Source organism: Cryptomeria japonica, chromosome 6 (assembly GCF_030272615.1).
Source record: "Cryptomeria japonica chromosome 6, Sugi_1.0, whole genome shotgun sequence".
Taxonomy (NCBI): Eukaryota; Viridiplantae; Streptophyta; class Pinopsida; order Cupressales; family Cupressaceae; genus Cryptomeria; species Cryptomeria japonica.
Window position 1 is genome coordinate 233,555,939 of NC_081410.1, and position 144,179 is coordinate 233,700,117.

General features: G+C 37.0%; 2 protein-coding genes across 4 annotated transcripts; one reads left to right on the forward strand and one right to left on the reverse strand.

Annotated features, from left to right (window-relative positions):
• Positions 1-17,057: 17,057 nt before the first annotated feature.
• LOC131071472 (uncharacterized) lies at positions 17,058-59,444 on the forward strand. Of its 3 annotated transcripts, none has more exons than XM_059207334.1 (7): positions 17,058-17,693; positions 17,793-17,878; positions 57,824-58,092; positions 58,413-58,488; positions 58,759-58,819; positions 58,903-58,952; positions 59,141-59,444. In XM_059207334.1, the coding sequence occupies exons 3-7, from the start codon at positions 57,922-57,924 to the stop codon at positions 59,155-59,157; spliced, it is 375 nt and encodes a 124-aa protein (XP_059063317.1). In that variant the 5' UTR covers positions 17,058-17,693; positions 17,793-17,878; positions 57,824-57,921; the 3' UTR covers positions 59,158-59,444. The 3 variants fall into 3 exon arrangements, with proteins under 3 accessions (XP_059063317.1, XP_059063316.1, XP_059063318.1); XM_059207333.1 differs by having other exon boundaries at positions 57,836-58,092; XM_059207335.1 differs by having other exon boundaries at positions 17,058-17,643.
• Positions 59,445-64,654: 5,210 nt separating this feature from the next.
• Positions 64,655-66,239, reverse strand: LOC131071416 (uncharacterized). Its single transcript, XM_059222021.1, has 3 exons — positions 65,796-66,239; positions 64,849-65,097; positions 64,655-64,693 (listed from the first exon to the last, which is right to left on the reverse strand). The coding sequence occupies exons 1-3, from the start codon at positions 66,237-66,239 to the stop codon at positions 64,655-64,657; spliced, it is 732 nt and encodes a 243-aa protein (XP_059078004.1).
• Between the last annotated feature and the right edge of the window lie 77,940 nt (positions 66,240-144,179).

The window sequence follows — 144,179 nt, forward strand, 5'->3', positions numbered from 1 at the left end:
TACTCTTAAATATTTCAGAATATTTGGAAGCAAATGTTATATTAGGAGAGATGATTATATTGGCAAATTTGATCCTAGAAGTGATGAAGGAATATTTCTTGGTTATTCATCTAAGAGCAAGGCATATAGATGTTTTAATAAGAGATTGCAGAAAATCATTGAAAGTGCAAATGTGAAGATTGATGAATAGTTTAGAAGGTCTATAGACTTTGAACCAACAGTTGAGATTATCACAAATGAACCTACTATGAGTACACCGGTACAGAATGTTGATCCAGTCACATCGGCATCATCTGAGAATTCCACAGTGACTGAAGAACAACAACAAGTGAACACACCCAGGTATGTAAGATTGAATCACTCTGAAAGTCAGATAATTGGGAATAAGTTTCAAGATTTCAGAGTAATCCTAAGGAAAATCATGAATCAGCAGTGAAAGGATTTTCTGGTATCTACAAGGCACTACAAATATTGGTTTATGGTATCCTAAAGATGAAAATTTTGATTTATGTGCATACACAAATGCAAATTGGGCAGGAGATGTAGATGACAAAAAAAGCACCACTAGCGGAGCATTTTTTCTTGGCAACAGACTAATTTCATGGTTGAGGAAGAAACAGAGTTGTACATCCCTATCAACAATAGAATCAGAATATGTTGCAGCAGCAACTAATTGCACATAGGTATTATGGATTAAGCAAATGTTGAAGGACATAAAGGTAAAATGCAAAGAACCTATAATCATTTACTGTCATAAAATGGCAGCAATTGATATATCAAAGAATCCGGTATTTCACTCTAAAACTAAACATGTTTCTATCAAATTCAATTTTCTGAAAGAGAATGTTGAAGCAAAAGAAGTGAAATTGGTTTATGTGAATACTAAAGAGCAGATTGCAGATATCTTCACTAAGCCTTTGCCTAAGGAAACTTTTGAATATCTAAGAGAGCAGCTTGGAGTTATACCCTCACCGATAGAAACTTAGACAGTTGGAGCATGGCATCAAACCGACGAAATTAGCAGAGAAATCTTTTTCCGGCTTTGATGAAGGAGAGCTACTTTTCAGGGGGAGTATATTTAATAAATGTGGTTATAACAATTTGTAACAAGTTCTATGAACTGATTGTATTTAGTTTTGTATTGCTTTGGCATTTGATGTCAAAGAGGGAGAGATATCTATGGAAAAACACTTTATCTTTTTTGGAGAGATTATTCATTTGGGGAGAGATTGTTACTCCCTGTATCTGTATTTTAATGATCTCTTTGGGAGATTGTTGGTTTTTGGTTTTTGGCATTTCTACTTTGGCACTTAGATGGTTTTTCCATCTTGTGTTGCCATCAATGCCAAAGGGGACGATTGTTGGTATTATGGATGTGTTGCATTGGTTTTGTCATTGATGTCAACACTTGTCAACACTTGAGAACACTTGGAGATCTTTGGTTATGTTCACCGACATGTTCAGTGACTTATGCACAATCACTAGTATCTGGTTCACCGACAGGTTATATTGTTCACCGACACTAAGGATGATTTGTTATCATCTGGAGATTACTTGGTTATGTCAAAGACATTGTTTTTACACTTGGTTTTGGTGATTTGTTTATTGGTACAATCAAGTTTGCATATTTGTTGTTACCGACAAATAGGTCTAGGTTATGGGCCGACAAGCATTATCTATTCTAGATCAGTACGACACGTTATGGAGATGATTTGTTATTGTTGTAAATGCATTGAGGTGACATCATGCATTGCATATTGATTCATTTGTAATTTATTTAATTGTAATATCTTAGTGAGCCAACCTACACAATTGGTCTTAGGTCTTGGTATATATGTAAGATCTCATTTATGAGATTATGTAGGAGTGGTAAGTGGAAAAGGATTATAATAAGGTATATGTGAATATAAGCAGAGCTATACACGCAGACATCATTCAAGATTCAAGGAGGCTTTTGGAGAAGGCAAATCAGATCTTAACCGGTACTGAATCCAGCATATGAAGATGTTATTTTGAGCAGTACATTATCATTGGATTTAACCATCCAATTGTGGTCAGTGTGACTCCCATTTTGTGATTGAGCAGTGAGCTCTAGGCAAGTGGCCTTTCTGCATGTGCAGACCCCATTTGTACACACATACTATCTGTAGTAGTATCATCTGATTGTGGGTAAGGTTTCCCACTGTAGTTTTTCCCCTTATAGGGTTTCCACGTACAAATAATGGTGTTATGTTTTGTGTATGTTATTTGTCTTTTTGTTTCATGCATTAAACTTTATCGATATTGTAATTAACTGTTAAACTATCTACCGACATTAAAATTTGGTTTACCAGTATTATGCACTATGTTTGGCTAAGTTATATTTGGTTGAAATTAATAGACAATTAATTCACCCCACCCCCTCTTAGTTGTCTCCGGGACCTAACATAAACACCTTAGAACTTTCTTTTGGCAAGGTGCCAATGATGATAATAAAATATCACTCCTATCTTGGGATAAGATTTGTAGACCAAAAGAAGAAGGAGGAGAAGGCATTAAAAATATCAGTGACCAAAGCAGGGCCCTAGGGGAAAAATTAGTATGGAGAATGTTCAGACATCCCCATTTAAAATGGGTGAGAATCTTGTACCATAAATACCTTAAAGAAGACAACCCTATCCAAATATTTAGAGAAAAGTATCCGCCCAAAGGCTCTCGCATATGGAACTTTACGCTGGAATGCAGAAATATTATCATAGATAAACTCACATGGAACCTAGGGTCAGGGGAAGATGCCTTGTTTTGGTCAGACTCTTGGGGAAGGTATAAGGTGACTGAGAAAATCCATGATTTTGGGCCTACAAGAACACTCCTAGAATCAAACAGAGGGAAATTGATTGGGAACTACATTTCTCCCTCAGAGGATGGAGCAGGGTGGAAATGGATAGTCAGAGAAAATGAGGATATCCCTGTAAGGGATAAAGATAAACTCATGGCAATCCTAAAAGATAGAAACATTTCCTTTAGTCTAGGCAAGGATAGGCTTGTGTGGGATGGCTCCAAGAATGGAGAATACAACTCCAAGGATGGGTATAATCACATCACTAAAGCTCAACTTAGACCCAAGACGAAGCTGCCTCTGAAACTCTGCTGGGACAGATACTGCCTACCCAAGGCTGGAGTCTTCACATGGCTTGATCTCCAGAATAAGCTCTTGACTGCTGAAAATTTTAGAAGGATGGGGTATGAGGGCCCCAGTAGATGCCCTCTATGTGAAAAGGATGAAGAGGACACAAATCACCTCCTCCTTAATTGCAACTATGCAAACAAATGTTGGGTGTAATTTACCCAGAAACTAGGTTGGTCCTATGCCTTTCCTCAAACTATTTTAGGAATTCTCAAAGCCTAGCCCATCCTAAGAAGAGGTTGTCTATTTGAAGGCTTATGGATATCTCTTCCATCTATCATAATTTGGGATTTGTGGAAGGAAAGGAATAGATGTTTTTTCAAAGATGAAAAATTAGAAGTGAAACGGGTAATCAATAAAATTGAGGCTGCTGTGATCGATAAAATCAATAGTATGATCAATATCGGTCTGAAGAAGAATGCCACAGTAACTTATCAGGGTGAGAAGATGAAGGGGAAATGGAAAGGACTATCTATCCCACCCTATATTGGGGATGGTCCTGAAGTAAATCTAAGGAAAAGAGCTAAATGTAAGTGGCAACCTTCAGGTGAGGGATGGCTCAAGCTAAACTTTGATGGGGCCTCCAGAGGCAACCTAGGGGTGGAAGGGATAGGATGCTCTATCCATAACTGGGAAGGGAAGGAAATTGCCCTCAGAGCTTACCCAATAGGTAATAAGACTAATAATTGGGCTGAATTGGTTGCCCTGCTGGAAGGCCTTAATATTTGCAAAAAGATGGGAGTGAAGAAATTGGAAATTGAAGGGGACTCAACAATTATTACCAATGCTCTAAGAAAAGGTAGTATGCCCAATTGGAGACTCAACTCACTATTGACATGGGCCATTGATTTATGCAAAGGTTTCGAGAGATTTATGATCAACCACGTCTATAGGGAAGGAAACATCTATAGGGAAGGAAACAAAAGGGCTGATGAGTTGGCTAACTTGGGAGCTGATGGCATTCATCTTCCTTGAAGCTCTATCTTAGGCCCTCATCCAATGTTTTATATAAAATGTCATGTTATGGTTTTATAACTTCTTCTCATTAAAAGTTAGATATCATAACATCGACATCAGAATCCTAAAAATTATCACTCAAACCAAGGCCATCAGATATACATACTAATCCATCACCGAAACGCCCAGTCTAACCGAAATGACTCTATCAAAGAATCTTACCATTATCCTATCAATAAAGTGATGTATCAAACAAATCTTGGCCGTGATGAACTTCCAAAAGGATTCAACGAAAACATTAGTTCCATCGACATAAAATACATCAAGGAAATTAGGAGTGGTCCCATTGATGAAATAAAGAGTTTCGATGAAACCACAGTATCGATCAGACATGTGAGCAACTCACCGAGGGAAGGAGTCTGGCCGAAAGAGTGATATCGAAGGAACCAATGGATATTTTATTGACGAAGCTATTTTGAGGAAGAGAGTGTATCGAAGAGGCACAAAAGATGCTGACCAAAGATAGCTTTCTCATCGATAAGACTTTTCAAAAAAAGGAAGGTGTCGTAGAGGTGCAAAAGTTATTGGCCAACGAGCACAGTTCCATCAAAAATCGAAAAGTCGAAGGAGGTTATTTTTCTTTCGTCGACATAAAAAATTTCATCAATGACCTGACTGATAAAACAATTGCAAAACACGGCGATGAAACGATTCCCGCCGAAAATGGGGTTTTGATGAGCCGATGGAGGATTACATCAACATAAACACATGAGGTAGAGCCTTTTAATGAAAGTGTAGAGATCGATGAAGCCTCAAAGCTCCTTAACGATGATGATAGTCTCATCAAAACTAAGGAGACATCGATGAAACATGACATTTTGAGGGAAGCTAAAGTTAAGCCACCGAAGTTCATGATTCCATCGAAAAAGGGTGCGGCCATAAAATTCATGAGCATCAATGGACGATATGTAGTGCTGCTAGACGAATGATTACTTTCTACCACGAGGATCAATACAAATCTTTTGTGACCGAATGAAACTTGGATCAATAGCCTATGTTTTTGTTTATAATGCCAAAATAATTACAGAGTGATCCCACTGATGAAATAAAGAGTTTCGATGAAACCACAGTATCAATGAGACATGTGTACAACTCACCGAGGGAAGGAGTCTGGTCGAAAGAGTGATATCGTAGGAACCAATGGATATTTTATCGACGAAGCTATTTCGAGGAAGAGAGCGTATCGAAGAGGCACAAAAGATGTTGACCAAAGATAGCTTTCTCATCGATAAGACTTTTTGAGAAAATGAAGGTGTTGTAGATGTGCAAACATTATTGGCCGTCGAGTACAGTTCCATCGAAAATCAAAAAGTCGAAGGAGGATATTTTTCTTTCGTCGACATAAAAAATTTCATCAATGACTTGACCGCTAAAACGGTTGCAAAACACGGCGATGAAAGGATTCCCGCCGAAAATGAGGTTTCGATGAGCCGATAGAGGATTACATCGACATAAAAATGTGAGGTAGAGCCTTTCGATGAAAGTTTAGAGATCGATGAAGTCTCAAAGCTCCTTAACGATGATGGTAGTTTCATCAAAAATAAGGAGACATCGATGAAACATGACATTTCGAGGGAAGATAAAGTTAAGCCACCAAAACTCATGATTCCATTGAAAAAGGGTGCGGCCATAAAATTGATGAACATCGATGGATGATATGTAGTTTTGCTACATGAATGATTACTTTCTACCACGAGGATCAATACAAATATTTATGTGACCAAATGAAACTTGGTCTATGAATCATAGCTAAAATTATATAATTCTCCTAGTCCTGGGATAAATCTTTGGAATTATGTGACCTGACTGGAGCATTTTCTGATTATCATCATGACATCCGCTATAATATGGTGGTCCATTTCAATGTGTTGCTTGATTTCGGACTAACATATGCTGACATGGTAATTCAAGATGTTTGCAGACTTTGGTTTGGCTGGTTTGTTTTGCAAGGCAAGGATAACAGGAGGGAATGATAGTATCTTTCAAGCCTCATCCTAGGATCTATATCCGAGAGAAAATATAAAGCTTCCAGAACTTTCATAATATCCACAACATTTGTATAATTTCCATGTTTATATTTTAATGGCAATATGGCCAAGCAATGTAAGGTAGAAATACCATCATAAGATTCTGTACTTTTTCTAGGAAGTTAATCTTCCTTGGGCTAGATGGGAGGTTTTCTTGCCTCGGTTCTTTCCTACCAGTGCCCACACTGAACCAAGATGTAAAATACTTTAAATCAATAAAAATTCCCGGCCCTTGGCCTATTACCTATCAGATATATATATATATATATATATATATATATATATATATATATACACCCAATATCAATATGGTGTATTAATAATAAAGTTTATGATTCAATTAGAGTTAGGATTAGTGTTAAGTTATGATTATTTTTAAAATTATCATTAGGTTAGGTTTTGTTAAAATCTTCAATTTAACCTTGTGTTAAGGTTGAATTAAAGATATGGTTAGATTTAAAGTTAGGTTAGGGTTAATGTCAATGTTCTTGATAAACATTAAGACTATCATGACATTTACAATTGAAAACAAAGATAAGAAATTAAAACTCAATTAAAATTACACTTAAATATTCTATTCTTATATTATATATTTTAATTATTATATTTTTTTCTTCTAATATTATATTATTATTATATAATGTTTAACTAAATTATTTTCATTATATTTAAGAAAATTATATTACTAAATTACATAAAGATTACCCCAATCTAAATAAATAAATTTGATAAGAAAATTTAAACATGTTAAATATTATTTTTAAAAATCTAAACATGCTAAATATTATTTTAAAGTATCTAAAAAATTCATTTGAATTCAAAAAATTTCCAAGCCAATTAGATTGGAGAAAAATAATTTTTATAATTTAAAAATTAAAAAATCATGTACCTTAACTTTATAAATTTTTTAAAAAACATAGATCAAAACAAAAAATACATAGTTCTAATTGATGAAGAAACAATTGAATTGAATAATGATTAGCTAAAAAAAACAATGCAATCGATTGCAATAGTGTCATTTTGGATGTGTAATGCACGAGTGAATGAATGACTTTATTGACGTCCATGAGACTGAACAACCTATGGGACCAAGAAAAACACTCACTTAACCTCCTGAATATATTTTTCCATGTTTGATCTCCTCCTATGAATCTTGACTAGAAAGTTAGCTGTTTGGTTGATCTTGTCCTCATCAAATAACTGAAGCATGTTGTCGGCCTTCAGAATGATCTCATACATAGCCTGAATATCATCATACATTGTGCATTGAGTAAGAAAGTGTCATCCAGTCTCCACCGCTCCCATCCCGCAAAACAAACAAGTTCTCTCTTCCCATAACTCCTTGGGCCTTTGCCACCTACCCGTTTCACACCTGAGATGATGCGAACCAGTCCTCAATTGTGCCACTAACAACCTAGCTTTCCCTTTAATAACTACCCCTAAATATGCATTCTCACCATGTTCCCCAATTTGGTTAAACTCTTTAGTGTGATACACCTTTTTGCATCTAATATAGTTATTCCACATGCCAGTTTGAAACTTTTCAATGACACACTTCTTTATTTCCTTGTTGGTATTAGGACAATCGTGCAGTTTGATGTTCCATTTTTTCAACCACTTTATGTTTTGTTTCATCTAAGTTTTCTTCCTATGGTTAAGACCTTCTTCCATTGCAATCTTGGGCCACCGGTGGTTATCCATGTTTTCAACCTTCTTTAGATAACTTATTAACTGAGTTAATGCTGATGCCTCCAATGGAAAAATACTTGCTTCCACCAAAAGGATTCCATATGACACTGATGTTTTAACATTGAGATTTCTTGTGATTAGGTGTTTTTGAATTCTTTCTAATTGTCTCCATCCACATTTTGACATGCTGCCTCCCCAAACTTTGCAACCATAGAGAACAACTAGTGTGACCAGCAAACCAAAAAGAGTTTTTGGTTTTCCAGTCCCATAATTCAACATTTTTGCACCTTATTTGAAGTAGATATGACGCTTTCCATCCTCCCTGACTAAGCTTATAGTGGAAGCCAATCCCTAGATACTTATATTCTTTTATAATTTCCAACGGATTGCCTTCGAAAAGAAAGGTAATTTGTTTTTCTTTCCTCTTTAAAGAGAAAATCATGATCTTGGTTTTGAAAATGTTCACTTGCATCCCAACTTCTATACAAAAATGCTCTAGAGCCCTTAAGTGATCCATCAAACTATGAGATATCTTAGACATTAGGATAAGATCATCAACATATAAAAGTAATTTCATCACATATCCTGCAAGATGAACCCCATCACCATCCGAATTGTTTAACCATGTTTCAAGTTTACCAATGTATAAACCAAATAAAGTGGGGGATGGAGGGCACCCTTGCCTGACACCAATGTCACTACCAAAGCACTTGAACATTCCCTCCTTAGTTTCCATTTTCACTCTAACTTTCTCATATAGCCTATGGACAACCGCTTATATATGTCAGGTACACTCAAGTCTTCCATTCTATTCCATAACTTATCTCTAGGCATCGTGTCAAAGGGTTTTTTAAGGTCTACAAAACAACAATACGCCTCTTGCCCTTGATTGTCCCATATTTTCTCTATCAAATATCGGAGAGTGATGTAATGATTGATAGTGGAGTGTCTAGGACTGAAACCAGTCTAACCCTTAGCCCTTATACCTTCACCTTCTGCCCAAATGTTTATTCTACGCTCTACCATGCTCCCAAAAAGTTTTTCAAGAAGAGGATTGACCATAATAGTGCGGTCATTAGATGGATTGTTGGAATCCCCACTTTTAAAGAGAGGGATAACCACACTAGTTGTCCAATCTGATGGGAAACCATCTATAATGTCACTGTTGAATATATCCTTTATGTGAGGAGCGAGAAGCTCAACTCCCCACTTTAGAAATTCAGCCTAAAGCCCGTCAATATCACTTGCCTTACCATTTGCTAAACTCTTTATTCCCTTTTTTATATCCTCGACCGTGAATAGTGTTGGTATTATGGATGTGTTGCATTAGTTTTGTCGTTGATGTCAACACTTATCCTTCTGGAGATCTATGGTTATGTTAAACCGACACATTTTTGTTCACTAGCATGTTCAGTGACTTATGCACAGTCACCGATATATTGTTCACCGACACTAAGGATGACTTGTTATCATCTGGAGATCACTTGGTTATGTCGAAGACATGGTTTGGATACTTGGTTTTGGTATTTTGGTTATTGGTCTAATCAAGTTGACATATTTGATGTTACCGATAAATTGGTCTAGGTTATGGATCGGTATGCATTATCTATTTCAGATCAGCACGACACGTTATGAAGATGATTTATTGATTGGACATTGTTGTAAATGTATTGAGCCGACATGATACATCACATCTTGACTTATTTGTAATTGATTTTATTGTAATATTCTTAGTGAGCCGACCTACACACTTGGTCTTAGGTTTTGGTATATATGTAAGATCTCTTTTGTGAGATAACATAAGAGAATGTAACGGTACATGGTATTGTAACATGTTATGTATGAATATTGAAGATCATATGAGCAAACCATAGAGAAGGTTCAAGGAAGGTTTGAAGATGATTATTAGAGCTTAACCGATACTAATTCCAACATTGGAGATGCTACTTTGAGCAATACATTATCATTGGATCTAACCATCCAATTGTAGTCAATGTGACTCCTATTTTGTGATTGAGCAGTGAGCTCTAGGCGGTTGGCCTTTCTGCATGTGCAGACCCCATTTGTATACACATACTATCTGTAGTAGTATTATCTGATTGTGGGTAAGGTTTCCCACCGTGGTTTTTCCCCTTACAGTGTTTCCACGTACAAATCTCTGTGTTATGAGTTGTGGATGTTGTTTCTCTTTCTGTTTCAAGCATTAAGTTTTACCGGTATTGATATTAATTGTTAATCTGTTAACTGACATTAAGTTTGGTTTACTAGTATTAAGTATCAAGTTTGATTAAGTTATATTTGGGTTGAAATTCATAATCAACTGATTAAGTTTTATGGAAAGGGTTAATGAAATTGTTTTGGGAATACAATATTGTGGAGGATCCTTAAGTGAAGATGAAATTATTTCTAAAGTTTTAAGAGCTTTGCCACCAGAATATAAAATGAAAGTGACTGCTATTAATGAGTTGAGAACAATGCCTAATACATCAGTATCTAAAGACACCTTGGTTGGAAAACTTTCAGCATTTGAGCTTGAGGAATTTGGTCCTGCTGCTACAATTAAGACAAATTTGGCCTTCAAAGCATCATCATCATCATCTGACAAATCTGATTGGAAAGCACTTTATGCAAGAGAACTTGAAGATACCAGGAGGGAAAATGAAGATCTGGAAGAGCTTGAAGTACTATTTGCAAGGAAAATGCCTAAAGGTCCTATTAGAAGTAAGTATGAAGGTAAAGCACCATTTAAATGTTTTAATTGTAATCAAGTTGGTCATATGGCATCTAGATGTCCTGATAGACATGCAAGATTGAGAGAAGAAGCTAAAAGGAAATATAAGCCTAACCCTGAATATCCGAGATACAGATTTAAGAAGAACAAAGATAAATCATGTTACTATGTTGATGAAGGAGTTACTGATGATTCTGATGAAGAACTGACAGACAATGGATGGACTTTTGTTGCAATAAAGGAAGATCAACCAACACCTACTGTTCCACCAGTAGAGCAGGCCCTGGCAGCTAAAATTAAAGAAAAAGATGAATGGATTATAGATTCCGGATGTTCACATCATATGACTGGTGATAAAAGTAAATTCTCATCTTTTTAGGAATATAGTGGAGGTCTAGTAAGATTTGGGGATGATAAAGCTTGTTTGATCAAAGGAAAAGGCACTATATCTTTTGCTGGTAAGCACAATACTGACAATGTTTATTATGTTGAAGGTTTGAAGCATAATATTTTGAGTGTTGGTCAATTAGTTGAAAAGGGATTTCAGTTACAATTCAAGAATGGTAAATGCAAAATCATGAATAGAACTGGTTTGGAGATTGCAACCGAATATCAGAATAGAGGTAATATCTTTCATTTGAATAACACTGAAAAGACATGCTTGATTGCACATATTGATGACAATTGGTTATGGCATAAGAGACTTTGTCATGTAAATTTTGATTGCATTGTAAATATCAGTTCAACTAAGGCAGTAAGGGATTTACCGAAGATTGTAAAACCTCATAATCTAGTATGTAAGGAATGTCTAATGGAAAAGCAAGTGAGAACAACTTTTAAGAGTATTTATGAGAAATCTAATAATGTTCTTGATTTAATCCATACTGACTTGTGTGGTTCGGTAAGAACAAGAAGTCTACAGGGAGATAGATACTTTATGCTAATTATTGATGATTATTCTAGAATGTGTTGGGTTACTTTTCTCAAGGAGAAATCAAAAGCTTTTAGAAAATTCAAACTGTTCAAGGCAATGGTAGAGAATGAAACCGGTAAGAAAATCAAGTGTTTAATATCAGATCAAGGAGGAGAATTTACATCTAAAGAGTTCAATACATTTTGTGAAGTGAATGGAATCAAAAGACAACTATCAACACCTCAAACAGCTCAGCAAAATGGAATTGTGGAAATGAAGAACAAAACTATTCTGGATGCAGCTAGAAGCATGATATTGGAAGCAAATCTACCTCATGTGCAATGGAGAGAAGTAGTGAAAACAACGGTTTACACTTTCAACAGAGTTCACATCAAAGGTGAAATCGGTAAGACCCCTTATGAACTATGGTTTGGTAATACTCCTACTCTTAAATACTTCGGAATATTTGGAAGCAAATATTATATTAGGAGAGATGAGTATATTGGTAAATTTGATCCTATAAGTGATGAAAGAATATTTCTTGGTTATTCATCTAAGTGCAAGGCATATAGATGTTTCAATAAAAGATTGTAGAAGATCATTGAGAGTGCTAATGTGAAGATAGATGAACAATTTAGAGGAAATTCAAGGTTTGTAGATTCTGAACCAGCAGTTGAGATGATCATAAATGAACCAATACAGAGTGCACCGGTACAGAGTGTGGATCTAGTCACACTGGCATCATCAGAGAATTCCACAGTGACTGAAGAACAACAAGTGAACAAACCCAGGTATGTAAGATTGAATCACTCAGAAAGTCAGATAATTGGGAATAAGTATCAAGGAGTTATGACAAGAGGAAGACTAAAAAATGAAGAGGTATGCTTAATTTCTTAAATTGAACCAGCATTTGAAGATAAATTTTGGATAAAAGCTATGGAAGATGAATTAGAACAAATTGAAAAGAATAATACATGTACATTGGTTCCCCGACCTAAAGACAAAAATGTAATTGGAACTAAATGGGTATTTAGAAACAAACTTAATGAAGATGGTAAGGTAATTAGAAACAAAGCAAGATTAGTATGTAAAGGATATGCACAGAAAGAGGGAATTGATTACAATGAAACCTTTGCACCGGTAGCTAGAATTGAGGCAGTCAAATTATTTCTTGCATTTGCAGCACGTAAGAACTATAAAGTATATCAGATGGATGTAAAATGTGCATTTCTGAATGGTGATCTTGAAGAGGAAGTTTACATTGAACAACTTGATGGATTTTCATTGACAAATAATAAAGATATGGTTTGCAGATTAAGGAAAGCTTTGTATGGATTAAAGCAAGCTCTTAGAGCTTGGTATGCTAGATTGGACAAATATCTTTTGAAGCCTGGTTACACTAAAGGTAATGCTGACAACAACTTATATTTCAAAGTGACTAATGATGACATCTTGGTTATTGAAGTTTTTGTTGATGATATCATTTTTTGAGGAGAAGATGGATTGTGTAAAGGCTTTGCTAATAAGATGCAGGAAGAATTTGAAATGTCTATGATTGGGGAGATAAAATTCTTTTCAGGATTGCAGATCTCATAGACTGATAACGGTATATTCATATGTCAAACAAAATACTTGAAAGAACTACTGAAGAAATTTGGTATGGAAAACTCTAAACCGGTAAGTACTCCTATGACTACAACTGATAAATTGACATTGAAGGATGATTCAACTCCTGTTAATCCGACAAGATACAAATCTATAATTGGAGGTATACTGTATTTGACACAAACAAGACCTGATATAATGAATGCAGTATGTATTGTTTCAAGATTTCAGAGTAATCCTAAAGAAAATCATGAATCAGCAGTGAAAAGGATTTTCCGGTATCTACAAGGCACAACAAATCTTGGTTTATGGTATCCTAAAGATGAAAATTTTGATTTATGTGCATACATTGATGCAAATTGGGCAAGAGATGTAGATGACAGAAAGAGAACCACTGGCGGAGCATTCTATCTTGGTAGCAGATTGATTTCATGGTTGAGGAAGAAACAGAGTTGCACATCATTATCAACAGTAGAATCAAAATATGTTGCAACAACAACTAATTGTACTTAGGTATTATGGATTAAGAAAATGTTGAAGGACATCAAGGTAAAATGAAAAGAACCTATAATCATTTATTGTAATAATTCAACATCAATTGATATATCAAAGAATCCAGTATTTCACTCTAAGACTAAACATGTTTCTATCAAATATAATTTTTTGAAAGAGAATGTTGAAGCAAAAGAAGTGAGATTGGTTTATGTGAATACTAAAGAGCACATTGCAGATATCTTTACTAAACCTTTGCCTAAGGAAACCTTTGAATATCTCAGAGAGCAGCTTGGGGTAATACCCTCACCGGTAGAGACTTAGATAGTTGAAGATTGACATCAAACTGATAGAAATAACAGAGAAACCTTTTTCCGACTTTGATGGAGGAGAGCTACTTCTCAAGGGGAGTAGTTGGTTATAACAATTGGTTATTGTAATTGGTTATTTGATTTGGTTGTATGTTCTGGTATTTGTATTGCTTTGGCATTTGATGTCAAAGGGGGAGAGATATCTATGGAAAAACTTTGTATTTAGGAAAAATTATCCTAGGGGAAGAGATTATTCATTAGGGGGAGAGATTATTCATTAGGGAAGAGATATATACTCTTTGCATTTTTGGTTTTTGATTTTTGGTATTGATCTATTCAGGAGATTGTTGGTTTTTGGTTTTTGACATTCTGTTTGTGGCACTAAGATGTTTTTCCATCTAGTGTTGCCATCAATGCCAAAGGGGGAGATTGTTGGTATTATGGATGTGTTGCATTAGTTTTGTCATTGATGTCAACACTTATCCTTCTGGAGATCTATGGTTATGTTAAACCGACACATTGTTGTTCACCGACATGTTGAGTGACTTATGCACAGTCATCGGTATATTGTTCACCGATAGGTTATATGACTTGTTATCATTTGGAGATCACTTGGTTATGTTGAAGACATGGTTTGGATACTTGGTTTTGGCATTTTGGTTATTGGTCTAATTGGGTTGACATATTTGTTGTTACCGACAAATTGGTCTAAGTTATGGACCGATATGTATTATCTATTCCAGATCAACACAACACGTTATGGAGATGATTTATTGATTGGACATTGTTGTAAATGTATTGAGTCGACATGATACATCGCATCTTGACTTATTTGTAATTGATTTTATTGTAATATTCTTAGTGAGCCGACCTACACATTTGGTCTTAGGTTTTGGTATATATGTAAGATCTCATTTGTGAGATAACATAAGAGAATGTAACGGTACATGGTATTGTAACATGGTATGTGCAAATATTGAAGATCATACGAGCAGACCATAAAGAAGGTTCAAGGAAGGTTTGAAGGTGATTATTAGAGCTTAACCGGTACTGAATCCAGTATTTGAGATGCTACTTTGAGCAGTACATTATCATTGGATCTAACCATCCAATTGTAGTCAGTGTGACTCCTATTTTGTGATTGAGAAGTGAGCTCTAGGCGGTTGGCCTTTCTACATGTGCAAACCCCATTTGTATACACATACTATCTGCAGTAGTATCATCTGATTGCGGGTAAGGTTTCCCACCGTGGTTTTTTTCCTTACAGGGTTTCCACGTACAAATCTCTGTGTAATGAGTTGTGGATGTTGTTTCTCTTTCTGTTTCATGCATTAAGTTTTATCGGTATCGATATTAACTATTAATCTGTTAACCAACATTAAGTTTGGTTTCCCGGTATTAAGTATCAAGTTTGATTAAGTTATATTTGAGTTGAAATTCATAGTCAACTGATTTACCCCCCCCTCTCAGTTGCCTCCCGAGTCCTAACAAATAGCTCCACCAAAGTGTTCACTATGGGAGGAGAGTGTTTCTTGAGAATCCGCTCATAAAGAAGCTTTGTGTAATCAAGCCATTCGACATCAGTGATACTGTTTTCGGTTTGTTTTCTCAGTTGTTGTAATTCCTTCCAAAAATCTTGGGGGTTGCTTCTACCAAGAGAGATTAACTCCTTCCCTCTCACATTTACACATTCTTCCTTTTTTGCTTGAATCAACTTTGCATATTTCTCCTTGTTTTCTTTGCTCGGATCTTTCCCCTTCAAAAATCTCTTGGCTACCTTGCACTCTTCGTCATACCACGGGTTTGCCAAGAAAGTATTTATGACCCTCTTTCTGCTGCAAGTCCTTTTGCAAGCACTCAAAGCTTTGTGTATAATAGGTATCAACATGTTGCTATGTACATGATCATCCTCTTTATTGACTCTTCCCCCCTTCATCATATTATCTAGTTCATAAAATTGTTACTTAAGGACAACCTTGAAGATGCCATGTTTTCTTGATTTATGAGGATTTTGCCTTTAGCAACAATTTTCTTTTGCATGTTAAGATCTTGATTAGATTCCGGGTTGCATGTAGCACAATCCATTTTGACAAAAATAGGCATATGGTCATATTTGAATTCCATAGGGCAGTCACCAATGTCAAATTCCAGCACTCTAGACATAAGATTTTGAGAGCAAATCAAGTAATCAACCACACTTTGACCATTGTATGTTTTGCAAGTGATATTCCCTGATGTTGGCCTGCCCCTCATTCCATTGCAAATAACCATTCCAAACAAACTACACATCCCCAATAATTTTGCCCCAAAGTGTGATATATCCCCATTGTAATATTGTGAAGTTCTTTTCCAAGATTGACCCTCACCTTCTTCTAGCCATAGAGGATTGTTTTCTCCCTTTTCACCACTGCTCAGTTGAAGAGATTGGTTATTGGTTGTCCTTGCATTAAAGTCACCTATTAACATTATTTCTCCTAAGGTGCTGAATACAGAGATATTTTTTTAATGAAGCGTAAGGATCTTCATTGTCTAAATTCCCTCTCTTGTAGAACTTAGAGTTTTTAGGAGCGAAATAACAAGCAGCCAACCTGAAAATTGTCTCACTTACCTGTTATTTGTAGCCAAATGTATTGTTTCTTTGGGTCCTCTTTCTCAACTTTAATAGTTCCATACCATTTCTCATTAATAAGTAATGTGAATCCCCCATGTCCTTTACCTGTCTTGCTAACAAACTATTGTTAGATCTCCCTCTCGTTCACCACTGAGCCTGTAATGAACTTATTCACAAATGCTCGTCTTTACAAAAATAGCAAAAAAAAAAATAAAATAAAATAGGGAAAAGGAGAAATGGTGGAATAGACAATCCATTTCAAACAGGCGTAAAAAGCAAGTATGTAAGCAATTCATCCATCTCCCACACTTTGCACGTAGAGAGACCAGGAAATGGAAAAACCAATGAATGAAACAGTTCGAATCATTTTGTATTCGTTTCAGAAAATGTGAACCATTGATTTTAAAAATCAGGTTGTCCATTTTAAATATGCATGTATGTAACAAATTTCAGATTGCTTGTTTCTATTATAAAAACACAAAACTTGCCATAAAACAAACAACTTGCACAAAATACCGAAGCTTGAACACAAAAATCAGATTGTACATTTCAAATAAGCCTAAAAAGCATAAATATTACAAATTGCAGAATGCCTATCTCTACTATAACAACACAAAAACTTGCAAAACAAAGAACTTGCCCAAAATACCAAAAACTTGAGCAGAAAACGACTGTCTAATAACTTATTTCCTCGTTTTTCACAATTCTGGAACCTACATGTTCATTCATAGGTTTATAAAATGAAATAACCGGTGATTCTTTATTTCAGTTTGGTCTTAGGGTTTCAGATGATTTAGGGTATTCTGAAATTCTCCACTATAACAGCACAAAAATTGCAAAACAAAGAACTTGCCCAAAATACCAAAAACTTGAGCAGAAAACGACTGTCTGATAACTTATTTCCTCGATTTTCACAATTCTGGAACCTACATGTTCATTCATAGGTTTCTAAAATGAAGTAACCGGTGATTCTTTATTTCAGTTTGGTCTTAGGGTTTCAGATGATTTAGGGTTTATACGAAGTTATATCGACAGCTTTTATGTCTGTCTAGGGTTAAAGTTTCAGTATACTCCATATAAGGTATTTTGGTCGTAGCTTCATGCAGCTTCATTTAATGCTGAAATTATCTGGTAAGCAATTTAATTCTTTATTCAAATGAATATAATTGTTTTTGTTGTTATAGTTGTGATATTTATACACAGCATTGTATTGTGTGGTTGATTTTGCAGGGACTGATAATGTATATCACAAAGTTCGATGGAAATTTGGCCTTTGAATTTTTCAGAATGGACGGGATTGGAAAGATGAAAGAAAGGTAATATATTAGTTTCCGAAATAATTCTTAAAATCAGAAAGAAATTGTGAGATGTTTGGTAAGTTCAATAATGCTTAATTTCTGTTTTGTGCTAGGGTTAGTCGTCATATTTTTATTCTTAATTTACTACTAAGAATTGAGGCGTTTTATGTATTTAAGGTCTTCAACCCGTCTGCCTAAAAGAAGAAGGGTTTTTAATAGATAATCCGTTTCTTTTCGGTTTAAATGGTTTAGATGAAAACCTTTATGTCAGTGATAAAAGCTAATTGCCATAGACACTCATTAATGATGAAACTTTTATGGAATGAAAAACGTTTTAAGGATGGAGAAATATCATTCCTTATGGATTGACATCAATGATGAAATTTGAAAATTGGTTGATGAAGAGACATCACGATGAACATTAGCTATAAAATTAGTATGGAGGAGAGGCATCGATGATGGAAATTGGGAGGGGCGTCAATGATTATAATTTTTTAATGGATGTAGAGGCATCAATAATGAAAATTGGGAGAGGCATTGATTGTGAAAATCGGCTGATGAAAATTTGTTTAAAATTTTAATGAATGAAGGGCATCAAATTCTTATGGATAGAGATGGAGAGACGTGAATGATAAAACCTGGTTACTGGTTAATGGAAACTTGATAATAAAATTACAAATCTATGAATAAATTATAAAATAGAAATAATATGATGAAAACTGGTTGATTGAATGAAAATCTGATGGATTTCTTTAAAAAATTATGGTAGTTTGAAAATCTAATGGATTTCTTTAAAATGAATCTGGAATTCTGAAAACCCAATGGATTTCTTTGAAAAGAATTTTAAATGATAAAGAGGCTTTTATACAGTTAATATGTTTGTGTTATAAATGGAAATGTGGTCATCAGCGTATGGTAAAAATCTTTTATACAGAAACTGTGGTTGTGGAGCTCTGTTGTTGATTTTGAAATCTGGAATGATGGAATATGGCTGGATATTTTTTTTGGAAAAAATGGTGGTTGTGTGGTCCTGTTGTTGATTTTGAAAGATGAATTGTTAGAAGCTTTTCTACAGAAATAATGAAATATTGTTGGATTTATTTGAAAAATTTGTTATCCTGAAAATCAGATGGATTTAAAAAAAATAAAAATGGAAATCATAAGATTCTATCATACAAACACTGCGGTTGTGGTAAAATGGGGGTTTTACTGCAGAAACTGTGGTCATGGTAAAATGGGGGCTTTACTGCAGAAACTGTGGTTGTGGTTGTGTGGCCCTGTTGTTGAAAGCTGGAATGATGGAGTGAGTGTTGTTGGATCCATTTGAAGAAAATGGAAATGATAAGAGATTTTTATCTAAAATTACGGTTGTGGTAAAAATGAAAATGAAGAGGCTTTTCCATAGAAACTGTGGTTGTGGTTGTGTACCCTACTGTTGATTTACAAGTTGGAATGATGGAATATTGTTGGATTTCTTTGAAAAGAATGGAAACAATACAGGTTTTCTAACAGAAACTGTGTTCATGGTTTTGTGGTCCTGTTGTTGATTTTGAAAGCTTAAATGTTGTTAGATTTAAAAAAAAAGATGGAAATGATAGAAGCTTTCTAAGAGAAGTGATGGAATGTTGTTGGATCTTTTTGAAAAAAATGGAAATAATAGAGGTTGTCTGACACAAACTATGGTTGCGATTGTGCAACCCCATTGCTGATTTTGAAAGCTAGAATTATGAGTTTTGTGTGGCCTTGTTGCTGAGTTTGAAATCTGGAATGATTTAATGTCTCCTTCCTTATTTTCCCTAGAATCACAATTGCAACAAATTAGGGTTAGGGTTACATCGTACCAAGTAAAATATCTCTTTAAATAATGCGATTCTGAATTTGAATCTTGCAATCATAACAAAAGAAACATATACAAAATATGTCTATTTAATTACTAGGGTTAGACAAGATCACATTGCATTTAATTACTATCTATAATAATATTATACATGCATATTAGGTTTTGGAGGAAGGGACAGGATAGGTCTGCCCGAAGCCGTTTCTATACCAAGCCTAAGAGCTGAGTGAATGTGAAAGCCCTCTTGGCCTCAGTGGGCAGTCAATATGGACATCCACCGAAGTGGCCTACTTAGTTGGTTGCTTGTACTTGCTTCTCCTAGCAATGTCCCATCCTCCTAACAACTGCCATCTTGTGGAGTTGGATGGAGGTTGTAAGTGTGTTCCTGAGCTCTTCTACGTAAGTGCCTTCTGGGCCTAGGAGCCATTCTGGTCAACTCTAGGACAGCCTACTTACTTAGCTCTCTTCAACCCTTTTTGCTTGCACCCTAGGCCCTTCCTACAAGGCGGGTTTCAGACAATCAAGCACACCTTATATTCAATCATATGAACATATATTTAAGCATTCTCTATTATGTATAAGCAACATGTTTATATATAAGACAATGTTTGGCAGAATTATCATGTATACTACTGAATATAGGCTTTGGTAATAATAGTCTGTGATAACTAGAAATCTGCTTTGATGAACTAGAATTGTCTCCTTCATGATTGCTGCTTTCTATCTTATGGGAAGTGATTCATTTTGCTGATCTTCTGCCATTAATTGCTTACTATTTTTATACCTTCATATCTCATTGAGGAGGCACATCTCTTTGTGAAGAGATATCCATTCAAATGGGTCATGTCTCCTCATTGATGTCTTATTATTGAAATCAGATTTGCACTTCCAATTATTCATTACAATGCTTATTTTCCATTTCCCAAGTTGATCTCCCTTGGATGTATTCCTCAAATGAAATCTTCTCCCCTTTATATCTTCCCATGTGAGGGAGAGTCACACTTCTTCATCATATCTGCCTTTTGAAAGGGTCACAACCTTTAATAGTTATCACCCTTTGAAAGAGTTAACACCCCTCATCATTTCTGCCCATTCCTTTCTACTTCCATTAATCCCTCCTTGTTTCACATGCCCCCTTATTTCTTCTTCTTCTCCCATCCTCCTTTCAAATGAGGTTCTCTTCTCCCTTTTATATCTCAGGCTTGAGGGAGACAAATTTTCATTTAATGCCTTTTGATTGTTCATTAAACTTAATTATATTTTAATTTTAATCTTTTCATTTAATGCCTTTTGATTGTTCATTAAACTTAATTATATTTTAATTTTAATCTTATTTTTATTCTTTTGCATTTTAATTTTATTATTATTATTTGTAATTTAATCCTATTCAAAGAGGGGACATTATAGTCCTCCCTGCCCAAGATTGCTTGTCCTCAAGCAAATAAATTAGGGTTAGGGTTACATCTTACCAAGTAAAATATCTCTTTAAATAATGTGATTTTGAATTTGAATCCTGCAATTATAATAAAAGAGACATACAATATATGTATATTTAATTACTAGGGTTAGACAAGATCACATTCCATTCAACTTCTATCCATAATATTATTATACATGCATATTAGTTTTTGAAGGAAGAGACATGATAGGTCTGCCCGAAGCCATTTGTACACTAATCCTATGTCCCCATGCGGCTGCTCAAGTCTATTTTCTGCTTATTTTTAAGCAGTGAAAGTGTTCCCATGCAATTTTTTAATTACATGGAAAGGAAAATTTGGAAACTTTTCCTATTTTTATGGAGCAGCAGCTGCTTAATATTTAAAAATGTGCTGGGAAAAAAAGGAGGGGCTAGAAATAAGCAGCAACCGCTTATTAAGAAAAATGACACATGGCTTCACCAAATTTTTTCTCCCTCCTTTTTATTTACCTTAAATTTTGCTTGTAAATTTTATTTGTAAAAAATATTATTAAAAATTTCATTTAAAAGTATCATTTAAGAGGGCTGCTTAAAAACAAGCAGCAATTTTTTTATCCATGGGGCTCACCAGCTCCACAAATTGTTGCACAAAAAGTGGAGCAGCTGCTGCTAGCGAAAATAAGCTAAGCAACCGCATGGGGACCTGACCTAAGCCCAAGAGCGGAGTGAATGTCAGAGCCCTCTTGGCCTTGGTGGGCAGTTAATGTGGACATCCACTGAGGTGGCCTACTTAGTGGATTGCTTGTACTTGCTTTCCCTATCAATGTCTCATCCTTCTAACAAGTGCCATCTTGTGGAGTTAGGTAGAGGTTGTAAGTGGGTTCCTCTGCTCTTCTACGTAAGTGCCCTCTTGTCATAGGAGCCATTATTGTCAACTTTGTTAGAAGTACGGTTGTCGTTGCACCAAAAGATCGACCTATTAATGCACGATACAACCACTAGACTTATAGAATCCATAAGAGGCGGTTAAGCCATATCACAAACCCGAGCGCTGCACTACACATCACAAGGAGACCAAGAGCGCACACCTTGTAACAATACCCCCCCCTAAGCGCAAGCGAGGGGGTTTGAACATGTGACCTAGGCTTAGATACCACTTGTTAAAAGTACGGTTGCCGTTGCACCAAAAGATTGACCTATTAATGCGTGATACAACCACTAGACTTATAAAAAACATAGGAGATGGTTAAGCTATGTCACAAGCCCAAACACAGGAGATGGTTAAGCTATCTCACAAACCCAAACACAGGAGATGGTTAAGCTATGTCACAAACCCAAGCGTTGCGCTTCACAACACAAGGAGACCAAGGGTGCACACCTTGCAACAAACTCTAGGACAACCTACTTACTTAGCCCTCTTCAACCCCTTTTGTTTACACCCCAAGCCCTTCCTACAAGGTGGGTTCTAGACAATCAAGCACACCCTATATTCGATCATATGAAAATATACGTAAACATTCTCTATTATGCATAAGCAACATGTATATATATATATATATATATATATATATATATATATAAGACAATTTTTGGCAGAAATATCATGTATACTACTGAATATAGGCTTTGGTAATAATAATTCGTGATAACTAGAAATTTGTTGTGATGAACTGATATTGTCTCCTTCGTGATTGCTGCTCTCCATCTCATGGAAAATGATTTTTTTTTTTTTTTGAATAAATGGGTAAAAACTTTATTGCAATAAAACCAGAAGAATTACAAAGAGAGTCAGAGCCCAGAGGCCCCAGCCAGAGGCCACAAGACCAGCCCCATCTTAACCAACTTCAAAACCATCCCTGTCCTCCGTAAGAATCTTCTGCAAGTCCTGACTGTAATCCCCGGAGAGAAGCTCCCAACCATCAACTTTCCAGTCACTATCATGATCCGAAGCCCCATTTGGCCAAGAAATCTGCAGCTCTGTTCCACTCCTGAGGGATGTGGATGAAAGACACCTGATCCATTAAAGTACTGAATTGGAGAATCTGCTGGACAATCCCAGCCAACTGCCACTGAATCCCACTAAGCTTCTGATCATTCAGCAAGTTAACAACCATTTGTGAGTCTGATTCACAAATCACTTTCCTTTGACCCCTCTCCCAAGCCCTCTCTAGTGCATAGAGAATCGCCAATCCCTCCATAATGTTATTGGATTGCCACCCTCTGTGCACCGAAAAGAGGAACACAACCTCCCCCTTTCTGTTCCTGCTAACACCACCAACTCTAGTCGGGCTTGGGTTCCCCCTTGAAGAACCATCGGTATTAATCTTGAGAATCCCCTCCGGGGGTGGAATCCACCTTCCCACCCTTTGCACCTTCTTCATAGCCCCTCTACCTCTCCTGACAAAAGCTGAACCAGAAGACATCTCCTGCGGACCAAGCCTACTCACCAAATCAGTCTCCTCTCTACTCAGTGGAAAATTCACCTCACATTTAGCTTCCACTGTCTCCTGGACCATAGTAATGATCCTATTCCAAACTTGTTGAACAAACAATCTGTCCTCTCGAAAGATCCTCCTGTTCCTCTCAAGCCATATCTGCCACAGAATGAAGATGGGCGCAATATACCAGACAGTCTGGAGGAAGGGGGACAGGATAGGAGGTCTTCCCAACCTGTTCCAGAACTCTACCAGAGAATTTGCGTGGACACAAGGATGCTTCCATGCCCCCCACCAGTAATGCCAAATAAGCTGGGAGAAAGGGCATCTAAAGAACAGATGTGAGGAATCTTCTTCCCCATAATCACACAAAGCACAGATAGAGGGTCCCGAAAATCCCCGCTTGCGGATATTGTCCCAAGTTAGACATCTGTTCCAAGCCAAAGTCCAAGCGAAACAATTACACTTCGGCCAAGAAACCTTATTCCACACCTGTTTCCACCAGACCACCTCTCTTCCCTCCAGTCTTCGTTTCACCAATTTCCGGTAGCCACTAGCCACAGTAAAAATGCCCTTAGGATTCGGTAGCCAAGCCAGCCCATCCCTACTCTTAAGGGAGCTACAATGACACTCACCAAAATGCCCTGCAGCTCAGCGCACTCTTCCTCCATCTCAACAACCGGCCACTCAGTAGGAACCTTCCACCGCTCCAACTCCAGCCGACCACACCTATAAGTAACCTTAAAGTCACTCACCCTTGACCAACCTGCCTCCAAAAACCTCAGGCAAAGATTCCCAAGGTTAGGAAACTGGTCCAGAATGGGAGGATAACCATCCCAAGAGTCGTACCAGAAAAGGGCCTCTTCCCCCCTTCTGCATATCCAAAAGAGTCCATCCTTAATGAGAGAGGCCCCCCTTTTGAGAGTATTCTAGATCGAAGAGCCCTTTCCCTCTAGCGGATATCTAGGGATTTCCCCCCTCGGGATCCTCTGCATATACTTGTTAGCCAGAATCCTGGCCCAACCTCGATTCTGCTCCACACACCACCTCCAGTAAAGTTTAGCCGCCAGCGCTTCCCCAAAAAGAATTGACTGCCTTAAACCAAGCCCCCTTGCCTGCTTCGGGCTACACACCAAGTCCCAATTGACCAGACTCCATTTGGAAGAGGAGAGATTGCCTGCCCATAAAAATTGCCTAGCTAGAGAATCCAGTCCCTTTAGGAACCACTTAGGAGCCACATGAAGCATACAGCGGTAAATCGGAAGAGCCTGAACCACCGACTGAATCAATTGAACCCTTCCAGCAAAGGATAGCCATCTATGAGTCCAATGTTCAACCTTCGTGCGAAATTTATCCAAGAAACCTTGCCAGGTCTCCCTAGGAGGGTTGCCAGGAGAAATAGGAATACCCAAATAAATCAGGGGAGCAGCACCAACTTGGAATCTCAAGATAAAGGCAATCCTTCTTTGAATAGCATCAGGAGTGTTGAAAAATAGGATTGACGATTTATCCTCATTGATCAACTGGCCCGAGGCCGCAAGATAAACATCCAGGACCTTACGTAGATTAGTAGCTTCCCTGATCTGAGCAAGCCCCATCAGGGCCGTATCATCCACAAACTGCAAATGAGATTGCGGTTGCAAGTCATTACCCCAATTCCATCCTTGAATAACACCTAGCCCCACATTATGCTTGATCAGCCTTCCCAAACCCTCAGCCATAAGAATGAATAAATAGGGGGATAGGGGGTTCCCTTGGCGAAGACCCCTAGAAGCCCCAAATAACTCCGTATGGTCACCATTGATAAGCACAGAGAATGAGGTCGACGTAACACAACTCATAACCCACTGGACCCACTCATCAGCAAAACTAAAAGCCCTGAGGATCTTCTGAAGAAAGGACCACCGAACTCTATCATATGCTTTAGCCATATCCAGCTTGATGAACATAGTTTTTTCCTTGGATGACGCCATAGAGTGAATGGTCTCCGTAGCAATAACCACACCATCCAAAATTTGTCGCCCTTCCACAAAACCACTCTGCTCCTCAGAGATAACAATCCCCAGACACTGCTTCAATCTGTCCGCAATCACTTTAGATATGATCTTATACGTCACATTGCAGAGAGAGATAGGTCGGAATTGGCCTAACCTGTCAGCCCCCTCACATTTGGGGATAAGAGCAATGAAAGTTGCATTCAATGCCCTAAGCATCTGCTTATTCCTTTGAGACTCCTGGACAACCTCCAACAGATCTAATTTGATAATATCCCAGAATTCTTGGAAGAATTCAACTGGGAACCCATCCGGTCCAGGAGCTTTTCCTTTCCTCATGTGAAAGACAACCCTTTCCAGCTCTTCCATCAAAATAGGACACAAAAGCTTCTCATTCATCTCCCCTGTGACCAGAGAGGGAATGCAAGCAAGAACCTGATTCTCCGCCACCACTTCCCTCTGTGAGTCCTCCCTGAAGAGGGTCTAGAAAAAATGAAGCGACTCCCTCGAAATCTCCTGCAGGGTTAGGCATTGCTCGCCTCTATCGTTAACCAGAACAGGGATGGAGTTTCCATGTCTTCTTGCTTTCACTGAGTTGAAGAAGAAAGCAGTGTTCTTGTCCCCCTCCTTCAGCCAATCAATAGGAGCTCTTTGCTTCCAATAAATTTCTTCCCTAAGCTCCCATTCCTCAACCACCTTGAGAGCCTTGTCCTCCTCCCTAAGCAAGTCCTGGGACAACCCATGCTCTTTGATTTCACTGGTGATCCCATTCAGCATGCTCTGAGCAGCTTCCTTAGCATGAAAGATGTTCCCGAAGCCCTGACGGTTCCACCGCTTAAGCTGAAGCTTAACAAATTGTAGCTGCTTGGCAAAAGAGTACATAGCTGTGCCAAAGGCCGACCTCCCTTTCCTCCACCACCCCGCTACCAGATCCTGCAAGGTAGGATCCCGAAGCCACATAAGTTGGAATTTGAAAGAAGGTGAGTGAGCAACCTGAGCTGAAGAAGACACCAACTTGATGGGCCAATGATCTGACCCTCTCTAGTCCAGAATCTCAGAACTAGTGGACCAACCCCCCCCAAACCAAAAATTAGAGACCAAAAAGCGATCCAACCTCTCTGCTATCCAAAAATCTCCCACCCTCCTATTGTTCCAAGTGAACAACCCATTGCCAGGCTTAATGTCAACAAGGTGCAACAAAGATATATTATCCTGAAATAGGTAGGAAGAGGGTTCCAACCTCATAACCCCCCCTTCTTTTCACTCAACTCGAGGATTGCATTAAAATCTCCTACCATAATCCAAGGGTGAAAGGGGGCCAATCTTCGCACACCTGAAATATGGGCCCATAAGTTTTTCTTACCCTGATAGTCTGTAGGGGCATAGATGTTAGAAAACAAGATAAGTTCCCTAGTCTCCAGACTAGACATAACTCCAGATACCGAGGATCTGGATGCGACCCACCAGACCGGGCGAACTCTTAATGGGTTCCAAAGGCAGGCCACTCCTCTAGGAGCACCATCTGCCCCAACACATTGACACTCGCCTCGCCCCCATAGCTTTGGCACTTGACCCATTATACTTTCCACTGAAAGTTTAGTTTCTTGCAAAAATAGGACACCAGGAGAATGATTCCTAATCAAATCCCGAACAACTTTTTGTCTAGGGCCACTGTTCAAGCCCCTCACATTCCATGAAAGCACAATCATTTAGGAGGGTTGGAAAAGTGAGTATCCAAAGTCTTCATTGACCCTGATTCAACCAGGTTCTCCCCCATCAATTTGATCTTCTCCAGATCTTTCTTTCTGCCCACCTTTGAACTCTTCTCTGAAGCACTTTTCTTAATATCCTTCTGATGCAGCCCCAGGTGAACAGAGGGCTTATTACTTCTAGCTCCAGCCGGTTCCATGTTCAGAGCTAGCGGAGACCCCTCCCCCACGACCGAGTTCATCTCAAGGCCTGGAGAGATTTCCAACTGGGCCTCTACAGGCTGATCCATCTCCATCTGTTGACTTCCAGCCACAAGCAAGGCCTGGGTAGGATTCTCAATTACTCTTTCCGGAGCCCCCCCTGAAGCACCTTGATCCAAAGGGGTAAACCCCGGATTTACTTCCTGATGGCTAAGGTCATCCAGGACTTCAAATCTGTTGAATGAGTCCCCCTCTTGACGCTCCTGTAATGGCCTCTTTTGTCGTCGATTCTTGTTCTTTGTCTTAACTGGGACAAACCCATCAGCACCCTCGCCCTCGACCATCATGGGAGCTTTCCCCTTCTCAGCCCTATCTAGGCTCGGGTCAGACTGCTGAGGTTGGTGCGCAACTGGCTTATATCTAGTACATTTACGCTGTAGATGACCATACTCGTGACATAGCCGACATCGGAACGATAGAGTCTCATAATCTAACTGCTGAACCCAAGAATAAGAGCCTGCGCACATATCTATAGCATCTGGCAAAGGCTTACTAAGATCGATTTCAACACAGATGCGAGCATAGGTCATTACCTTTCTCCTGAGGGTTTGTGTTGATGAGCCCACAGGCCTCCTGAGTAGAGCGGCAAGCATCCGTAGCACATCCTCCCGGCAGCATTCCACCGGAAAACGTGGTAGCCGAACCCACATTGGAACCCGATTTGGTAGCTCCTTAGAGGGATTAAACCCCGCATGCCAAGGCTTGATGAATAATCCCACCTGGTTGTAAAAATACGGGCCCCCTTCAAAGACCCTGTTGCGATCCTCCATGCAATTGAAAGTAACCATGAAGTAGTTATTGGCTAACAACATGATTTCCATTTCCCCTTCCAGTGCCCAAGTCCTCCGCGCCCAATTTTCCAAAACCTGCAAGGAAACCCTCATTCCCAAAAACTTGCAGTACGGCGAGTGTTTTGAAAAATACTCAATGTCTTCCGCTATCAACTCTGGAGGGATAACTAACTTTGGCCGCTCGCTACATCTCTCCAGACAACCATTAATCTTCGTCATGCGAGAGTTTGCACCACTCCCCAGCCCAGAATCTGATGCATACATATTATTGTTAAAGGTCTTCATACCCTGAGGTGGGGGTTTTGATCCCACCGCTGCACGGAAATCCAAAGTAGGCGCAACTTGTGAGGCCTGACCCCCAAAACTCGACATCACAGCGACAAATAGGATAAGGATGTCTAAAAAACCACTCCCCAACCAGCTGTTCAAAGCGGCTTGGATCCCGAGACCCCACCTTGCCCGAGCACCACTAAAGGTCAAAGCCAGCCGGCCCCCCAAGCACACGGGAGACCCACGAGCCACCCCTAGCCGGAGCCCCACCCACAGGCCACGTAAACCCCACCCCCGCACCGCTTCAACACCACCCCCATGCAGCCAAGGCTCCACCCCCACGCAGCCTTCGCCTCACCCCGCAGCCCCGAAACCCTCCCCATCGCTTCTGCTCCCCGCCTGGCACTTCCAACCCTGACAGACCCCCGACACCTGCAACGCCCTCCCCTGCCGCACCAGACCCGATCACCACGCGCGAGCTATGGCCGTGAAGCCCTAGCTCGGCCGCACGCAGTCGCCCAGACAGCCATCATCCCTCATATTTTTTTCTTTCTCATGGAAAATGATTCATCTTGCTGATCTTCTTCTATTATTTGCTTACTCTATTTATACCTTCATATCTCATTGAGGACAGACATCTCTTTGGAAAGAGATATCCATTCAAACTGGTCATGTCTCCTCATTGTTGTCTTATTATTCAAATCAGATCTGCACTTCTGATTATTCATTACAATGCTTATTTTCTATTCCCCAAGTTGATTTCCCTTGGATGTATTCCTGAAATGAAATCTTCTCCCCTTTATATCTTCCCATGTGATAGAGTCACACTTCTTCATCATATCTGCCCTTTGCACAAAAACACAAAGGAAATATGTACAAGATAAGGACGACAAATTACAACCAGTAGGCATGAAGCCACAAAAGGGATTGTGATTGTCAGGGTGCAAGCAAATTTTGAAAAGTTTTGTAGGCTAGACCTTGCAAAGAAGATGCATGGTGTCGTGCAGCTCTAGTTGGGGATGTGTGCCTTTAGCAGGCATGATGTTTTTAGACACTCTGGGCACAGAGCAAAATACAAATGGGAATGAGGAGGATGGGAAACCCCCAAAAAAAACAGAAAATAGATGTACAAGATAAGGATGACAACTTACAACTAGTAGACATGAACGTTCGAAAGGGATTGCGATTGAAAGGCTGTAAATTGTAAGGAAAGTTTTGGAAACATTTGTAGATTAAACCCTGTCAAGAAGATTAATGGCAGAAGGCCATGAATAAACTGCCACAAGTCCCTTGCTTCTGTCAAAGATTATTTTGTTGGAGGAGTTCAGCAGCCTCAAATTGATGATGTACTTCCCATTGAGCTGCAAAGCCATCTTTCATGTGCACGTGAGATCATGCTACCAACAGTGTTTGAGGACTTGAGATTAGAACTGTCATTAGAATTATCAGCACAATCCAACCATATGTATCATGAGCCAGACTGATGCCAACTCATGTCCTCAAGCACACTTCCAAACTAAACTGCACAATGTTAGTCTTCAAATTGATTCGGGCCTTGTAGGTTATCAATGCCATTGCAATCATAATCTAATACGCTGATGTACTCTTCTATGTTTGAGTCACAGATTTGACCCAAACCATCATTCATAGAATCAACATGTAGATCAACTTGAGACACTTCATAGGAAAGGAGTTGTCTCCCTGTTTCAGGCTCTTCATTGCAACCTACTATATAAAATTTACTGCTAAGAAACTGCTCTATGATTTGATATTCGTCTTTTCCCTACAGAAAGCATTTAGATCCTCTTGAGAACACACTATTAGATCATTGCCATACTTATCCAATGTGTTTAGAAATGTTTTTTCTAATTTAGTCCTTATCAGCAAAAGACAAGTCCAATCAAGTTGCAAAAAATTGTGTAGGCATAAATTCTCATGACCAGGAACACTTAAAAATCAAACATTTCTTCAGCAAGGAGGGTGCTAGTATCATTATCCTCAATATCAACAAAGCAGAGAAGCACATCTAATGAAATGAAAAGCTTTTGTGCTTCAACTCTCACATTTGTACTTACAACATCAGTGCCATAATGTTTAAGAATTGACCCATTGATCTAACCATCAAAGCTGTAAGGCCATCCCCATCAGCGATTTGAGATGGGATGCTTATGGCACATGATGACTGAACAATGTTTGCCCAACCAAAAGCCATGTCTAAACTGGTTCACATTATGGGGGAAGCAAACTTGCAGCTAGATGGAAAGCTTCGCAATACATTTTAATGCATACACTTTCATTAGGCCTATATTAATTTTGGGAGGTTATTAATAGCAGTAGAAAACCTAATATAAAAGTTTAAACTGGTTTACCATCCTGCCTTCTGAGGTTTTCTAAATCATGGGCAAAAGAGATAGTATCAATAGCATGTATAATTGTGTAACTGGCTCATCAAGTTGAACGATAAAATCAACATGGTCATCAATAAACATAGCTGACCCAACATGTTGGGAATTTGATGCATGCTGAGATTGAGATTGCTCAATATCTATGTCAAGTATATTCATGTGGATTAGTATATCTGCAGGCTCTTGCCCAGACAACTCTTGAGTTATGACGTCGTTTTACAACAGTCTCGACCTTTACAAATTTAGGTGCATACCAACTTGAGCATTCAGATGAGGAATCACTATAATAATTTGGAAGAACATACTTTTATGTACCTTAACCTGCTGCTGCACCGACTTGTAGCACCACCAGCAAGCTTGTATTAGTAGCAAAAACTTTGATATTGTACAACAGAGACACCAACTCGTGGAAAGAGATATCCATTCAAACAGATCATGTCTCCTCATTGCTGTCTTATAAATCAGATCTGCACTTCTGATTATTCATTTCACTTGACCTTTACAAATTTAGCTGCATTGACCTTTACAAATTTAGGTGCATAACAACTTGAGTATTCAGATGAGGAATCACTATAATAATCTGGAAGAACATACTTGTATGTACGTTAACCTGCTGCTACACTGACTTGTAGCACCACCAGCAGGCTTCTCTTAGTAGCAAAAACTTTGATATTGTACAACAGAGACACCAACTCTTGGAAGGAGATATCCATTCAAACGGGTAATATCTCCTCATTGCTGTCTTATTATTCAAATCAGATCGGCACTTCTGATTATACACTACAATGCTTATTTTCTAATCCCCAAGTTGATCTCTGTTCGTTGTATTCCTCAAATGAAATCTTCTCCCCTTTATATCTACCTATGTGAGGGAGAGTCACACTTCATCATATCTGCCCTTTGCAAGGGTTGCAATCTTTGATAATTATCACCCTTTGAAAGAGTTACAACCCTTCATCATTTCTGCCCATTCCTTTCTACTTCAATTAATCCCTCCTTGTTTCACATGCCCCTTCTTTCTTCAACATTTGCCAGCCTCCTTTCAAATTAGGTTCTCTTCTCCCTTTTATATTTCATGTTTGAGGGAGACAACTTTTCATTTCATGTCTTTTGACCATTCATTAAACTTAATTATATTTTAATTTTAATCTTATTTTTATTCTTTTGTATTTTAATTTAATTTAATTTATTTATAATTAAATCCTATTCAAAGAGGGGACATTGCAAATGATGTTCCAAGGAATTGTGGTTGTGCAGCAGTCTGGTTGATTTTGAAAGTTGAAATGATAGAATGTTTTGCGGCCCTTTTGCTGATTTTGAAAGCTGGAATGACAGAATGTTGTTTGCTGTTTTGCTGATTTTGAAAGCTGGAATGATAGAATGTTGTGTGCTGTTTTGCTGATTTTGAATGCTGGAATGACATTGCAAATGCCACAGTGACTGAAATTTAGTAGTTTCTTTTACCTTGTTGAGGCTCTGCAAATTACTTTTAACAAAAAACCCTAATTAAAAGTCTAGTCCCGTCTAGTTGGCACAGAGCATTAGCACTAGATTAAGTAGTATCTGGCTTATTTTGTATTCACTTTCAGTTAGAAACATGATATTTCCGCAGATCATTAAAGAGAATTACAGACTTTCTGCTCTACAATGAGTAGTGTCTGGTAGATGTTTCTATTTGCATCTTCTAAGAGCACAATTATTTTATAATCAGTTTTTCAATTAAAAAAGTGATATAGTGATAGTCCATTACAATGAATCGGAGAGCTTCTAGTAGGTAGACAACTGAGTAAAATTTATTCTCATCATCTTTTCAAATTACATTCACTTCTTCATGCAAATAGTAATGTTTCATTTGGTGAAAGCAAAACAGAATAACTATCCCATCAAACCAGTATTTTGTCCTAGTAATGAGATTTCACATCTTCGAATGCCTTCAAATGACTTTGACATTTGCATTTGTTGAAGCAGAATAAATTCATATTATAGTAAAATGTTAATATTTTGTATATCACATGAAGAAACATAAATCTGAGGTATGAAGAAGCATACCAAAGATTCATGACATTCAAAATGCCGTGGGCAACAAGGGTAAGTCAAAGCATCTGCCATTTCTTTACAATATTGAGAATGACACAATCGAGAAGGATGAAGTTAGTTCTTTTGCCTTTTCTCATCCCAAGACTCGCGAGTGGTCTTGCAATGGCAAGGCACCAAGGTTGAACAAAAATTGCATAGGTAATTGTTTACCTGGATAAGAATATGCTTTTGGCGCCGAACATGGACTTCTTCTAGCATAATAGGTGACCTTCAATGTCATGTCCCCTCCTTGATCATTATATATAGCATAATGAAACACTTATTATTATTAATTAATATGGTAATTATTAACGGATGATTATTTGAAATTATTAAATATTTATTTAATAATATTTTTTTATCATATAAATGAAATCGGAAAATTGATTTGGCATAATGAAACACTTATTATTATTAATTAATATGATAATTATTAACAAATGCTTATTTGAAATTATTAAATATTTATTTAATGTTATTATTTAATAATATTTTTTAATCATATAAATGAAATCGGAAAATTGTCACATTTATGAGACTTCACGATTTTCCTCTAAGGTTGAAGGACAACAAGTAAGGACTTACACATTTATAAATTAGTCTTTTGACCATCTTTAGGGAACAAAGTGATCTCCATGGATTGCTCAATGATCATTGACCAAGAACGTGGTTAGACATAAGAACATTGAAATCAACCAAACCTTCATCTACACTAGGAGTGACTACAACAACATGAACATATGATTATTGCACCAGACGTACCACATGATGATTATTCGAGGGATTCCATGTTTCCATCAGGGGATATAGTCAATGGCCATTACCACGAAGCATCCAACCAGCAATAAGCTTTTAGAGATTCAAGACAATCGTTTAAGATTACATAGTGATCAACATGATGTCCTTAATAAGATTGCCTCCATGGAAGAATGATCATGTATAACTAATCATAAATTAATTAATAACTGGGGTGCGATTACCTTAGACGAACTCCACACTATAAGGTGCGATCTCTATTATGAAAAAAATGATTATTAAAGGAAGCAACTCCTTGAATAGGCGCCTCCCTCCATATAGTCGTCACTCTCCAAGTATATGAGAGGATATAAAAGGAAGCATTGAAGGTGAATGAAGGAGGAGATTACCTCGTCAAATCAATCATTATATTTATATACATATTTATGCTCAACAAGATTTGATAAACATATACACAAATCGAACATGGAGTTAATGTGACAGTAACACTTCACAAGGAATCAATCAAGGGCATAATCTGATATTAAGGGATCAAGGGGAGAACCATACAGTTCAGGTCGGTAACATCCTTGTTCTTGATGGTATGCATGAGGATGTGTTTGTGCTTCTAAAAATGTGATCAATTATGTATTCAACATGCGCACAAATGAGACAATATAAATTGAAATTATGAAGCAAATTGAAAGCTAAATAAAAGCAAACCAAAAGCTCCTTTGAGATGTCCCATCTTCCTTTATTTTTAAGGACCTTGAAGGTGTTGGATTTGTTGGCTCTCAGCGGAGCAATGACCTCCAAAGTGGCAACTCAAAAGTTGAGTAGCTACTTCATGATTATGCAAATACATGAGGCTAAGATGATTGTACGCATGATTAGCTAAAATGATGATTTAAGCTACATGATTGCTAAATGGAAACTAAACTAACATGCTAAAAGCTATTCTAAACATGCTAATATTAATCTAAAATGCTAATTATGCTAGATGATTGAGATATAAAATGCTTGTAGTAATGATGCTAAAATCTAGGATGCAAGAGATCTTTATTGCTCCAAAATGAGGGGTATTTATAGGAATTCCAAGGCCAAAGCTGAGGTGGTAGGAATCGACTGTTAGGATTTGATCTGAAGATATCAAGGGCTAAGATTGAGGAAGTTGGAGAAGAGGTTGGAGGAAGGGACACTTGTCATCTCTGTGGTGACAAGTGTCAAGGAACCTTGCTCATGAGAGGGCAAGTGTCCAAGGGAGACATGTGGCAAAAGTGCCATGTGTATCAAGGGGAGAATATCCAACCCACAAGAGGTTAGGATGTGCAAGATAGGATAGGGTTAGTTAAACCTAGGATTAGATAGGGGGTGGTTAGGTTAGGTGGTCAGAAGTTAGGAGCCATGTGCTCATATTTGAATTTAGAAATTCAAATACTAGAAAAATGGTAATTAATCTCAACAAACTTTAGTTTGTTAATTTTAATTAGGGGTTATCCCACAATAATGGTTCCCACTTTTGCCAACGAAGGAAATTGGTGGAGGTGGGGAATTTTTTTTTGGGGGTTTCGAACAAATTGGGGGTGTCCGAGTGAATACCCCCCGTAGGGTTTGATCAAACCCGCCATTGGACACGGGTTCGATCGAACCCGTTTAAAAATTATTTAAAAAAAAAAAGCTATAAAAACCGAAAATGATAGTTTAACTGTCATTTTCAAGTTTGGAGTTTTCTGTGTCCAGAGGTGGTTAGAGCAAACCCTACGTCAGCGTGCCCTGTCAGTAGCAGCCAACGCTTCTCACCTTTCATCTTTCGACCTACATTATTTCAGGTGCACAAAATAACCTTTTTTTTTGTTTAATAATGTTTTTATTTATTTATTTATTAAAATCTATATAAAAATTAATAAATAATTTGTTTGTTAATTTATTTTTTTAATTAAATAATTATATATTTATTGCTATTCAGCATTTTAGAAAAATGTTATCAAAAACTTAGAAAACATATCTATACTAAAATTTTTAAACTTAGAAAAACGTTTGAATTTTTTTAGAAAAACGTTTGAAATTTTTTAGAAAAACTTTAGTAAAATTAAAACTTAAAAAAATGTTAAAAAAATTAATTTAATGCTTTGATTTAATGTCAATTTGTTTTTTAAATTAAATAATTGTATATGTATTTTTTTTTTCAACTTTTTAAAAAAATGTTATGAAAAACTTAGAAAACCAAGGTAGTAAATTAAAACTTAGAAAAACGTTAAGAAAAACATTAGCAAAATTAAAAATTAGAAAAATGTTACAAAACTATATATAATAAATTAAAACGTTAGAAAAATTAAATAATAAATTTAAATTTAAAAAAACATTATAAAACTTAGATAACAAATTTAAACAAATTAGACAAAATAAAACCTCTATGACCCCTTTTCACATTCTATTACACACACAACATGACCCCTTAGGACCCCTTAAGACCACATATGCCCCTGATGACACTATGTGTCCCCTTAGGACCATAGAGGATCACATAGTGGACCTTGAGGGGTCATATGTGGTCCTAAGGGGTCACACGTGTTAACAAATGCGTGACCCCTTAGGACCACATATGACCCTTTATAACATCCTAGTGTGTATGACATACCCCTTAGGATCACATAGTGTCCTAAGGGGTCATATGTGGTCCTAAGGGGTCATGCATGTGTACTAACACATGCGTGACCCCTTAGAACCACATATGACCCCTTATAAAATCCTAGTGTGAACGACATACCCCTCAGTCCATCACATAGTGTCCTAAGGGGTCATATGTGGTCCTAAGAGGTCACACGTGTTAGCGTGACCCCTTAGGACCACATATGACCCCCTATAACATCCTATTGTAGAACACACGCGTGACCCCTTAGAACCGCATATTAAAATCCTAGTGTGAACGACATACACCTTAGTCCATCACATAGTGTCCTAAGGGGTCACACATGTGTTAACACGTGTGACCCGTTAGGACCACATATGACCCCTTATAACATCCTATTGTATACAACATGTACCCCTTAGGATCACAGTGTCCTAGAAGGCGTCATATGTGGTCATAAGGGATCACACATGTGTGTTCTAACACTGTACATGCGTGACCCCTTAGGACCACATATGACCCCTTATAACATCCTAGTGTGTACGACATACGGTCCCTTAAGATCACATGTACAGTGTCCTAAGGGGTCACACATGTGTGTTCTAACACGTGTGACCCTTTAGGACCACATATGACCCCTTATAACATCCTTGTGTGTACGACATGTACCCCTTAGGATCGGGTCACACATGACCCCTTAGGACCGCATATGACCCCTTATAAAATCCTAGTTTGTACGACATGCGGTCCCTTAATATCACATACATATTGTCCTAAGGGGTTGAATATGTGGTCCTAAGGGGACACATGCGTGACCCTAGAGGACCACATATGACCCCTTATAACATCAATGTATACAATTCATGTACCCCTTAGGATCACATAATGTCCTAAGGGGTCATATGTGGTCCTAAGGGGTCACGTATGTGTGTTCTAACACATGTGTGACCCCTTAGGACCACGTATGACCCCTTATAACATCCTAGTGTCTACGACATACGGTCCCTTAAGATCACATCTACCGTGTCCTAAGGGGTTGAATATGTGGTCCTAACCCCTTAGGACCACATATGACCCCTTATAACATCCTAGTGTACATGCGTGACCCCTTAGGACCACATATGTAAACTAGGATGTTATAAGCGGTCATATGTGGTCCAAAGGGGTCATGCATGTGTTCTAACACGTGTGACCCCTTAGAACCGCATATGACCCCTTATAAAATCCTACTGTGTACGACATACGGTCCCTTAAGATCACATACATTAGTGTCCTAAGGGGTTGAATATGTGGTCCTAAGGGGTCACGCCTGTGATACAACATATGACCCCTTATAACTTCCTAGTGTACATACGACATACCCCTTAGGATCACAAAGTGTCCTAAGGGGACCTCATATGTGGTCCTAAGGGGTCACACATGTGTTCTAACGCACGCGTGACCCCTTAGAACCGCATATGACCCCTTGTAAAATCCTAGTGTGTACGACATACGGTCCCTTAAGATCACATACATTAGTGTCCTAAGGGGTCAAGAATATGTGGTCCTAGGGGGTCATGCGTGACCCCTTAGGACCACATATGACCCCTTATAACATCCTAGTGTACATACAACATTCCCCTTAGGATCACATAGTGTCCTAAGGGGTCATATGTGGTACTAAGAGGTCACGCGTGTGTTCTAACACATGTGTGACCCCTTAAACCGCATATGACCCCTTATAAAATCCTAGTGTACGACATATCAGTCCCTTAAGATCACATACATTAGTGTCCTAAGGGGTCAAGAATATGTGGTCCTAAGGGGTCTAACACATGTGTGACCCCTTAAGACCACTTATGACCCCTTATAACATCCTAGTGTACATACGACATTTCCCTTAGGATCACATAGTGTCCTAAGGGGTCATATGTGGTCCTAAGAGGTCACACGTGTGTTCTAACACATGCGTGACCCCTTAGAACCGCATATGACCCCTTATAAACTCCTAGTGTGTACGACATATCGGTCCCTAAAGATCACATGTACAGTGTCCTAAAGGGTTGAATATGTGGTCTTAAGGGGCCACGTATGTGTGTTAGATAACACATGCATGACCCCTTAGGACACTATGTTCCTAAGGGGTATGTCGTATGTTTGTGCTAGGATGTTAACACATGCATGACCCCTTTAGGACCACATATAACCCCTTATATAACATCCTAGCATGTACATACGACATACCCCTTAGGAACACATCTAGTGTCTTAAGGGGAACACATGCGTGAACCCTTAGAACCGCATATGACCCCTTATAAAATCTCTCTTCCCTTAATTTGCTGAGTTGGCATGTGTTTTAATTTTTAAAAATTATGTTTTAATTTAGTACATGATGTATATATCTTTAATGATCTCTCTCTCTCTCTCTCTCTCTCTCTCTGTCATGAAAATGATCTCCCACTCTCATTAATGTTTTAATAATTTAAAATGTATGTATGCGATCTATATAGATAAATTTATATATGTTTTAATTTAGCATCTCTCTCTCTCTCTCTCTCTCTCTCTCTCTCTCTCTCTCTCTCTCTTTGAAATTAATGTTATCTCTCTCTAGATGTCACAATTTAAATGATCTCCCTCTCTTTCTCATTAATGTTTTAATAATTTAAAATGTATGTATGCGATCTATATAGATAAATTTTTATATCTTTTAATTTAGTACATGATGTATATGTATATGGTGAAAATGGATAACAATACTAACAATATTGAAAGACTAAAATGGATTCAACCACCAAACCCTAGCCTAACAATAACAAAGATCCACCATAACATATGAAGATTACCTAAGACAATGCAAATAACTCAAAATCACAAAGATTATACCATCACATGTCCAATAGGGTTTTGATCTTCATTCTTCCTATCTCCATTGATCTTGCTTGATATACTTGCTCTCAGATTTTTGTATGCACAAGAGCTCAACAAAGAACGGAATGTGGTTGCAAGTGGAATTGTAGTGTAGTCAATTGATCAAGTAGTTAAGGTTTGACAATGAAGAAGACATCTCTTTAAATAGAAGACACAATAAGAAATGGAGGGTTGAGATTGAGAGGTGTAAAAAGAGAGGTCGGCTAGGATTAGAGGGTAGGTAAAGGAAATACCAAAATAATGAAAGAGGTAGGTAGTGTAGGAAATAAGAGATGAATGACATGTGTCATGTGTAGAAAAAGCTAATGAATTAATTAAATAAATAAAGATTTATTTAATTAATAGAAGAAATAGGACAATTAAATAAATAAAATATTTATTTAATTTAGGAAAGAGATAATTTAAATAAATAAATGTATTTATTTAAATGAGAAATAAGGCTAGAAGAGGATAAATGAGTTAATTAAATAAATAAAAATTTATTTAATTAATAGAAGAATTAGGCTTAGATAATTAAATAAATAAAATATTTATTTAATTAGACATGACAATTTTGGGTGTCTACATTTTGCCCCTCTTTGAGACAATGCGGCTTGTCGCGTTGTTTCAAAGAAGATAAGATGAACTGATACAGAGTTGCCCCAGGATGGGAATGATATGCCCCCTCGAGAGATTGGATGAAAATGTCTAAAAAGACTGCAGACAATCTCTTGATAAGAAAGATGGGATAGAATGGACTGATTGGATAAAGTGACAAAGTCACGGGATAAGGAAGACTGACTCGGGAAATGAGTGCGAGGGCTAGGGTAGGCTATAAGATAGGCCACGGGCAAAAGACATCCTCATTGTCATCCACACCCTTAGAAGATCACAGTGCAGAGCGAGAAAAGAGCAGCAGCAGTCAGCAGCGATGGCATTCATTCATAGATTCGACCGTGTTCGCCGATTCCAGCGACCAGCCGATGCAGGAGAGCCGGTAAGTACCCGAAAACCTCCTCGTACTTTCACGCATTTCAAGTTTTGTCATAAATGCATGTTTAGGAGCAATAAATGCGCTAGGAATAGGATAGTTGAAAAGTGCAAAAACGCGCAATCGCGTCTGTGTCAGTTCCAGGCGCGTCTGTGTCCAACAGGCGTGTCTGTGTCAGGTCCAGGCGCGTCTGTGCCTGGAACCGCGTTTGAGTTGAATGCGGACGCGTTTGTGAAATGTAGCAGCGTCTGTGCTTTTTAGGAGCGTTGATGTCATGTAGGGATGTCTGTGTTCCCTGGTCGCGTTTGTGTCTGGCATAGGCACGTTTGTGTTCAGAAAACGCGTCTGTGTAGCAGAAGTGCGTTTGTGTAGTCTATAAGCGCGTTTATGAGTTAAAAGCGCGTGTGTGTGTTAAAAGTGCGCTTGTGTGTTTAAATGCATGGTTTTAGTCTTTTAGGTCAAATCGGCAGTTCTGTGATGAACATACGCTGTCGATTGGATAAGCTGCTGAGAGGATACACTCAAGCAGGTCCTCTAGGAAGATTAGGATAGATCAAGGCACTTTGTGATGAACAAGGAGCACCAAGATAGGCAGCACTTTGTGATGAACAGGGAGTGCGAATGTGAGTGACACTTTGTGATGAACAGGGAATGTCACACACGTAGTACTTTGTGATGAACAGGGAATGTCACACACGTAGTACTTTGTGATGAACAGGGAGCACTACTTAGGGTAGATAGCAACACTTTGTGATGAACAGTGAGTGTCACTAGGATAGATAGCCAGATGCATTTAGGTAACAAGTAGCATTTTGTGATAAACAATGAATGCCACGATAACTGACAAGATTGATTGTGTGACTGCAAGAGTATTTGCCGATGTTAGAGTCACGGGAGAGATTCCCGTCGATTCAGAGACTGCGACCAGAGTTGTCGATCCAGGACATGATATCCATTGAGGAGATGGGTCTCACACATGTGCTCTATGTGCTTGAGTTTCGGGCAAACATGGGGTTGCTGACTGCGTTGGCCGAGAGATGGCACTCGGAGACGTGCACGTTTCACCTGCCGATGGGTGAGATGACAGTGACATTAGAGGATGTCTACAGGATACTGCATATCCCCATTGATGGAGAGCTGATTCCCTATGACCGTGACGGTGACAGGGAGGCATTGAGACGGGTGTTTCAGGATCCCGGTTTGGAGATGCGAGCAGGTCATGTAGCCTGGGATACCATGACTGCCACCGGTTTAGCATTGCCGGCAGTTATTGAAGGAGTCATCAGTGGGTACTTGTGTCCAGACAGGGCCACACGAGGATTGGCAGTGGGCTGGGGAGGGGCATTGGAGACGCTGATGGCAGAGCACACTAGGTATGCATGGGGGCCATGTGTCCTGGCACATTTATATTATGAGCTGCATCAATTTGTGTACCACGGATCAGTGGGTTTGGGTTGCGGCGTGACTCTCTTGCAGGTGTGGGCTTATGAGCACCTTCCCATCACACGGCCCATTCATTTAAGAGGCAGAGGACAGGGGCGGAGCTTCGTGCACTTGTACGACATGATTACATCCCAGCCTCGGATTGGTAGATTGGAGCATTGGAGGCGCGTCATAGATGACATAGACATGGTCATCTGGAGGCCGTACCTGGGGTGCGAGGAGTGGGATGACGACGCATTGGAGCTACCCTATGTTTTCATGAGCAGGTATCTGATTGGGCGGACGCCTTATATTCTGGAGAGGCAGCTCGTAGACAGGGTATGCAGGCAGTTTGGGCGGATCCAGCGGATGCCACGGGGCTCGGGCATGTATGCCCGTACGGTCAGAGATCAGGTGCAGTTTGGGCCGCTATTATCATATGATCAGGCGGTGACACAGCTAGCAGAGATGATGCCGATGCCCTGGGACATGTGGCCAGAGGCAGATGATGCAGGGATGGACGCAGAGTACTCTGCGTATTGGGCAGAGCATCCGTTTCCCAGGTTGACAGATCCGACAGAGCCACTGGAGGGAGAGGGTGGAGGAGATGATGATGATGGTGGAGGGGATGGAGGTAAGGGCCGGCGGAGGCGGAGGGGAGTGGTGGGAGAGAGGCGGGTGGCACCTCGGAGGGAGGGAGGACAGGAGAGAGCAGCTCCGGTGGTGAGGGGTCGGGGTGGACTGCCCCTACAGGTGCCAGCAGCACATGGTCCTAGACAAGGACCGAGACAGGTGCAAGCAGAGGGACAGAGACAGGTACAGCCACAGGTACCTAGACAGGCACAGGGACAGGTGCAGGCAGAGGCACAGGGACAGGCACCTGCAGGGGATGAGCCACAGGCAGAAGCTGAGAGCGGAGATTCTGAGGAGGATGAGGTGTTGAGGCTGCGAGAGATCTGCCAGGGCCAGGCAGATGAGATTGAGGATTTGGTGCGGGAGAGAGACCACCTCAGGATCAGGGTCAGAGACACAGAGCGAGAGAGGGATCAGGCCATCCAGAGATACATAGAGGCCGATACAGCTCTGAGGGCAGGGAGGCGGGCAGCAGAGGATGCAGGGGCAGGCTACGCATATGTTTTGCGAGCCGAAGAGGAGATCGCCTACTGGAGGGATCTATACTATGCAGCCATGCCAGCAGATCAGCGGGCTAGGAGCTTCCATAGATCGTCGCGCACAGCGACGACTACGGGAGGGAGTCGCAGGAGAGCGGCATCCGGCGGTGGGGTCATGGGGCCTCCACCACCACCAGAGAGACAGGGGGATCCTGGAGCGGGTCCATCTATAGCTCAGACTCCGTCGAGGCCAGGCGGCTCCGAGGGAGGGAGTTCCTCATAGCTATAGTGGGCTCCCATTGTATCAGTATATGTACCATTGTTGTATTGTAGACACCTGCGGGTGATTTTGTAGCCATATGATTCTTTTGACATCATTGTATCATGACACTTTTGATTATATATGAGAGATGATCCATTTTTGTGGCAGCTATATGCATGTGTACCTTATGTGATGAGATGTTCTTATGTGATACATGTTTTATGATATGGATGCTTATATGATGCAATGCAATATATTTTTGTTCTTTTATGTTGTATATGTGATGCATGATGCAGATGTGAATGTATGTAATGCAGATGAATATGATAATGCAAATGATTATTTACATAATGAAAATGTGAGATGTGCTAACATGTGTTGTATGCAGGATGTGATGCAATTGTGATATCTATATGTATGTATGAAATGCTTATATGTGGTGATGTAGGTGTAACTATATGAAATGCAAATGTTTTTGGTGTGTCATTATACTCAGTCATGTGATAGCGGGCTACGTGGACTTGAGAAGGACAATGGAAGTCAATCAAGAAAGGGGGATGGAAGACAGAAGATATGAAAGTGAAAGAGCTTCTTGTGCGTTATCATCATTGAGCTTTATTATGGCAGAATAGGTTATGACAATCGAGGCATTTGTTTGACCCAGAAAGTCATTGTACCTGTTTGCATGGAGATAAGACAGTCACAAACAAGGAATGCCCCAGTTCATACTAGACTTACAGTGTCCTCATATCCTTGGACAAGTCATAGCATTACTAAGAGACAATCCACAGACAGCAAATGCAAATAGGTGACGATACCCCATCCTCGCCTTTCTAGTCAAAGACATCCTGGAGATAGAATCTCTAGTCAGAGACATCCTGGAAAAGCTAAAAGACATGTCACCAAAAAGATAAAATCAAAAGAAAACCAAGACTCGACACCAACATCCACTGTAGTCTTCAAGTTTAGTGTCTCTTGTCACTTGTATAAGTCGAATTTTGATTGTGGTCACAATGTTCACTTTCACAAAAAGGATAGATAGCACTGAACTATATGTTGTCCGAGTCTGTTGAAAGATTTGATTTTGTTGAAGCTCATTGTTGCTGCTGTGTCTTATCTGAAACTGACTGAATCCATGAAACTGATACTTTATTGCGGAGAAAATGAAGCTTTATTGCGGATCTGTGATGCAGATGTTGCTTTATTGCGGATTGTGCACGGATAGACTGAAGAAAGTTGGAAGAAACTATACTCCTTGAAACATGTGATGTTCTTAGTTCCACACCCATCACTAGACGTAGGAATTGGCCGTAGTCACAGATAGGATCCGATTTATTATGGATGGAAAGGGAGTGAAAAGGGAGGGTTATTATGAATGGCTAACCAATCTTAGGTAGATCAATAACAAGCCATGATGGGAATGGGTAAGTTTATTGTGAACAAATGGGTTGTGAGTGTGCGAAGTGAAAGGATGGAAGAGAATCCTGAAGGAGAGAGGAGCAAAGTCTCTACGCATGGCGCTGGTGACCCAGTTTTCACCATGGTACTTGCCCAGGGCGCCACCGAAGTGGTTTTCACCGTTGGACGAAATTATTTCTCTTTACTTTTTTTGATTTTTCAATTTTTTTTTTGTTGTCACAAGGCGCCTGTTTGCCAGGTTTTCACCAAGTAACGATTTTTTTGTTTTATAATTTTTTTTTGTATTTTTGAAATTTTTTTGATTTTTTTGTATTTTTTGAATTAGGATATTCCGAAGAGCTTATGTGTAGAACCTGCGAAGGTGCATGCTGTTGATAGGATCCTCCAAGGGTTCACCTTCTGTAGTTGAGAGCTGATATGCCCCAGATCCATATACTGCTGTGATGATGTAAGGACCAAGCCAGTTTGGTTCGAACTTGCCCTTCTTATCTCTGTCTTGCTGATTCTTGGGGTTCTCTCTGAGTACTAAGTCACCTACCTCAAATGCACGAGGCTTGACCTTGTGATTGTAACTGCGACTCATTCGTTGTTGGTAAGCCTTGAGATGATTAAAAGCAGTGTGTCGTCGTTCCTCCAGCAATTCTAGTTCTTGTAAACGAGAAACCCTGTAGTCTTCATCGTTGATTATGTTTCTCAAGGAGACCCGTAGAGAAGGTAACTCGACCTCAATAGGCAAGATGGCTTCAGAGCCGTAGACAAGTGAGTAGGGTGTAGCTCCTGTAGGTGTGCAGACACTTGTGCGGTAGGCCCAAAGTGCAGGATTGAGTTGGACATGCCAGTTACGGCCAGCGTCGTCGACTGTCTTTTTAAGGATTTTAAGAATTGTTTTGTTAGACGCCTCAGCTTGGCCATTACCTTGAGGGTAATATGGTGTGGAGAAACGATGAGAGATATGGAAGCGCTCACAGAGTTCACGAACATCCTGGTTCTTGAAAGGACGCCCGTTATCGGTAATAATGGAAGTGGGAATCCCGTATCGGCAAATGATGTAGTTCAAGATGAAGGTAGCAATTTGTTTCCCAGTAACTTGTGTGAGAGGCACGGCTTCAATCCACTTTGTGAAATATTCTGTGGCTATGATAATGAATTTATGTCCATTGGAAGAAGGAGGGTGAATCTTGCCTATGAGATCGAGTCCCCACTGACAAAAGGGCTAAGGAGATGCAAGTGGTTGTAGTTCCTGTGCTGGTGCATGTATGAGGTCTCCATGAATTTGACACTGCTTACACTTCTTGACAAACTGATATGCATCTTTTTCCATAGTAGGCCAGTAGTATCCAGTCCTGATGAGTTTCTTGGCCAAGGTAGGACCACTAGTATGCGGACCACATATCCCTTCGTGCACTTCTCGTAATGCAATCTGAGCTTTGTCACTCTCTAAACATCTAAGGAGGGTGCCATCTAGACCTCGTCGGTATAGGATATCAGCTAGGATAACGTATCGGGAGGATTGGCGAATGAAAGTGCGGCGTTGGTTGTTCGATAGATCGGGAGGTAAGATATTGTCGCGAAGGTATGTGAATATGGAACCATATAACTGGGATTCAGGACCAACAACACATATTATTTCCGTAGGAGTGATCTCATATGACGGAATCAACAGGTTGTCTATCAGGAATTCATAGCAGGTCTCATTTTGAGGTAGATCAGTGAGCGAAGCAATCGTAGCCATGGCATCAGCAGCACGATTTTGTTCTCTTGGTATCTGCTCAAACTCTATCTTTGCAAAGTGCTGTTTCAGATCATCTACCAGCTGTTTGTAAGGCATTAGCTTTTCATCCTTTGTTTGATAATCATCAGTTGCTTGACGGATGACCAGTTAAGAATCCCCAAAAACACGAAGTTCTTGGATCTTCCACTGAACTGCAATTCTTAGCCCAGTTGTTAATGCCTCGTATTCCGCTATATTGTTGGTGCAAGGAAATGATAAGCGGTATGACTTTGGTATAGAATCGCCTTGAGGAGTTATAAAGAGTATACCCGCTCCTGCCCCATGCTGTGTGTATGAGCCATCAAAGTATAGTTGCCATGGCTTTGCAAGTGATATTGTTAGAATGGACTCATCTGGAAATTCTGACTGTAGAGGAACATCATCTATCATGGGAGCATCTGCCAGTTGATCTGCGATGGCTTGTCCTTTTATGGCTTTTCTGTCCACATATTCAATGTCGAATTCATTCAAGATCATTACCCACTTGGCCAGCTGCCCAGTAAGTGTAGCTTTGTTGAGAAGATATTTTAGTGGATCAATTCTGGCAATCAACTTAGTCTTGTGAGTAAGCATATAATGTCGTAATTTCTGTGAAGCAAAGACCACAGCGAGACATGCACGCTCAATTGGTGTGTAGTTCAGCTCATATCCCACCAATGTGCGACTGATATAGTAGACCGCTTTTTCCTTGCCGTCAGGTATTTGCTGTGCTAAAAGTGCCCCCAGTGCTGTTGGAGTAGCTGATATGTAAAGTAGCAATGGTTGATCTGGAATTGGTGGCATCAAAACTGGCGGGTTCAAAAGATAGTCTTTAAGTGCCTGAAAAGCCTGTTGACAGTTCTCATCCCATTTGAACTTGATGTTTTTGTGTAGCAGGTGCTGGAAAGGATTGCACTTATCTGCAAGTTGTGCTATGAATCTTCGTATGGACTGGAGTCTCCCTTGTAAAGACCGAAGTTGACTGATATTCTTGGGTGGCGGCATGTCTAAGATAGCCTTGACTTTTGCTGGATCAGCTTCTATTCCTCTTTTAGACACAATGAATCCTAGGAGCTTCCCGGAGGTTACTCCAAAGACACATTTTTTAGGATTTAGTCTTACCTTGTACTTTTCCAACCGATCAAAAGCGACTGAAAGAATGTCCAAGTGTGTATTTCTGTCTATTGATTTAACCAAAAGATCGTCAACATAATCTTCCACGGTTATGTGCATGAGATCATGGAAGATAGTAGTCATAGCTCGTTGATACGTGGCACCTGCATTTTTCAGCCCAAAGGGCATGACATTCCAGCAGAAGGTTCCCCATGGACAAGTAAATGATGTTTTATGTTGATCTTCAGGTGCAATCCTGATCCGATTATATCCAGAGAATCCGTCCATTAAAGATAACATCTCATGGCCTGCTGTGAGATCAACAATTAAATCAATGTTTGGTAATGGGAAATCGTCCTTCGGACAAGCCTTGTTGATATCCCTGAAGTCTGTACATATTCGGATGCTGCGATCTGGTTTGCTAACAGGTACTAAGTTGGAAATCCATTCGGGATAATCAATTGGGCGTATGAATCCGACATCCAGTAATTTTTCCAGCTCTGCCTTGACTAATAATGCCACTTGTGGATGCATTTTCCTCAATTTCTGCTTTACTGGTTTTGCCCCCAGTTTGACTGTTAAATGATGCATTACTAAATCGGGGTCTAGTCCAGGCATATCAGCATAAGACCATGCAAAGTGAACTTGTCGTTCCTTAAAGAAGCTTATGAATCTTGTTTTCTCGGCCTCTGTCAATGATTGAGCCAAAAATATGTTGTGTGGAACCTCTGCTGTACCAATGTTTGTCTTTATAGTCTCCTCTACCAACATGGATGATTTTTCCTCGTATGATGCTGGGAGAATGTCAAGCCTTTCATCTTCGGGCGCCTCAGAAAGGTTTTCACCCTCAGATACATCCTTTCTTTTTACTTTTTTAAAGTCAGATAGCGCCACAGTGTGGTTTTCGCCATAAGACCCTTGTTTTGTTTTTATTTTCACATTTTTGCGACTAGAAGGCCCGACACCCTCACCAAAGTATGCCATGTTATTAAGCTCTATGGCGTATCCTGCTTTATGGTCTCCAAGAGGAAGATCGTCGCGAATGCCAAGATAATCGACAATAGCTTCGTCATTTTGAAAGGTATCAAGCTGTGCTGGTCCATCCTGATCCCAGTCAATGAGTTGGGGGTGTACGAGGGGAAGGTCTTTAGTGTTTTCAGAGTTCGCAAGGCTAATAGTGAAGATGTGGTTATATTCAGGTATGTCAAGATAGTCATCGAGGTCGTCAATGGCACTCTCCTCATCAGTTTCAATCGTGAGTGAGTCCAAATTATCATCACTAGTAGCACCCTCAGGGACAGGTGTCCTCATCCTATGTGATCTTGACCTCGGGCCTTGAAACGAATCTTGTGCGGGATCCTCATGGGTCGGTTCTTGACCAACTCTGAATTTCTTGTAAAACTCCTCCTCCTTTGTAGGTTCTTCTGGCTCTCTAAATGTCTCGTTGAGCTCATAGTCGCTGGAGGATTTGTCTGAACCCCATTCCCATTCGTTGGAATCTGTAGAATAGTCATCTTCTTGTTGAACTTCAACCACTTTGACTCGCCATATCTGTTTTGTTCTTTTATTGTGAATCTTGGGATTTAGAAAACCAAGCCCCTTGGAGCGTTCCCTTCTTGTAGTTAGCTCAGGTTGTAAAGGCTCCATGACACCTTTGCGTAGTCCAAGAGGACTTTTTCCATCACACCCGAATCTTTGCAGAATTTTGAAACCTTTGCCATAGTTCTCACAGGGTATTATAATTTGATCATGTGTATCCTCTTCAGCGTCCTTATATAGCATTTTATATAAATTTTCTTCCTCTAGTTCGCCCCATTTTTGAAAGACGGTAGGATCCCATTTGAGTAGTATGATGGAGATTTGCTTATTAGGATTTGGCCTCCCATATTCCTTGGGGGAGTTCATGACTTGTCGTAAGAACATTGTTTGATTCAGAGTGTATTCTCCCATGCCTTTGTCTTGAAACTTGGCTCTAAGTTCACCTTGTTTGGATGTCGAGGGCTTTAATGACTCAAGATCAATATATGCTGAAGAAGGAATAGCCTCACGATTGCTGGGAATGATAGTCTCAGTATGTGATCTCAAGTTATTGCAATATATGAATGGATTTGGATCACCATTGACCGTTACCTCGACTCCATTATGAGGAAACTTAATGCATTGGTGGTATGTTGATGGGACTGCCCTCATTTCATGAATCCACGGACGTCCTAGCAATATGTTATACGTGAGGTCTAGATCCAGGACTTGACAAACCACGCCCTTTGTGACTGGCCCTATTCTTAGTGGTAAGATGACCGTGCCCTTGGACGAACGCTCTTCATCATCATAAGCCTTAATAGTGATTTGGTTTGTAGAATTTACAGCTTTGTCAGAATATCCCAATTGTCTGATGGTGCTCAATGTACAAATATTAAGACCTGCTCCTCCGTCTATCAGGACTCGTTTTATTCGGTGTTTATGTATGAAGGCTTCAATGTGTAGAGGTGCATTATGAGGCTGACTTATGGAGGCGTCATCGGCTTCTGTGAATGTGAGGGAGTGTGGAATGGATAGGTATCCCACCATGGCTTGAAACTGGTCCACGTTCAGATCAGTAGGGACAGCAGTGTCTCTCAAGATTTTGTCAAGGATAGCTTTATGTGCAGGAGATATACGTAAGAGCTCAAGAATAGAGATGAGTGCAGGTGTCTTCCCTAGTTGTTCTACAAGATCGTACTCAGGCTTGGTAGATAAAGGATTGGTATTCTTAGTAGAGGTACCTGGCAATGTAATCTTACCTCGACGGGTTGTAACATGACATTCAGAGGTAGATGCGGACGAAGATCCCACACCTTTTAGGACAATTTTGGGTCTTTGAGAAGAATTCTCAGGATTTTTATTTTTGATAGTAATGGTAGAAATATGATTGTCCATTGAGATGTGATTAATAGTGGAATCATAATTGTAAGATGCTCTAGTGTAATTGGCTTGATCATCTGTGACTTTGCCTTTTCCCTTGTCATGTTTTGGGAATGGTTCCTTAAACACCTCATGCTCTTGGTTAGATGAATGTCCCTCAATCTCTATATCTCCTCTATCAATGAGATCTTGTACAATGTTTTTCAATCGATGGCAATTACTTGTCTTATGACCCTTGCTCTTATGAAATTCGCAAAATTCATCATCATTCCACCAATTCGGTTTTACCTTTGGTTCATATGGAGGAAAATCTGGGACCGTGATCACTTTGTTTGCTACAAGCTTTTTGAATACTGATTCCAGTGGTTCTCCCAATGGAGTATACTTCCTTCGTGGTTTAGCAGCCGTTTGATTGTTCACTTGATTGTTGGTAGAATTTGATCCAGAAAAGACGAACTTTGGTCTCACTGTGTTGGCATCAACAACACCATCATTAACTGTATTCTTGTTCTTGTTCCAAAATTTTGGTTTGTCCTTTCCTTTGAAGTCCTCTTTGTTTTCTTTGAATAGTTTGATAACTCCTTGTTCAATTAAGACTTTTTCTGTTGCTAGGCCCTTTTCAATGACATCCTTGAATGTAGACAAACAAGCTTTTCTGAGATCATAGCCAATAGCCTTGTTAACATTTTGTGTGAACATTTCCACCATTTGTTTTTGCGGGATTTCACAAGAGCATCTGCTAGCTAAGTTTCTCCATCTCTGTAAAAATGTTGCGAAAGATTCTCCTTCCTTTTGTTTAGTATTGCACAAGGTAGTAACTGAGACATCTGTTTCAATGTTGTAAGAGAAATGCTGAATGAATGCCTCTGCTAAGTCGCCCCATGACTTAATACCGGGAGGTAATTGAGAAAACCATTCCATAGCTTGATCTCCTAAGCTCTGTGGGAACAACCTCATCAAGTATGTTTCTTCTGCTGCTACCTCAATGCAAGCTGTGAAGAATTGTCTTATATGTGCCTTGGGGTCTCCTCTCCCTCTATATTTGTCAAATTTTGGTGTTACAAAGTGCGGAGGAAATGGAGGCATTGGAATGCTCTTATCGAAGGGATAAGGGCATATATCTCTCATAGTATATGTGGGTTTTGATGTGCCCATGTCTTCCACTTTCTTTTGTAGATCTCTAATTTGTTGCTCCAAATTATTTTTGGGAGGAGATGGATTTCTTGTAGCATATCCCATGTTTGAAACACCCATTTGAGGAGGAGCTTGTTGCATGTATGGATGATACTGATCGTAGACATGTCCATATGGAGGTCTATATTGTTGCGACACATGTGGAGCACTTGGCATAACTTCTTGTTGAGGGACCCCATATCTGTTTTGTGTATATAAACCATATTCAATAGGCTTTTCATTTTCCATTGTGTTGCCCCCAATTTTGACATGAGGTCTCCTTGTGTCAAAATTTTGAGGATGTCCTTGAGTATCCACTTGTCTTAATTGACCCATATCTTGAGCATGTGTTTGAGCATAAGGCCTCCATGATGGTCTTTGAGTGTAAGTATCATATATTTGAGCTTGTGTATGTGGGATTGCTGGTTTTTGAAGCAAAACTGATGGTGACTCAGGCATCATATTCGGTCCTCTATTTCCTCCACTATTTGGTCTCCTTTGATCCATGTTGGATTGAGTTTGTTGTGAAGGTCGACTTTCCATAAGTTGAGATAAGTCAAAATCATGTGGTATTTTAGCTCCACTTTGTGCCATCATGTTTAAAAAGTATTGACGATCTCTCTTCATTATCTCTTCAACCAATCTATTGAATTGAGGATCCATTATGGATTCTTGTATGTCTGCTGATAGTATTGAAGAATTGTCAACATTGTCATTGTGTGTAGTATTGTTGTTTATAGCGTTTGCGCTTTCCACATTTGGATTGTTTCTATAAACATTCATGTCTGGTAATGTAGTGTGCTCAGGATTGTAGAATAGATCATTGTCATACTCATAAGAACTCATGTTTACGGATTCTTGAGCTTCTTTAGCTATTCTCCTAGATTTTTGAAGGCGGGTTTCAACCATGAACTAGGTGTTTGACCAATATGTGAGAGACTAGATGAAAAATATGAAAAGAGTATGGAAGACCAAGAGTTGTATGGAGTGTAAATGACTCTTGAGGTGTACTTGCAATGTCCAAAGTGTAAGACCAAGTATGTAAGTAGAGTAGGTGTGACTTCCAAAGAGAGGATAGTTTCTCTTGATGAGGTAAGCTGACCTTGACTCTAAGTAAGACCAAATGAGACCCAAAGGTAAGAAACCTTGATGAGGGACCACTTAGCAAAGTGTAGTTGTATGTAGTGTGTTGACAAAGTATGATGAGGACAAGCAAGTGACCTTTTGACTCAAGTTTAGACAAGTATGAATGTAAAATGAGATGTGAAGCAATGATGGACTATGTGAGACCTTAGAACAGGCTGAATGCTAGATGAAATCTGAAGAGACAACCTAGGAAGCTCAAGTATGCCGAAACTGATTTTCTTTGTTTGATGGACTCTGAAATTTTCTTGCAATTTTAAACACAGACGCGACTGTATCCTTCACAGACGCGGTTTCCTGACACAGACGCTACTCTGTTAAACACAGACGTGATTCTGAGATTTTCCTGTTGATGTTTGCCGGGACTGTAACAGTTTTTTTTTTTTTTGCAATTGTGGACACAGACGCGCCTGTATACTTCACAGACGCGATTCCCAGACACAGACGTGTCTCTGTTCGACACAGACGCTAATAAAAACACAGACGCTATTCTGTACTTCACAGACGCGTTTATCCGACACAGACGCGGTTTGAACAGACACAGACGCGTTTCTGTAACCTTAGTGCAATCTTTCCTATCTGTGAATTTGTTTTGTTGTGACCAAATCTGATTTTTCGACTGTTTTTCGTGACAAGAGGACACAGTGTTGATGACTCAATGTTTGCAGACTGTTTAGACTCCAAAAAGTGTGTTGTTTGATGTAAAAAATTTTTGCATACACTTGAAGACACAAAAGACACAATGTTTTGCTGTTTTGTCTTGAATGTTTGAGTGTTTAGCATAAGACAAGCACAAATCTTAGGGCTGGCCAAGACAATAGTTGTTGATCCCACATAGGGTTTTACCCCCGAGGCTACGCTATTCAGAGCGGATACTTAGATGCTTGACCTCACTGGCTCCACCCTCGGCACTCACTTCTCGGGTCAGCCAAGCATCAGTCCCCATGAAAACTCCCCATGGCGAACTTTGTATCTCTACTAAGAACCGTATGTGTGTGGGCCGCTACCAGAGGTCCGACCTCCTGCCTCAACAACTAGAAGGATTTGGGCATCTAAAACAAAGAGGTGCTAGTAAGGGCATCCGCTCGTGTGGCCATACATGCGGCACTTTTAGCTCTGTAAATACAGAAGGCTCCCAGCTGGTAGGGGTTACGCCCTACAAATGATCAAATAAATTTGATCAAACGGGTTTATGGGGAGACATAGTGTCGGTATGAACTAATCAGCACACGTTATTCATAGTTTTCACCATGAATACATTTGATTATAGTGGTTTGGATGAGGTGGGTTTTCCTCGCTACCACTTGGGTCGTTCTCTTCTCACTAGTAGTCCTAATGACCACACGGGAAGACAGACCCTCTAAAGATTAAACAAAAAGAGCCTATTGCTCAAGACACAAAAGACAATGATTCAATTTTAGTGCACCAATTGAAGTGTTTGCTAAGCTATGAAAACAAGGCACACAATAAAAATTACAAAACCCTAGCAAAGGCCCTGCAACAAACTTGTTAGTAGTTTGGGTTGTTTCAAATGATAACCCCTTCCTGCAAGCACACAAGTTAGGTAAATTTTTAGAAAACCCAAAAAGACTTTGTGAAAAGGGGCCTTCAACAAAAACGTATTTAGCCTCCAAAGCAAGCTGCACAAAACCAGGTTAGCTAGATCTGCAAGGGTTAGCCGAAAATAAACCAGATTTGAAACCCTAAGTACAAAATCCGAAAACCCGAATCAAAAAACTTGAAAAATTTGCAAAACAGAATGCACAGACGCTGTTATACCAGACACAGACGCGTCTGTCCGACACAGACGCGGTTCTGTGATGCACAGACGCGGTCAAAGAACACAGACGCTTCTTTCGTCTACAGACGCGATAAGATGATGCACAGACGCGATTCGGAATCACAGACGCGACTTTCGGAAACCTGCAAAAATAGAAAATGACAGAAACACAGACGCGATCCAAGATATCGCAGACGCCTCTGAAATACAAAAACGCGATCCGAACACTCGCAGACGCGGAAAAAAACCTAAAATATTGCCGAAAACTGTCCGATCTGCAACTTCAAAATGCAAAATCTGCAACAAAAATGTTAAATGCAAAGGGACAAGAGTCCCACCGGGCGTGCCAAAATGTATATGGTGAAAATGGATAACAATAATAACAATATTGAAAGACTAAAATGGATTCAACCACCAAACCCTAGCCTAACAATAACAAAGATCCACCATAACATATGAAGATTACCTAAGACAATGCAAATAACTCAAAATCACAAAGATTATACCATCACATGTCCAATAGGGTTTTGATCTTCATTCTTCCTATCTCCATTGATCTTGCTTGATATATTTGCTCTCAGATTTTTGTATGCACAAGAGCTCAACAAAGAACGGAATGTGGTTGCAAGTGGAATTGTAGTGTAGTCAATTGATCAAGTAGTTAAGGTTTGACAATGAAGAAGGCATCTCTTTAAATAGAAGACACAATAAAAAATGGAGGGTTAAGATTGAGAGGTGTAAAAAGAGAGGTCGGCTAGGATTAGAGGGTAGGTAAAGGAAATACCAAAATAATGAAAGAGGTAGGTAGTGTAGGAAATAAGAGATGAATGACATGTGTCATGTGTAGAAAAAGCTAATGAATTAATTAAATAAATAAAGATTTATTTAATTAATAGAAGAAATAGGACAATTAAATAAATAAAATATTTATTTAATTTAGGAAAGGGATAATTTAAATAAATAAATGTATTTATTTAAATGAGAAATAAGGCTAGAAGAGGATAAATGAGTTAATTAAATAAATAAAAATTTATTTAATTAATAGAAGAATTAGGCTTAGATAATTAAATAAATAAAATATTTATTTAATTAGACATGACAATTTTGGGTGTCTACAGTATATATATATATATATATATATATATATATATATATATATATATATATATATATATATATATATATATATATATATATATATATCTCTGAAATTAATGTTATCCCTCTGTCATGAAAATGATCTCCCTCTCTTTCTCTCTCTTTAATGTTTTAATAATTTAAAATGTGTATGCGATCTCTATATAGATAAATTTATATATTTCTAATGATCTCCCTCTTGCTCGAGCTTTAAAGTTATTTATTTAAAATTTTGAATTTTGCGAGAACTTCATGTATATATATATATCTATGAATTATGCGAGAACTTCACGTGTCCTACGTAGATAGATGGCGTCCCAAGATCTGGGCCATGATCATGCACTTGATCAAGATCCACTTGCACATGCTCCTGATTAGGAGCCACATGATCATATAGATCCTCCACACCAATATCCACCGTTGCCTGATATTTTGCTACCATCTTTCACTATAGTGATCGTGAGTTACAGAGGTTGAGGGTCATATTAGATGACCCACAAACTAATGGCGTGTACAAGAGTACATGCGAATCCATTTTTGATAGTTTGCGGACATTAAGGGAGAGTTAGTCACACCTCATTTTCACCAGAGGTTATAGCTGATATTTATAGACAGTTGAGGAGTAAGGTCAGGGGTCGTGATTCTTTTGCTAATGGGGTGAGGGTGGTCTCAAAGGAGACCATCAAGGATAGATGTTTTCCACAGTATTAGGAGAAGAGTAAGGTGAGAGGATATCAGGTTACGAGATGTATTGATCCACAGGTTGCATCGATGATTTACCCATGCTTCTTAGTTGCCCATAGTCGTTATCCTAATAACGACTAGATATCGTTATACTTTGCACAACATGTATTTGTTGAGGTTCATTGGGAGATGAAACCCAACTACCTTGATATTCCAACATATTATGGATAGGGGAGGGGCAGGATTGTTGACAAAGATGCATATCGTAGGCGTGATAGAGCTTCGCCTAGACACAGGGACCTTGTTGGCGAGAGATTTTTGGCAGTAGTCCCATCCCTCGCCCCCATAGCGGATCATGTTGTGATTGCATCTCAGAGAAACAATTGATAGGATTGGAGAGATTGCATCAGCAACAACCACCATTATCTGACAGGTTGAGCAGGTATATGATGAGTCGACCACGTTCGAGCTTATCCACATATCATGCATCTTCTAGTCACGGGGTGGCTTTAGATTCAGATGATCAGTATATTACTGCTAGCATCCCCTCGCCAGATGAGGTAGCGGCTATAGTAGGAGGTGGTAGACATGTATAGATGTTGCAATATTTAGTCGAGGACCTGCTACATTCTTACCGTTTTATTTCATCTCGACTTGGGATACCATTGGTTGCTGTTAGAGAGGAGATTCTCAGAGACAGGCAGGCTACCCCTGCATCGACGCATACCCCGAGGCAGTCAACATTCTCATCACTACGCATGCTTCGAGCACCGACCCACCTACAGATCACTCTGTTGCTGCAGAGAAGGAGATACGAGCTGATCAGGTCCATATCACAGATGAGGACTTGGATTCATTTGAGGAGCAGCTGCAAGGTTTGAGCCATACTGGGTTTATGGATATGCTACTAGAGTCAGATTTTTCATCCACGATGCCTAGTCATCTAGTTAGCCCCTTACACTCCTCAGTCATACGTACAACCAAAGAGAGATATGCAGGCACAAGTGATGTGGTTGATATGATCATAGGACATGATCAGACTATACAACCTACTCCTGATACACATGTATGTGCATGTGCGCTTAAATTTTTAAAAGATGTATATGTTGTAATGTACGATAAATCTAATATCATTTAATAAATATAGAAGTTAACTTGTATCTTTTAAATTGAGCATGTGTGGGAGAGATTCTTTTGATGCTACACAGGTTGTTAGTGGACAAGTTAGTTATGGTTTTTTGTATATGTACATGTATGTACATGTACATGTACATGCATGTTACAATTTATATTTTAATTTAAATTTAACTAGTCTGATTTGATTATATTTAAAAATATGCACATATGTATAATATGCGTAGAGATCTATATTTAATATTTAAATAAATTCTATTTTTGCAAGGGTCTATTGGACATACAAACTCTCACTAGGACTCTCCCTCAGAGGGTCGCTCTGTTCGTGGCTGACATGATGCATGTTGATTTGTTGGACTTTATAGCTCATATGTTTATCTTTTTATATATGTACATTTTAGACTTTCATATTGTATATTTATGCATGTATGAAGTTTAGATTATACTTTATGCAATTTGTGTTTGATCAGATTATATATTTCATGCATTTATGTTAGATTATATTTCAGGTCCATATCACAAATGAGGGCTTGGATTCATTTGAGGAGTGGATTCATTTGAGGAGCAGCTGCGAGGTTTGAGCCATATTGGGTTTATGGATATGCTACTAGAGTCAGATTCTTCATCCACGATGCCTAGTCATCTAGTTAGCCCCTTACACTCCTCAGTCATACGTACAACCAGAGAGAGATATGCAGGCACGAGTGATGTGGTTGATATGATTACAGGACATGATCAGGCTATACAACCTACTCCTGATACACATGTATGTACATGTGCGTTAAAATTTTTAAAAGATGTATATGTTGAAATGTACGATAAATCTATAATCATTTAATAAATATAGAAGTTAACTTGTATCATTTAAATTGAGTGTGTGCGGATATTCTTTCGATGCTTTTGATGCTACACAGGTTGCTAGTGGACATGTTAGTTATGGTTTTTTGTATATGTACATGTACATGTGCTTTACAATTTATATTTTAATTTAAATTTAACTAGTCAGATTTGATTATATTAAAAAATATGCACATATGTATGTGTATAGATCTATATTTAATATTTAAATAAATTCTACTTTTGCAGGGGTCTATTGGACATTTAGAGTCTCACGAGGATTCTCCCTCAGAGGGTCGCTCTGTTCGTGGCCGACATGATGCATGTTGGTTTGCTAGACTTTATAGCTCATTTGTTTATCTTTTTATATATGTACATTTCAGACTTTCATATTGTATATTCATGCATGTATGAAGTTTAGATTATACTTTAGGTCCATATCATAGATGAGGACTTGGATTCATTTGAGCAGCTGCTGTCCATACTGGGTTTATGGATATGCTACTAGAGTAAGATTCTTCATCCACCATGCCTTGTCATCTAGTTAGCCCCTTACACTCCTCAGTCATACGTATAACTAGAGAGAGATATGCAGGCACGAGTGATGTGGTTGATATGATCACAGGACATGATGAGGCTATACAACCTGTACACATGTATGTACACGTGCTTTTAAATTTTTAAAAGATGTATATGTTGTAATGTACGATAAATCTATATATCATTTATACTTTTGCAGGGGTTTATTGGACATCCAGACTCTCAAGGACTGGACTCTCCCTCAAAGGGGTTCGTGGCGGACATGATGCATGTTGATTTGTTGGATTTAATAGCTCATTTGTTTGTCTTTTTATATATGTGCATTTTAGACTTTCATATTGTATATTCATGCATGTATGAAGTTTAGATTATACTTTATACAATTTGTGTTTGATCAGATTATATATTTTATGCATTTATGTTAGATTATATTTTAGGGCCATATCACAGATGAGGGCTTGGATTCATTTGAGGAGCAACTGCGAGGTTTGAGCCATACTGGGTTTATGGATATGCTACTAGAGTCAGATTCTTCATCCACGATGCCTAGTCATCTAGTTAGCCCCTTACACTCCTCAGTCATTGATGTGGTTGATATGATCATAGGACATGATCAAACTATACAACCTACTCCTGATACACATGTATGTACATGTGCGTTTAAATTTTTAAAAGATGTATATGTTGAAATGTACGATAAATCTATAATCATTTAATAAATATAGAAGCTAACTTGTATCATTTAAATTGAATGTGTGCGTGGGAGAGATTCTTTCGATGCTACACAGGCAGACAAGTTATGGTTTTTTGTATATGTACATGTACATGTGCATTACAATTTATATTTTAATTTAAATTTAACTAGTCAGATTTGATTATATTTAAAAATATGCACATATTTATGTATAGAGATCTATGTATGGACATTCAGACTCTCACGAGGACTCTCCCTCAGAGGGTTGCTCTGTTTGGGGTTAACATGATGCATGTTGATTTGCTAGACTTTATAGCTTATTTGGTTATCTTTTTTATATTTGTACATTTTAGACTTTCATATTGTATATTCATGCATGTATGAAGTTTAGATTATACTTTATACAGTTTGTATTTGATCAGATTATATATATCATGCATGTATGGTTAGATTATATTTTTTATGTACAATTTGTACCTTTGATTCTGGATTACATATCACATCATTTGTATTTAGATTATATATGATCATGCACATGTTATATTACTTACACACACAGACACACAGAGTTTGTGTTTGATCATATTTGCACGTTTGATATATATACTTTAAATATTTATTTAAGTTTGATGTGTTTGATTATATGTAACTTATTAGATCACATGTGTATGTATGTGCATGTTTGATTATTTTTTAAATTATATTATATAAGATCATCTAGATTGAATTGGTGTAAATGCTCAATTTAAAAAATGTTTGTAAGAATTGTAAAACATTCAAATTTATATATCTTGATTGAATTTGTGTACATATAGATAGATTAAAAAAAGATTGATATGTATATTTAAATGTTAATTTTTACCACATGTAACATGTATATGTAGATATGCATTGAATTTAAATGAATTTGTGAACAAACTCAAGTTAATGAACATATTCAATAATTTAAATTCTAGAAGTTTCATCTCAAACAAGTTTAGTAGAAGTGAACATTCTAAAGTATTAAAAATTAAAAAAATCATACATGTAGGTTCAAACACATGTACTTCTAGGTGTACTAAATAGTGCACACCACATCAAGTGGTTACACATGTCCTAATTTAATATCAAATTTACACGTCCTAATTTACACATGCATTTTTAATTAAATAAATACACGCATTTTTAATTAAATAAATACATGTCTTAATTTATTTTACATACATGCTAAATTATTTTAACAACTTACAAATTATACATACATCCTAATTTACTTAAAACATACATTTTAAAATATTTTAACAACTTACAAATTATGCATGTGCATTTAGAATTAGATATATACATCCTAATTAAGTGCATACATCCCCTTAACACATTTTCAACTCATCCACGTCCCAATTTACTTTACATACGTGCACGTAAGTATTATTTAACATGTACATTATTCATACATCCTAATTTAATATAATTGAAAATTTCATAATTAACTAAACAATATGGTCCACACAAGCCATATATATATATATCAAATATTAAATTCAAACACTTTAATGTATTTAATAATTTATCCAAGTTTGAAAACAAGTTCAGTTCTAATTTATCAAGTATTAATTCAATTCATGGGTTTTACTTTGGTTTACTAAATAGTTCAAATCGCTTTTCAATAACACTTAATATTTTCTCATGATCTTCACTATCTAGTCTCCACTTTTGAGATCAAACTGTATGAAGAATTAGGCCAACAATAATGACCAAGTGGTTATACTAATATACTTTGTTGTCAATTTGGTATTCAGTGAAATGAATCCCATGTTAAACAATTTTAACTTGTTTGAAATATGTCCCTTGCATTACTCGTTCAAATCAAATCAAACCTGTGAGAAAAGACATTCCATCACTCATTTCAGATTTTGTTAACTTCTTTATCTCTTCTAACTAACACCACCTATATTACCATTTTCTGCTATGATTGCAAAAATATCTTTTGCAATTTGAAACAAGTTAAATAAATTTAAAATGTATGTACTCGATTAAAAAATTGATATAATTTATTTACATATGCAACAATTTTTAAAGGAAATAAATATATATATAATTTAAATATATGCATACACATACCTTTTTTAATCAATGTTGAAATATGGTCATAATCAATAGAAACATCTAGTGGCACCAATTTCCATTCACTAACATAGCCAAGCTCTTGGTTCTTGCAATCAACATAGTTTTCCAAAATGCAATCAGAACAAAAATATGAATAATCCCTAGTGTACAATGTCCATGGGCGATTATCTGTACTTATGACACAATGCAAATATCTTGTCCTCTCCACGTTCTTGCATCCATGCATTGATCTTCTATTCACATCTACAAAATGTACATGTGTACACGATCATACATAGATCAAGTTGTTTTAAAACATTTGAATTAGGATAATTTTAAAATTTTTAAAAAACATTTAAATAAAACACTAAAAAAGAACATGTACCGGTTATCTCTCAAAACACTCTATATGGAATGGGCCTATATGTTCTCAATGATGATTCACCAGGATAATTAGGTTGCACAAAGTGTTTTTTACACCATTCAACAACATCATGTGCATTGTCTATATGATCTCCTTTATAATTTATTTTATGCTTTCTTAGAGCATGCTTGATACAAGCTCCTGCACCATCATGTTCACCCTTTCCATGACCACTCTAAAAAAAATCTAAACATGTGGTATTTTGTCATTTCGATGATATCTACATAGTGCATAAAATGGCCTCGAAGAGTTGAATTGTGCTGCACATCTATCAGACCAAACAAAATGTTTAATTATTGTTATGCCTCTCTTTTTCAAATATTCAAAAAACTTCTTAAAACAATGTTGTACAAAAAGTGTGTTATGCTCCTTATCATCACTGATATAGAAGTGGTGCTCTTTCTTAATGACACAATTTTCAAATGTACTATCAACACCATCCAAATCCATTTGTGCATGTCGATAATACACATGCACCATAATAGTGATTTGCTTTGAAAAGTAATACTATGATTCAATCTCTTTTTGATGTGCAAAAGAGTAATTTTCTACGAAGTCCACTACGGATAGAATAGTTCCAAGGGGGAAAGTGTCTCTTAATGTTTTAAATTATTTAAAACCATGGCATATGTATGGTTTTGTCAATTTACGAAAATTTTCCATAAATGTTCCAATAGGTATCTCCTCTTCTACATAATCTAACCTTGTAGATTCATTTCGAAATTTTGTTTCAATTTTTTTGTACTTGTAACTCTTGCAATTTACCATTTTCCTCATGTCAGTATCTTCATCTCTCAAAGGCAATTTAGCCAACTCCCTACATGTTCCACTAATTCCTTTTATGCAATTTATTTGACTGGTTGCATTATCATTTGATTTATCATATAAGATGGATGCTATGAATTGACTTGTTCGTTTAGGAGGAGCTTTTTCATAACCATCACTATCTTCTCTAATATTTCGAAACACCTGATAGCACAGATCAAATTCAATGTGATAACGACAACAACAAGTTTCAAAGACATTGTTTACCTTCACATAATATGGCCTTAACCGTTCAAACATAGTTTGTCCAATCTTTATATGAGGGCTTGTTTTAGTAAACAACACATACAATTCATGTTTTGTTGTGTCTAACCAATGTTTTACATGACGATCATAACAATCAGGGCCAATCCTTTGCTTGATAACATCTCTATTGTTTGATGAAGGATGATTATTATCATTCCAAAAACTTGTCACCAAGTTCCTAACAACATCTTCAATTCTATCAGAACAAGGAGCTCTATACATAATTGCCCAATTCCCTTCTAAGGTAGTATCATCCAAACTCTTTCTCCTTTTCACATATTTTGATATTGTTCTTCTACTAAAACCAAACTCAAATGACAGTGAAGAGATTTGTCTTTTTTGAGGCAATCTTTCATTTACTAAAGATTTCAACATCACTCTTCTTGAAATGGTCTTATCTATTGTTCGAGATTTTTTACCAATGTTCACCAAACCTTTTTTAACATTATGAACAATAGATTTTTGTAGCTGAGAAATTTTTCTCTTTTGACTTGTTGTATCTATATCCATCAATTTCACTGGATCTATTAAGTCTTTACGAGTAAGTACAATTGATAACAATTGAGCTTTCTCTAGTGTAGTATCAAGATTGTTGAATTGAGACATTATTTCTTTTGCACTTTTATCCATTGACCTCCTTTTAGTATGTCTAGGTTCTTCACTGAGATGTTTCAGCTCATCCACATTCATTTCAAGTAAATGATCTAAATTTTTATAAGAAATATTTCTCTTCACCTGTTTACCTAGATCCACAATATGCTCATCCATACTGGTGGTAGGAGGTAAGGAGCCTGACCCCTCTCCTTCAACCTCCATTGGTTCAACTTGGGCAAACTCCTCCCTATATTCATCAACTATATTGTGTTCTTCAATAGGTTCGTTTGTCTCAACTCCCGCTTGAGAACTCCCTTCTTCTCGAGCCCATTCTGCACATTTTTTAAGATGACAGAGAATATTTTTAATGCAATGAAATTCCAAGTTTAATTTGAAACCAAATTTTCAAGTCATTTAATAAGACCTAAATATTATGTCATAATAGGTGGACTATTATGTCATATTTAAGTCCTATTATTGCATAACAAGTCCTAATATCACATGTAATAGGTCCTAATATCTGCATAATATAGCTCTTAAGGGGACTCTTGAGTATAATAATAGACCTCATTATTACTTAATATGACCATGTATGCAAAAACATTTCACATTAATATACTTGACTCCCCTTAAGACATATATTATGTGATATTAAAGGATCTATCACATGCAATTAAGTAGGTCTTAAATATGATATAAGTTAGAACCTATTATGACATAATAGGTCTTATTAATTATGACTTAAAACATGACCATGTATGCAAAAACGTTTCACATTATACTTGACCCCCCTTAAGACCTATTATGTATGTTTAGGACCTAAATTATGTGATAATAGGTCATTAATTTATCACATGTACATAATAGGCCCTAATATCTTATAAATATAGGTCTTAAGGCCTAGACTCAAGTATATAATGTGGAATGTTTTTGCATACATGGTCATGTTTCTGATTAAGTAAAAGCAAGTTTTAAAGGGACCAGAAACCCTATACAAGATAGGTTTTAGAAGGACCTGCAACCCGAACCGAAAGATAAACTTGAAAGGCCACTCAAAGAAACAGAACACAAGAGAGAATTGGCTCAGCCAATCAAAAGAAGGGCAGCAACATTAACTCCCACCTAAAAACCAACAAGTTGCCAAAAACTAGCAGCCCTACCCCAACCAGGAAAGATCAAGAATTTGACCTACCCTTATGGGATTGAAGGGTCATATCAAAAGAGGACTGAGACAATTTAGATTTTTTACTTTTAACAGTAATCCATCCCTCCTCAACCCTAGTAGCAGCTTTTTGCCAAGAGGAAGGATCCAAAATAGAGGACCTCCCATCATCAGGAGGACCAGAGCCAACATCCACAGAGGCAGAGACAACAAAAGATCCAACAACAATCTGAGATGCGAGAGGGTCATCCATCGAATCATTTTTCTCACTCGGGGTGCCACCGCATGCATTCACACATTCCTGAGGCACAACAACACCAGAAACAGGAGGCATAGCCTCAGTCTGAAGAACCTGTGCCACCACCTAGGAGAAACTTTTCTTTTTAACAAAATAATGTTCAGAGGATGCACCTTTCCACCAAGAAGCAGATCTTTTTTCTTTTTATTTGTTTCACACCCTACAACAACATGTCCAGTCTGGAAGCACTTTTGACATCTAAAGGGGATACCTTCAAAGTCGAGTGGTTGGACCCAAGATCCCAATGAAGATTCAATCTCTAACTCAGCTGGAAGCCCTTTAGAGACATCAATGTTAACCAAAATACGAGCATAAGTAGGATGATAAATTTGGTAGGATTCCTTATCAATCATTAGGAATTCACCTAAAGCCTCCCCCACTTCCTCTAGCAGAGAATCCATCCAAAGATGAAGGGGAAGGTTGGGGAACCTAACCCAAATAGGAATCTCATTAAATGAATCAGTAGATGGATTAAAGCTTGAAAACTAGGGTTTAACCATCAAAACATATTTGTCCTCCCAACTGAAAGGATTAATCCCTAAGATTTTCGATCTATCCTCTGCAAATTCAAATTTAGCAATGAAAAAACCCTTGGCTGAGGGAAAAATGTTAACTAAACCTTTTATGATCGGTTCCCAGCTTTGGGAGATCCAAGTATGCAGCTGAGGAAAGCTTGGCCAAAAACCTCGGAACCTGCAAATCAGACCATGAGCTTCAAACACTGAGGAAGTATGGACGATCTCCATGTCCGTATTTGCAGACACCTTGAAAACGAGAGGTTTGCAAACATAAACCGCCACAGGCCCTAAGCCACGGGTACCCCGATCGGCTACAGAGGGCGCAGGAAGCACCGTACCACCATCCGAAACCCCCGCAGAGCTCCCAAGAACAACACCAGGACTAGCCGCACCAGGGGTTAGGGTGGAATGCAAAGAGTCGGCATCGCGAACAACAGCGGTAGCCTTAGCAGCAGTTGTAGATGGCAACGCGGCGGCCTTAGTAGCAGTCATAGCCGCACTAGGGGTTAGGGCGGATTGCAGAGGGTCGGCCTCACGAACAGCAACGACGGCCATAGCCGCAGTCGCAGATGGCAACGCGGCGAAAGCCCTCACAGTCGCAGCGGCGGAAGCCCTTGCAGCGACGACCTTAGTCGCAGCCACAAATGGCATCGCGGCGGAAGCCCTCGCAGTTGCAGCCGCAGATGGCATCGTGGCGGAAGTTTCTTGTGTTGTGCATACATGATCATGTTATTAAGTCATAATAAGACCTATTATGTCATAATAGGTTCTATTATGTCATATTTAAGATAGGTATTATGGCATATGATAGGTCTTAATATCACATAATAGGTCCTAGTATCACATAATATAGGTTTTAAGGGGACTCAAGTATAATGTGAAATATTTTTGTATACACTTGAAAACAAAGAAGACACAATGTTTGTTTGTTTGAAAGTGTTTGATTGTTTTGATCATGCAAGCACAAATCCTAGGGCTGGACGGGACAATAGTTGTTGAATCTCACTTGGGGGGTTACCCCGCGTTACGCAATTCAGAGCAGATACTTAGGTGCTCGACCCCACTGGCTCCCCTCCACGACACTCAATTCTTCGAGGCAACCAAGCAATAGTCCCCACGAAAACTCCTCGTGGAGAACTTTGTATCTCTACTAAGAACTGTAAGAATGTGAGCCGCTTCAGAGGTCCAATCTCCTCCGCCAACAACTAGAAGGTTTTTGGCTTCTAACACAAAAGGTGTCTAGTAAAGGCATCTGTTCGGGTGGCTATAATCAACAACGTGTTACTCTCTATTAAATGGAAGGCCTCCCAGCCTATAGAGGTTGTGCTCTATAAGATTTATGGGGGGTCATAATGCCGTTATAACAGCATGTAACACCCGTTGCTTGCAACTTTCGTCACAAATATATTTATTTATAGTGGCTTGGAAGAGCTTTGCATCACTTTGGGTCGTTCCCTCTCACCGAGCCTTAAGGGCTACTCGAGAGGCAGACCCCTTTCTAAGGATAAAAGAAAAAGAGCCTATTGCTCAAGACACAAAAGACAAGTTTGTTAATTTTAGAGCACCAATTGAAGTGTTTGCTAAACTATAAAGACACATGGTTTCAAAATCTAAATTAAATTATATATTTATGGACTATCTAAATTAAATTATAAATTATTTAAATTATAAATGGGAAAGAGAGGGGTCCTAAAGTTCAAAATTTTAAATTAAAACCATGATCTATTATAAATGGACTTAAAGAGGGAGAGAAAATGTCAATTACACAACAAGCAAGTTAATAGAATTTGAAATGCAAATACACATATTATTTCAAATTAAAACATAATTATTTTTAATTAAAACAAGATCATTTTTAATCCCACTATTTCCAATTGATTTAATAAAAATAACATCATTTATAATTAATTAAGATAGAATTATTATATAAATTAAATTAATTTAATTTAATTAATATGATTTAAAATAATTTTCATAAAAATATTAGATAAAAAATATTTAACTAATACTAACAAATAAACACAATTTTCGGTACGCAATACATAAAAACTTAAATAGAAATAAAAATAAAAATACATACTTGCATCATGATATCTTTGTTCCGTTTCGGGTGAATAATTCCTTGAAGCTTATTTTGCCTTCTCTTCTTGTTCCCCATGTTTTTGAAATAACCTTTAAATATCTTCAAATTATTGCCCTCAAAATAACTTTCAAATGTCTTCTTTCATCCAAAAATGCGAATTGTGTTTTGATCATTTGTGTGTAAAAAAATGAAAAAAATATGTATGTTTATGACTGTACTAAAATGTTAATTTTTTTTTTTGGGTCGGCCATGGTTCGAATGAACGCTAATAGTTGCAAAAGGTCAGGTTCGTTTGAACCCGACTGTTACATGAAAGTACGTGTCATTATTTTGCCCAGGGGGTTCGAGCGAAGGGGGGTTCAAATTCTTCAGAGTTTTGAGAAAATTTTTCCTTCAAACCTCTGGTTCAAGGCACAAATGAAAGAATCTTGATAACCCAAAAATATAAGATGGTAGTGCTCGAAGCAAACTTTCCAATGAGTATAATTTCTTGTTTTTTTAATTTTATGGAATATTGGTTTTTCACCGAACATGAACTTCTCTGTTCAACACATTGGGAAAAATAGGAAACTAATTCAAAAAAATTCTAAAAAATATCTATGCCCCAATTATTGGTTTTCTTTCTAACAAAAAAAAATTTTGAATTTCGATATATATAGAACAAGCTATGTGTTCAAACCTAAACCTATGTCAGAATTATAACTAGTCGGACTTCAAAACTTAATAAAATGAAAAATATTCAACATATCACTATCAAACCAACGACAAGCCCTGGATATTGATGTTACAAACCAAAATTTGAAATAATTAAGTTTTTATCATTTAAAGAAAAAAAGTTATGCATTTCGGGAGGCACATCACTCATAAAAAATGTAGTTTGCTGTAAAAAACTACTTTTCGAGGGAGATGGAAAATTAAAAGAAAAACTTCAAAATTTTTTGAAAAAAATATATTTAGAATCTACAGACAAAATGCTACAAATCACTGATTTACATCATCTTGAAATTCTTAATAGTTTAAAAGTTATAGTTGTCAGAAGTTGAAAATTATTTAAAAAATGTTCATCTTAGTGTCAAAAGTGGCAAAAAAGTGGGAACCATTATTGTGAGTTCACCCTTAGGAATTAGAAGAATTGATTAAAATGAGGGGAATTAATTAATCAAAAAGAGATTATTGAAAGAACTATATAAATAAATCAATTAGACTTATTTCCTAGTAGATGAATAGGGAAATTAATCAAAATGCTTGTGAATTCAATTAATTGAGAAGGGGGATTAATTAAATAACTACGTATTTAATTAATTATCTTTAGACCATTTTTAGGTGTATATATTTTGCCCTTCTTTGAAGCAATGTGTGATGACGCATTGATTCAAAAAAAATTCAATTTGATGATGTTGCTGATACGATATGATAGGATGCAGATTTGATTTCGATATGATACTGATTCGATTCAAGATGATAAATCTCGATATGATGCAAATTCGATTTGATATGATGCGGTTTCAATTTTGAGATGATAAATATCGATATGATGCCCCAGACACTGACTGATAGATTACAATGCGAGGATACCCCCTCGAGAGATGAATCAGATAGTTTTTCGATTTTTTGAATTTTGCATGATTTTTTAATTTTTTTAAAATTTTCACGATCTTTAGATGTTTAATGATTTTATGATTTTTAGATATTTTTAGAGTTGATCGGATTCATTTCCCGATAAGAAATTCGAAAACGCTGCCCTGCCAAGTTTTTTTATTTTTTATTTTAATTTTCGATTTTTGACGACTAGATTGTTTGATTTTGGATTATTTGATTGAATTTTTCAATGATTGAATTCATGATTTTTGATTATTTGATTGAATTCCTGATTTTGGATTTGTGATTTTTCGATGATTGAATTCTTGATTTTGAATTTGTGATTTTTCGATGATTGAATACATGATTTTGGATTTGTGATTTTTCAATGATTGATTACGTGATTCTTAATGACTTCAATTTTCGACTTTGGATTTGTCGATGATTGATTATTTGATTGCGATTGGAGTTGTGATGATGAGATAATTATTTTATTGCACCTCCGTCCCCCAAATGTCATGATTTTCGACAGAGGCGATGAAATGTTGCCAATCAGATTTGATTTTTTATTTCGATTGATTTAGATAGGGTAGATAGATTCAATTAGGTATCAAATTGATAAAATTAGATACTCTTGATTGATAAAATTTGATGACTAGTTTCAATTATTTCGATTTGCATGCCAGATGAGATAGGATTGATAACGACCTCGTGATAGATGAGTGTCATTGATAGGGGCTCAACGAGATTTGATAGAAATCTCAAGTCAGGAAAATGTATTGATAGATAGATTGATTTGATTGATAGATAAATCGAGATACTGATATGATGATATGATTTGATTGCAGGAGCCCTTTACTGTTCTTTAGTCTCGGGAGTGCTTCCTGAAGACATGGATGTTGATACCTTGCCTTAGCTAGGTGGAGTGAAACCACATCGATAGGTGTGGTTTATCTTCCCTTCTTGATATGCCATGGCCTTTGATTAACCAAGGATTATTGACACCATTGGCGTAGCGTTGGCACAATGAGCACAATACCTTCCACCTATCGACAAATGAGATGACTATCACACCTGAGGACGTATATCAGATACTACGCATCCCAGTGATGGGCGAGTTGGTGTATTATGATCTCAGTGAGCAAGGTGGGACATATGCACTTCACAGAGTTTTTGATGATGATGATATTTGCGGATACGACATTGCATGACAAGAGATGCTAGATATAGGTTACGCCACACTACCTACCGTGCTTGCCGGATTCGTCGGGGATTTCCTTTGTCTTGATCACAGGTCAAAGGGATTATCCATTGGATGGGTTCGTCTCCTTGAGCATTTGGTGACACAGGGGATTTGATTTGCATGGGGATCATGCATGCTGGCCCACCTATATTATGATTTTGCACCGAGTAGTATATTAGAGATCAACCAAATTATCAGCAAGGGTTACAGTTCTCTAGATATGGGCCTGGGAGCATCTGCCCATCACACGACCATTGGCGGACAGAGAGACCTATAGGTAGACCTTACGCTTACGAATATTGAGGTGTCATTGTTCAGAGAAAGTTGAGCAAATTGGAGTATTGGCGACAAGTACTAGATGATCTGGATACAGTGATATGGAGACCCTATAGAAATCATGAGATCTGGCCAGAGGATTCAGTGGAGATACCTGATGTATTTTTGACTCGGTACCTGATTGGATCTACACCCTATGTTATCGAGCGATTCCTTTGCATGAGGGTGTTGAGACAATATGGTAGGATACAGGGGATTCCACAAGGTACAACCCATTATGCTCGCAGGGGACTTGGTGTGGCTACTTGGGGGCCCACTATTTCGTATGAGCAGGCGTGTGAAGAGTACCTATCATTGGGGCCACTGAATTGAGACTATCTAGTTGCCAAGAAATACAACTAGATCTATTGTAAGACAAATTCGTGCAAGAAAATATTGCTTTCGAACAAATTTCTTAAATGCATGACATTTTCCAAGAGAATGTGAATATGAATCATGAAAAATGCAATATTCGTCACCTTTCACTTGCTCAACATTGTTGTTCTTCTTTTTAGGAGGAAAGGAAATGTTCTTATCATATTTCAATCTCCAATAGATTCTTGTAGCTAGTTTTTTGAGATGATAAATATGTTTTAATTCATCTTCTTGACATGAAGAAGAAAAATTGTTAGAAGAAGGATCATTATCCACGATTCTAATTGTTCCATTGTCTATGCCTTCTTGAATAGATTTCTAGAAATCAGGGCAATCATCGCCATTGTGATCGTGGGTTTGATGAAATGAGAAAAAAGGACGTTTTGAAAAAGAAGCATTCTTGAGGGCTCTTATGATTTGTTGTCTTTGGAGATGATTTTGAAAGTTTTGGAGTCTAAGGAGTTTTTCTATAGGGAGAGAAGTCTCCTTTCCTAGGCCTTCTGTAGTAGCTTGCGTGGGAGGGTTTATAGGGACACAAATTCCTTGTTAAAACTTCCCAAGTCCTTGTCCTCTAAAGCCTTTTTTTGTTATTATATGAAAGCCACGACTATAAGAATGTTGCAAATGACTATGTGGGGGAATAAGATCATAAATTTCTTTGAAATCAGATGTGTAAGGGGGAATAAAAGGATTTGTAGATGAAGAAGGAATATCCCTTGAAGGGACATTCTCCTTTATTTCATCATGCTTTTCCTTTTTGGGAGATTGGGAATGAACATCTTCATCATCTAAAGGCTCATTTTTACTTATTTCTATGTGAGGAGAAATATCATTAATAAAATGCATAACATCATCCTCTCTACATATATTTTGATGTTGAAGATAGGTCCTAAGAGAATAAGGAGGGTCTAAAGATGCAAGAATGTTAATATTTTGATTTTGTCCCCCTTGCTCAAGGGTATGTGTATGAGAAGCAGATGGGCCCATATTGCTTTCCAATGCTTGTTCTCTTTTAAAAAGATCATTGGTGGAAGCATTAGCTCTCATCTCATTCACATAAGATACCGTAGGAGAGGTACAAGGATTAGGATCTCTAAGATTGGGATCTACAAAAGCCTTAAGGTGATTAACATATGATATGCATTTTTTTAATAACATCACCATAATACAAAATAAATGATACATGAAAGCTTTGAGATCAAATTGAAAAGGAAATGACTTTGAAATCCTAACAACACAATATGACCAAGTGCTATGAATGAAAAGAAGCAAGATGTATCCAACACATGATTTTAATAAATATATGTTAAAAATAATGTACTTATATGTGTAATAGAAAATAAATCTAGTCCATTGATTGCCATTGAAGGTCTCTTAATTTATAATCTTAATTTGCTGAAATAGAAGAGCTAAAATTAGGACCCTTTTATGAAAATTAATTTAAAAGTTGAGAGTGTTGAAATTTAAATTTGTTGTCGACCTTAAGAGGCGTTAAAATTGATAAAGTATGTCAATTTCCTGAATTTAAGCAAAAAAATATAGTCAATTCTGACTCCCAAAATTTCGGGGAAAAAGCTAGGGACCGTGCGTAAGTTATGCACGGTCCGACCAACTTATTTCGAAATTTTCAGGGATGATAGAAATTATGATTTTCTTGTAGAATCCAAAAAAACAACTGATTTGGAGATGTCTAGATAGGTTAAATTAGCAGTCAAAGGTCAAAATAGGAGATTCTTAAAAATTAGGGTTGTTATGTTTAACCACTTAATTTTCCGAATGAAAAGACAGATTTGAATTGCAATTTTGAAATAGAAATCAGATCTGAAGAAAGCAACTAAAATGCTATACTTCACAAGCTTAATTTCCTCAAAATGAAAAATTAGTGTTTTTATACAATTAACCTCTAAAATTTGCAAAAAGATCAAACTTGGAAATGAAAATTTGAAATTCAAATTTCAATTATTCAAATCTAACAATAAGAAATAAGAATTAAGATGTAAGACGTCGGGTTCACCAAAATGTAAAGTGGAAAATTGGACCCTAGTGGTTCCCCACCTAGGGGAGAGAAAGGAAACCACTAGGATGATTTTCACTTGATGCAAAAATGCACTTTACATTCAAAAGAGGGGTTGAATCCAGTAGATCCAAATCCAATGGATAAAAGGATGTGAATGCTAAGTGGATTGCAAATGCTGGAATGTAATTTGCCCTCTTTTGTAGATAGATATGTTGACTTGTTGACTATGAAGAAAAGGAAGACAAAATGGATGAAATAAGGAGCTACCAATTTGGGATTGCATTGTAACTTTGGATCTGAGATATTTAGACTGATACACATCTGCCTTGCAAATTTAGAGAAAATTCATCGGAACGGTGCGTAAGTTATGCATGGTCCTCCGAAAAATCTGCGAGTCAAAAAGGGTTTTTACGTCTCTGCAAATGAAGCCTAAATCTACAATTACAGTCGCACACCTGCAACCTTCTAGATCTACAATTTGTTGACGATGATTACTTTGCTTCTTAAATCTTATCACAAGTGTTGCATGGAATGGTATGTGACATGACAAAAACCTAACACACACACATGCTTGCAAATGAATGTTGTAATGTTGCTCCAATGGATGAGTGAAGAAGACACATGAATGAGAAGAAGACTTGATAAATGCTTGGAGGCTTGAACGCTTGAACACGATGATGATAATGAAGGCCTCCTCATGAATTTCTCTTATTCTTGCTGCCTTTCTCTCTTTTTTCACCAAATGAGGGAATTAAGTCTCCTTTTATATTTGCCTAGGAGGGTTAATTTTCATCTCACCAAAGGCCGACATAGGAGAAATTAAATCCCGAAAATAAAATTAGGTCAAAGGGTCGGATGGACCCATTTTGGGGCCGAGAAAAGAGGGAGGACAAGGGTGCCACACCCCTATCCAAGGGGGATAGGGGCACCATGCCTCTATCCTGCCTTATTTTGGGGCTTGGACAGGGTCATGAGGTGACACAAGGGCTGAAACAGGAGGAGATTTGAAAGAATAATGCAGAAAGGGGTCCCAATTGAGTAGGGAGATGCAGTCGCTAGGGTGAGGACCTAAAACATGGTCAAAATTGCAAGGATTGCAATTTTACGATGCTACAAAGTGTAATATTTATTAAAGTAATATGTAATTTCATAACAGTGGCAAACCATATCTGACATGCATTAGAGTTGTCTGCCTTTACCAGCCAGAATATATATTAATAACTAATATGTTTAAGCAGTGGTAGTATTAATAATTTATAAAATAGGTAATTAGCAAATATATAAATTATTGGTAATTTTATTTAATTTATATATATACACTCAAATTAAAATAAGGAATAATATAAGGGTTATAGATATAGATATTGATATAATAATAGATATTAATATAATAATTATAATTAATATAATATCTTTTAGAAACTGCTCTACAGTAATACATAATAATTTATATAACATAATTAATAAATATGTAAATGATTTATAAATGAATCAGAACAAGATTAATCATCTATACTTACGGTAAATTAGCAAGTACTTGACAGACTAAAGAAAGAATATCACAAACTTGTTTCATGTTAAGATAGACTTGACTCTTAATCAAGTTAGTTTAAGTCATAAGTACTTTGAAATAGATTGATTATGGCTAAAATATGCCAAATCCTAGTAGGGGACATTACATTAAAACCCATTTAGCAAATTCTATTTTGTCTATTAGACGTTGGGCTTATTTTGCATGTGACATTTGGCAGTTCCCGTGTTTTGGTGATTTGGTGATAAGTTCTTCATATTTTGCTGAAGGGCCATCCCACAATAATGGGTTACAAACATAAAAACAACCACAAAATCTTAGCAGTCCCAAAAAGAATTTTACAACCATGACACTTTTGAGTCTATCGTTTGAACGTAATATACACGTAGCCTTTGAGTGAAGGTCAAAATCATAATATTTTAATGAATAAAATAATACCTTTGCTCGAAGTTTACTCCAAAGGCTATTAAATTCACATATGGATGCAAAAACGTCTGTCAATAAAAATTAGAAGCATTTAATTTGATATGTTTGTGACACTAAAATGCATAAAAAGCAAAAAAAAACATTTCATTATTATTTTTTAATTTAATTTAATTTGTTTTCTTCTCCCATGCACTTATTAATTAAATTTTTAATTATTTAATGCTAATTATAATGCTAACTATTGCTCAATTGCCATTGGTGAATCAGTTTGTCTATCACCATCATGCAATCAGTTAACTTCTAATTATCAGAATATAATATTATCAATTATGGGGCACTGAAAATGCCCGTACAAAAAGTCCATCTTTTTCTCAAGGATAAAGATAAGAAGGAATGTAAAATAAAAATATAATAATAATTTGATAATATAAAACATAGAAGACTCGTGGACTCGCCACGGACTCGCGAGTCCATTGGCAGGCTGAGTTGACCCGCCAAGGACTCGCGAGCCGAGTCCTAACAAAAGACTCGCGATTTTTTTACATGGACTCGCACAAGTTTTTTTACATGGACTCGCGCGAGTTTTTAACACGGACTCATGTCGCCCAACCATGTTTTAATGTAGTTTTTTTCTTTTCTTTTTTCACTCATTTGGCATTGTTATTTGTTGAAAACAAGTTGGTAGGGTTTGAAGAAGGAGAGGAAACAAGATTAAAACAATAAAAGAGATCCAGGTAAAGATTTTTCTTCTATTTTTTTTCATTTCTATGTTTTGAAAATCAAAAAATCCTTGAAAAAAATGGGATATGATGCCAAATTGTTTTCTATTTCCCTTCCTAACTTATTTCCTTATATTTTTTTTCTTGTTTTCGAATGCTATTTTTTTGAAATGATTCATTATTATTTTTTTGTTGATTTTCCACAAAACCATGTTGATTTTTTTTATTTTTTCATGTTAAAACAACAACGATAAGTTCAACTCCAAGGGCAACTCCAAGGCCAAGAAGATAAAAAGACAAAGCATGGAAGTATGGGATGCTAGGAAACAAAAAGGGGAGGTCACTTGCATCAAATGTACAAAATGGATGACTGGTGGAATCAATAGATTAAAATACCACCTTACACATATACCTCGATATGGTGTGGAGATATGCTCCAAATTAACTCTGGAGATTATTAGAGAGATGAAGGCCCTTCTTGCTAAGCATAATATGCAAAAGGAAGAAAGGCAAAAAATAAAAGAAGCCATAGAAGTTGCAATTAATCCCACATTGTCCTCTTTGGGTCCCCTTGGTCACACTCGTGGTCGTGGAAGCCCAAATTTACATCAATCACTTTCATCTTTTGGTGACAATGAGGGTGAGGCCAGTGGCACTTCTGTTAGATCAGACCTTAATTTTTTTGTTCCACACAATGTTCCAGAAGCGCAACCTTCACTTGAAGATACATGATGGAATAGAGAGAAGTAGAACAAGCAAGGATAGCAGCAACAAACTTTTGGTTTTACAATAATATACCTTTCAATGCGGTGAACAATGCATATTGAGAAGGTTTGGTTAATGCATTTATAGTTGCAGGTAAGGGGTTTAAGGCCCCAACAAGTAAAGACTTCAGTGGGCCATTGCTAGAGCAAGCCGTAAGAAATACACAAGTTGTGTTTGACGATCAAAAAATATATTGGAGGAGAAAATGATGCAACATTTTATTGGAGGGATGGATGTAGATGGAAGGAATAGGACTTTTCTCAAATTCTTGGTGGCTTCAAATGGTGCAATGGTATTCCTAAAGTCTACTGATGCCTCAAATGAAATAAAAAATGCAAAGACTTTGTGTAATCTATTGGATGAGGCGATTCAAGAAATTGGAGTTGAGAATGTTGTCCAAATTATCACAGAGAATGCAACTTCATATGTATCTGCAGGTAGAATGCTTATGGAGAGGCATCCTATGATTACCTGGAGCCCTTGTGCTACACATTGCTTGGACTTGTTGTTAGAGGATATTGGGAAGATTGAATGGGTGAAAAAGGTGGTTAAAGATGCAAAAAGTGTCACCAAATTCATCTACAACCATACTTGGGTCCTTTCTTTGATGATAAAACACACAAATGGAAAGGACCTTGTGCGACCTGGAGTGACATGATTTGTTAGCCACTTTATCACTTTGCAGAGCATTCTTGGTGCCATTCCTCATTTTAAGTAGATGTTCGTGTTTGATGCTTGGTTGGTGTCTACATAAGTTCCAAAAAATCTGAAGCGAAGATGATTGTAAGCATTTTTTTTGATGAAGGGTTCACCAAAAGTGGAAAGGAGTTGATTGGGGTAAGTAATAAACACAAGAATAAACTTTATACAAGATAATCTATTTGTTGGTTTTTTTAGGGGTTAATTTTGTACTAATTTAAAATTTGTTTTCATTTTTTTAGGTGACAAAACCTTTGGTAAGGGTTCTTCGTATGGTAGATGGAGAGGGAATGCCAATGGGTTACATTTATGAGGCCATGGATAGGACCAATGAGGCCATTTTACATTACTATGGCGGAAATACAAGAAAATGTGAAATCCTTTGGCGCATCATTGATCGTAGGTGGACAAACCAACTCCACCAATCGATACATGCCTTAGCCTACTTCTTGAACCTAAAATTCTACTTCTCTGATTAATTTAGGGCTGATGAGGAGGTCATGGCAGGTGTTGTTGCATGTATTAATAAGATGGCACTTGATCCTAAGTTGAGAGACAAGGTTCTTGATGAGTTGGAGGTGAGATTTGACATTTGCTATATGATATATCTTTATTTATGAATTTGGAAATATTCATTGTTGAGTTTGACTATCTATTTATGAATTTAGAAATGTTCATTGTTCAAGATGTACATGGGTGTAGAGGGGAGACTCTTCTCTTCACAACAAGTAATTGATAGGAGAGGAAAACAACAACCAAGTAAAAAATTTAGTTCAATACTACAAGAAAAAAACTACAAAGTTGATTGTTACATTTTTTTCTCAATTCTAATAGTTTTAAATGTTTTTTTTGTAGATTTATGATGGGAGAATTATGGTGTTGGCATGCCTAATCTTCAAAAGATAGCAATCTGTGTTTTATCCCAGCCATGTATTGCTTTTGGGTGTGAACGGAATTGGAGTTTATTTGAGAGCATTCACACAAAGAAAAGAAATAGGTTGACACAAAAGCACCTCAATGATCTTGTCTTCATTCACTACAACTTTCACCTTCGTGCTAGAAAGGTGGAGGGTGTTTCACATGAGGCCATTGACTTAGATGAAATTGATCCATATGGTTATTGGACGGTCAATAAAGAAAATGATGGTGATGATGTCCTCCTTACCGAAGAAGAACTTGTAGAAATAGAGAGTGAAGCAACAAAAGAAGTAGAAGCAGTAGGATTGGATGAAATGGAAGAGGATGAAGATGCGGACGAAGATGAGGACTTTAATTTTGAAGAAGAATCATCTCACCATTTAGATACCCCAACACCTACTCTACTACTACTAGCTCAAGGCCTAAAAAAATGAGCTATCTTAGGAGAGCAAAGAGGAAGATGTAGTCTTCTCTTTAACTTTTTGTTTATGTTATAACATTTGGAAATGTCATTATATGTAATTTTGTAAACATTTATAAATTTATGCCACTGTTATACATTTTTAAGTTTGAAACTATGAGTATGAATGATGAAACTTTAAATATTAAGTGTTTTGGAGATCATATGACACATGTAATGTTTCAATCATGGCTGTTATGTTCTCTAAATGTATTAATTTCTTTTTTTTTTTTTTTTTTTTTGGTAAAACTATGGTTTTTTTTTTGCCAAGTCCTTTTGTTAGTGGCGAGTCTGAGTCCGAGTCCAATTTTTGGGTGGCGAGTCCTAGTTTTCCAACTTTGATATAAAATAATAATTTAATCATATCTTAATAATAATTTAATATAACTTCGTATTTATCTCAATCTTATATTATTAATTATGGGGCATTGAAAGTAAAAGTCCACTTTTTTTTCAAGGATAAGGAGGAATATAAAATAAAAATATAATAATAATAATTTGATAATATAAAATAATAATACATTAAAATATAATAATATAATCACATCTTAATAACAATTTAATATTAATTAGAATATCATAATATAATAATAATTTAATATAAATTACAATATAATAATATAATAATTTTTTAAGAGGAATAATGAGCATACATGATATTCTTCGACGTACTTTACCTATATTCCTCTAAAGATAGGTATGCTAGTATTTACTTGAGCAAGAACTACTGTTCATGTTCAAGAGCCAAGGAGATTGTGTTGCCTTGACAACTAAAAATAAATGGGTTGATTTGGAATTGTAACTGAATGAGTCTTTGAGTTCACATAGTTGTGATTTTAAGATTCCACTGGAATTATTGTTAGAATTCTGCAATTTTCCATTTATTATTTTGTAGTTGGGTTGATTTGGAATTGTAATCGAATGAGTCTTTGAATTCACATAGTTGTGATTTTAAGATTGCATTGAAATTATTGTTAGAAGTTGCAGTTTTCCATTTATTTGTTTGTTGTCCATGTCCATGCTTGAAATTGAAGTTTAAGTGTGATAATTGTTTTTATCTTTGATTCTATAAATTTTAAAAAATTGTTGTTTTACCCTATGTAAACCATGATATCAGGCAGAATACATTTTTTCCTCATCTCTTTCAAATTTCTATAGAAATTTGAGATTTGGATGACTCTTTTGTCAAATTTTTTTGTGCTTGAACTTTAGAAGGGTTGGTGATTATCTTTTTCCTTTCTCCAACCAAAAAAGAACATTGATGTGGATTTTCTTTGAAGGATTCAACATGTTATCTTTCTATAGTTAATTCTTTTGAATTGTCCTCTCATTTTGACTTCCCAGAAATTTAAAACAATTTGTCTCTAAGCCTGTTTTAATAGCTAAGTCTTTTAATTAATTATATAAATATATAAATTATTTTAATATTAATATTATGTTTTAGGTAACTTTGATCTATACATACTACTTTTTCCTTTTTGCAACATTTTGATTTTTTAAAATCAAGTGCACATCACACATTTTTCAATTCTCTACGTTGATGAGGAGGGGGGTGGTGAGTGGGTATGACCCTTGTTGATGACTGTGCCCAAGCTTACTACAACAGACATGATCTTCTCTTCATATCATCAATGCCTCACCTTTTGAAAAAGGATAATGGGTTTATAGGTATCTCTATCCATATAAGTTGTGCATGTATTCATGCCAAGTGATGTAATGATGTACTCATTGTATTTTGGCAATCTTAATAATTTCTAATTGAAGATATGCAATGCATCATCAAAGGCTTCACAGGGCGGCTCAGTCTCATGCAATGTAGATCAATTTTCTTTTTTTTGTTTAATGCATAATAAACTGCAATTATGTGCAGAATTTGTGGTTGATAGTGAAGGGAGATAATGAAGGAACGTTAAAATGGCAACTGATTCTATCTTTGATCTTTAAGTCATTTATTTTGTTTCTGTGGCTGGATTTGTTTGATATGTACATGAGCAAGAGCTATAGGACTTCTTGTGTTCAAGAGCCAAAGAGCTTGCATTGCCTTGACAACCGAAAATAAATGGATTGATCTGAAATTGAAATTGAATGAGTCTTTGAGTTCACATAGTTGTGATTTTAATATTGCACTGAAATTATTGTTATAAGTCTGCAATTTTTCATTTATTATTTTGTTGTCTATGCTTGCAATTGAAGTTTAAGTGTGATAATTATTTTGTTTCCGTTCACATAGTTGTGATATTTACATGAGCAAGAGCTGGAGGGATTCTTGTGTTCAAGAGCCAAGGAGCTTATGTTGCCTTGACAACTGAAAAGAAATGGATTGATTTGAAATTGTAATTGAATGAGTCTTTGAGTACAAATAATTGTGATTTTAATATTGCACTGAAATTATTGTTAGAAGTATGCAAATTTTCATTTACTATTTGTTTTTGATTACAGGAAAATTAGATTTTTGAAGGGACCCTGAAACCTTTTACAAAGGAACCATAAAAGATAAAAGCATTAAGAAACTAAACGAGACAAACAACGAAAAAACCAGCAAAGTAATAGACAAAAGCCAACACAAAAGTCCGACACTACCAGCAACAACCAGCAAAAACAGAAAAAAGATGAATTACATTATGTTTTTAAGGGCATTAGCCAATTTCTCGCTAATCCCTTGCATTTCTTTGATATTCTTCTTGAGAATTGGGATTTCCTTTGAAGAAGCCAAGGTAGCCTTTTTCAAGCTCACCCTGGTCCTTTTAGCCGCACCTCCAGGAGCACTATCCACATTCCCAGCCTCAGTAGCAACCTCTTCAGCATCAAGGTCCACAATAGACTTTGTAGGGCTGGGACCATCAAGGTATTTGGCTATTTCCTCCATGTTCCTAGTCACAGAGTTGAGGATCTTCGGAATCAAAATCAGGAATTTCTTCATGACAGCCTTCCCTTCCTCCAGCTTGCTGATCTGAACTTCCAGTTTCTCCACCTTTTCGTCCATTTCCTTTTTCCATTGCTCCAAGTTGCTTTCACCTTTCTGTCCCTGCTCTTCTTGATGTTTAGCCTTTTTTCCATTTTATTAATTCTTTCATAAACCCATCTATCGAAACCTAGACGAGCATCAAACTGGTTATTAAGCTTATCCAGGATAAGCATACTAGTATTCATCTCATCACCAGCTCTATCCTTTTCCATGCTCGTATCCTCCTTATCCTTGTTCAGCTCTGTTTCCATTTCCTTGTCCTCCTATTTTTTCTGGTTATCTGGCTCCTCCATGGGCTGGTTGTTGAGATCACTAGGGCTAGCACTGTGTGTAGGTTCCTCCTTATTACCCTCATCCTCTTCCTGATTTTCCTTCTCATTACCACTATCCATTCTGGATGTTTCCTTGACCGAGCTTTTCTGATCGAAATCTTCCTCTTCTCCTCCTTCCTCTTCCCCCACTTCCTCATCTTTCCAGCTCTCCACCCTGTCAGTATCATCAGTCTCCATATCACTACCTTCTTTTCCCGTATACTCAGGATCAACCTCCACATCCTTATGTTTATGGCTCAAATCCGTGTCCTCCACATTTTTCTCCGCAGAGCCTTTTTTAACCTTTTTACTCTATTTCTGCTTATCCTTGATGGGCCCAGAATCCTCACTTTTTCTCTTGCCTTTGCTCGGGGACACCGACAACCTTTTGTTTTCCTGAATCACCAAAATCTTACAATGCTCATAAATGAGCAAAATAAGACCATAATGTAGCATAGGAGAAGAGGGATTCTTACTGTGCTTGTTCAACGAGCGCGATAGGGACTTGAAAAGGTAATAAGGAAGAGACACCCTTTTCTCATGCCTAAAGTGGTTCAGAAGCACAAAGTGATAGGTATGGACCCTAGTGAAGCGGCCCTCCACAGTGATATAATGGCATTAAGCACAAAAACCCAAATTTTTTTAATGTTAGCGGCCCTCATCATAATTTATTATTTGTTGCCCATGCTTGGAATTGAAGTATAAGTGTGATAAAATGTTTTTTTAGCTTTGATTATATGAAGTTTGAAAAATTATTGTTTTATTGGATGTAAACCATGAGATCCATTAGAATACACTTTTCCTCCTCGTTTGTTTCAAATTTCAAAAGAAATTTGAGATTTGGATGGCTCGTTGTTGATTTTTTTGTGCTATAACTTTGAAAGGGTTAATGATTATCTTTTCAAAGTGTTAATGATTATCTTTTTACTTGCTCCAAGCGAAAAATGAGATTGACATGGATTTTTTTGTTGAAGGATAAGAGTTATTCTTTTGAATTGTCCTCGCATTGTGACTTCCCAGAAATCTAGAACATATTACCTCTAAGCCTGTTTTCATAGCTTGGTCTTTTAATTAATTATATAAATATATAAATTACTAATATTATGTTTTAGGTAACTTTGATCTATACAGACTGCTTTGTCCTTTTTGAAACATTTTCAAAAACGTACTGCTTTGTCCTTTTCGCAACATTTTCATTTTTCTAAATCAACCGCACATTGCACAGTTTTTAGTTCTCTACACTGATGAGGAGGGGGTGGTTGGTGGGTATGACTCTTGTCTTGATTAAAATGCCCAAGCTTACTACAACATACATACATGATATTTAGAAATCTCTTCATGTTATCAAGGCTCACATCATAGAAATTGGCGCATATGCAAATAAGATTTTCTTTCAACAGTGGCAACCACATATCTTAAAATGTTATAAATGTCTATCATTTAACACAAATGTCTTTATTTAAAACATGACGACAACGTAATTCCTTAGGATTCATTGCTAGACTTTCCAATGTGTAAGGGAATCACACTTATTTGTGATTTGCACATTTTTTTGAATAACAGAGCTAACAATAGGATACAATCATTAAAGGTTTGACATTGACATTCAAATATTTGAATTTGGAGCCAAATTAGAAGGAGCCAGTGTCTAGTCATTTTTGGGTTGCACAAAGACCTAAGCACTAGGGTTGAGACCTGTATTGCATTTTGTCATGGGAGTAAACTCAAATAATTTTAGCATAACCACCAAGATAGGTGCAAAACCTAGCCTAAAATTGTCAAGGGTATATAATTTACAATGCTACAAATAACTTTTTGTTCTTAAAGTTCTTAAAAGATTGTCTTGATGCAATGCAGTCTAAAAGGATCAAGAGACCTAGGAAATGAAATGAAGCTTTTAATAGCATTCACCAACCTACCTTGATGTGCTAACATTATTAGGTATGTTACACAATCTGTATTTTTTTCCTATTGGTAGCTTTATATTTTTCTTAAATGAAGCATTTTATAAAAATGCATTAAATGTTAACATTGCCAAAGAGTTTAGAGTTGAAAAAAATTGAGATTGGCTATTATAGAGTAGCCCAAAATTCACTCTTAAGTGCAAACAAGACATTTCTAGGTGTCATGGTTTGACAGAATATCCAGTGAAAATTTTACTTTTTTTTTCTATTAAGGCTTTGAAGATACTATCTTGAAGAAATGTAGCTTGCAAGAATTGGGAGACATGGGGAATGAAATAAGTCCTCTATTAATATTCACCTTTTTACCTTGATGTTTTTGTATTATCAATCTAGTTTTGTGAGATGTAGAAGAAAAAAATGGTTATTGACACCTTGCTCTTGAATGATCTTTCTTACAAGAATGCATTCATTATTGACACAAAAAAAATTGAGATAGGCTATTTTAAAGGGACTTGAGATTCGCTGATAGGTGCAAATTGAGCCATTCCTATGTGCCACATTTTGAGAGAAAAATCAAGTGGATTTTTTATAACTTTTTGCTCTTAGGGCTATCAAAAGGTTGTCTCAAACCAATGTAGCTTGAAACAATTTAGATACCCAGGGAATGGAATGAGGCTTCTACTAGAATTCACTTATTTTGTGTAATCTTGTTGGTGATGAGTATAAAATTCCCAAATGGTAGTAATTGATGTGTTTTGGAAATCTTATATGATCCCAAATGTTCTTTTCTTTTATGACCATGAGAATGAGAAATGATGAATGCTAGTGTGGTGATATATTATTTTTTTAGTAGCTTGTATGAGATTGCATGTTGACTTAGTCCACAAACTATGCTTCACTTAGCCAAGTTATTGGATAACATGAAGGCACAAATCACAAAATTTAGATGTGAATTCTATAGCTACATTGATGTCATGGCATAATGTAAGGGTTATGATGGTACAATATTTAGTGCTTAGGAATGTATATTATATATATTTATTTAATTCAAGTTTTTTGGTCATTATTTGTTGTGCTACTAGTGTCATCAACTTGGTAGTTGTAGAAGTTTCTCAATGGTACTTTGGTGATTTCATAATGTAGTGATAGAAGGGGGTGAAATTATTGCATGAATAATTGCTATCCTACATATCTCATGATATGAATACTTAATGTTTCATTCATGAGAAAGTCTCAAATTTTTCTATAGACAATGAATTATTGATCTTGTTGTGTCGTGCAACCTTGCTGGTTTAGAATAGTGAGCATCAAAGAGGTTTCAAGAGCAGTCTTACTCATTTGTTATGTGCTTAGTTGTCTCCTTATATGTTTTCCTTTTGAGAAATAGGTTGCCAAGACTTTCTTGTTGGAAATACTTGTGATTTTTGGAGGATGTTGCCTATATCTTTTCCCTCTAAGAACCCGTAAGTTATTTCTAGTTTTGTGTTGAGAAGCTATAATGTTAGTGAAGTCCTTGTTTTTATGAGTGAATCATGTGGGAAGACCACATGGAGTGCATCTATGTGTGGAAGTAACACATTCTATTTGTGAGCATGAAGGTGAGGTGATTATTCATTTAGCCTTTGAGTGTTGGTTTGCCTTGACCTCTAGGTATTAATTGATAGTTCTGATACTTAATATAAGTACAGATCCAATAGCTAACAAGATGAGGGGGGGGGGGGGGGGGGGTGGGGGGGGTGAATCATACAAACTTAATCATCCATAAAAACATCAAATTCAACTTCGGTAACATATATTTCAGTAATATAACTAAAACTGTTAAACATGCAAACTCAAAAGCATATGAACAATATAAACCTCATAACACCAGATTTAACGTGGAAACCCAAATAGGGAAAAACCACTGTGGGATTTCAGACCCACTAAGAAATATACTCTTCTAGAGTATGCTCGGTTAAAAGAAAATCCTGTTAAAGATTACAAACACATTGCTAGATGTGACCCGGTTAAGGGATTTCCCTCAGATCTATTACGATCTTCACTTTGTTAGAAGTGACCTTGTTAAAGGATTTCAAACACTCAATCAGAATGTCACCTTGCTAGAGGGTTTACATATAAGACTGTTAAGTCCACTCGGTTAAGAGATTTTCTATCACTTTCACAAAATAACAGTAATAAAATCTATCTGCAACTTCACATCTAAAATGCTAAAGCAGATTCCTATTTGTTCAATACAATCTAGACATAGAACTAATCTTGTCTATCTGCTGGGCTTCTATACTCTGTTATTCTAACAGGTCTTCAAGCTTCTGTGCTTGGTAATCACTATGTAGCATCCCTGTGCATACACTTGCCCGCATACATTGTTTTATCAACAATTTCCTATTTATAAACAATTAGATAACCACTTAATCTCCTTGATCACATTTCCCATGATCAATCATAGCCATCAGATCTTCAATCTTGTTCAATGCATCTTTCGATATGAAAATGTTTTACCCCGCCTTGGAACTTGCATACTAGTCTTGGAACTTGTGCCAAGGTATTGCGGTTCAATCTGAGCTGTAGATATTCATGCCGACTTTCCATTGCCTTAGATTTATTAACAAACTTCATTCACGGCTCACCAAACATTTAATCCGCTCCAGCTCATCAGCTTCCTTCATTAAATACCGCATGTAAACATTTAATGCATTATGTTATAGCTCGGTTACAACTCGGTAACAACTCGGTGAATACTAAACTTCACTTGGTAGACATTCTGCCTTCATTAACCGATAGCAATAACCTTAGGGTTTATCGACTAGGTTCTTTGCTTGATAACATAGTATAGTATTAACCTTTACAATTTACAACATATGTATGATGTTAAAACAATCTAAAACATCATGATCTCATCATTGTCTGACTCGGTAGTAGTTGCCCATTGAATACCTTATTCATCCCCTTATTCATCAAATTCTTTCCTGTGTCTTTTATCGACATCTTTATAATCTTCATATCATACTTCTCAAGATATGACAACATCATACTGAATTAGAAAATCAATTTCTTGACATCAATGACAAAATAATAATATCAAGACAGTAAAACATCTTTAATCAGTTATATCCATAATCATCAACAACCTTCTCAATATCCTTATGAAAAGCCAACAATCTTTGTTATAATGCAATATTGCCAACAATCTCCCCCTTTGGCATTGATGGCAAAAACAATTGATTTGACCTTAATAGATTCAGATTGCTGTGATTCTGAAATGCTGAAATGCTCTCCCCCATACATTAGACTTCTCTTGTTTTCAGTCTTCTTTCCAATCTGTAGTCTGCTCAGTTTGCTCTTAGTCTTCTCCCCTGATAGGTCTTCTCTCAGTCGTCTCTCCTTTCCTTTATAGTAGTCTTCTCCCCCTTTGTAGGTCTTCTCCCCCTTTGACAACAATGCCAAAAAGTAATGAACTAAAACATAATTTCTTTCTGTAAGAAGTGATTTCCTGCAGTTGTGTATCAACTGAGTCTCGGTCAGAGCATTTGTCTTCAATTCCTATTTCCTATATTAATTCTAGTACACTTTTAGAAAACATCCTAAAGTGTATAAATCAACATCAATTCTCAAAAGATATTCATTAGTCATCGGATTGATGCTTTCACCAAACTCGGTCAATGAGTAGAAGATAGGGGTAGGACCCCTAACTTACTTCTAAGATATTCAAAAGTGTCCTTTGGTAGTGGCTTGGTGAAGATATCTGCTATTTGTTCCTTTGTACTAACATATTCCAACACCACTTTCTTCTCTTGAGCTTCTTCTCTAAGATAATGATATTTGATAGATATGTGCCTTGTCTTAGAGTGCATAACAAGATTCTTTGAAATATTAATGGCACTAGTATTGTCACAAAATATAGTTACTGGCTCGGTAACTTTCTCATTTATACCTTCCAATAGTTGTTTGATCCATGCAATGTTTCTACAATTCAATGCTGCAGCAACATATTCAGCTTCTGCTGTTGACTGTGAAACACATCCTTGTTTCTTGCTAAGCCAACTCACTAGTCTTTCTCCTAAAAAGAAAGCTCCCCCACTTGTGCTTTTCTTGTCATCAATGTTGCCTGCCCAATCAGCATCAGTATAAACTTTTAAATCAAAATCATTTCCTTTCTGATATACTAAGGCATAATCCTCTGTGCCTTTCAAGTATCTAAAAATTCTTTTGATTACTGTCATGTGTGTTTCCTTAGGATCTGCAGAGAATCTTGCAACTATACCTATTGCATGTGCCATGTCTGGTCTGCTGTGAACAACATATTGTAGTTTTCCAATCATGGATCGGTACAGTGTCTCATCAACAAATGCAGATTCATCATTCTTTGATAATTTGCAGTTGGTAGTCATAGGAGTACTTACTGGTTTTGAATCATCCATTCCAAATTTCTTCAAGATTTCCTTTATGTACTTGGATTGAGTAATAAAAATCTCATTTTTCATTTGCAGTATCTGTAAACCTATAAAATACTTTATCTCACCGATTTATGACATCTCAAATTCTTTGCTCATTTCATTTCCAAAGTTCTTGCATAAAGAGTCATTTCCACAAAATATAATATCATCAACAAATATGATTGAGATCAGTATTCCATTTTCATCATTCTTCATGTACATGTTGTTGTTCTCACTTGTCCTTATAAAACCAATCTTAATCAAATAAGAGTGCAATCTTTCATACCATGCTCTTGGTGCTTGTTTCAAACCATATAAAGCTTTGTTCAACTTACATACCTAATCTTTATTATTGTCTTCAACAAATCTTTCGGGTTGTTCAATGAAAACTTCTTCTTCTAATATTCCATTCAGAAATGCAGATTTGATATCCATTTGATATATCTTGAAATTTTTGAAAGCAACATAGGCCAACAATGTTCTTACTCCTTCAAGTCTAGCAACAGGTGCAAAAGGTTCACCATAATCAATTCCCTCTTCTTGAGCATAACCTTTGCAAACTAGTCTTGCTTTGTTTCTGATGACTTCACCTTTTTCATTTAGCTTGTTTATGAAAATCCACTTTGTACCAATTACATTTTTGTCCTTCGGTCTTGGGATTAGTGTCCATGTGTCATTCTTCTTGATTTGATCAATCTCTTTTGTCATAGCATTTACCCAATCTTCACTGTTAAATGCCTCTTTTACTATTCTCGGTTCAAATTCAGATATCAAACATGTGTTCTGTCTCAGTTTGTTCCTTGTCATCACTGAATCATCCTTATCTCCTATAATCTGACTTGGTGCATGATGTCTTCTGACATACTTGGCTAATACAGGCTCGGTAGGCTTTGTATGATCTTCTTCATCACTCGGTAACTGGATATTCTCTTCATTTTCTTCAAAAGTCTTCTTGGTAGGACTTCTCGGTTGAACATAGACAAATTCATCATAGTCTTTTGGTTCCTTGGAATTTCCTTCATCATTTCTTTCTTTCTTCAATTGAACTCGGTTCAAGGTGTAAACTATTGTGCTTATTGCTTCTCTCCAAAATGTTTGTGGCACCTTCTTTTCAATCATCAGTGTTCTAGCACAATCCATAATAGATCTGTTTTTTCTTTCAGCTATTCCATTCTGCTGTGGAGTTCTCGGTGCAAAGACTTGTCTTTTAATACCATGATCATTGCAAAATAAGTTGAACTCATCAGATGTGAACTCTCCTCCTCTATCTGATCTAAGACATTTCAGTTGTCTTCCTATTTCATTTTCAACTCTTGCCTTGTACCATTTAAACATTTGAAAAGCTTTTGATTTTTCTTTTAAAAACATTACTGACATCATCCTTGAATAGTCATCCACAAATAATATGAAATATTTATCACCATAATAACTTTGAACTTTCATAGGACCACAAAGATCAGTGTGCACTAGATCTAAAATTCCCTTAGAAGTGTAAGACTTACTTGTAAAGCTTGATCTTTTCATCTTACCCATCTGGCATCCTCGACACATAGCATTCTCAGGTTTTTCAAGACTTGGTAGACCTCTTACTCTGCGCTTCTTACTTATTTTGATCAGATTATCAAAATTGACATGAGAAAACCTTTTATGCCATAACCAGGTATCATCAATCTTTGCATGCAAACACTTATTCTGAGTTGAGTCAAGGTGAAATGTATTACCTTTTGTTTGTGTCCCGGTAGTAGCTAACTTTCCATTTTTGTCATGAACTTTGACAATTCCCTTCTGAAATTCTATTCGGTAACCTGTGTTGTTTAGCTGTGTTACACTCAACAAATTGTATTTCAAACCTTCAACCCAATAAACACCATTGCATCTTGCATTATCAAGAAGTGTTATAAATCCTTTACCTCTTACCGGACATGGTGAATCATTACCAAATCTAACATAGCCTCCATTACAATCTTCTAATATAACGAACTTGTGTTTATCTCCTGTGATATGATGTGAGCATCCACTATCTATAATCCAAGAATCATTAGTGTTTATGTGAGATATTAGGGCTTTTTCTTCATACCTTTCTTCATCTGAGACATCCTTGATAGCCACATAAACTACTTCCTCTATATCAGTCTCATCTGATTTAACATCGTTGGATTCCTCACCAACTATTAGGCATGTCTTTCTATCTCTTCTTCTGAAGTCTCGGTGTCCTTTGTAATGATTATCTTTCTGTCTATCATCTCGGTAATCTCTTCTTTCAGTAAAATCTTTGTCAAGACAGTTAGAAGCCATATGTCCTATCTTATCACAATTGAAACATTTCAAAGATAGTTTTCCTTTATACTTACCTTTGCCTCTCGGTAACCTTTTGGCTAATAGTGCTTCAAACTCTTCTTGCTTTCTGATTTCTTCATACAGTTTGTGTACTTCTTCCATGTTCTTCCAAAATCTTTCACTTGCTCCACTGTGATCTCCTTTAGAGTACTTATACTTTCTTTCATTGTAATCATTAGATTCATCAAGATGAAAAGAACTAAATGCAGATTCAACTTTATTTACCGAAGATCCACTGTTATCAAAATTACTTAACTCAAATGCATGTAGCTTACCAATAGTAGCATCTAAAGAGACTGGCATATTAGGTACATACCTTAATTCATTGATTGCAGAGACTCGGATTGCATAAGCTGGTAGAAGGGTTCTCAACAACTTACTTGTTATATCCTTTTCTTCAATAGTTACACCTACTCCTTTGATTTGATTGACAATCTCCTTTAGTCTTGTACTGTATCGAGTTATGTTCTCAGCTTCATTCATCCTCATAGATTCAAGTTGTCCTCTTAGACTGTCTACTTTTGCTCTTTGAACATGTTCATGTCCTCCATATACTGATATGAGCTTATCCCATATTGCCTTTGCATCATTGCAACCTTCTAGATCATTAAACTCTGAATCGGTCAATGCAGATGTTATTTCAATCATTGCTTGAATATGTTCTTGTTTTGCCTTTATCTCTTCCATAGTCAATGGATAGGTGCTCGATGCAACAAAATCATTCTCCAGATAGTATACAACATATTCTCCAACTCCTGATAGATGTAGCTTCATCCTTTTCTGCCATGTAGAAAAACTTGACTTGTTCAACTTCGGTGCATCTTTCTTATACATCTTTGGATCTTTAACTCAAGTGCCTTTAAACTTTCCTTCCGGAGTCCAAAGCTCTGATACCAATTGATAGTTCTGATACTTAATATAAGTACAGATCCAATAGCCAACAATATGAGAGGGGGGGGGTGAATCATACAAACTTAATCATCCATAAAAACATCAGATTCAACCTCGGTAACATATATTTCAGTAATATAACCAAAACTATTAAACATGCAAACTCAAAAGCATATGAACAATATAAACCTCATAACACCAGATTTAACGTGGAAACCCAAATAGGGAAAAACCACTGTGGGATTTCAAACCCACTAAGAAATATACTCTTCTAGAGTATGCTCGGTTAAAAGCAAATCCTGTTAAAGATTACAAACACATTGCTAGATGTGACCAGGTTAAGGGATTTCCCTCAGATCTATTAGGATCTTCACTTTGTTAGAAGTGACCTTGTTAAAGGATTTCAAACACTCAATCATAATGTCACCTTGCTAGAGGGTTTACATATAAGACTGTTAAGTCCACTCGGTTAAGAGATTTTTTGTCACTTTCACAAAATAACAGTAATAAAATCTATCTGCAACTTCACATCTAAAATGCTAAAGCAAATTCCTATTTGTTCAATACAATCTAGACATAAAACTAATCTTGTCTATCTGCTGGGCTTCTATACTCTATTATTCTAATAGGTCTTCAAGCTTCTGTGCTCGGTAATCACTATGTAGCATCCATGTACATACACTTGCCCGCATACATTGTTTTATCAACAGTTTCCTATTTATAAACAATTAGATAACTGCTTAATCTCCTTGATCACATTTCCCATGATCAATCATAGCCATCAGATCTTCAATCTTGTCCAGGTTCAATGCATCTTTCAATTTGAAAATATTTTACCCCGCCTTGGAACTTGCATACTAGTCTTGGAACTTGTGCTAGGGTATTGCGGTTCAATCTGAGCTGTAGATCTTCATGCCGACTTTCCATTGCCTTAGATTTATTAACAAACTTCATTCACGGCTCACCAATTATTTAATCCACTCTAGCTCATCAGCTTCCTTCATTAAATACCACATGTAAACATTTAATGCATTCTATTATAGCTCGGTTACAACTCAGTAACAACTCGGTGAATACTAAACTTCACTCGGTAGACATTCTGCCTTCATTAACTGATAGCGATAACCTTAGGGTTTACCAACCAGGTTCTTTGCTTGATAACATAGTATAGTATTAACCTTTACAATTTACAACATAAGTATGATGTTAAAACAATCTAAAACATCATGATCTCATCATTGTCTGACTCGGTAGTAGCTGCCCATTGAATACCTTATTCATCCCCTTATTCATCATATTCTTTCCTGTGTCTTTTACCGACATCTTTATAATCTTCATATCATACTTCTCAAGATATGACAACATCATACTGAATTAGAAAATCAATTTCTTGACATCAATGACAAAATAATAATATCAAGACAGTAAAACATCTTTAATCATTTATATCCATAATCATCAACAACCTTCTCAATATCCTTATGAAATGCCAACAATCTTTGTTATAATGCAATATTGCCAACATTAATGCTATAGGTAGGACCCTTAGTATTAGGAAGGACTATAGAGAGTATAAACATGTGTGAGTAAATCCTATTTAGAATGGATTTTTTTAGTGTTGTGAGTTTTACTTGGCTTAGTAGAGAGCTTGAGGTGTTTTCCTTTAGGTAGTTATAATCATGAATCATTTTGTGTTTTTTTGTGGTTGATTGAACCTTTTTGGTTGGTCCTATTCTTGATTGCATTGACAATTGGAGGATAGAGGTACTACAATTTCTGAAGGCTAGTCTATACAATGATTTATTTCACCTAGAGTGTGCACCCTTGAGAGCTTTTTTATTTGTTTGTTACCTAGACTTGATGGCACTCTACAAGATTGATCTTTGGAGATCTCACATGTTTGTGAAGGATTGTGTCCCATGGGCACCTTATCCTCACACTTTTGCATTTTTCTAGGAGCAAGTCTAATCAAAGTGTGGGTGTTAAGTGTACAAATTTTTTATAGGTGTGAGATCAATGATTGTAATGTGGAGAAGCTGACATAATTTCCAATTAACCACCTCACCCTTATTAGCCTTAGCAACTCCCTATGTTATCTTGAATATGAATTAGTAGCAATTTTGAGATTTGTATGTTGGGAAAACCCATAAAGTATAGTTAAGTCTTTGTGTGTGTTTAATTTATCTCTATCTTATTTGTATTTCAATTTATTTTGAAATGTGTGTTTACTATGTTTATGAATATTTAATGCTTGCACATAAAAGATAATATTTTTTCCTACTAGAAATGATTTATTACATTATTATATTCTTAATAGTAAACAATTTATATGAATTCAATTATTCCTTTGAAATAAAGTTGATTCCCTTTGAAATGGAAATGGATAGTGATAGAGATCAATAATTGTCGTTGCTTGATTTTATTAAACCGATTTATCCATAGGAAATACAAATTAAATTTAGTTAGATTTTATTTATTAGTAAGTAAAATTTATTAATAGCTACCATAATGTTACTTATTTGGCGTAAGTGAAATGATTTCTAGGTAAGATGTAATTTAATTTAACTGAATTATTTTCTACGAATGAAAAAGTATCAATTAGAAACAGATTAGTTTGCAATTGCAACAAATCAAACTATTGATTTATTTATGTTGAAAATATTATTTTTAAAAAATGAAAAAATAAAATTCAATATAAAAGAAATAAAAGAAAAGAAAAAAGACAAAGTGGATAGAATGGTGGATTCTCACTCTTGTATTTTCTCACATCTAAATCCTCATCCTTGCTGTCACATCTAAATCCTCACCCCTGCTGTCATTTTAAAAAATATGAAAAAAGTAAAATGGAAATTCATGGAAAGAAAGTAGAGTGGTGTGAGATTGGGGAATACAAATGATAGGAGAAGGTAGTTGGCTGATGCGTATGAAAAGAGATTGTATCCTACACTTGTGAAGAAAGGCATTTTTCTTTATGTAAATATAAATTTATGTTTCTTGAACCATGTCTATATTAGGTGGATTCATATGACATTATTTTTTAGTTTAAATGGTTATTAAATAAAAATGAAAATAGGTACTTAGAGGTCAAGTGATGGAAACCTTTCTAAAATCTAAAATTCTTAGAAATAAGAGAAAATTAAATTTAGAAGTTTTATTGTACATTTTAGAACTAAAGGGTATTCTTGAAATTTAAAAATTATTTTATTTTGAAAGATGTAAAAATTTGGGGTTTTTAAAGGTTTCATCTGACTTTATCAATGTAGGCCCAAGAAATTTGTTGGTTTTGTCTTGTTTGAAGAAGAATAGAAAAAATATATTTTAGACATCACATGAATGAATTATTTTGTGGGACGAGACATTTTTTTGATATTTTGGAATTTACATCTTTTAGCGAAGTGTCATGAAATTTTATGTATTATTATTATTATTATTTTTTTGATAAAAGTGGATGAGACCACTAAAATTATATTGATTATATATATTTTTACACGTGTCTGGTTCAAAGAGCACTAAAGGGAAAGAACCAGTGAGAAAACCCTTCAGTATTGCTCAAGAAAACATAAGCCTATCTACCCATTACAAAAAGCCCATAGGCATACCAAAACCCCCCAGATACATTGCCATCCGCATTAGATATAAAGGAAGTTGTAAGAATCAGTCTAACAGGGAGCATCAGAAGATAGAGTCAAGAATGTCCACCAATAAATCAGAGCCATCACCCCACAATCCAGCCTGTCTAAACACCACAAGAATCCAAAGCTCTAAAGAAAACAAAACTCAGAGCCATGAGAGAACCAAGAATAAGAGATCCTGCCATCACAAATATGGTGAGCAAACATAGACAGATCCAAATAAGAAGCAGGAGAGGATATTGAAGACCCTCAGGGAGGAGGATGAGATCGAACCAAAGAATAATCCAAAGTAGTAACCAAAGGAATAATATCAAAATAAGAAAATCTCTGCAATACCACATTAACTGCTCTTTCCAATCCCTCAGAAAAAGCCACCATCTACTGAATTTGGCAAGAATTCTCCATAGAAAACAGAACATGATGTTAGAGTGAAAAGCAAGACAAAGATCGAATGATAGCCATAAGTGCCCACCAACAATCGATATAACTGAGAACGGGATCACCATGTCATAATTATCACATCATGAAAGAAACCTGCTAATATGAGGATGATCACACAATGATAAAGTCAACGAATAGCATAATATCCCCAATCATTAGAACAACTACCTGAATCACTGATAGACCAAGATACCAAATGAAGAGAAGAGGAAAAAACAAGTGCTTAATCAAACCAGTAGAAGAAACCCACCCAATTTCCTACCCCATGAATGAAATCTAACATAAGAAATGAATAGCACAAAATTGTCATAAAGCCAACATCTTTACTACATATACTAACGAAGCATAGATAGTGAAGTAGGATTTCAAGAAGCAGGACCACCTATAAAGAAAGCATCTTCATGCAAGATGCAGGAATGTCCGAGGGAGAGATCTCCAGGAAATCGACACCCTCCACAACAACCTTATTTGCTAAAAAATCCACAATGACGTTGATCTCCCTAAAACAATGCGAAATAGAAAAAGTGGAAAAGCATTTTAACTGCTGAAGAATGTGATCTAAGAAATATTGAAGATGCCAAGATAGACATTTCTTGGCTACAACTGCTTGAAACACGACCATGGAATCACCTTCAATAACAATGTCTTTAATGTTTAATGAAAGAGTGATATCAAGCCCAAAGGATAAAGCCTGAAACTCAGCCGTGTTGTTGGAACCATGTCCAATTTGTTTAGCCACAACTTTGATGACTTTTGAAGAATGATAAAAAATAACTACTCCAATACCAGACTTTCCCGGATTCCCCTTTGAGGCTCCATCAAACTGAAGTTTGAATGAAGGGAATGGAGGGGGAGTCCATCTGACCAATTTTCGTTTAACCAAAGAAGATAGACCTCCTGATACAGCCCCATGGGAAGGCAACAGACGAAGTGCGGACCATTTCCAAGTAACCTGATTATCCCAACGAGAGAAAGAACTGTGATGATCTAAGTTTTTATGAATGAATGAAAGAACCACCTCACTGATGGAGGTTTGAATTTTACCAATTATTTCAGAGAAAGTGGCATTTTTATGATTAAAAATTCTAGAATTTCTTTCAAGCCAAATATTCCAAATTACCAATGATGGGGCCACAACCCAAAGGGATGAATAAAACGATGAGGAAAACAACAAGGGCCAGGCCATGAAATGCGAAAGAAGATTGGGACCTATCGCAGAAGACCAACCAAGCATGCCAAATAACCAATACCGACACTCAGAAGCAAATGGACAAAACAAGAAAAGACGATCCATGGATTCCATACAATGACCACAAAAAACACAAGGAAATACAGCCGTAATCCCAAGTCTATCCAAGTGCATTCCGGTGAGAACCTTATCTTGGACTGCCAGCCAGGCAAACGACCCTGCTTTAGGAAGACAAGTCGGGTGCCAAAAAAGCTTAGTAGGCCAGCAAGGGGATGGAGAAGTCTGAACTAAAGAATTATAACCTTCTTTAACTGAATAAGAACTAGCAACACTCTTAATCCAAACCAAGGAGTCCTCTTTATTTTGGAAAACAAGGGGTCTTTTGTGAAGTTCTTCCACAAAAGCCAGAATAAGATTAATATCAACCGACAAGGGAGGGATAATCTTCCATTTCGCAATCACACAAGGACCAGAGGAGACAATGTCAAAATAATTGGTAACAAAAGGCCCCCAAAATTCTAATAGAATACCAGACAAAGGGGACCAGTCTCGGATAGCTGAAAGGGAAGAGTGCCCATTCCAGACTTCATCCCAAAACCGAACTTTCTTCCCATTATTGACAACCCAAGATAGATGTGGTAAAATAACCATCCTACATGAAACCAAAAAATTCCAAAAAGCCGAACCTTTTGGAAGAGATGAAGTAGTAAAGATCCTTTCTCTGGAAGCACCCCTTAAATACTTAGCAAACATGACCCAAATGGTTATTTTGAGCATGAAAAACCTAGGATTAGAATGGGCGGCTTTAAACATTGTTTTAGGTGTAGAAGTGACTTCAAGATTGCAATGGGTGAGATTTATGATTTCTTAATCAAGTAATAACTAAAGAAACACATATAGGTAACTGAAATGAACCAAGATCAAAAAATAGTGGCATGGCTGGATGGCTTGTAAGGAACCACATGTGGGCCAAATAGTGATATGCTATAGCATTATATAGACTCAACATAAATGCCATGTAATTGCATAGCTAGAGAACTCGCACAAACTTGATATGTGTGCCAGCAACATGCCACTACTTTCAAGAACTGTTGGGTGTTGAGAGTGATTTCACCTAAGGAAGGGATCATGTACTATATAATGTAAAGTTAAGAGGCCTATTGTGATGATACTTCTTATATTTCTTTAGGATTATATTCCTTGATGTTGCTAGATTTTGCATTTGACATGATACCCATCTCTAGCCATGCATGTGATTGAATGAGACCTTGATTATTTCATGCTCATATCAATGTTGTTTTCTTATTGTAGGCATGCATATATTATATGTTATGGACTATCTATTATGCCTATTTATTAGTGATATTTTACTGTAGGAATATTGTGTGTTATGATTGTTTATCCTACTTGTTGCTATGTGTATAATATGATGTTTATTCACTTTGATTAGTGTGTGTGTCATGTCCTACCTTATCATTGATTTGGAGTGAGTGTTGTCATGTATATTATTTATCTAAATGAGCCTTGGCTTCGATAGTGGTGTATCTATGATCTTATTCTTTATATCTTGGGGGTTACCTAGCTAGACATCTATTGCACTCAACAATGGTAATATAGTAGTATGGTGACTAGCATTCCATTATTGGTCTATTTTGAAGATCTCTTGGGAGCTCGAAGAGTTCTAGATTTAACATTTCATATTATATTTTATTACTTTGTACAATTAAAGTTATTGGAGTGTGATCCTTCCATGGTTGGAAAGTAGTCTCTACCTTATATTTGTGTTATGATCTTATTTAATTCTTGATTGCAATCTTTGTAAGTGGGGTTCATGTGACCTTTGTAATAATTATATAGTTGTAATTAAACAAAAATTATGATGGGTTTATGGTTCATCTATGCATAGGATGACACCCTTTAAAGAAATTAAATTATTCATATCGTTTGGTATTTGTCGGGTTATAATGATAATTGTGTATGTTTGGGCATCTTTTATATGGTATAATCACAGTTATGAATGCATATGAAAAAATCTACATCGTGTTCTCATAATAGTAGAATTTTTTATGGTTTCTTTTTTCCCATCTCGATTTTGGTATCAAATAAACATGGCTCTCCATATTAATTTTCTAATTTTTTGTATAGTTTCTTTCCCTTGTTTTAAGGAGTTGGTCTTGCCTTTTTTATCATTCGTTGGGAATCGTCTTCTATGGGAGCCCTTCACATGGAAAAGTTTTTAACCACAAGCCCTTGAAAATTTATCTTGAATTATTTCAAAAAATCTTGTAAATCAAGGAAGGTATTCCTCATTGAATGTGAGAGTTGAAAACGTTTTTTTGTGTCATGATGCATTTTTGGATTTTTCTGTGTTAGGGTATCAAACTAAAATAAAGTATTATATTAGTGTATATTTTCCTTATCACATTTTTGGGTTTTTACCTTTATGTTAGGGTATTGGACTTGTGAGGATTATGGTATCTATATGTTGCATATCCCATCTCCTTGGATTTTGACATTAGTCTATTGGAGTACTAAGATTTCAAGGATCCTTATATCAAGATATTAGGGTTTTGAGGAGCTTAATACCTATCTATCTAATGTTGATATTCTAAAGACACTGATAATGGTTATCAAGTTTTGAGGACCCCAATACCCATTTGTTGACGTATTTGGGTTTTGAGTATTAACAATATTGGGGTATTGGGGTCTCAAGGAAGTTGATACCCATTTATTAATGTACTGGGATTTTAAGGATCTTGATATCATGTATTGAAGTTGTACATGTTTTTTGGGGTATCAAGGTTTTGAGAAAATTGATACTTGTCTATCAAGTATTACACTACCCTAGAGTTTGATAATAATTTTTAGTTACTAGACTTGGTCAAATGTGTTGTCAAGATTCAAAGAATAGTAGCGACCTTAATAAGATGATGAGGTTTTTTTATAGCTAGTGTTTTTGGTTGTCATGTCCTAGTGGGAGTTCAAGGGTGGTTCTATAGAGGTAATTGGAGGGTATTCCAATAGTTTTAGGGATCTTATCTCTTCTTTGTGTGTTAGTTTTTATGTTGATTATGGTGTTTTTTCTCATGGTGTTATGAAGTCTTCCACTTGTGTCGCCATTTTTTTGTACTAGTGTATGTGTTAAGTGTGTCAACATATGTTGTTATGACACATTGAGCATGAATTTATGTTTTTGATTAAGAATCCAACAAAAAAAGGGGTACTAACCCTTAGTACAACAACCCTTCGTCCAGTAAGAGAGACAACAAAAAAGGAGGGAAATCCCTGAAAAAAACAAGGTTGGACAGGTAAAAAGGAAACCTGCCACAAACCAACAACAACCCAAACCCAACTCAAGGAAGGGGTGAGACACCCAATCCTTGACAAGGAGTCATTTGGAGGGGAGGAGGACTTCCCCTTTCGTCTGTGACAAACCATAGTCCAGATGATACTTTCATTAGGACCATCAAGAGAGAGGTCAAGGAGGGAGGACCCCATAGGGTTACAATCAATAGTGCCAATGGAGTGTTGCTACAAAATAACAACAGGTTGTTGCAGAACAACAACAAGTTGTTGCAGAGGAACAACATCAAGAGCATAATCAAGAAGAATTGAAGGGAGCTACAAAACAAGAGCAATAGGAGTTTAATCCATAGGGACAGATGAGGCCACAATAGTGACATCAACAACAACATCAACAGTAGTAAGAGGCACATCATCCTGGGAGGATATCTCGTCCTCTTGGGGGGAGCCAATCGAATAAGAATTAGAAGCATAGATAGTCAAATGATCAGTTGTAGAATCCTTCCACCAAGAAGCAACAACTTTTTGATGTGGAATAGAGCAATCCGAAGGTAAGTGACCCATAGAGAAGCATTTTCGATAGTGAAAGGGGAGGCCCTCAAAATCAACCAGTTGAGTCCAAGGCCTATCCCCAACCATAAGAACCACATCCCCCAGGAGAGGCGAAGAGATGTCAATATCAAGTAAGATGCGGACAAAGGTGGCATGGCCCATAGAAGACGTGACATCATCAAACTTAAAAAAATATACCAATAGAGTTACTGACAACCTCGTAGCAAGAATTATCCCATAAATGTAGGGGAAGATTTAGGAGAAAAACCCAAATCGGATGCACATTAAGTGGTTTAGTAAGAGGGTTAAATGAAGTTGTCCAGGGCTTAAGAAAGAGAGATTGAAATTCAAGCCCACAAATTTCCCAAAATCAATTCATGATCAAATGAAGAAGTAAAGGAAGCAATGAAAAAGCCTTTCGCACAAGGGAAAAGCTCAATAATATGAGCAACCACAGGCTTCTAGGAATCACTCACCCAGTGATGAAGGTCTGGCAATGAAGGCCAAAGCCTAGAAAATCAACACACCAGTGCACAATGTTGATAGAACCCAATGTTATCCACAACATCCTATCCATAAATCACCATAGGGGAGGACTTGGCACAAGGAAGAGGACGAACTCCCTTGGGAGTGTAAGCAACAAATCTGGCCACACGAGCAAAGTTGTGCTTACTTGCGAAAGAAGAAAGTCTAGGCAAAACCTTGCACCCATAGTAGGGTCGCCATCAGTAGTAGGATCACCAGACAGAGGAGCATAACCATTAGATGGATTATTCATAGTAGCAACATCTCCAGGATGGGCATCCACTGGGGGGGAGGGCACGATCCACCCACAACCAAAGAAACAATGACCACCATAACACCCACGCGAGGGGGAGGGGGACCTAAAACAACCCAATGTAGAGGGCGAGACCACTAAAGGAGCAACATATGGGGCTTCCAAAGCTAGAGAAACGTCCAAACTAGAGCAGGCAAGAGTTTAGGCATTCAAACGAGGGTAGGCAAGAACATTCAAGTTATCATGGGCAAGAGCCATTTCAACCAGAGTAGGTGGGCGTGGCTTGATTAATGCCACTTTTTTATCATAAAAAAATGTTGGTTTCTTTTTTATTTTAATGTCTCGTTGTGAAAGCTAGGGAGCAATAATACAATAAATTAAACCATTACATTGATCTCAAGTGAGGCACTCTGCAAGAATGAATTCATTTTTGACATGCTCAAACATTTTGGAGTTGATAAAAATTGAGGTATCATATCATAGAGGGACCTAACATCCACTTCCAAACTAGATGTTCCTAGGTGCCATGGTTTGAGAGAATAGTCAAAGAAAATTTTTACAAACTTTTCCTCTCAAAACTCTCAAGATATTATACTAAAATAATGTAGCCCACAAGGATTGAGAGACCTATAGAAATTTAAGGACCCCACTACCATTCATTTCCCACCTTGACATGTTGGAGTTGGGGATTCAATCCCATAATTGTAAAAGCAAAAATATGGCTATTCACACCTTTACATTGCTCCTAAACAATTTTTTAGTAAGAATATATTCATTATTAGCATAGTAAAATATTCTAGATTTGAAAAAAAACTAGTATATGTGATTTTAGAGGGATCTAAAAACAACTTGTTGGTGCAAATGAGAATTTCCTAGGTGCCATAGTTTGTGAGAATAGTTAGGCAAAAATTTGGTAATTTTTTCTCTTAAGGCTTTTAAGAGACTATCAGAAACTAATGTATTATGGAAGCATCATGAATATTGACCATTAACTTGATAAGTTGATGTTGTTGGTTTAGTCCGATGAGGTACATAATACAAAATTTCATTCCTACCACCTTTTCAATAGATGAAAATGAACCATTTTGCAACATTTCATTCATCTCCACTATAAGAAAACCAATTCAATTAGAAAAAAATGAGATAGGATATTATATAGGAAAATAAAATCCACTTGGAGGTGCAAACAAGACAATTAGGGTGCCATTATTTTAGAAAATATCCAAGAGAAAATTTGACAACTTTTTAGTCTTAGGGATCTCAAGAGACAGTCTCAAACCAATAGAGCCTAGATGCATCATTAAAATTGGGCACAAAAATAACACCTCCTGTAGTACTCACCTAGCCACCTTGATGTTTTTTCATTATCATTTTTTCTCATGTGTTGCAAAATGTAACCTTTCACTCATAGCAACTTTTGACCAAATAAAATTAAAGCATTTTACAACATTGAATTCCTCCTCACTACTAGAAAATAAGTTTGATTTTGAAAAATATATATAGGATATTGTAAAGATACCTACCATCCACTTGTATATGCAAAAAAAGGAATTTTGAGATACCACAATTTGAAAGAACAACTAGAAAAAGTTTAACATTTTTTTTTCGTATAAGGCTCTTAAGAGATTGTTTCAAACCAATGTAGTTTGGAGATATCGTGATGCTTAGCCACTAAAAGTGCATCTCCACTACCATTAAATCACTCACCTTGATATGTTGATACCATTAGTTCAAACCCATAAGATGTCAAATATAAAATTTCATCTCATAGCACCATTTAACTACATGACACTTAAGCATTTTGTAACATTGTATTCCTCCACACCATAGGTAAACAAGTTTAGGTTAGAAACAAATTAAATATTTACAAGTGGACATTAGATCCACTTATATGTATGCATGTGACATCCATAGGTACCATGAATTGATATAATAGCTAAGGAAAAGTATTAGTTGTTTAGTAGGGGTCATAAGGACTAATGAATTATATTCGCTAGATTGATTCTATGTTATCATAGGAATTGTAATTTATTTTTATGAATCTAGAATTATGAGTTCATAATCTATTCATGTTTTGAATTAAATGTGTGTTGGTGTGTACTAATTCCAAATGAAACTATCCATATTAGTGGAAAATAGATATTTTGATACTTATAATACAAGACATATAAACCTTCACGACTCAACAATACTAGGCTAACGTGACAAACTAGAATTAAACCATATTCATTAGATCGCCTAGAAGAAAATAAAGGGCTAGTGATCCACTCAATCACTAAAATTAAAATCTTCTTTTCACTATAAGAATGTAAAATTCTCTACTAACAACACCAACCATAAGAAAGTGGAAACATTTTTAGCACTACTAATTTATACTTTAATCAGTATATAATGAGCTCAAATCAAAGCCTTAAATGAATATGTACATAACATACTTAAATAAAGATAAGAGACACATAACATAATAAAATAAAATTTCTATATTAAGAAGTACACAAATTAAATAAATTAAATGCTATGATCCTAACATGATATATTCCTAATAATATATAATATATACTCTTAAAAATGAATCATACTAGGATTATAACTTTAAGAAGTAAATGAATACTAGGATCAAATAAATTAAGTGCGTAGTGAATATACTTATAAAATATGTCAAATGTTCTATTAATTAAATCTAATGAATCATGCATATCTACTTTATACAAGTTGCCTTGTGAAAGAATAGTGAAAGAAATTCCATTTGTTGTAGGAAAATTACAATTAATTGTCTTGTTTTTTAAGTTACATTTCTCATGCTCTCATAAATTAGAATTCTCAAATGCTTTCTATTTAAAATTTCTTTCCATCATAAGAACTCTATACTTTGATAAGATTTAGTATATGTTAGATACCAAAATTCCTTGTGCAAACATCCCTGGACACCACCTTGATCAAAATGATAATCAATTAAATTAGAAGATTTAATAAAAGCTCATTACATTGCTTTGTGGTTAGAATCACAAATTTTTGATGAGTTCTTATTCAATAACCTACTTCCATATTTAATAAATTAAAAATTTAAAGCCATAATAATATTTAAATTATGAATAATTTTCTTATATGTTCTAAAGTCTTCAAACAACCACACATCAAACTTTTTCAATGGGTATCTTCTAAGCCATGTTACAATAACAGTCACTAATCCTATAGGATACTCAAGTCTTATCATTCTATGATAGGGATTCTAATTTTTTTCACCTTAACACATTATAAATATTATTTTTCCCTTCTTTATTGTCTACATCTATAATAATTACATAAAGATGCCCTAAATTAAATTTTGTATGTAATAATATCAATTTAATAAATAATACAAAAATACTACATAATGAGATAAAATATTAAACTTTTATAAATAATATATCTATAGTACCTAGTTTTGCTAGATCTAAAATATATGATCAAAGTCAGTTAATGATACCATCTCTATGAGTTGAAATTATCTTGAAAGTTAATATATGTGTTGAGTTGGCTTAAAGTTTTATTACACCATTCATCAAACCATTCTTTTGAATCACATTCATTTAGAGTAATTTTTTTACATAAAGAGCAAAAACACATCATCTACCTCATATGAGTAGTCCATGAAAATGTATTTGAGTTTCTAAAAGAGCGATACTCATTGAATCTTCTCAATGTACAATAATCTTAATGTTTGCAATATCAAATTTGATAAAACTAAAAATATATACAAACTATAGACTTACCATCATTACCTGTACTTATTGAAGATTTACTTCATTCAATGATGAATGCTACATCTATCAACATTTCAATATCTTTGTACTTCAACTCTTGTCATGCAAAAGTTATTCAATACATGCTTCTACACCATAGCACTCTAATTTCCATGCTCAACCTCAAAGAAATTTCATATATGCTAAACATTAATCATCTTATGTATCCTTCTCAACCACTAGAAAATACATGAGTTCTTAAATTATGATGTACAATTATATGATCGTATGATATGTTGATCAAATACGGTATTCCTATTTTTCAAATTAGCATAGAATATCTAAAAACAATTGCACAAACTCTATAGAATATGTAATAATCACCAATATAAAATTATTACTCACTCAAGATGTTTCTATCTTCCTTTGTATTGTTAGGTGCATGAGTGATTTTTTATATGTACAATTATAGGAGATTGAGTTGAGTTGTAATATTGCAATTGAACCTCCTTATTATGTGGTTGTAGTGTATAATTGTTTTGCAAAGTCTACAATGGTATGAAGAAGAAATGTGTTCTTATTTTAACTTGGATTGTAAATCCAACCATCAAGATATATTTGTGTGTCTTGCATATTTATACATCATATCTCCTCTCATAAATTAATATATTGATATTTCTTCACTCACCAATTCACATCCCTCTTTACCATATTTTATAGTGTATGTTAAGTTATTATCAACCAATGGTTAATATGACAACTTCAATTCTAAGATCCAATTTCTTAACTGCACAATTTTTTTTAATTCATTGCCTTTATCTCTCCATAAATTATTCTCTTTCATGCCTTGAATAGATGTTTATAATATAATTGAATCAACAAAAATGATATATCTTCATCTATGGATGCTCCTCCAGTTTTTGAGTCTTACATTATTTCTTTCATATGATGTGATTTTTATATCAATCAAGTACAATCAGTTAAAAAATTTAACAAAAAAATGAATACAAAATATGCAAAAACATGTTCGAACTCTTAAAAATATGAAAAAAAATAATTCAAAAATTTCAAACTCTGAAAACAAATCATTCAATTTAAAAAATAAAAAAAATTAGTGATAATATAAGACACATTTGTGACATGAAAATTGGCTTAGCAACCAACTAGAAGTACATAAAAAAGTTGTGTACAATTAGGAATTTGTGTGTAGATTTTTTGGGCTTTGGTCATCCTTGCCGGACGTACATCGCTGGGTAAGTGACTCCTAGAAACCGTTGGTTGCTTATAATATTGAGATATTTCCGTGCACTATAGGCTTTTTCATTGCCTCCTTTACCTCCTCAGTTGATCAGGATTTGATTTTGGGAAATTTGTGGGCTTGGGGCGCCCACCCTCTCTCTGTCAAGGCCTAGACCACTTCCTTCAACCCCCTCACTTAACCACTTAACGTTCATCCAGTATGGGTCCGTCTCCCAAATCTTCCCCTTCATGTTTTGGAACAATCCTGCTATGAGGCCATTGACAACTACATAGGTCGCTTCTTGATGGTGGATGATGACACTTCCTCGATGGGCTACTCCACCTTCGCCCACATTTTGGTTGACATTATTTTTTCTTATCCTCTCCCTAGAGATGTGGTGCTCATGGTTTGGGATAGGCCCTGGATGCAACCACTTGATTTTGAGGGTCTCCCCTTTCATTGTCGGAAATGCTTCTCTACAGGATATTTGGCTTTGAATTGCTCTATTTCAAGATGCAAGGGGGTTGTGACCTAGTGGAAGGATGCTACACTCGATCATTTAACTATATATGATTTGAAGGAGCTTTCAGATGGATCGGGTGAGGAGGCACCTACTGATCCTACTGGCATTCTTTCAGATTCTTTGACCTTGCAGCCTTGTTCTGTGACTCCTCCGCAACCTGCCACAATTTCATTGCAACCTTTGGAAGCTACTTTTTCTACACCTGATGTGGTACCTGTTCAATCTTCTATGGATTCCTTGCAGCCTGTTGATGATTCTATTAGTCCTTTTGCATGGACCCCCTTCCGAACGATTTCTCCCTTGATAATCCTAAGGATAGTATTGCATGGACGGTTGTTTGCCATAGGCAGAAGGGGAGGTCTTTCCCCCTTCCCCAAACCTTCCCTAATCAAGGTTTGGATGTTTTTATTCCTCCTTGATTCAGGTCAATTTTGTTTTGGGTCTTGCAGGCCCCTTTATTTGCCTACCTGACAAGGTCTATTATTTTTGGGATGTTGATAGTCTCTAACTATGTTAAGGGTAGGTGCCCTAGCCAACATTGCTTTTTAATAAAAACCATTGAGGGTTTTAGAGGAAAACATCAAATGCATATCTGATGTAGTCAAGGTAGGGATGCCCAATGGAGGACATTCCCGCCTTGTAGCCTAAAACACAAACACCATGAATAATAGAGGAACCAGTTTACACAACACAAGATACAAGCGGGGAAAATAAGGAAAATGAGAAATCTTTAAAATAATTTGATGAATTACACATTCCCTCAAGCTTTACTGTGTTAGGCCGCAACCCAGGATAATGAAATGACTCAAACAACTCAATTTCCTGATCAGGTAGATTATCTGCTCTCAACTCTATCTTCTACTCTGTCTATTGATCCAGACCTTAGTCTGCCAAACCAAAAAACCTTTGCGCCTCTGGAATCTACATCTTTTCTAAATCTTATCTTTCACGGATCTCCCCCCTTTCCAAATGAATCTCCATCTTCCCCTTGATACCATCCACAAGCCTCAACAACTTAATCAAGTCGGCCAAAATGCACTGGTTTATGATGAAACATGTAAACACAAACACCGGAACCAGAACAAACCAATACCGGAATCGATATCTCACTGGAATCAAATCTAAATGCCATAAATTTTAAATATGTGTAATTCAAGGGTCTCTAGATGCTAAATCCAGATCCGCAACTTTAAATTCACAAATATGAAGAAGCACAACAATCTCCAAGGTCACTTCCTTGGTAATCAGCAACTCCACGATCAACTGCTCCAACCAAATGAATTTCTCGGATGCCCCTGCATCAGACTCTCGAGTTTATTTGAAAAGTGAGTCCCATCACTTTGATCTGCAACATGCCATAGTCAATGCTATCTCTTGAATTTGGTTTGGTGATCTGTTCACAAGTACTTGCAATTGCCCTAGCTTTGGCGGTCTGACTACAAGTTCCAATTGCCTCTCCTCAGCGATCTATTGGACTCCCTTGTAACCTACCTCAATTGGTGATCTATTCAAGACAACCTGCCAACTTCCTCAAGTTCTTGCTTCTAGGTTCAGCGGTCTGCTTGCAAGCCTTGTACTACCTCAATGCTTGACAATCTGAACAAGTCTTCAAGATACCTCAAGTTCTCTCCTTCCTACCAGTTCACAACCCAATTTGATACCATCTGATGTAGTCAAGGTAGGGAGGCCCAATGAAGGACAACCTCGCCTTGCAGCCTAAAAAATAAACACCATGAATAATAGAGGAATTGGTTTACACAACACAAGATACAACCAGGAAAAACAGGGAAAATGAGCAATCTTTAAAATAATTTGATGAATTTTATATGCCCTCAGGCTTTAAAGATGCTAGGCCATAGCCTAGGATAACGAAATGATTGAAAAAAATCAATTTCCTGATTTGGTAGATCATCTGCTCTCAACTCTATCTTTTGATATGTCTACTGATCTAGACCTCAGTCTGCCGGACCAAAACACCTCTATGCCTTCAAAAAATCTACATCTTTTCTGAATCTTATCTTTCATGGATCTCCCCCCTTTCCAAATGAATCTCCATCTTCCCCTTTATACCATCTACAAGCCTCAACAAATTAACCAAGTCGGCCAAAATGCACCGGTTTATGATAAAACATGTAAACACAAACATCATAACCAAAACAAACCAATACCGAAACAATACCAAAATCAATATCTCACCAGAATCAAATCTAAATGCCATGAATTTTGAATATGTCTAATTAAAGGGTCTCTAGATTCTAAATCCAGATCCACAACTTTAAATTCACAAATATGAAGAAACACAACAATCTCTGAGGTCACTTCCTCGGTAATCAACAACTCCACAGTCAACTTCTCCAACTGGATGAATTTACCGGATGCCCCTGCATCAATATCCAATTAGATATGGTCTCCAAGATGATAGAAGAAAATATCCATTAGGGATTGAGAGATCCACTTAGAATCACTTGAGGTCTAATCAACAAGAGAAAATATGCCAATCCCTTAATACTTTAGGTGAGAAAAGAGATCCAAAGAAATGAAGAAACCAACCACAAGGAACAACCACTAATTAGATCAACATTAAACTCTCCATCATGTTGATGAGGAAATTTGAAATGAGAAAGCCCATTGATACCATGCATGAGGCTCAAGATGAACATTTGAATCAATATCTATTATGAAAAATATGTAAATAACCCAAGGAGAGATGTCAAGGATAAGATGGAATTTCAACCAACTATAAAGTTTTTATTTTCAAATACATTTAGATAGTATGGTGGTGAATGATGGATGTCAAGCAGGTAAACAATTTGGACTCTATTTGAATGCATGTCATTCACATAAAAGTAGAGAAAATTAGATGATGAATTATACATGAATATTAGTCCAATCATACTAAAATAAAGAATAAAACCACAAGAAAATGGAAACATATTCCACAATAAAAACCACCAAAACACAACCACAAGGTCACATTGAAAAACCAAAAAATGTATATATGATTATTATAAAATTTGTGTTCACAACATGAGAATTAATAAACAATCTTAATAAACATATATCCCAACACTTCCACTACCAAGGGTGGGATAAATCACCACAAGAAGACCCTCCAACAATCATAACTCAAACTAGAAACATCAAAAAGATGGAATGAGATAACTATTACAACTATTACATAAGATGATTTTTTGTTGCTCAAAGAGGAAACCTATTAGAAAATGACCAATGAAACCAAAGGGTGACCACCATAACATAGTATTACATTTGTAAGACGTGACATTCAAAAGATCCTTGGACAAATAGAAAATCATTTATATAAGCTATGATGGGTATAATACATAAGAGATGACCTAGAAAAGGTACTTGGGAAAATAGAAAAGCATCGCATCAATAGGCATACCAAGTTTTGGCTTAAACTTTGGGTGCAACTTAATAGATCCTTAATCTCGTTTCAAAAGAGGAATCATCCCCTTTGATTCTAGAATGTTAGTCTTATTCCAATTTACAACCCAACATTCCTTATACTAGGAGGGCAAGCCAAAATCCTCTTTCATCTTTCTTATATCAAGTTTTAAGAGCTCATTCGAAACTTAAAACTTAAATCCTCTTACTAATGACTCTTTTTGATATTGAAACAAATGTCATTTTATCCTACAAATCTCTTTATTGACTTATAAATTGCTTTAAACCATCAATCTATAAGCCCATCTACAATCTCTTTGGTAGTCATCCCTACTGTAATCGTAGTAAATCTATTTTCAACTATAATCCAAGGTTTACATGTGAATTTATGTTCTCTTTAGTGTGGATGTTGTGTTATTACTATTATTGTTGTTATTATGGATGTTAAGTTTTAATAAGTAAAATATTATCTTAAACTAATTCACCCCCTCTCAATATAAGTGTGTGCTCTTCAATTGGCATCAGAGTATGTTCCTCCAAGAACAATTTAATTGATGGAAGGTAAATCAAAATAGTTTAATATAGATGAAAGGTAAAACTTGTCCGCACACATGACATGTGAAGAAGGATTCTCCTCAAATAAAGCTGTTTTTTTTCTAGATCACATTATTCTTTCTATTATATAAGGATGAGAACTTACCTGATGTCTTTAGATTTTGACATTTGATAATCTATTGTGTCTAGTTATCAAGCTCTAGAAACCCTACCAACAAATCAAGTTGGAAAGAAGACTAGTGAAAACAATGAAAGAGCCATAAATTCTATCTTGTTTCGTCTAGCTAAATCCGAGTTTATTAAGGTGATTCATTGTAACTTTGCAAAAGAGATCTGAGATAAAATTCAAGACATATATGAAGGTGATGAAAAGGTTAAGAAGGTTAAGATCCAAATTAATTGTTATCACATATGTTTGCACCAGATTAATGCCTAGACATATACTACTGTTGTTCTTACATAAATGCTCAACAATCAACTATTTGTTGCACAACTAAAATATCTCACCTACTAATGCATCATTGTTTCATAGGAAGGTTTAGTTTTCATAATTTTTAGAAGGGAAACATGTTGTTTATCAAATCTAGTTCCTATTTAAACTAAGATATAGCCTACAACTTACACTAAATATGTAATTTCTGCTTGTAGATCCTAAAAGATGAGACATATAATATAAGATTTACATTTAAATTTGAGAAAAATACATCAGTCATTTGTTCATTTATGACGGTAATGTCCCTTGTTTGGGATTTACAACAATCCAGTCCGAGACAACAATTCCAGCTTAAAGTAAGAATTGTAATCTATCAATAAATATAATTCTATCAAAAGTGAAGGTATTTAACTTAGAATCCTAAAACTAGTTCGTAAGATAGAACTTATCTTGATAGCTTTCCCTAATTTGACAATGGATTTTGTTAATTATGGGTAGCTTGGACAGCTGTTCGTCCTTACCCAGAAATAACAGCATTAGTTATGGGTAGTTTTGGACAGCTGTTCGTCCTGACCTAGAATTAGAAAATGGTTGTTTTTGTCAAACAAGTGTTGTTAGGATAATAACAATTGTTATTTAATAGTGGCTCTTTTTAGGTGACACCTCATAGCCAAAATTAGTTATTGGTTAATTGAGTTGTCTTAATCTCAGCCGTTGGTTTGAATTAATCTCGGCCGTTGGTTTTCCAATAGAGTAGTATAAAAAGGGGTCATGGGTCATTTGGAAAATAAGAAGTTTTGAGAAGAATTTGCAGTGATAGCAAATAGTCTTGCAGTGTTAGCAAGAGGCGTAGTGATAAGCAGTGGAGGATATCAGCATGAGATATTAGGATTTTGTCGGAGTTCTGCTAGTAAGAGGCAAGGAATTCTTTTGTAATTCTTATATTGCTGAAGATTAATATATTTTCCATCTGTAGAACTGGTTTTCCCTTAGGGGTTTTTCCAGGGACGATTGTCCAAAAATATTGTGTCCTTGTGTTGCTTATTTCTTTCCGTATTTTTAGTGAAGTTGCAGTTGTGTTATTTCTCGATATTCAGCTGTAAATTTATTTTCAGCAGTTAAATAATTTTTATGAGATAGGAGATTAATAATCAGTGACTGCAATAGAATTTCTACATGGTATCAGAGCTTTGTTGAGGGTAGAAAAGGTTTACCCTAAACAAAGGAAAGAAATTTGAGTTTGACCTCTTTCGAGTTATTGTTTTCCTTTATTTCTTTGAGATGGCCTTAGCAGGTTTGAGAGATCAGGACAGATTGGATGGTTCCTCAAATTTTGGTGTCTAGAAAGCCAGAATTTCTTTATTGCTGGAAGAGAATGGTATCAAGGAATATGTTACCAGTACTATAGCTGTACCTACAGATCCAGTACAACTTGCAGCATACAAGAAGGATGATGCCAAGGCTAGGAGGATAATCCTTGATGGTGTCAAGGACCATGTTGTTCCACATATCGCAGAGTTAGATACAACGAAGAAGATGTGGGATGCCATTCTAAATCTGTACCAGAATGCTACCACTAATCGGAAGCTGATTCTCAGAGAAAAATTGAGGAATACCCGGATGAACAAGGGAGAAGATGTTACAAGTTACCTCACCAGGCTTAGACTTGTCAAGGACGAGTTAGCAGCTGTTGGAGATAAGCCAAATGAAGACGAGCTAGTAAGAATAGCCCTAAATGGGTTTTCTAAGCAGTGGGATGTCTTTGTTCAAGTTATTAATGGACGAGACACCTTACCAAGTTGGGATCGACTTTGGAGTGATTTCACTTAGGAGGAGCTTAGACTAAGCCTTGTCAATGGAGCCAACAATAAGAGTCAGAAAAGTGAGGTAGAACAAGAAAATGTTGCCCTAGCGGGAAAGGGGAAAACAAAGAAGGGATCTAGCAAAGGAGCAAATTCACAAATTGAAAAGAAGAAGAAGGACCTATCTAAGGTCAAGTGCTTTGGTTGTCATGAGTTTGGCCACTATGTCAGCGATTGCCCACAAAGGAAGAAAGATAAGAAGGGAAAGAACCAAGTGGCAGCTTCAACAAGTGCAGAGGAGCTCTCTAGTAGAATGGAGGATGAGTTTGCACTCATAGCCTGTATGATTAGCTCAACCTCACAGAGTGTCTGGTATATAGATAGTGGGGCGTCATTTCATATGATAGGAGTTTAAGAGTACTTCTCCAGCTACAAGGAGGAGAACACCAGAATCTAGATCTCTATGGGGAACTTGTCCAAGCTCAACTCAGTTGGGAAAGGGACTGTTCAGCTTCAGAGGGAGAATGGAAAGGTAATTCCTCTTCATGATGTGTTGCATGTGCCAGGCTTAGGTATGAATTTGGTTTCTGTATCTGTCCTTTAGGATAAAGGGTATAATGTTCTCTTTAGAGGGATGCATGTTTTGATTAAGCATAAAGATTGGAAATCACCCGTATCTATTGGAGTTAGGAGTGGTCGCCTTTATAGGTTGCAGTTTGATACTCCTAAGGTACTCATGAGCAGCAGTAATGCTAGAGATCTTGGAGAGCTATGGCATAGGAGGATGGGCCATATTCATCATGGAGCACTTAGATTGCTTTGTGAGACGGCGATAGGTGTTCCAAAGGTGAGCACAGAGCATGATGATGTATGGAAGGGATGTGTGTTGGGAAAGTTTGCGAAAGCATCTTTTCCAAGGAGTGACACTAGATCTACGGGTGTTCTTGATCTAGTACATTTAGATGTATGTGGACCAATGTCGACAAAGTCTCTCAGAGGATATGAGTATTATGTTACCTTTATTGATGATTTCTCCAGGAAGACCTGGATATACTTCTTGAAGACCAAGGATGAGGTTTTCAGTCGCTTCCAAGAGTTCAAGGCTCTTGTGGAGAACTCAACAGGAAGGAAGATAAAGGTTCTTCGGTCAGACAATGGAGGCGAGTACAAAGGAAATGACTTCCAGGATTTCTGTACCAGAGAAGGAATCAAGAGAGAGTGGACTGTTCCTTACAATCCACAACAGAATGGAGTTGCTGAGAGGAAGAACTGTTCTATTTCGGAGGCAGCAAGGGCTATGCTACATGACCAGGACATGCCCCGCTACTTATGGGCAGAAGCGTGTAGTACAACAGTCTACATTCAGAATAGGGTTCCACACAAGGTACTAGGGAAAATGACACCAGAGGAGGCTTTCACGGGGAAGAAGCCAGATGTTGGTCACTTCAGGATATTTGGGAGTTTGGCATATTGCCTTATTCTTGGAGACACACGTACCAAGTTAGATCAGACTGCAGAGAAGGGGTACTTTGTTGGGTATAGTGAAACTTCAAAGGCATATAGGATGTTCATTCCAGGGACCAGAAGAATTATTGTCAGATGCGATGTCAAGTTCATGGAGGACAAGGCATTTAGAAGATCCAGAGATTTGCCAGCAGATGATCGGAGTGAGCAGCCAACGAAAGCTCCAAGTCCAAGTCAAGGATAGCAAAGCTCAAGTACAGTTACTAGTACAAGCATAGACTCAGGTAGTGAAGATTCACAGAGTATGGAGCAACTGGTGCAACAAGATATGCATCTAGATGATATAGAGGTTGATATTTCATCATCTACAGTTGGCAGTAGGAACCATGAGGTTCAAGACATACAAAGGGATACTCAGGAGTCTGTGGGAGCTCCTAGGAAGAGTACAAGACAGAGGAGACAACCAGCCAAGTTCAATGACTATGTGGCATTAGTCAGCCAGTTGGTAGATAGTGAACCTTCCAGCTATCAGGAAGCTGCAAAGCATCAGGTATGGCGAGATGCTATAGTTGAGGAATATAACTCAATAATGCAGAATGATGTATGGGAGGTAGTGCCTAGACCAATTGATAGATCAGTAGTTGGATCGCGTTGGATCTTCAAGATAAAGCATGGTGCAGATGGTAGCATCGAGAAATATAAGGCGAGGTTTGTGGCCAAGGGGTTCTCTCAGAAGGAGGGAATAGACTATGAGGAGACATTTGCTCCTATGGCTAGGTATACTTCTATACGAGCTATAATCTCATTTGCAGCACAGATGGGATGGCAGATCCATCAAATGGATGTCAAGACAACATTCCTTAATGGAGAATTGAAGGAGGAGGTATACATAGAACAACCAGAAGGCTTTGTAGCACACAGCAAAGAGACCCACATGTGCAGATTAAAGAAAGCCTTATACGGACTCAAGCAGGCTCCCAGAGCGTGGTATGAGCACATTGATACATACTTGCAGGAAATGGGCTTTGTGAAGAGTGAGGCTGATGCGAACCTCTACTACTTGGTGGTTGGGGGTGAGGTTCTCATTCTTGTTCTATATGTGGATGACTTGTTTCTTACTGGTACGCTAGGGCTCATAGAGGATTGCAAGAGGGACCTTGCAGAAGAGTTTGAGATGAAGAATTTGGGACTTATGCACTACTTTCTAGGCATGGAGGTGTGGCAGACTGATGGAGAGATTTTCCTTGGTCAAGGGAAATATTGCATTGAAATCTTGAAGAGATTCGAGATGGAAGATTGCAAAGCCATGTCTACACCCATGATCACTAATTGGAGGAAGGTAGATGCATCCAAGGAAAAGGATGTTGATCCCACCCTATACAGGCAACTGATTGGTTCACTCATGTATTTGGTCAACACCAGGCCAGATATAGCCTTTGCAGCAAACTCTCTTAGTCAATTCATGGTAGAGCCAAAGAGAGTGCATTGGACGGCGGCTAAGCATGTGTTGTGTTATCTTCATGGTACAGTTGAGTACGGGATCAGATATGTACGAGGTGAAGGTATCAAGTTGATAGGCTATACTGATGCAGATTGGGCAGGCAGTACAACGGACAAAAGGAGTACTTCAGGATGTTGTTTCAGCCTGGGATCAGGAGTTGTTTCTTGGTTCAGCAGGAAGCAAAAATCTGTGGCCTTGAGTTCATCAGAAGCAGAATACATAGCAGCCAGCATGGCGACGTGTGAAGCTATATGGCTTCGGAAGTTGCTAGTAGCCTTGTTTGGTCAGAAGGTTGAGACTATGGTGATACACTGTGACAATCAGAGTTGCATCAAGTTGACTGAGAATCCAGTGTTTCACAATAGATCGAAACATATAGACATCAGGTATCACTTCATCAGGGATTGTGTACAGAGGGGGATTGTTCAGCTATAGTACATACCTACAGAGGAGCAGGTAGCAGACATTCTAACAAAGGCATTGGGGAAGGCAAAATTCATCTTCTTTAGAGATAAGATGGGTATTGTGCAAAACAACTTCCTCGCTAAGAGGGAGTGTTAATTATGGGTAGCTTGGACAGCTGTTCGTCCTTACCCAGAAATAACAGCATTAGTTATGGGTAGTTTTGGACAGCTGTTCGTCCTGACCTAGAATTAGAAAATGGTTGTTTCTGTCAAACAAGTGTTGTTAGGATAATAACAATTGTTATTTAATAGTGGCTCTTTTTAGGTGACACCTCATAGCCAAAATTAGTTATTGGTTAATTGAGTTGTCTTAATCTCAGCCGTTGGTTTGAATTAATCTCGGCCGTTGGTTTTCCAATAGAGTAGTATAAAAAGGCGTCATGGGTCATTTGGAAAATAAGAAGTTTTGAGAAGAATTTGCAGTGATAGCAAATAGTCTTGCAGTGTTAGCAAGAGGCGCAGTGATAAGCAGTGGAGGATATCAGCAGGAGATATTAGGAGTTTGTCGGAGTTCTGCCAGTAAGAGGCAAGGAATTCTTTTGTAATTCTTATATTGCTGAAGATTAATATATTTTCCATCTGTAGAACTGGTTTTCCCTTAGGGGTTTTTCCAGGGACAATTGTCCAAAAATATTGTGTCCTTGTGTTGCTTATTTCTTTCCATATTTTTAGTGAAGTTGCAGTTGTGTTATTTTTCGATATTCAGCTGTAAATTTATTTTCAGCAGTTAAATAATTTTTATGAGATAGGAGATTAATAATCAGTGACTGCAATAGAATTTCTACAGATTTATGCTGATAATCTTCTTCAATCCTTTAATAAAGAGGATTGATTGCTGTTATTGATTTGACTGTAGAAGCCTGCAACAATGGTGGTGCTATTCCTGATACAAATCCTTTTAACATGCAACCTCTTATGCCACTGGCGAATAATGTTCAAGAGAGCCAATCTGATAAGATTACAAATAACCACAATTGATCCAATTTTATTCCCTTTAAATATCTTGTAATGCTGATTGGTTGTAACCCTTGGTTTGTTTGGACGTGGTTAAACTGGCTCCAAAATGGCACGTTAATTGCATGCGAAAAATCATATTATTGATTTTTCAAAAAAATTTGAAAAATCAAATGATCTGTAATTTTTGCAAAAATCATTTTGAAACTAGTTTAACCCCAGGCGGTTTGGAAGTCATACCTTCCCCTTACGTCATATCTCCTCATGACAGATTGGTTTAATATTAAATCACACCTTTTATAATCTAATCGTATCTCCTCATCAAGTATTTAATTACCTTTCATATCACACCTTTCTATTTTGATTAGTCTCCAGTCATTAAAGTTAGTTTGCAGATTAATAGTGCTCAATGTAATTTTGTTATTCTAATAATTAATCTATTAATCAAATGCCTTATTCAATATTTGATTGGGCATGTACTTGTTCTTTGATATAGATTATTGAGTCTTCTTTTATTGGCAATCTGCTATGGGAAGATGATATTATTCCACACTTGACTAATGACCAGGTTATGGCCACGTTTAACTCATCCTTGTCATTCCTTGACCCTTGCGATTCATTATGGAAACCATTAATTGTTTATTAATATCTTCCTTTAGAAAGTTAATCATTGCTGCCTTAATACTACTCTCCTTGATAGAGTCACTGCCTTATGATGACATTTATATAATTTACTATCAAAGCGTAAGATCACTGCCTTTGCAAAATATTTACTTTCATAAGGGCTTGCTTTATCTTAGCTTATGTAATTATTAATTAATTATTTCCTCTCTGTCTGCTGGTATTTTTCTAAGTGTAACCGACTAGCATTTAATGTAAGAATGATAGTCCAACATTTTCTAAGTGTTTGATTACTTTCAAGAATCTGATCAATGTATAGGAATCCCTTCTTGTGATTTAGTATAATAGTCTTTTGGGTTTGTAAATGGCACATGACATAGCTTAACAACAGTTCTGATCCGATTATTGGTGTTCCCCGTGGATGCTTTTGATTCCTTTTTTTTATATGAGGTCTTTAGTGTCCCTCCTAGACTTGCATTTTGATTTGCATCCTGATAGACTTATTTAGACATATGATGGCTATTTGGATGGTTATTTATGACTCTTTTGCTATCTTGGATGGTATCTTTGATACTAGGACTTTATGTGGATTTATGTTATCTGTCATGACTCTTTATGATTGGAGACTTTTATGATTGATGATGCGAGACTAATTATATGTCATATGATATTCAATGATTCTTGTGGATGCCAATATATGGTATCTCTTGTATGGATGGATTTATATGATTTGTGGATTTATATATGATCATTGTTTACATGGATTATGTGACTTATGATGATACTAACCCTATTTCATGACGAGGATTCTATGCAATATTTTTGATATTATATTGTGTGACTGTCTTCGTGAGTAGAGATGATGTCATATCATTCATTGCGAGCGGGATATGTCATCACGATTTTCTATCACTTGTTTGTTTATATATATATATATATGTATTGTATATGTTGTGTTGGTCTTTGATCCAAGTTTGTAAGTACCAGACATCGACTCCACTTGGCTCCATAGGTCTAAGCATGTCTTTATCCCAATGGCAAGTTGTCGGAGATGACATAGTTTTCCTCACACACTCTAGGTCTAAGATGTGTACCTTGTCGGTTGCGCTACGATGCAAAGTGTGGTTAGGGTTTTGTATTGAGTACATTCCCTTGGCTTAAGTGGATTAAAGTCTATGTTTATGTGATTAATGTGTAATTGTTTAATTGTTAGATTGTAGATATTTATTTGATTACTTTGGGTCATGATTTTATTGTGAGATTGTATCTATCCAATTAGGATTTATTTAATTGGTTTGTTGATTTATCATGGTGTATTTTTAATCATCAATTATTTATTTATTGGTGGTTATTTATTTAATTGATGATTGATGAGATTTAATTATTTTAATGATTTGATTATTTATTATTTGATGGTTAATCTATTATTGATTTGCTATTTATTTGTGATGAATATTTATTTATTTGAGGATTATCAATTATTTGGTATTATTTATTAATTTGATTTTTTTGAATAAAGGGCTAAATTTTTTTTATTGAAAATCAGAATCAAGAATTACAAAGAGAGCAAGAGCCCCAAACCCCCGGAAAGGAACCACAAGCCCAACCAAAGATTAGCCAGCTTCATAACTATCCATGTCCTCAACAAAGGTCTTCTGCAAGTCCTGATAGTAATCCAGGGAGAGATGCTCCCAACCTTAAACTTTCCAATCATTATCATGTTCCGAGGCCCACTTAGCCAAACAATCAGTTGCTCTATTCCATTCATGAGGAATGTGGATGAAAGACACCTACTCCATCATAGACTAATTTGAAGAATCTGGTGAACAATCCCTGCCAGTTGCCAATGAATCCCACTCACCTTCTGCTCAATCAATAGGTTAACAATAATTTGGGAATCCAATTTGCAGATAACCTTCCACCATCCCAACTCCAAGGCATGCTCCAAGGCATATAAAATTGCTAATCCCTTCATAAAGTTATCAAACTGCCGCCCTTTATGCATCGAAAAGAAGAAAACCACCTCCCCCATATGAGTCCTACCAACACCACCAACTCAGTTTTAATCTTGATAAACTCATCCTGAGGGGGCATCCACCTTCCCACCCTTTGAAACTTCTTCATAGCACGTCTACCTCTCCTGACACAAGCTGAGGCGGGAGACAACTCTTGCAAACCCAACCTACTCACAATATCCGCCTCATCTCTATCCAGAGAAAAATGTACCTCACATTTAGCTTCCACCATCTCTCGAATCATAACAATGATTCTATTCCACACTTGTTGAACTGACAGTCTGACCTCCCTAAAGATCCTCCTATTCCTCTCGAGCCAGATTTGCCACAGTTTGAAAATGGGCCCAATATGCCAAACAATCTACAGAAAGGAGGACAAGATAGGAGGTCTGCCCAAACTGCTCCAAAACTTCACCAGAGAATTTGTGTGTACACAAGGATGCTTCCACACCCCTCACCAGTAATGCCAAATAAGTAGCGAGAAAGGGCATCTAAAGAACAAGTGTGAGGAATCTTCCTCCCCATTACCACACAAAACACAGATGGAAGGCCCCAAGAATCCCCGCTTGCAAATATTGTCCCAAGTTAGAACTTAGAGACATCTATTCAAAGCCAAAGTCCAAGCGAAACAATTACACTTCGGCTAAGAAAAATTATTCCACACATGTTTCCACCAGTGCACCTCCCTCCCCTCCAATCTACGGGACAACAACTCCTAGAACCCACTAGCCACAATAAAGACACCCTTAGGATTCGAAGACCAAGCAATTCCATTCCTACCCTTGAGGGAACTACAATGTCTACTTGCCAAAATGCCATGCAACTTAGCACACTCTTCATCCATCCCAACAACCGGCCACTCATTAGGAGCCTTCCACCACTCCAATTCTAGTCGCCCACACCTATAAACAACCTTGAAGTCGCTCACCCTAGACCACCCTGCCTCCAGAAACCTCTGGAAAAGATCCCCAAGGTTAGGAAACTGATCAAGGATGGGTGGGTACATCCATCCCAAGAGTTGTACCAGAAAAGGACCTCTTCCCCCCTCTTACATATCCAAAAAAGTCCTTCCTTAATAAGAGAAGCCCTCTTCTTGAGAGTGCTCCAAATCATTGAGCCATTTCCCTCAAGCAGGCATCTAGGGATTTCCTCCTTAGGGATCCTTTGCATATATTTGTAGGCCAAAATCTTAGCCCAACCTCGATCCTGTTCAACACACCACCTCCAATACATTTTAGCCGCCAAAGCCTCCTCAAATAAAATAGATTGCCTTAAACCAAGCCCACTCGACTATTTCGGGCTACACATCAAGTCCCAATTGACAAGACACCATTTGTATGAGGACATATTGCCTGCCCATAAGAATTGCCTTTCCAGAGAGTCCAATCCCTTCAAGAACCACTTAGGGGCCACTTGTAGCATACATAGATAAATCAAAAGAGCTTGAACCACCGACTGGATCAATTGAACCCTCCCAGCAAAGGATAACCATATGTGTGTCCAATATTCAACCTTCATGCAAAATTTATCCAAGATACCCTACCACGAATCCCTGGGAGGATTACCAGGAGAGATAGGAATACCTAGGTAAGTCAAGGGAAGAGAGCCAACTTGGAATCTCAAGATATGAGCAATCCTCCTCTGAATAGTTCCAGGTGTGTTGAAGAAGAGAATGGAAGATTTATCCTCATTGATCAACTGCCTCGAAGCCGCAAGATAAACATCCAAAACTTTACGCAAATTAGTAGCTTCTCTGATCCGAGCTAATCCCATCAGGGCCGTGTAATCAACAAACTGCAAATGAGACCGTGGCTGCAAGTCATTACCCCAACTCCAACCCTGAATAATACCCAAACCCACATTATGCTTAATCAACCTCCCCAGACCCTCAACCAAAAAAAAGAATAAGGGGAGAGGGGTCCCCCTGGCAAAGACCCCTAGAAGCACCAAACAAATCAGTATCATCTCCATTAATCAGCACAGAGAAGGAGGTAGACGTAACACAACTCATAAGCCATTGGGTCCATTCATCAGCAAAGCCAAAAGCCCTAAGGATCTTATGGAGGAAGCACCAACGGACTCTATCATAAGCCTTAGCCATATCCAACTTAATAAACATAGCTTTTTCCTTGGAGGTTGCCATAGAATGAATGGTCTCAGTAGTAATGACCACACCATCCAAGATTTGGCGACCTTCCATGAACCCACTCTGCTCCTTAGAGATGACATCCCCAAGACAATTATTCAACCTTTTCGCTATCAACTTAGAGATGATCTTATAAATCACATTACATAGAGAGATAGGGCAAAAATGGCCTAACCGGTTAGCCCCATCACACTTGGGGATTAGTGCAATGAAAGTTGCATTCAAAGCCCAAAGTATCTTCTTATTCCTTTGGGACTCTTGGACCACTTCCAATAAGTTCAATTTGATAATATCCCAGAAATCTTGAAAGAATTAAACCGGGAACCCATCCGGTCCAGAAGATTTTCCCTTCCTCATGTGAAAAACAATCCTCTCGAGTTCTTCTAGCAAAATAGGACCCATAAGTTGCTCATTCATCTCCCTAGTAACTAGAGAAGGAATGCAAGCAAGAACTCAATTCTCCTCTTCCAATTCCCCCTGAGTATCATCACTAAAGAGGGACTGAAAATACTGTAAAGACTCCCTAGAAATCTCCTATAAGGATAAAAATTTCTCACCTCTATCATTGACTAGAACAGGAATGGAATTGCCATGTCTTCTGGCTTTTAGTGAATTGAAGAAGAATGCAGTATTCTTGTCCCCCGCTTGAAGCCATTCAATATGAACTCTCTATTTCCAGTATATTTCCTCCCTAAGCTCCCATTCCTCTAAAGCCTTGGCAACCCTGTCTTCCTCCCTAAGCAAGGCTTCAGACAAACCATTCTCTCTAATTTCACTGGTAATGCCATTCAACACTATTTGAGAAGCTTTCTTAGCATGAAAAATGTTCCCGAAACACTGGCAGTTCCACCATTTAAGCTGAAACTTAACAAATTTCAGTTGCTTGGCAAAAGTGTACATAACAGTGCCAAAGGCTAGCCTCCCTTTCCTCCACCACTCCGCTACATGATTCTACAAAGAAGGATCCTGTAACCACATAAGATGGAATTTTAATGAAGGAGAGCAAGCGAAATGAGAAGAAGAAGATACCAACTTAATGGGCAAGTGGTCCGACCCTCTCCAGTCAAGAATCTCAGAACATGTGGACCACCCCCCACCAACCCAAAAACTAGAAACTAGAAAGTGATTCATCCTCTCCGCATCCCAATACTCCCCTACCCTCCTATTGTTCCAAGTGAGCAAACCATTACCAGACTTAATGTCAACAAGATGCAAAGATGATATTCTATCCCGAAAAAGGAAAGAAGAAGGTTCCAATCACAGAACACCACCCTTCTTCTCACTCAAATCTAAGATGGTATTGAAATCGCCTGCCATAATCCAAGGATGAAAAGGGAACAACCTTCGCATAAAAGAAATATGAGACCATAAGTTATGCTTACCATGAAGATCAGTGGGGGCATAAATGTTAGTAAACACGATATATTCCCCATTCTCAAGACTAGAGGTAACCCCGGATAACAAAGATCTAGAGGCAACCCACCAAATAGGATGAATCCTCAAGGAGTTCCAAAGATAGGCCACCCCTCCAGAGGAGCCAACTACCCCAATACATTAACACTGGCTTCTCCCTCATAGCTTTGGCACCAAATCCAACATACTTTCTACATAAAGTTTAGTTTTCAGAAAGAAAAGGACATCAAGAGAATGACTGTTCAAGCTCCTCACATTCCATGACAACATAATCATTTCAGGGAATTGGAAAAATGAGAATCCAGAGTCTTTACTGACCTTGACTCAACAAAATTCTCCCCCATCAATTTGATCTTATCCAAATCCTTCTTTCTACCAACCTTCAAAATCTTCTCCATTTCTCCTTTCTTAATGTCCTTCTGATGAAGATCCAAATGTAAGGTGATCTTGTTACTTTTAACCCCAACAGGTTCCAATTTTTGAGCTACCAGAGAACCATCCCCCCCAGCCAACTTCACTTCAACACCAGAAATGGGCCCCAACTGAGCCACTACTGGCTGATCCATCTCCATTTGCTGACTCCCAACTACTTGCAGAGCCTAGGTAGAGTCCCAATTCACACTATCAGGGACAAACCCTGATGCACCCTGATCTAAAGGAATTAACCCCAAGGTCACCTCTTGTTGGGTAAGGTCGTCCAAGGCTTCAAATTTGTTAAAGGTATCCTCCTCCTGTCTCTCCTATTGGGACCTCTTTTGTCCCCGATTCTTGTTCTTTGTCTTAATTGGGACAAAACCATCAGCACCCACAACTTCATCAAACATGACAACTTTCCCTTTGTCAGCCCCATCTATGTTACGGGTCGATTGTTGAAGTTGGTGCACCACCAGTTTATACCTAGGACACTTGCGCTACAAATGACCGTACTCATGACACAAACGACACTGAAATGATAAAGTTTCATAATCCAACTATTGAACCCAAGAATAAGAGCCCGTACACATATCTATAGCATCTGACAAAGGCTTACTAAGATCAATTTCAACACAGATACGAGAGAAAGTCATTACCTTTCTCCCCAAGGTTTGCATTGATGATCCAACTGGCCTCCCAAGCACTGAAGTGAGAATCCGCAACTCATCCTCCTGACAACATTCCATCAGAAAACATGGTAAACGAACCCACACTGGGACCCTATTTGGGAGCTCCTCCAAAGCGTTAAACCCCACATGCCAAGGTTTGTTGAACAAATTCACCTGGTTGTAGAAATATGGGCCTCCTTCAAAGACCCTATTTCGATCCTCCATGCAGTTGAATGTAACCATGAAGTAGTTGTTTGCCATTAGCATAATCTCCATTTCCCCTTCCGGTGCCCAAGTCCTCTGAGCCTAACTCTCCAAAAACTACAGAGAAACCCTCATCCCCAAAAACTTGCAATATAATGAGTGTTTTGAAAAGTATTCAACATCTTCAGCTATCATCTCCGGAGGAATAACCAACCTCGGCTTCTCATTGTACCTCTCCAGACAACCATTAATCTTCATAATCTGAGTGCCACCAACACTACCAAATCTTGAATCTGAGGCAAAAAGGTTATTATCAAAGGTCTTGACACTTTGGGATGGGGATTTTAAACCCACCACAACATGGAAATCCATGTCGGGAGACGCCTTCGAGGTCTCTCCACCAATACTAGACATAGCACCTCACGAAAAGCCCACACCCCGAAAAAAGATGAGCAAGGTTCCACACACCCTTGCAAGGCACCAAACACCCCCCCTTCCAAGCTCCACCATAGGGAAGATTGGACCCCAACTGCCCTTCCCCCCAGGCAATCTATGAATCCGCAGGGAGCCCCGAGCCCCTGCCGCACGCACCACCAACCCACCTCCCACAACCACAAAACCTCCACCAACACCCACAACCCCGAGATCAGCCCCTCCCCACACAAGCACTCACCGCCCTCCCACCGATGCACCAAAATGCAGAAGCTTCATGCGAGCTAGGGCTTAGATGCCCTAGCCCGAGCACTGCAACCCTCCGCGCATGTCTCCATCATTTTCTATCTATTATTTTGATTTATTGATGAGAAATCTATTTATTATTTATTTATTTATTGTTGTTGAGCTTTATATAATTATTAATCATTATTGATTTTTGATTTCTTGACTTTATTAATTAATTTATTTTTATTTGTGATTTGATTTTATATTTTTAATTAGAGTTCCTATTTCTAAGGCTTTATCCTTTTTAATTTATAATTGATTATATTGAATAATGTAGCATCATTCAATGTGTTTTTACAAGTTTATATTGTTGGTATTTGCAATTGTGTTTATACTTACCTACCCTCGCATATGATTGGTGGAATTTTAATTGGTAGGTAAATTATATTAAGGAAATAATATATGCCTCGAAACTATACAAGTTAAGTAAATAATATAGTTTTTAGAATATTTTCATTGGTCGGCTTGCAATATAGTTTTGGTGTTTAATTTTTGTATTTAGCTGGCTTCCTGTGCATTCATGGGGGTTGGAAAATTTTTGGGAGTTTGAAGATTTGGATTTTGGAGACTTTGTATTTGGCTTTGGATGGGATTGTTGAAGGTTCTTTGCTAGATTTTGGATTGTGTTTTTAGATTTCAACTTGTTTCATCTATTTCCAAGTTGGTTCCGTTTGCTGGCTCTTTGCATTTTGATTTCAAAAAGACTATTTCAGCGTCTTGAAAAGATTGTTTGAGGGAAACGGATTCGTGATTTACAGTAGTTTAATTGCTATATGATAGAGTATTGATTTTGGGAAAATTGGCATTTAATTGATTCTATTTACTCGAAAATTACATTGTTGGGAGCTCATTGAGTATTCTCTATGTTTGATTTTTATTTTGGCTTTTGAGAGAGTGTTGGATCACGATTAAAAGTGCATTTGTTTATTCCCTTGAATAGATTGCAAAATCTTCCCTTGATTGAACCTATTTTGGTGTCTAGTTCCTGATCGGTGGATGAGATCTCTTTGAAAAATTCTCCGAGACTGCACTATAGAATGTGCAGATTCTTGCATCCACTTGCATTAGTTGCATTTTTTACCTATTAATCTTTCTTGAGTCTCCTTTTGTTATGTGCAACTTGTTCTTACTCTCCCTTGACCAATTTAGCCCCCTAAACCTTAGTTTTGGCTCTGTGGGAGAAGACTTTCATGATGTAACTTTTTGCAGTGATTGTGTACTTGTCATATTTGTTGTCACCGTTAGTAATTAGGCCTTCCAGACTATATGGTTGCAATATGAGGACCATTTTTGGACCCCTAAGCCTTCTTGAGTACTCACCTAGGCCTTAAGTCTCATAATTGATCAATTTTCTGCATCTCTCCTAAAAACACCATGAAAACACCTAGGAAAACTATTTTTTGGACCAGGGGTGATATCCTACATGCCAGGGGTGCCAACTTTCACCCCAAAAGTGCCAGTGTATGTACCAGGATTGTTGAGAGATTTACCAAGGGTGCAAGGGGTCATGATTTGTAGATGCAAGCATAATGACCAAAAACGCCATCCTAGAGACCAAAAACACTATGCAACTTACCAAAAATGCTATGGTAAGTACCATAAGTGATGACATACATACTAGGGGCCCTAACCTAGGAACCTGGGGCGTTGAAGTGTCCCAAGGGTCTCTCAAAGTTAGTTTTTAGTTTGTTTTTGTGCATTTTTGGATTGTGAGAATACTCTAGAGGCTTGTGCAATTTGTAATAAAATTCTCAGAGTTTCTTATGATGTTTTTTTATCCCTTATGATGTTTCTTGTTCTCTGGTAAGAGGGTTCATGCCTTACCATTGAGGTGTTTCATATGTGATTTGTGGCTCTAGCGAGAGGGAGAATGCCTCATTGTTGAGCGATTGGTTTTATGGATCCAGTGGGATGTACTATGACTCACTATTGAGGATTTGATGTTATTGGGATCTCTTTTATGGTTTGAATTCATGATTGGCTTATCCTTGATGTTGATTTGGTGAAGGCCTCTTTCTATGGGTTTGGTTCATGAGTCCTTTTTTCTCAGTTTGTGCTCAGTTTGTTGAGACTGTTTTTATATTATCTTTAGGCCTTCATGATCCTGTTATATATTCTTTGGATATGTATTTTCACCCTATGGTTATGTTCCATAGTAGGGAGAGTGGTCTCTTTCATGTGTGGACCGGGGTCTTGAGCATTAGGCCTCTAGGAGGGGGTCTAGACTTGATGGAACCACATGAAGAGTTTTATTGTAATTGCAAGTGATAACCTTAATAATTAATTAGTGGGTTGCATGTTTATAAATTCACTAAAGAAGATAATAATTGGTTTTGTGCCCCTACTCATATCCCTAGAAGCATGCATGCTTGGGAAGATCATTGGAGCGGTAAACCAATCTCCCTTGAATGGTTCCACATGGCTATCAAGGTGAGGCTTGGCCCCTTATGTTGTGAGGATAACATGTGATGAAAATATTTCCCTACATGTGTCCATTGTCCATATGCTTTTTTTGTTGATTTTGCCTTTGGAGGGTTTATCGTTGATTTCAGCCATGTGTTGTATTGGTTCTTGTTTTATTGTTGGAGTATTGCAAAGTCTTGTTTATCTTTTGGTTGATAGATGTCATCTTAGGTCTTGAGTGTGGATTGGAACCTTTGTCATCTCCTAGCATTGGGGTGGTTCCTTTTTGGTTCCACATGGTCAGGTGGTTGATGCCTTCTCCCATTGGGATATTCCTCTTCTTGGATGTAGCATGCATGGATTCTTAGATTATTCATGTGATGCACTTCAGAACTGATTTCTATAATCTTGGAAGAGAAAACATTGTATCACAGTTGAATTGCATATGTATAAGAGATGATGTATTCTTGAATAAAGTTTTATCATGTATTTGAAAGGAAATTGTAATAGGACTTGATGTAGAGATTAGGGAAAGTACTTTGATATTTGCTTGATGTATAGGATGTTCATTATGCAATATGAGATAAGAGATCTATGAGAAAGTGAAATGAAATTGTTATATGAATTTGAGTTGCATTATATTTATGAGATGGTGGGGCCTCATAGGTCTCAATGTCATTACTAGGTGAATAAGAAGACGATTTTGAAGAATTGTTCGAATTAGAAGCATCCACAAAATTGTTACTAAGTTGTTTAGACAAAGTGGTTTGCTTTTTAGATCCATCCATGCCTTTCTCCTTTTTAGTCTTAGGTTCTCTTGGAGGGACTTTATACTCTCCTATAAGAGAAGGTCTAAATTCTAAAGACCCCCAATCATCACCTAAGAGCACTTCTTTTGGTGAAGAAGTATCTTCATGAGAATATGGTGATTTTATTTGAGTGGGAGAAGAATCAGGAGTACTTGAAGAAGTAGGAGAGCTTGAAGAAGAATTAGAAGTAGTTGAATAAGATTTAGAAGATGAGGTTTGCAAAAAAGCTTGTAAATTGGTATTATAGAACAAAGTATACATCTTATTGTTGTAAATGATTTTGACGCTACGATGAATAGTAGAAGGGACAACTTACATACTATCAAGGAAAGGTCTTCCTAAGAGAAGATTATAAGTAAGTTTATCGAGCATGATGTGGATAGGCGTAGGTAAAATAACAGGTCCTACCTTAATAGAAAAGGTTATAGTACCTAAAGATTATTTAGCAAAATTGCCAACTAAGCCATGGATAGTAAGAGAACCAGGTTGAATAAGAGAAGGATCCACTTTAATCTTATGGAATAAATTGATGCTACAAATATTAAATCTGGATCCATTTTACACTAAGGTTCTTCTTATCGCACTATCATTAATATGAACAACAATCATAAGAGGATCATATTGATGTTGGATCTCATGAGAGGGTAACTCATCTTGTGTGAACACAATTTGAGCTTTAGATTCTTTAATAGGATCTGTAAAGTGGAAAATTGGGAACCTTAACCAAATTCACCACTGGGGAGAAAGGTGGGAACTTTACTAAGGTTCAATTTTCACTTGGGGAGACTTTACATTCAAAAGAGGGGGATGAATCTACTAGATCCAATCCCAAAGGATGAAAGGATTGAATACTCACTAGATTGATTGTGATTGAAATGCAATTAACCCTTTTTTGTAAGTTGACTAGTTGAATTAAGACTAAATGCTAGAAATGAAGACAAAGTATGAGAAAAAAATGAGCTATAGATTCATAATTCAGCCGTGCACCTAGATTTGAGAAGTTTGAGATGATTCGGAGCTTCTCTACAAAATCTGATGAAAGTTGCAGGGACCATGTATCTAGATAGGGGCACTCTCCTATCAGTCCTCTAAACTTTTCGCGTGTCGAAATGGGTTTTTCCATCTCTGTGAATAAAGCTTAATTCCAGAAGTATAGCTGCGCACTTGTTTATTGCACACTCAAAAAAAGGGAAATGTGTTGGGAATAGGGGTTTGTCTTCGTATCAAACCCCGGTTTCAGAATTAACCAAGTGGTTGAAGTAATGTAAATGAAATTACTAAAAGTGGAAATCCTCCTCTTTGAGGGGATGTCAAATTGACTGAAAATGAAATGCTTATACCTCCTTGTGAGGTTTTTCTTTCCTCCACATGGAATTAAGGTTTCATGAAGTAGAATTTTGATCTCCTCTTCAATGCTTGAAATCTTGTCTCTATTGCTACTCCAAAGCTTGAAGGAATACTGAAAATGCTCAATTGCTCTTGAATGCTTGAATTCTTGATTTCTTGAATGCCTAGATGCTTGATTGAATTTAATGAATTGATATCAAATGAGAGGATAAATCCCTCTTATATACTTGTTAGTAGGTTTAATTAACCGATTTTCTAACTTGAGCCAACATAGGGGAATTTTCCCGCTCTAATTTGAGATGAGCCAAAGGGAGAGACCTCAAGATAGGTCCCAAAGAGGGGATCCCAAGGTGCCATGCCTTGGTCCCAGTGGATCCTAGGGCACCGCACCCTGGTCCTACCCTATTTTGGGGCAATATCAAGGTGGCTTTGAGGTGTAGAGTTGAGAAAAATGCAGGTTTGGACTTGGATGAGCATATTCAGGTCTCCAATTAGGATGAGGGGTGCAAACGCTAAGACAAAGACCCAAATGCAGCCAAAAATTACTAGGCTGATGATGGTATTGACAAAAGGATTTAGCATCAAAGTAAGGGGAATTTGTTTTAGATGGAACAATTGGTTTAAATTGGGGAATTTTTAGCACATTTATTTGTATCAACTGAGACATAATGCTATACAAAGATTCATTCAAAGGAGTAAACTCTTTTTCTCTTTTAAATAATTTAGACAAAGGAGGCACACATGTAGCACCTATGAATTCATTTTTGTTGTTGTTGTTATTGAATTTGATGAATCCTTTGTTTAGTTTGAACTTCGCAAATAGTTGTTGAGAACTATCACCCTTATCACTCAAAGCCATGGACTGAAATGATTGTTCCAGTTTACTCACAGTCAGTTGATAATTGTGAAGTATTGCACACAACTGCAAAAAGGAAGTAAACTCAGTTAAAAGAAGTTTATCCCTAATGTGTTTTTGTAAATTAGCAATGAAAATCTTTTGAAGGTCTTGACAAGGCACAGGAAAAGAAATATGAGAATACAAATGTGATGAATAATGATGAACATGAAAATACCCAATAGATACTGAGAGGGGGGGGGGTGAATTAGTATAGACAAAAAAACTTCTCCAACAACTTAAACTGCAAAGACTGCACTAATTGGTAAACAATATCACCGATCTAAATCAAAGCACTACCGGTAAAACATAGTAAGACTGTGAAAGACATAAATCGATAACATATAGATCTTCTCAAAACCTAATATCTCATCCCAACTTCACCCATATGCTTAAACAAATAATACATCAGAAATACAATGACCATTGGATCAACTTGCATTACCGCTTAACAGAAAACACTAAAACATCACATGAAAAAGCATCACACATAACACACTGATTTTTCACATGGAAACCCAATTGGGAAAAACCACGGTGGGGATGAATACCCACAAGTTTTTCTTGAACTCTTTTGAAGTCCGCTCTGTTAGGAGCCTAGTCCGGTTAAAGACTTTACAACAGGTTCTGCTAGGAACCGATCCTACTAGGGATCACCTGGTTAAGGGATAGCTAAATACCATGTTAGAGGTTAAAACCTTGTTAAAGGTTACCTTGTAAGAGGATTTGAAGAACTCAATGATTTTGAGTCACCCTGTTAAAGGATTTACAAAAAGCCTGTTAAAGCTACCTGGTAAAGGGATTTTCCAACTACTGAAATGGTTAGAAGTCAACAGGTAATACACTGATCTGATAACAACACTCAATGTCAAGGCAGATCCACTTCAATTCCTTTACATATGCAACCACACTCTATAGATCTCTACTCACTTCTCCGCTCTGGCAATAATCACTTCACATACACTCATTTGCCAACAACTTCAAATGAAAATCATCATCGACCTTATAGACAACAATTAGGTCGGTGGCTAAAACCTAAAACCCTAAAAATCTAGGTTAATAATATAGTCGGTCCAATCCTGACCATTTAAACACATTACATAGGGTAAAACAATCTTGAACAAATCTCAAGACATTCTCCATCGTCTGTTCTTCACCGCTTCTGGAAGCTGATAACCCATCACGCGCTCTCCACCGTTTACTAAGATTTTGCACATTCCCGAGGTAGATAGGATCAATCTTCTTCATGCAAGATCCTCAAGGAGATTCTTCATGCGCACAAGGTTGACATGGCAACACGATCTAATCTTCATTTCAATGCTAACTCATCATAGGATGTCATTGGTCGAATCACACAGACTTGGAATGCATCAACTGGAAACCCTGAAGATGAGACTACCAACCGGTAGTCATATCAAATGAAACCCCAATACAAACTTTGCATATACTGGTTCACTCTTCAACATACCAGTTCACTTTTTGCAGCTACCGGTTCATACCATCATACCGATTCACTTGTCAGTTTGCTTACTTCAATATACTAGTTCTTACTTCAGCATATTGACATCAATGACAACATACAATATCATCATGTCATCAAACTCTGCACATATGCCAACAAAATGCTTATATATACCAATAAAATTAGTTACTTTTTCTTTAACTCCTTGTTTACAATGCATTAAATTAGCCAAAGTAACCTTAGGACCAATGTTATTGTGAAATTGTTGAATAAAAACATTAGCCAGTTGTTGAAAAGAAGTAATAGAATAAGGAGGCAAAGAACAATACCATTGCAAAGCTCTATCCCTTAATGTTCTAGTAAACAATTTTGCTAACAACCTTTGATCATGAGAAAAGTCACTACACAAATTTTGGAATATTTTAACATGAGTTAAAGGATCACCTTTTCCATTATAAAGTTTCAATTGAGGGACTTCTACATGTTTAGGAGGGACGACTCTAATAATGTCATTGGATAATGGGCTCGCTACATCAGATGTGGGAACATTATACTTGGATTGATTCATAGAAGCTATTTGTTGTTGCAAGAAAGATATTGTTTGGGCAAGACTATTGATTGTAGCTTCAGTAAAAGAGTTGAAATTAGACATGTTGGATTGAGAGGGTGGGGTGATATTGTTGAATCAAGGAAGAGTTTGAGAATAAGGAGGTGGGACACTATGAAAAGTGGGTAATGGAGAAGATTGGGTAGCACATGGAAGACTCATAGGAGGAATAAAAGAATTCTGATTGAAGGAGTTTCCCCCTTGACTAACATTTGTAGGCATGACATTTTGTGTAGAAGTAGCCATGATGTTTGATGTGAAGGTAGGAACACTAGTCATGGAAGTTGTCAAAGGAATAGAATGATTACATTGACTAGGAGGTTGTGTATAACCTAGGTTTTCAGCACAACTCTTCATAGGCATGATATTAGAATTAACAATATGAGAAATACCACGCAAGATATCAACACCATGTTTATCACTTTGAATCATTCTTTTTAATCCTTCAATCAATGGGAGAGCTTCACTTTATGGGTATCTTGACTCATCCATTGTTGAAGATTACCAAATTGATTGTCCATCTTTGCCAATTGATCAACATATACCCTAGTTAGTGATTCCTCCTCATTGTAAGAATTATCAAGAGGATAAACAGGAATATCTGAAGGATGGGAAGAAGCAGAAATAGATCCTCATTGAAAAAGCTATCCAAATTAGACTCCATTTCCTCGGTAATGAAACCTTGGGCAACCTTAACTCTACAACTTCTTCTAATGGGGATACTATAGGTAGGACTAATAGTAGTAAAACTCATGCACTGGGGAAAAGAAATTGGAAACAATAATGCAATCTCCTAGGAATTTGAAATTTAAAATTAGGGTTTTGTTAAAAATAACCTCTTAAATTTAAAATTAGGGTTTAAAATGACCTCTTAATTCTAAAAGTTTGAAAGGAGAGAAAATCAAAATTAAAATTAGGGTTGTCCAAATTTAACCTCTTAATTAAAATTTTGAGATTTTGGAATGTTGAAATATTGAAGAAATCAATTTAATTTTAAAAATTAGGGTATGTGTAGTGAACCACTTAATTTTCAAATTCAAATTGATAATGGAAATGTTGAAATTCAGATTTGTTTTTGACCTTAGGTTGACCTAAAATCAATAAAATTTCACAAATCTTTGGAATTGTTTAGTAAAATGCAGTGAAAACAAGCTCCTGAAATTTGAGCAGAAAAAGTCGTGACCAAGTAGGTAGCAACTTGGTCTGAACACACAATCCGACCAACTTTTTTCCTAATTTTTAGGGAAGCAAGATATTGTGATTTTTATGCGAGTTCCAGAAGGATATGTAAATTGGAGATGTCAAGATATGAAAAATTAAGCCTTGAAGGTCAAAATAGGACACACTTAGAATGTTTGATAAAAGGATTAATTGAAAAAAAGGCACACTTAAGGACCGACTTTTAAGATGTTTAGAAGAAAGACAAGAGACTTTATATTTAATTGAGCCAATTAAATTTTTAAAGGAAAATTTGAAATTGCACAAGATTAATTTAATTTTAAAAATTAGGGTTTATTGCATAAACCGCTTAATTTTAAAATTTTTTGAATTTTGAATGTGGAAAGGAGGGAAAATGAATTTTGAAATTGAAGCAAAGACCTAGATCTGAAAATTAATTCAAGATCTACACAATCTAAAATGTCAATTTTAAAATAAAAAATTAGGGTTTTGTGATCCAACCACTTAATTTAAAAAATTTTGAAAATTGAAAGTGTAAATGAAAACTTGAATTGTAAAATTGAAAGTGTAAATGAAAACAACGAGCTACTGATTCGAGATTCAGCTGTGCACCTGGATTTGAGAAGTTTGAGATGATTCAGAGCTGCTCTACAAATTCCGGCGAAAGTTGCAGGGACCGTGTGTCCGGACAGGGGCGCCCTCCTATCAGTCCTCTGAACTTTCTGCGCATCAAAAATGGTTTTTCTGTCTCTACAAATAAAACTTAATTCCAAAAGTACAACTACACACCTATTTCCTGCATACAGAAAGAAAGGGAAATGTGTTGGGAATAGGGGTTTGTCTTCAGATAAAACCTTGGTTTTGGAATTAACCAAGTGGTTGAAGTAATGTAAATGAAATGACTGAAACTAGAAATCCTTCTCCTTGAGGAGATGTTGAATTGACTGAAAATGAAATGCTTATACCTCCTTGTGAATTTTTGCTTGCCTCCACAAGGAATTAGGGCTTCATGAAGTAGAATGTTGATCTTCTCTTCAATATTTAAAATCTTGTCTCTATTGCTGCTCCAAAACTTGAAGGAAGATTGAAAATACTCAATTGCTCTTGAATTCTTGAATGGTTGATCTCTTGAATGTCTGGATGCTTGATTGAATTTCATGATCCGATATAAAATGAGAGGGGAAATCCCTCTTATATACTTTCCAGTAGGTTTAATTGACTAGTTTCCTGACTTGGGCCGACATAGGGGGATTTTCCCGCTCCAATTTGAGATGAGACAAAGGAAGGGACCCCAAGATAGGTCCCAAATAGTGGATCCCAAGGTGCCACACCCTCATCCCAATGGATCCTAGGGCACAACGCCCTAGTCTTGCCCAATTTTGGGGCAGGATCAAGGTGGCTATGTGGTGCAGGGTTGAGAAAATGTAGGTTTTGACTTGTATGAATATATTCAGGTCTCTGATCAGGTCGAGGAGTGCAAACACTAAGGTGAAGACCCAAATTTAGTCAAAAATTGTGAGGGGTGTAATTTTAGGACGTTACAAGATCAATCAAAGAAGAAATATTATTAGGTGTCACTATAGGTGGGACATCTAAGTCCTTCAAAACATCTTGTAACATTCCATAATGTTTGGATGAAGTTTGAATCAAATCCCAAAGAGATATCTTGGCAGGAGTATCTTTAAGTTGTTCAATAAGATTATACTCTTTACCAAGAGTTTTTGATATACGAGGTGTTGATGGAAGAATAAGTTGAGAAATAGGAAGTGAAGAAGGAATAATCGGAGGAGGATTAGGTTCTCTATTGTTTGCGTATTATATGTGTGGGTAACATAATAATATCTCTCTTGCATAATTTGTTTAAAATACTCATAAGGACTCTTAGTGGGATATCCTCCTTGCATAGTAAAAACTAGTTTGTTAGGAGTGCAAAAGGCATCATTATTATAACCACCTTGAACCACAAAGAGAGGCTTGTTAAGAGGTTGATAATTTGGCAAAGGACTAGCACCTTGAACTGTGAAGAGGGGTTTATTAGGTGTTCACATGTATCATATTGATCGAAGTGTTGGAATCCAATACACTGAGAGGGGGGGGTGAATCAGTGTTATACCAGAATGATCAATTTTTGCCTTATTAAAACATGCATACACCAACCAGTATATCGGTACATACAGAATTAAAAGAAGTAAAACAACCAATAAGCCAATCACGTAAATCATAATCATAACACACAAATTCATTTGTGGAAAACCTCAAAGAAGAAAAACCACGGTGGGATCTGTGACCCACAATATCAATCCATTAGCCATATGAAGAGATATTACAAAATATAAGGGGCCTGCACTTGCAGGAAGGCTTACAACCTAGAGCACTTTGCTCAATCACAAAAAAGGAGCCTCATTGACTACATATAAATCTAGACTACAATCCGGAGAAGTGTTGAACTGCTAAGATAACATCTTCTATGCCAAAATACAGTTCTAGTTTAAGCTCTGTTTGTTCCGGTCTGAAACCCTAAACCCTTTACTAGAATAAACCTTACATAAATATCCTCCCATACATAATCTCTCTGATATATTTCACATTGTATCACATTCTCATATCCATAATCTCCTAAACCAAAAAATGATCTAATCCAAAAGACCTATATACCCTATACAACTTATCATGGCTTATGTCGGCTTACAAAGATAATTACAATATCAAATTACATGTCGGCTAGATAACATGAATGCATAAATATAAAAAGAAATTACCGATGCAAAATCCAATAGATGTCTGCCTCCAATATCGATAACCATATTCTAAACCATGTCGGCCTGCATTGTCGATAACCAAAGTAATCCTTCTGTCCTACCAGTGCCGGTGTAGTGTCTGTGAAGTGCTTGTCGGTACACAACTGAACCAAAACATGAAGCTAGAATAAGATACCATGTTTCCATCAATGACAACATAGTGAAACCAACCAATTGAGTGTCAATTGCCAACAATCTCCCTCTTTGGCATTGATGGCAGCACTCATGTGAAAAATGGTCAAAGTTTCATCTGTCGGTTTCATTCTGCTTGCTCCCCCTGAGCTGAATATTCATTAATGAAAAATATTCCATATCTCCATAACTCCCCCTAATGTATACAACTCCTTCTATTCTTTTTCACATCTATATCACCCTCCCTTTGACATCAATGCCATAAAAAATTCTAAAAAGAATGTCAAAGATCCAAAAAGAACTATACAGAGAATATCCCAAAAATATCTTACCGGAGCTTAACAAATTTCAAAATTTCCAGATAAGCCTTCTCCAGTAGCTCAAGATAGGTGTCCCAACTAGTTTTGAATGTGTCAGAAATAGATATGAGTCCACTTAATATATGTGCAAATGACTCTTTCTCATTTAGCTCTGCCAGTGTGGGCTTTCCCACCATATCCATACATTCTTTCTTATGTACACTAAGTGAATCCAATCGGGGACTCACCAAGCCTCTCAGACTTCTGGCCCTTCTCAAATATAGAAATTTGCTTTTCCAAAATCAAAATTTGACCATCAATGGATGTAGTCAATGAAGTCAATCCATCAAAAGAATTAGCTATATTTGCAATTTTCTCCTGAAATTCTTTTATCTTCTTATCCACATTAGTTGTAAGTATATCAATGTTACAACATACCCTATAAATATTGGTACATTGCTTCAAAGAATTATCTATCAATTTCAGCTTTTCATCAATCTTCTTCTTCTCAAATTCAATCACCTGATCAAATGCAACTCTCTTAGCTTGAGTGAACCTCTCCAATGCTTTTCGGTTTGAAATCTATTGTAAGGGTTGAAAATATTTTGAGATATGCTCAGTAATTGTTTTAAGCTTGCCAGATGGGCTCGCTTCATTGTCAATCTTGTACTCTATGACTAGTCTATGTAAAAAAGTGATTGATTGATCAATAATCCCTTTATCTGTAGATCACTCCTTCATTAATTTTTGTGTTTCCATCATGATGAGTTTAGTAGGACTCATCTCTGTTATGTTTTTTTTCAACCTGTGAGGTGTCAATTGAAAATAATGATGGACCAACTACCGGTTCTTTGTCGATTTCCCCTTTCTTCTCCTTTGATGATTTATCCTTTATAACTTCCTCACTTGCATCGGTGGCTTCGCCACTTGGTGCAATCTCTGTAATTGCCGGTTCCTCTGCAGGAATTGTAACCTCATCCTATACATTTGTATCCAGAGGAATTTTATCCTCAATATTAGTATCTTGTACATCATTATCTTTTTCACTCTCTGTATTAGTCTGTATCTCAATATTTATTTGTACATTTGTATCTACCGGGGGCTTGATTTCCACTATCTTAATGTTTTTCAAAACTGAGGGTGAAGTACCCATAATCCCTTTTCCTTTTCCTTCAACCGGGGTGTCTACAGTGTCTGTCTTAGATTCTAGTGAAGTAAAGAATCCTCTGTTCTCTCCAAAGAACTTAACCCGTGATTTTTGAGTTTCTTTTATTATCTCATTTACCCTTCCTAGCATTAGACTAGTTATTCTATGTTTTCTATTAAAGAATTTTCTATCTACCACCTCAAGTGTCCTTTCCATTTCCTTTGGAGCAATAGTAACACAAATAGATAATAACTCTTGAATTTTAATATGCTTGTCTTCTTGCATAGCTGACAGTCTTCTAGCATCTAACATATTATATAATTATGCCAATATTTGATTTTGTATTTCTATTAAGGATTTCTTATAAATATCCAAGTATAATAAGACTGCTTCCTCTACCTCTCTTTGTTCATCATCCTCTAAATGATCATAGTAAAATTGTACATTCTTTAACATGGCATCCTTAGTGATTTCATTTACTAATTCTACACAAGTTTTAGGTGGAACATTACCAGTTTGAATAGTTGTATTAGTGTCATTCTTCTTCTTCCTCTTTGCAGTGCTGGATGCAGCTGAAGTGGTTACTTTTGGTGCTTGCTTTTGTGCCGGTATTTTGAATGTAACCTTCCTAACCGGTTGCTTTTTAGCTTCTACCTTTGTTTCCTCTATTTTCTTCCTTACAACCCTCTTGAATGCCAACGGTGTGTCATCCTCAGATTTAGACTCTGTTGTAACAGGCTCAATGTGTACATCTAGATTCTTCCTCTTCCCACCTTTCTCCAGGACAACATCAATTAATGCTTTAATGTCCCGTGAGACCTTCTCAATAAATTTGCTTGCTTTTCCTTCTTGCTTCTCTCTCTTCTTCCGGTTAAACTTTGTTTCAACCTCATGTGTTTTTTGTTGTGCAGTATCACAGGGCTTCCCTACCTCATCAATAGGTGCATCAATCAACATTTTTGCATAAGAATCAAGAATATGTGCATCCACCTCATAGCCCATTTTCTCAATCCAAATATTTTGGGGCTTAACCGCTTCCATAAGTGTTTCATCCTTGTTCACCATGAAGTATATGTCAGTTGAATATTTTTATACATTATACTTAGGAACCCTTACCCTAGACTTCATATATTTTTGGAATGCTTTGAAATATCCCCATACCTTATTGTCTCTCTGACTACCTAGAGCAGCAATTGACTGTTTCAATTGTCTCCCTATCGGGATTTCAAATGCCCATTGCCTACTACCAAAACCGAGTGTATCATTCATGAAAAATAATATTAAGCAAACTATTAAGTTGCCATATCGGAAGGTTCCCTTCTTTTCTCCCTTAATCTTTCCTAGGTTTATTAACAACTCATCTAACATCCAACCACATAGATCCAATTTCACATTTTCTCTCATCATTTTGTATGTAGCCAAAATTTAAGAACTGGAAACATAATTCAATCGGTTTGACTAAGTTACCTTATACCCGATGATCATGTTACCGAATCTGATGTCCATGTCAGTAATAGTGCTTAGTCTCATAGATCTCCTGTCAGATGTCACGCTAGTGATTTTGTTCACAAAATCATTTGAAACCTTCTTATCTAGATGTTGACCAACTGATGGTAAACCAATGATTTCCCGGATGACTTCCTTGGTGATCTTGTAAGGTCTATCTAGCGAGATATACTCCCCGTGTACTCTGCTAAAAACATACCTAATTATCTCATCTTCTAATTCTGGGATATCCATAATGTCGATAAACCCTAAGTCTTCAATGTGCTTGTATGCCGGTTTGATCTTTCTAGATTCTCCCATCAGCTTGCTCATGTACATGCCCTTTATTTCAAATGTTCCCAAGTCCTCTATGTGACAGTGTATGTATGACGTAACATCTTCAACATAAGAACAACTCCCTCCAAAACATGGGAAAATATTCCAATCGAATCTTCCAAGGTAGCCACATGTGGATACCACTTGAAAATTGGCCTGGGGCGGTCCTTGACCTCTACTATAGTTGGATTTGCCACAAAGATAGGAATGGATGATGATCTCGCTTCCATGTTTAAAGATAAATACTCGTTGATCACTTACAGTGAAAACCCTTAACAAATTCTTCTAGTCGTCGATGAAATTGCTCAAGAAGAAATCTGATTGCTCTAGAATTCCTTGATCGCTCTTAGTTGCTCTTAATTACTTTGAAATCACTCTGAATGCAAGGTGATCAATAATGAAGTGAATTCAACCTTTTAACCTCAGAGAAAAACCCTAATCTTCCATTGACATAAATGACTGTTGGTGAAAGATACCAAATCCTGAACATAACATATCCATGCTGGATAAGCATCTCCAATGTCTGGAACATCTTCTAGAACCTCTTCCTAGGGCATGTGCAAGATCTTCATGAATTTTGCCTACCCCTAAGGCATCTGGCCCAGTTACCAGATGAGATACCTACCAGTGCAGGAGCAACCTCATCTGTCGGATAAGTAACCAGTGAATTTCCATCTGATGATTGTTATTTAGTCTTCCTAACCCATCTCCGAGTATGATCTTGCCAGATCTCACTAACCTTCTCTTTCCTTTTCTCATTTGATCTTCCATTACCAACTGATGGATTTCTGCTTCTACAAAATTTAGCAATATGTCCAACCTCATTACATGCATAACATGTAACATTGTTCCTTTGAATTGCTTTGCTAAAACCAATGAAATTACTTGACTTGCACTGATTAGCCATATGTCCAAATTTTCCACATGCATAGCATTTAACATTCATTCTGCAATCTTTTTTCTTATGACCATACTTATTGCATTTAGAACATTTATCGGGAGTAGAATCAGGGTTCTGATTTGCTCTGTTTCTACATTGTCTAGGCATGTGACCAAATCTATTGCAAACAAAACATCTACCATAAAATGTATAAGCATTAAATTTCCTTACCAGTGCCTTATGGTTTTGATCTTCATTAGTAGTACCGGAACTCTGTCCTTGCTCAAATCCAAGTCCACTAGAATCTCCAATCTGCCTTTGTCTCTTCAATAACTCATCTAGCTGTGCTGAGCTAATCTTGAATTTTTCTTTATACTCACTTGCAATAGTCAAATTTTCTCTCAGAATTATTATTTGACTCTCAAGCTCTTGTTCATTACTTTGGGAATGTACTAAATCAGTTCTCAACATATCATTCTCATGAACCAACATACCACATTCTTGAAATTTGTTCTTCAGGGATACATCAAGATTTTCTTCCTTTTTCTTTCAGTCCTTAATATCCTTATACATTCTCATAGTTATAACTTGCATTTCATTTTTCATAGCCATGTTCTCCTGACTCAATTTCTGACATTGTTCCTTAAGTGCATCTTTCTCTTCATCATCCCGACTTTGCAAAAGTTCCTTCCTTCTAGCTTGAACAAATGATAACCTCTCTTGTAGGAAAAGAATGAATTCCTTAGTAGAATTCAATTCATCTTGTAGCTTTAAGTTATTCAACCTTTCCGCATCATAATCTTCAAGTGCCATCTCAAGTTGCTTCTCCAAAGCCATATCCATGGATTCCGGATTCAGGATCTTCCTCAAGCTGTTAAACTTCCTCCGATGCACAAGGCTATGATACCAATTGTTGGAATCCATTAACACTGAGAGGGGGGGGGGGGTGAATTAGTGTTATACCAAAATGATCAATTTTAGCCTTATTAAAACATGCATACACCAACAGGTATTATCGGTACATACAAAATTGAAATAAGTAAAGCAACTAATAAGCTAATCACATAAATGAGAATCATAACACACAGATTTATATGTGGAAAACCTCAAAGAGGAAAAACCACAGTGGGATTTGTGCCCCACAATATCAATCCACTAGCCATATGAAGAGATATTACAAAATATAAGGGGCTTGCACTTGCAGGAAGGCTTACAGTCTAGAGAACACTGCTCAATCACAAAAATGAGCCTCACTGACTACATATAAATCCAAACTACAATCCAGAGAAGTGTTGACTGCTAATATAACATCTTCTATGCCAGAATATAGTTCTGGTTTAAGCTCTGTTTGTTCCGGTCTGAAACCCTAAACCCTTTACCGGAATAACCCTTACATAAATATCCTCTCATACATAATCTCTCTGATATATCTCATATTTTATCACATTCACATGTCCATAATCTCCTATATCAAAAAAATGATCTAATCCAACAAACCTATATACCCTATACAACTTATCATGCCTTATGTCAGCTTACAAAGATAATTACAATATCAAATTACATGTCGACTAGATAACATGAATGCATAAATATAAATAGCAATTGCCAATGTTGGATCCAAGAGATGTCGGCCTCCAATACCGATAACCATATTCTAAATCATGTTGGCCTAAATTGTCGGTAACCAAAGTAATCCTTTTGTCCTATCGGTGTTGGTGTAGTGTCTGTGAAGTGTCTGTCGGTACACAACTGAACCAAAACATGAAGCCATAATAAGATACCATGTTGCCATCAATGACAACATAGTGAAACCAACCAATTGAGTGTCAATTACCAACACGAAGATGGTTTGGGAACATGTGAGGAAGGTCTAGTAGAGTTGAAACCATTAGGTGGTTCATAAATAGGATTATCAACCTTAAACATTTCTTCATGAATAGTTTTTTCTTTAGGTTGAATGAAAGGGACATCCTCATAGAGGGGAATAATATTAATATTGAACCCTTGTAACCTAAGATTATTCTCTTGTTATAAAGTATCCTTACAAGGGGTATGGATTTTAGGAGAAGGATCGACATCATTTGTATGATAAGGATTATTGAAAGAAGTGTTGATAGTCTCTTCTTGCACCAAAATCTTATCATAGATAAGATCAATTTTGGGAGAGGGATTACCATTAGTCATTAATGCTTCATCCCTAGAAGGAAGGTTATTGAAATAAGGTGTAGTGTTACTAGGAAAGGTAGGCATTATATCATCCTTTATCACCAAAGGTTCCACATGGGGGAGATAATTTCTAGGAGAAGGATCAACATTACTCTTTAAAGCTTCATCCTTGGGAGAGAGACCTTTGAAACAAATATTAACAATCTCTTCTTGAATATCTTATCCTTTGGTCCTATAGTCATATGATGATATTATCAACTAATTAATTACTAAAAAGGAGGATAGTTAAAAATAAAGTGTTAGAGTTGCAAGTAAAGAGAATGATACTTTTTAAGTGAATGAGGAAAGTTGTAGTAAGGGGGAGTACTATAGAGGGAAGTTTCTTTGTGAATTGATTCTAAGTATCCCTTTGCCAAAAGGGAGAGAGATACACTTAGGGGGGAGAATTATAGAAATGGGGATCACTAAAAATAGTGGTTACCATCAATGAAAAAGGGCAGATTGTTGGAAATGTTGACATTAATGTTAGAGGTTGGTTTTGTCTATACTAGTT

What these genes read in the sequence shown, in the direction of transcription:
- LOC131071472 (XM_059207334.1), top strand. Translation starts at nt 57,922, where the DNA reads ATGGATATGCTACTAGAGTCAGATTCTTCATCCACGATGCCTAGTCAT. An exon ending in AACCTACTCCTGATACACAT is followed by an intron (nt 58,093 to 58,412) that starts GTATGTACATGT and finishes CTACTTTTGCAG; the next exon opens with GGGTCTATTGGACATTTAGA. An exon ending in GCTATACAACCTGTACACAT is followed by an intron (nt 58,820 to 58,902) that starts GTATGTACACGT and finishes ATACTTTTGCAG; the next exon opens with GGGTTTATTGGACATCCAGA.
- LOC131071416 (XM_059222021.1), bottom strand. Translation starts at nt 66,239, where the DNA reads ATGCCATCTGCGGCTGCAACTGCGAGGGCTTCCGCCGCGATGCCATTT. An exon ending in GCAAACCTCTCGTTTTCAAG is followed by an intron (nt 65,098 to 65,795) that starts GTGTCTGCAAAT and finishes AGTTTCTCCTAG; the next exon opens with GTGGTGGCACAGGTTCTTCA. An exon ending in GGCAAAAAGCTGCTACTAGG is followed by an intron (nt 64,694 to 64,848) that starts GTTGAGGAGGGA and finishes GTTGGTTTTTAG; the next exon opens with GTGGGAGTTAATGTTGCTGC.